Genomic DNA, 121,896 nt, shown 5'->3' on the forward strand with positions numbered 1-121,896 from the left:
AAAAGGGTCAGGGAGACTGATGGGGAGTCTTCTGAGGAGGATTCATGTGGAGATCCTGAGGTAGAAATGGATGCTGGGGAACAGGTGTTAACAGAGGAATTGGGCACGGACTGGGCACAGGCACCGGAGATGCTTGGGGACGAATCGGGGCCCATGGATACTGCTGATGCTGGGGAAGCTTGGGTGTCTTCAGAAGCAGATCCCACTTGGTCTGCTTGGAGGAGTGAGAGGGGGTCCATAGGTGTGGATAGAGTTGGGCATGGGCAGGATGATTGGGACTCTGATGAGGAATTAGGAACGCCTGACCCAAGGGCATTGGCTGTGTGGAGTTCTGATTCAGATTAAGATGTTGAGACACCTGCTCTTTGGGCGTGGATAGTTTGGAAGCCCAGGGAAACCTGGATATATTGGGGTTGTTTGGCCATTATACCTTGCGTGTGGCAAGGTGTTGCTGGGCGCCATTGGGTTTCCTGTGTGTGTTACTGAAGACTGGACTGGGACTTTGCAACTGATGTAAGTTTAATCTGGGTTATTCTGCAACGGAGGGCTGGAATTGTGTGGGTTTTCCTGGACTGCACTGTTATTACTATTTTATATTAGCTGCTGTTCGCCCTCGTTGCTTTGGCTCTCTGTGCCATTTCATGTTGTGACCTTCTTGGATGACTTCAACCTCTTGGACCTTGGACTGGAACTTGACTCGGCTTTGCTCTTCGCTCTCAATCCATGGCTTGGCGTTGTTCTCTATTCCATGGCTGTCTGCTGTTGCTGACTACTACCTTCACTCCTGATACCGACGCTGTCTGCTTATCCTGACTTCGGACCGGCTTGACGACGTTCTCCCACTCTGCTCCTTTAACTCTTGGCTTGGCGTTTGCTTCTGCAGCAGCTTGGTGCTGCTGGTTTATCCCGACTTCGGACCGGCTTGACGACGCTTTCCCGCTCTGCTCCTTTAACTCTTGGTTTGGTGTACGTTCCAGCAGCAGTTGCTGCGAGCTCACCAGCATCTCGCTATTTCGCTGGCTTTGCTGCTCTCAACTGGGAGTTCCCTAGCGCAGTTTGGGCGTTTGTTTATTTTGAACTCCTTTTTGTACTTTTGAGTTTTGGGAAAGGTTTGTGGGCTTCCATACTACTAGCTTTAGTTCATGCCTCTGTTTTTCAGCCCATTGTGAACTTTTGGGTCAAGTTCTAGAACTTTAAGTTTAACCTGGATTATATCTCTGGCTAATCCGGATTATTTGCCAATTCTTGTTTTTTGGGGTTTTTCCCGCTTGTTCTACTTAATAACACTGAAAGTTAAGTGTTTTAAGTCTTTTTAGTTTGTTGAGCTATTTTTTGGACTGTTGCTTTAATAAACTCTATTTTGCTCTCTAATTGGCATCTGACTTTTGACAATGATCCTACTTTAACTGTCATGGCTGCATCTTGTAGATTCCTGGGATTTGCAGCTTGGTGGGGCAATTTTCGACCTAGGAATTCTAAATATTCCTCCTTAAACTACAAATCTAAGGATTCCACAGGATGGAACCATGTCAGTTCAAGAGGAATCATAGTGCTATAACTTAGTGTCATAGGGCTCTTGCATTAACTGCCATATTTGGAACACTGCAACTGGGGTTACAAGAATATAATTTCCACACAGGTAGGCATGGGAACATACCTGAAATATATCTATAACTCTTGATGCTACTACCAACTGCCCATTATTCCACCATTTGTCATATAGCATCAGCCATTTATCTGGTCACCTATACAGATTCCATCCAGCTGATTGTTATAAAAACTTTAAATTTTAGAAATGTTGCCAGAGTTTGTTTGTTGTTTCTCTCACCCTTCTCATCATTACTTGCTTTACCAGCCTGAAGCAGGGATTATCTTGATTTTCATTGAATTGTAAGTAGTTCAGGGAGCTTTATTTGGTGGAACACAGCAAGGCAAAATTTGTTGTTGTTGTTATATGCCTTTAACTCTGACCCTGTCCTAGGTTTTCTTGGTAAGATGAATTTGGAGGGTATTTATCATTTTCTTCCTCTTAGGCTGGGAGAAAGTGGCTTGCCCCAGATCATCCATTGCCAAGCAGGAATTCAAACCACAACCTTCTTGAGTGCATCTAAACTGTAGAATTAATGTAGTTTGACCTCACTCTTGTTAGGATTTGGTTATAAACTTGTTAAAGTTCCCAAAGAAATGTGAGGCTGTTAAGGCACTCTGTAAATAAACAGCAGAGCAAGTGGGGGGAAAAGAGAACCTTGGAGAGTACAGTACCAGCCTCTTCACTTCAGAACCACTAGCTGGAAAAGTCATGACAAAGCAGAGAGATAAATAAGTGCAAAAGAACTTACTTACATTAAATGTATTGAGTTATATAGACCAAATTTCCCAATATAGGTAAAAAGGTAGAAGAAAAGGGTTACAATTCAGAGTATAGAAACGTGAAGAATGGAGAAACTTTCATTTCAAGATAAGCTATCCATTCCCTTTAGAAAACAAAGAAAAAGAAAGAAAAAATCTGGATACATACAGATGCACAGTAGGCTGCTGCTTACTAGCTGGTTACATCTGGTTGCTCACACACATGGCTTAAGGCATGCAGCCTCCTTAACATATCTAGATGTTAGTATGAAGGTGATTATATGGTAATAACATATAGACTCATATATTCCAGTTTAAAGCAGATGATCTGGATTCAGAAACTAGATTCTATGGCAGTGTAAATCCCCCCTCAGAGAAGAAGCACATGCAAACAGGGAACAAGCAATTAAACATTCCTTTTGGTAACACCTGTTGTGAATGAGCGCGTGTGATTGCTAATTCTCAACAACCTTAACCTCCATGACTCAATGCTATGAAATTATGGGGAGTTGTAATTTTACAAGATTGTTAGCCTTCTCTGCCAAAGAGTGCTGGTGGCTCACTAAACTACAACTCCCATGATTCCATACTTTTGAGCCATGACTGTTAAAATGATGTGAAACTGCATTAATTCTACAGTGTAGATGCACTCTCAGTCCAACACTCCAACCACTATGCTATACTGTATTTATCTTTGGCTGGTTTTAGACTGCCATTATATGCACTTTCAACTGCATTAAACTGCATTATATGGTTCTACACTGACCATATAATGTAATTCAGAGTACACTGTATAGCAGTGTAGAACCAGTCTCTCTCTGTCTCCAAAGTCAAAGCATGCTTTTAATGAAAGAGTTAAACAGTGCTTCTACCATCTAGTCCATGTTTGGTATTTCTTTAAAGCAGGGGTAGTATCTAGGAACCAATTTTCTACCTCTTGGACTTTCCAGTGGTTGTGTGGGCTCTTAAAAGAAAGTTTCCAAATAAAAGAAAATCAGAAATCTACTTCTGGGTTTTTGAAAAATTGCAATTCTTAAAAAAACACTGAAGAGCATTTTCACTTACTTGAAAGCTAAATTGCCAGTGCTAGAAGTTTCCAGGGACAATTCGCGCTTTCTTTCATTTTTATGGCATTTTTATTTTAAACTGTGAGAGTAAAGACAAAGAATCACCTAGTGCAGTGGTTCTCAACCTGTGGGTCCCCAGGTTTTTTGGCCTACAACTCCCAGAAATCCCAACCAGTTTACCAGCTGTTAGGATTTCTGGGAGTTGAGGGCCAAAACATCTGGAGACCCACAGGTTGAGAACCACTGACCTAAGGGGAAAGTGTTCTTACCATACATCAATAGAACCACTGACCAGATAATGAAGCTGGTGAAGAAACACAACCTACAAACAATCTACAGACCCAATAAGAAAATTCAACAAATGCTACGTTCAGCAAAGGAAAAGAGGGATCCTGTAAACACTGCAGGAATCTACCATATATCATGCAGTCTACATAGGGGCTGCCAAACACAGTACCCAGACATGAACCAAATAATATGAAAGGCACTGCAGACTAATTCATCAGAGAAGTCATCCATGGCAGAGCACTTGATGAACCAACCAGGACACAGCATATTATTTGAGAACATAGAAATGCTGGACCATACTAACAACCACCAAGTCACACTACACAGAGGAGCCATCCACAAGCACATGAACAGTTTCAACAGAAAGGAGAAAACCATGAAAGTGAACAAAGTCATAGAATCATAGAATCATAGAATGGTAGAGTTGGAAGAGACCTCATGGGCCATCCAGTCCAACCCCCTGCCAAGAAGCAGGAAATCACATTCAAAGCACCCCCAACAGATGGCCACCCAGCCTCTGTTTAAAAGCCTCCAAAGAAGGAGCCTCCACCACAGCCCGGGGGAGAGAGTTCCACTGTCGAACAGCTCTCACAGTGAGGAAGTTCTTCCTGATGTTCAGGTGGAATCTCCTTTCCTGTAGTTTGAAGCCATTGTTCCGTGTCCTAGTCTGCAGGGCAGCAAAAAACAAGCTTCCTCCCTCCTCCCTATGACTTCCCCTCACATATTTGTACATGGCTATCATGTCTCCTCTTAGCCTTCTCTTCTGCAGGCTAAACATGCCCAGTTCTTTAAGCCGCTCCTCATAGGGCTTATTCTCCAAACCTTCTATCATTTTAGTTGCCCTCCTCTGGACACATTCCAGCTTGTCAACATCTCCCTTCAACTGCGGTGCCCAGAATTGGACGCAGTATTCCAGGTGTGGTCTGACCAAGGCAGAATAGAGGGGGAGCATGACTTCCCTGGATCTAGACACTATACGCCTATTGATGCAGGCCACATTTGCCCTCCTCCAATCTTCTGGAACTTCTCCCATTCTCCAAGAACTCTCAAATATGATTGCCAGTGGTTCTGAAATAACTTCAGCTAATTCCTTCAGTACTCTTGGATGTAGTTGATCTGGCCGTGGTGACTTGAATTCGTTTAGAGCAGCCAGGTGTTCCTGGACAACTTGTTTCCCTATTTGGGGTTGGATTTCCCCAAATCCTTCATTCATTTCATGTTGCTGAGGTTGAAGATGGCTTTCTTTTTGTGAGAAGACCGAGGCAAAGAAGGCATTAAGCAGTTCTGCCTTTGCCCTCTCCCCTGTCACCATCACCCCATCTTCGCCTTGCAGTGGCCCTGTCGCCTCCTTTTTCTTCCTTTTTCTACCAACGTAAGCAAAAAAGCCTTTTTTGTTGTTTTTTATGTCCCTGGCAAGCCTGAGCTCATTTTGCGCTTTAGCCTTGCGAATGTTTTCCCTACAGAAGTTGGCTATACGTTTGAATTCTTCTTAGGTGATTTCTCCCCTTTTCCACTTCTTGTGCATGTCTCTTTTGAATCTTACCCCGGTTAGAAGTTCTTCGGACATCCATTCTGGCTTCTTCGCACTTGTCTTATTTTATTTCTTTGTTGGCACTGTTTGCATTTGCGCCTTGAGTATTTCACTTTTAAAAAACTCAGGTTATCAATATAAAAAAAACACCACAATCAAGACAGCAAACAAGGAACGCCACTCAGAAACGGGAACTCTAGAAAACAAGCAACCAAGGGCCAGTTGATACTTCTCAAACAGAGGATGCCTGCAGGCAACAGAGGCAAGGCTACCTCTATGCAGATACCCTCACTGATTGACTTTGCAGCTTCATGGCTATTCAATGCTATTCAACCTTGCTAACTGCACCATTCACACTTGCTTCAAACAAACAAGGATTCTTTCTCCTACCCTGGACATTCCACAGGTACATATACACTCCACTTGCCTCATTGCCAACAGAACCTCTGAAGATGCCAGCCACAAATGTAGCTGAAACGTTAGGAAATAATGCTATTGGAATATGGTCATACAGCAGTTGTTCTCAACCTGTGGGTCCCCAGATGTTTTGGCCTTCAACTCCCAGAAATCCCAACAGCTGGTAAACTGGCTGATTTCTGGGAGTTTTAGGCCAAAACACCTGGGGATTCACAAATTGAGAACCACTATCATTCAGCCTAAAAAAAAACACAGCAATCCAATTTTATTTTTATTGGGAATGGAATAGAGTGTGTGGTTTAGAAGAGTCTGGAGTGAGGATGGTGGCCTTGAGGCCTCAGAGCTACTCTTTGCCTTCCACTGCTTGGAAGGAATTGTCTATATTAGTTAGCCTGGTAGTACAACATAAACAGAAACAAGAGTGGCCTAAGCAGAACCATGATGCTATCTCTATATATAGCTATGATTCATCCCAGTTCTTTCTTCAACTGATTCTTCTTCTTTCGAGCTTCTAAATTTTTATATGTAAAAGAATCAAGAGATAGAAAAATGGGATCCAAGCATTCCTTTTTGATCAAACACTTTGCTTTTAGAAATAGAGCCATAGAGAACGCAGGCTATAGAGGGGTGGGGAATGGGAGCAGCATGTGGAAAATCAAGTCTATAATTTTAAAATATTTAACTTTCTAATTTGGTTTATTTCACTTTACCTTTGAGATTTGTCAAGCAATTTGAAAACATGGTTTTGAAAGAACGGTTGAAAGCCAATGAAAGGACTTAGCATGGAGCAAGTTGTGGCATTCTGAAGCCTCAGTAATGACTATGTTACAAATGACTTAATAAGTTTGTAGACATGACTGAAAACAATAAAAGTAACACAATTATTTTTCTGCAGCAGGGAGATGGAAATGAACAGTAATATTCCCAAACTCTTCAGAACAAGATCGGGGATATCAGTTTTGTCTTCAGTGCATCTGCCATATTGTAAGCACAGCAGGAAACAAATTGTCTTATTTTATGATGGCACGCATAGTTTGATTAATTGTTTAGCCAAACTTGTTTATGAAGCTACCGCGTGTGTTTACTTAGAAAGAAAAAGATTCTGCAGCCAGTAGTATAAAACCTTCATATGAGCTGTCTGTCTGCACAGAAATAAAACAAATATTACATGTTTACTGTGTTGCTGTGGGTTTTCCGGGCTGTATAAGAGAAACGTCAGGAGACAATACTTCTGGAACATGGACATGCAGCCCGGAAAACACACAGCAACCCAGTGATCCTGGCCATAAAAGCCTTCAACAACACATTACATGTTTAGTTCCACCCCATTACAATTCATGCTGGAATTCTGGAATTTGTGCTTCTCACAAAGAAGGAAAGTGCATCCAAATCTACACTGATTTCCATTCTAGCTATACTCATTCAGGAAATTCTGATTCAGTCTTGTATCAATGAATGTTTTATACTTTGACAATAGTTTTATTTTTCATATATGTTAATGCTTGCAAACCAGATCGCATTATGCAAATCCATACGGGCAAGAGCTACTCTTTGTGTTGCCTTAAGGCAGTGAAGCTCATAATGAGTTGTCACTGTTTGAAACGTGCATGTGTGAAAACATCTGGGTCTTTTGAGTTTAAGCAAGCAGTTTACAATTGTGCCAGCCATAAAAAAAATCAGCTGAGATCTGAAAAGTCAGAAAATTTTCCCCAATCTCACTCTTCCACTCCAATAGAAAATCAGGTGTGGGGGCTGCTAAAACAATTTTTAGAGCAAAGATTTTCTTCCAAGTTTTGCACATTTCTATGCAAACCCTCTAAGAGTGGGTTGAGTGGTGATCGATGATGTGGAGTGTGTGCTAAGGCCATCCAATAATTGCTTTGACACAGAATCAGTGCTCACTGTACCACACATCCTCTGAGGCTCAAAAGGTCATAAATCAGGCAGAATATTTTTAGTCTTATCTTGGGTTATTTCAGACACCACCATAATCTATGAGCTTGTGTTCTTCTTCCCCATCTCCTCATTTGGGGCATCCTTCAGGAGAACATTCAAAGCTTTTACATTCTATTTTTATTGAAACCGTTTAGTGTTACAGTAGAGTCTCACTTATCCAACATAAACGGGCTGGCAGAACGTTGGATAAGCGAATATGCTGGATAATAAGGAGAGATTAAGGAGAAGCCTATTAAACACCAAATTAGGTTATGATTTTACAAATTAAGCACTAAAACATCATGTTATACAACAAATTTGACAGAAAAAGTAGTTTGATATGCAGTAATGCTACGTAGTAATTACTGTATTTACTAATTTAGCACCAAAATATCACGATGTATTGAAAACATTGACTACAAAAATGTATTGGATAATCCAGAACATTGGATAAGCGAATGTTGAATAAGTGAGACTCTACTGTACTTCCAAACCTTAAACTGTGGTTCTCAATTAAGATACGTTGAAACAAACTGACTTCATGATCTAAGGCTGAAAGCTGATTAGCTTCAGATGAAACACAGTTGGGGTATAATGCCCTTGTGGCTGCTCTGGACATATTTGGGTTCTTCTGAAAGGTCCATTCTGCAATCATGATCAAATAGCAATCGCCCACCCCCCAAACAGTTCAGCATTAAAGCAAGGCCTGGGAAGCTAATTAGGACTTCCAAGACCAGATCTACAGATCTTATTCCAGATTATCTGGCAGTGTGGGCTCATATAATCCAGTCCAAAGTAGATAATTTAGGATTAGATTAGATTAGATTAGATTAGATTAGATTAGATTAGATTAGGGCAATGAAGATCAAGCTCAAGAGACTTCACTTCTATCTAGTATGATATACCAAAAATGTTGGGGGTTGGAGGTTGCCAGGGCATGTGGTCATGATGTCAATATGGACCTCTCACAGGGCCTCAAATATGGCCAAGACAGCCACATGACAAGAATACTACAGTGGGCATCATCAAATGCATTTAAGCATGGGCTAAATGCAACATTAGCAGTACCTATATTAGACTGGCATTATTTAACTGAATGGAACTTATTAACCTTAACGGCCCAGGGCTGTGGCGCAGACGGGAGAGCAAACCAGCTGCAATTAACTGCAATCAATCACTCTGACCAGGAGGTCATGAGTTCGAGGCCCGCTCGGAGCTATGTTGTTTGTCTTTGTCCTATGTTAAAAGGCATTGAATGTTTGCCTATATGTGTAGTGTGATCCGCCCTGAGTCCCCTTCAGGGTGAGAAGGGCAGAATATAAATGCTGTAAATAAATAAATAAATAAATAAAAATATCTACTTGATTTCAATGGGTCACTTCTTAGTAGGGCTAACATTGAATTCGGTCCAGTTAGAACCCAGCTGTGTTTCTACAACATGGATGTATTACTATATGTATTTATCTTGAAGTAAGTCAAAACCAAATTCAATAGGCCTTATTTCTGAGAAGACCTGCACGTAGTGTACTGTAAGCAATTAATAGGTTTGGATCCAGGTTTACAGCATAACCCTGGTCCAGCCCAGGGAAAGCTGCACATTTCTTAAGGCTACCCTTGCTTTGTGAAAGTACTGCAACTGCATCCCTGGGCTGCAGCAGGTTTGCCTCCTTTCTCTACCTCTTTCCCCATCCCTCCCATCTTCTATAGGCAGATTTTAGTCAGCTGAGCAGTTCTGCTGTCACAGCAGACCCATTGAGATGAGAACAGCCAGGGCAAGAAGCAGATACGGTCAGGAGAACATTTCTTCTATCAGACTTGTGATTAATCCTAACCCCCTACAATCGATGCATCATTGAGTTAGGATTGCATTGTAAGTCTCAATCTAACCCATTATTTGCTTCACACCAGGAAACTGAAACCTGCAGAGCACACTGTTGGAAAAATGTGATTAGGAAAATATCACAGTAAAATTGAATGGCCTTTACAGAAGATGTAGCTAAAATCTTGTTCCAATGCCTGAAATACTTTAATGTTTTTAGAAACAGGATTGCAATTAAAATGTGTTGATGACTTCATTAATAAAAAAATCACCTGTTGTTCGTTTATCACAGAACTAATCAAAGGATGTTCTTCTTTCTTTGCAAAGAATTACCATGCTAACTCCAGTGCAAATGTATAGAAGTACATTCTTAGGCTTCATCTATTTTCACATAACTGTGTTGCCATTTTATAAAGCTCTTTTATTTTATCTTTCATACACACACACACACACACACACACACACACCAACCAATCTTGAGTTCTGCAAGTTGCATGGACCATTAGTAGATTGTATGAATCAGTCAGTTCTGTGGCAAAATGAGAGTGAGAATATGACATGCCATAAAAATTCTAACACCTCCACTTATTTCTATAGTCACAAATGACAAGAATATGAAGTTTTCATCTAGCAAAAAGCTTAGCATTTTAGAGTCCCAAAAATGAACTCAAATGAAAGGAAAATTTCTGTATCAGTTCTCCATTCGAATTGCTTGTCTCTATCTCTGATCTGTAGTGTTTTCTCCTCCTTGTTCATATTTCTGTCTGGCAGCAAAATGGCTCCAGTTAAGACAGTGGTTCTCAACCTTCCTAATGCCATGACCCCTTAATACAGTTCTTCATGTTGTTTTGACCCCCAACCATAAAATTATTTTTGTTGCTACGTCATAACTGTAATTTTGCTACATTATGAATTATAATGTAAATATCTGATATGCAGGATGTATTTTCATTTGCTGGACCAAATTTGGCACAAATACCCGATACGCCCAAATTTGAATACTGGTGGGGTTGGGAGGGGATTGATTTTGTCATTTAGGAGTTGTAGCTGCTGGGATTTATACTTAACCTACAATCAAAGAGCATTCTGAACTCCACCAACAATGGAATTGAGCCAAACTTGGCATACAGAACCCATGACCAACAGAAAATACTGGAAAGGTCTGGTGGGCATTGACCTTGAGTTTTGGAGGTGTAGTTCACCTACATCCAGAGAGCTCTGTAGACTCCAGACAATAATGGATCTGGACCAAACTTGTCATGAATACTCAATATGCCCAAATGTGAACACTGGTGGAGTTGGGGTAAATAGATCTTGACATTTGGGAGTTGTAGTTGAGAAATGCTGAGTTAAGATGTATCCTAAATAAGAAATCATGGATTTGTGCCTGATTATTTATTTATTTGAAGATGTGCCTAATTATTTACAGAGAAAATCTAGTGCTGAGGTGTAATTCTTGCCACCACCTCTTAAACATTCATTTGCATAGAGATAAGCTCCTCAGAAAACATGGATCTGCATTGTAAGTAATCCCTGCCCTACTGGTGGTTCTGCCTTAAGTTGCTTTTGGTTTGATAGTCTTTAATAGAAAGGAATGGGTTTGGTGTTTTGAATGTATTTAAGATGTGAAGCCCCAATCTTGCCAATTTTGTGCCAGGATTAATTTCTTCCTGTTTTTCAGAAGGTACATGCTGACAAATGGAAGGAAATCATTGGGGTAATTGGATGGAAAAGGGCACAGTGAAGAGATGGAGAGCAACACAATGATGCCCTCACCCACAGGAAGCAGCAGATACTGAGCAGTGCCAGTATGTTGCACCATCTGTTTCTCCTAAATACTTCTCACTGAGAACATGAGAACTCTTCTTTTTCATTGCTGTTTCTTCAAAATAAGTGTTTATCAGCCGTTTATGTAAGATTCTGGTATTTGTGATTGGAATTTTTGATAACATGGAGGTCCAGTTTTAGGAGTTTGCTTCAAGAATCTTTCCTGTGTATATCTCTTTCATACCAACCTCATTCACTCCCTTTCAGCAGATGGATTGGTGAGAAATGGGATTCCCAGAATGCATTCAGCTGTCTCCTCTTCCAAGTTCAAACCAGGGGCAGGACAATAAAACCATGGATGGAATTTTTCACTTTCATTCCATTCCATTTCTGGTTTTTAGTACCAGAAAATAGCACCTATTTAAACACTGAGAATTAATTTAATTAAATTTAATTAAAAATATCACACAAACTCCTGATCATCTTAAATGTAACTGTTTATTTTATTATATTGTATTTATGGCATCAAATTGCTGCCGATTTTGTAAGGCTGCTCTGAGTCCCCTTCAGGGTGGGAAAGGCGGGATATAAATGAAGTAAATAAATAAATACATGTCATGAAAACACTTTCAAAGTGTTTAATGTAAACAACTGGACATTCCCAGAGGGTTAGATTATGTCACCATACCTCATCAGCTCTCACTCTCAACACTGGGACGCCACAGTGCTGTGTGTTGAGTCCTCTGCTTTTCACTTTGTACACTCACCCACCATAGCAATATCATTACCAAATTCCCAGATGATACAACCGTGGTGGGGCTTATCTCTGAAGGGGATGAGTCTGCCTATCGGGATGAAGTGGATCAGCTGCTTTTGTGATGCAGGGACAATAATCTAGTTCTTAACATCAATAAGACCGAAGAGCTCATTGTGGGTTATAGGAATAACAGAAATTCAGCACTTGGTCATAAATGGAGACCTAGTGGAGCAGGTGGCCAGTTTTAAGTTCCTGGCTGTCACTGTGAAGTAGGATCTGACCTGGGGCACCCATACGGCAGCATTGGTGAAGAGGGCGCAGCAGAGATTGTACTACCTGATACTTCTAAGGAACCAACAACTGAATGAAAAACTGCTGGCAGTTTTCTGCCATTGTGTTACAGACCATGTCCTAACCTACTGCATCTGCACATGGTTTGGTAGCTGCACAGTGGAGATAGGAAGGTGCTCCAAAGGATCATCACTTCTGCACAGCAAATCATTGGTTGCCCTCTCCCCTCTTTGGAAGACTCTCGCTGCCTTAAGAAAACTCAGAGCATTCTGAGGATCCATCTCACCTGGCACATTCTATATATTTTTTTTTGAATTATTGCCATCTGGCAGAAGGTACAAGGTGACAGAGATATGGACAAACAGACTGAAGGATAGCTTTTATCCTAGAGCTGTGGCTATGTTGAACTCCATGATTTTGCATTGATGTGGCATTGGGGGCTGTGTGGTGGTGGTGGTGTGTGTGTGTGTGGAGAGATTGATGTATTTTGTGGTATGTGCAGGGGAAGACATGTAATTTCGTTGTGCAATAGCATAATGACAAATAAAGCTATTCTATTTTATTCTAACTAAATGATACTTTCCACTAACTTTTATAACTCTGTTTCAGCTATCCTTCCCACTAGAAGAAGCCTTCTGTGATACTAACCAGAACTTTAACACTGTTTGTCATCAACTCGAGAATTCTTTGGCTTATGCCAAAGATAACTGAAAGGGCACTGGGCAGCTTACATTAAATGTTTGTCACCACACATGCCCAGCCAATACTGACACAAAGTACTGACATTTGCACTCAGTACTTTGGGTTTTTAAAAATAGAAACTCGATTCTGGTGCTAATATAAACTAGTTTCATTCTAGAGGACAGCTGAGAGAGGACTGGTGGGAAGTGAAGAGGTGAAAAAAATCTCTAAGAGTATGAGTTTACATCATAGAAGTGTTATGATTGATTGACATAGGATTTTATCACACAAGGCAGGCACACAGGCAATGCAGCTGGATAGTTCCTGTACTATGACACTGAATGCATCTCACTACCAATGTGCCTTCCCCACCCTCATAATTTTCCCATCCCTAGCTATTATTAAGTTAAATTCATCAATAACTCCTAATTCCACAACATTCCCGTCATCTACCTTGGTGCAATGGATGACTTCTGCATATGTGCCAGCGTGCCAGGGGTGGGATTTCTCTTCTTTATGCCATTCCTAAAATGGCTGTGTTGCCTTTATTTTGTATTAGCCTTTTTGTTTTTAATGCTGAAATTGCACAATTACACCAAAAATAGCAATTAATCATTTAAGGAACCTCAGTGGTGCAGCAAGGCAAGATTATGAGGATATGAAGATGTATAATCATAAAACCACAGAAATGACAAACTGGCACAATTGCTCACAGTATGTATCCACTATCTACACTAATGTAACTAGTGGAATAGCGGGCTGATGTGATAAAATTCATAGAGGTATGACACGTTGGGTCAATCAAATTATCTAACACTATTACTATTGCCCACTCTTGGCATTCTTCACTCTTTAGTGCTAAGTGTTGTTGCATTTCTAAAAACTACACAGAGACAGACAGACCAACCAAAGCCTTTCACAATATGCATAATGAATATTGGCTAATATATTGCCACCACATCCTGCCTAAAATGCACAAACATCTTATCACGTTACCTCTCAGGAGACCACATTAAAAATGCACATGTGCTTCTAACTCCACAAGAGTAGCTCATGCAATTCACCTATTCCTGCATGGCATTCCAAATTGTATGTCCTTTGCCATAACAAACCTCCGCTCCCAAAGACCCAAACACTCTGAGGACCAAACCAAGCTTCTCACTCTACCCAGCAAGTTTGCTGGCAGGTCTACTAGACTTTTTCTATTAAAAAAAGTGGTCTCAAAAATATGGTGGGTTATATGTTCTTCTGACTGGAGAAATAGTTGTCTTTGATATAAGGAGGATCATGGTTTGAAAGAACAAACTTGATGTAGTTATGCCTACATCTTCAAATGAATGGGGAGGTGACCTCATTTCAGAAGCCCTAGTTCCTAAAAGTTGTCTGTCTGGATATATATAGAAGAGACATACGTAACTCTTTGCCAAATTTGCAAATGAAGCACAGCCTATAGAAGTTGAAATAAGGGCTTCTCTCCGTCAGGGGCTGCATTCCACTCCATGTAAATTGTCAGATGCCACAAACTGGTAGTGGGTAGGTGGGCTTGAAGCCCAAAATAGCAAAGTTGAACTTTCCCTTTCTTCTTCCCTTCCATCTCCCTCCTCCTGACCTCTCAAGCTACTGGGGAAGACGCAGATATTACATCACGAGAGGAGGGTTCCTGGAATTGGGCCAAGGGCTGCATGAGATTGGAAAAGGAAACACACAGCCTGAAGAATACAGACTGTTTACACTTGAACTAAGTTATGCTCCTGTTTGTATTGCCTGATTTGTTTAAAGAGTTGGAGTCGTTTCACATGAGCAATCCTAGGGTTAAGATTTCACTTTAACTATCCTGGTTCCATCCAATGGATTCTTGGGATGTGCAGTTTAGGGAAGGCTGAATTCTCAGATAACTAGAGTTTCACTCAACTGCAAACCTTACTTTACATGGCATGTAATAAATAGAATCATAATGCTGTATCTTAAACCTTCTATATTGTGGTACTTCATGTACCAGTCTACTTTACAGGTAATCTATGTGAAGCATTTTTAATGTCCTCTATAAATGTCAAATGCCAACTGACTGTGAAAGGGAGGTATCAACAATCTGGAATACTCTTAAGGCGTGGCTGATTTGATCTGTTTGTTCAATATATTGGTGTTGGCCTGAACTTAATCATCACTAATCTAACAGGAGGAACTGAAGATCAGTAGCGTTCTACAGGAGGACACATAAAAGTGGATGTGTAAAAACTTGTTTGGTTCTCCCCTTCCCTGCTGGCATCTGCATTTGTCCCACAGCCGCAGACTAGAACAAGAGGGCATGCATGACTGATGCCAGAGCAAAACACTTTTGTGTGCAATTCTTCAGAGAAATTGTTCAAGAACACTTCAGCCATGGAAGCTGATTACTTCTAATTCTTCAAGGTCGGTGTCGGCATAGGTTATCTGCCAAGTAATTGTCAGTCAGTTATGCTGAAAAGGACTGGGGTCATTTTAAAGATCAATAGAAAACACAAACATTTTGTGTCATTTTCTAGGCTTTTTGTATGACAGTATTACAAAATTGCTACTTTGACAAAACACATTAGGAAAATGTACTATGCTGTCATTTTAACTACTGAGGGAGCCAAGTGGAAAGCAAAATTATGTGGCAAGCACTAGATTATTACTGCCAACTTGGGGGAAGAGGGAGTTTGTACCCTCTTGATCCCGTAAAAACAAGCCTGGGCTCTCGCTCTTTAAAAAAAAAAACTTGGCACATCTTAAAACAAAGGAAATATTTCAGTTAATTACAGCTCAGTCAGGAGCTAAGAACCACATGCTAGCAGAGCTTCCAATCCTGCTCCCCTTAAGTTCTGGGCACCCTGCTACCTCCAAACCTCAGGCTGGCTGCATCCCCCAAAATGATGTAAAAGGAGCTAAGCAAGAAGATCTGCAGATGGCAAAGCTAGGCACTGCATGTGAGGGGAAGGGCTAGCACTATCATTCTAGCACCCAGCTACATTTTTATGCATTTAAAATGACCTTTGAAGTACCATGACAAAAGCTAAAACTGACAATGCAGCTAAAATAGCCAAAATTAGCTACAATATTAGCATACATTATATTTCTGATGCAAGGCTCCACAGTGAAGAAGAGGCTCATTTTGGTGTGATCCTGCTTAGTGTATTCTTCTGCTCTCCATCTCCCAATACTGAAACAAAGTCCAGAAAAAGGCTATAAAGGCACCTTTATTACCTCCTAGAAAGGTTGTTGGTGTAGTCTAAGATGCTAATTCATAAGGTTTTAATTTGCCACACAAAAAGAAATCCTATATAAAGATATAAGTAAATATTTTATACAAGGAAAGTTTGCTGCTATTGTCTCCCTCACCCCCTCCACATGAGAAATATTTGGCAGGACTCATTGCTTCTGCCAGGTGTTACAAGAGAGAGAAGTCAGCTTCCATCTCAAGAGACAGTTACCTAGATAATGCAATAAAACTTAGGCTGTAAAAAATGGATTTACTATGAAATAGTGACACTCACAGAAAAGAAATAAGACTTTCTGAAATTAGTAAATTGCATTTTAAAGTGTTAGGATTATGTAGATTTATGCAGCCTTTTCATTATAGTGCCTGCGTTGAATATTTTATTTTATTTTGCAACTAGGGAACCCTCAAGTTCTCAAATGGGAGCATTCTTTAAGATTGCAGGATTAATTTTATTCAACACTGACATCTCAAGTCTCAACCCCCAATATAGAAAAAAGTATTTCTGGTTGTCTAAAGGTGGTGTACACTCCACAAACACTGCTGCTTCCTGTTTTCCATCAATTTCAGATGGAATTAGATGCACCATTGGAATAAAATGACGATATGTAACACCAGTGTAGTGTAGAGGACAATGTAGCTGGAAACTATGGTTGAATCCCCACTTGGCCATGAAACCCATTGGGTGACCTTCAGCAAGTCACCCTCTCTCAGGCTCAGAGAAAGGCAAAGGCAACCTCTTTCTGAATAAATCTTGCTGAACCATTTTAGGTTCACCTTAAGGTCATCATAAGTCAGAAATGACTTGAAAGCACAATAACAACAAATGTAAAACCAGTATTCATCAGATAGTTCACTGCAGTTATTAGTTTTATTACCATAGTTTTCTGCCCGTTAACATGTTTTTCCCAATTTTCTTTTGATGCTCTTTATCCTGAACACAGTATAGGAGAAGTCAGTTATCTAATTTACTGTGTGCTTGGTTGCTTTTTCTGTTAATTTCTCTACATGACCACTTGCCCTGTTTATACAAATTGTTTTGAAGACTCTGTTAATACCACCCCATTAATGCAAAGTCATGTCTTGTTTGCTTATTCGTTTTTGCTTTGAAAAACTGGGCACTTAGTTAAGTGGTGCGCTTATGCACACTTACTTGTAAATAAGTCCTGTTCAAAAAAAGTGGCTCTAATTTCCTAACAAATCTGCTTAGAATTCTGCTGTTAGACTGAAAAAGTTCCTTCATTTGCTGTTTTCTTTTTCCGAAACCCAAAGCCATGGGTTAATATTGATTCACTCTGTTTATCTTGTCCACATAGTCAGGGAAGAATGTACTGTACAATCAATGGATTTTGTTTGAGTTACTCATGTCCCAATTACATCCAGGTTACATGCTGCATACATTTGAAATGTGGTGCTGAAGGAAAGTTCTGAAAATGACATAGGCAGTCCAAAAGACTAACAAATGGGTTCTAGAACAAATCAAGCCTAACTTCTCCCTAGAAGCCAAGATGGCTAAACTTAGATGGTGATCATGTTTTATTTATTGTTATTTGTTCATTAGTTGAATTTGTAAATTCACCTTTCTCTCAAAATGAGATTCAAGACGGCATATTGTGTATCATATACTTTAGACATAGGAGAAGAAATTACTTTTAGAAAACACAATGATGCTTGGTAAGGTAGAAGGCTGTACACATGGGTAGACCCAATCAAGGAAATGGTGGCTCTCAGTTTGCAGGGCTTTTGATAACAAGGATGACTTGGATGTCTCTCGTTTGTCATGTCAGAGTTGACTCGACAGCATTTAACAACAACAACACATTGCACATAGGGCTGCTTTTGAGGGCAGCTTGACCTGATAAAAGACTAGATCTTTATGGAGGCTAAGCATTTGAAACACACATAGAATCATAAAATTTTAGAGTAGAAGATGCCACGAGGACCATTTAGTCCAATGCACTGTCATGCAGGAATATGCAATTAAAGCACTCCTGAAAAATGACCATCCAATTTCTCTTTAAAGACAAAGATAAAGAGTTTACCATCCTTTGCAATAAAATATTCCACTGCTGAACAGATTATACTGTAAGAAAGTTGTTTCTAATGTTTAGTAGAATTCATTGGTTCATTTTCCACTTTCTAGTCCAGCAGAAAATAAGCTTGGTTCATCTTCTACATGGCATCCTTTCAGATATTTAAAGTCTACAGCTTTGTAAGTTGTTCCTCAAATGGCTTCCAAAACTTTGATTATCTTGGTTGCCTTTCTCAGGACATGTTTTGGTTTGCTGATATACTTCTTGAACTGTAATACTCTGAATTGAACACAGTATTTCAGAAGAGGTTTAGCCAAAGCAGAACAGAGTGATATTAAAACTTCTTTTGATTAGGACACTATGCTCCAGTTGATTCATGACAATTCTGCATCAGATGAATTGATAACCAGCTGACCTTTGGGTTTCAGTCAAATTCTAACTAGTTTGGATCCAGGTTATCTTTTCCGATATGGACTGGGCTATAAAATGGACTACAAAGAGATTTTGCTCATAGGCCCACCATTAATGACAAGTTAATAATCACAAAAGAAAAGGTCTTCTAAGTAAGAGGTTTAAAGGGAGGTATTGTTGATAACTCTCTATTTGCTTTTAAACTGGCTTTAAATTTCTTATTCTTTCAACCCATTTTTGATTGAAATCGTGGACTGAATTTTAATGACATTTCTCTTGGCTTGCAATAGCAATAGTCTTAAGAGTGTGCTTGAAATTACTGCATGCTGCTGCTTTTAAAAAGATGGTAGATAGATAGATAGATAGATAGATAGATAGATAGATAGATAGATAGAAATAGATAATAAATATTTAAGTAGTTCACATTATTAGCTATAAGCCACTTTGAGAAGGTTTCTTATGAAAACAGTACATTTGGGGGAAAAGTATAATTTAAATACAGTCATATCCTCTGTTTAGATACATATAACTTTACACCGTACGACCAGAACTTGGGAAACACATCTTCTGCACTACAACTCCCACAGACACCCACAACCAGATTATAGGAGTCATAGCCCTCCAAAAGTAACTTCTCCCACTTATGGATATAATTCATTTCCTCTTAGTCATTTTGATGCATTTGTCTAAACATGAGGGATGTCTACATTTCTCTATTATAATGGGAAACACCAAAAGAATAACAAATTGTAAAGATACCAAGATGTTCATGATGAGAATATGAAATGCTCAAAATAGACTGCAAAGCACTCGATATTATTGCCAGAGTTAAAAAGAAACACTTTCATAAAACCTTCATCCTCTTGAACATTACCAAAAATGGCATCCCGCTTTCATCAAAGTGATAGCGATGCAAGATCTAAGAGATTCCTATTCATATGCATCAGGCACAATTGTTTTATTGTTTCAGGAAGAAAGCAACGAAGACAGCAAATACCATATGGCCACTTACAAATAAAGACACTATAAAAAATCAAGTAGAGCATGGTATGCAAGTCATTCTCTTATAAAGAATTTCATATTGCTCCTAATCCACCAACAGAAAAATACAGTTATTGTTGTGTGTCTTCAAGTCATTTGCAACTTATGGTGAACCTAAGGCAGCATGGGCAAACTTCGGCCCTCCAGGTGTTTTGGACTGCAACTCCCATAAGTCCTAACAGCTAGTAGGCTAGTAGGAATTGTGGGAATTGACATGCAAAACACCTGGAGGGCCAAAGTTTGCCAATGCCTGCCCTAAGGCAAACTTAATATGTTTTTTTTTCTTGCCATGATTTCGTAAGAGGAGAGTTGCCACTACAGTAGAACCCTGCTTAACCCAACTCCGCTAATCCAAGCATCTATATTATCTGAGGAAGCATCTGTATTATCCGAGGAAGTTCCAATGCAAGATTTCTTCCCCCCATGCCTTGCTTGTTTACCTTTGAGGAGCTATTAGGTGGCGGACGGCAGGGCAGACTACATGCAGAAGAGGGCACGGAGCTGCAAGGAGGGAGCTCAAGAGAAGGAGAGGGAGAGGGAGGAGGACTTTTCTCTCCCTCTTCCTCCGGCTGGAAGATGCAAAGGAGGAGGAGGTGGCAGAGGGGGATACAGAGGCAGCCATGAGCTGCTTTCTCCTGGGCCTCCTTGCAGCTCCACGCCCTTTTCTGCATGTAGCCCACCCTGCTGTCTGCCGCCTCAAAGCAGCTGGTGGGAGCCTTTGAGCTCCTCAAAGGTAAACAAGGAAGGCGTGGGGGAAAGAAATCTTGCATTAGAACTTCCTCCGGAGCCTACCTCCCTCCCTCAAGGCACCTTCTCTGTGGCCTGGCCAAGCCCCCGGCTTGGATAATAGCCCCCCCCCCCATTATCCGTCAAATTCAGTTATCCAAGATTGGGCCCACCCATTTAACTCGGTTAAGCGGGGCTTTACTGTACTTTTTTCTGAGGCTGAAAGAGTATGACTTGCCCATAGTTGATTTCTATGGTTGAGTGGGAATTCAAACCTTAGTCTCTAGAGTCATAGTCCAACACTCAAAGCACTACACCAGGCTGGCTCTTAGAATACACATTGTAGAAATATGACTCAACAGGTATCACTAAGATTCAATAAATCACCAAGATTTACACTCTGGTTCTTTTCCACTTGAAGTATTTATTTCTTTATACATTGCAGTTATGAACCATCTGTCTTCCAATGAATTCAAGATGGCAAATATGGCAGCTAACTATCCTGATTTGTATTTACAACATTCGTAGTCTGGTGAGGTACCAGCACTCTTTAGCAGACAATGCCAAAGACCTCGTAAAACAGCAGCTCCCATGATTCCATAACATCAGCCCGTGGCAGTCAAAGTGACATCGAACTGTATTAATTCCATAGTGTAGATGCACCTTTTGTGCTCTCCAGGCAGCCAAAAGTGTTGGGCTACTCAGTCTACACACCAGCACCCCTCAGAGCAGTGGTTCTCAACCTGTGGGTCCCCAAATATTTTGGCCTTCAACTCCCAGAAATCCTAACAGCTGGTAAACTGGCTGGTATTTCTAGGAGTTGTAGGCCAAAACACCTGGGGACCCACAGGTTAAGAACTGAGATCTTTACCCCTGCCTCTATGAGAAAATACCAGAAGATAAAACATTCCCTTTTTGTCTTGGGTTTAAAAAGTAATGATTTATTCAAGAAATGTATAATAAATACACCAGAATGGAAGGCACATCATTTGGATTTTGGAAAAACACTGATACCTATAGGCATAACTCCTGTCTAAGCATTTTGTTGCAAATCCCAATTTCTTTCCCCTGCAATAGTTTAACACGAATATCTCTTTCAGGAATGATTTTAAGAAATACATTAAAAATTTGGTCTCCTAGATATGCCAAAGTTATACAAGGCTATTTTTTAGCCCCATGTATCTGTTTTGTTTTCTCTTTTGTATCGGTTTTGTTAAAAAAGAGACCAACAGAGTAAATCAGTTAAGGAAGCACCCTAAACCTAGAAAACCGAGACTTGAAAACAAAGTTGACGTCCTTGACTACATTTGGAATGAGACAAATATTCATAATGGTGTAGCCTGAAAAGAGATAGCCCAGCTGCATTAATCAACCAGTGGCACTCTACCCCTGAGAAATGGCATCTCATGAGCGATTGCCCGAACTGAAAATCATGGCGTTAGATGGAGGATGACAGTGCAAAGCTGACCTATTATAATTGAGTATCTATAGTGAATGAGATTGTGTGGCCCACACTGAAAAGTACACTTCCCCAAAATGCACTTAACGTTCAAGGAAGAAAAGTTTAAAAGCAGTGAATTGCATAATCTTAGCAATGATGTTAGACAGGCTGCACCCAGTCTTTTAAAGCACAAGATAAATTCAGAGTAGACAATTCTTCATCCCTGTGTTTGCTGTCTATGAGACGTGGTGCCAATCTATGAGAATGGCTATATGCTAAAATGTGCCGTATAAAAGAAATACCAAAAGTAGTAATGAGAGGTCAGACCAGGGGTAGAATAATGCAGACCTTCAGATGTTGCTGGACTACAAGTCCCAGCATTCTTCACCATTACTTATTCCAGCTCAGGCTGCTGGGAGTTACAGTTCAACAGGAGTGGCCAGCTGGTGCTCATGTGTCAACAACTACTTTTATATTGTTCCAAGAAAAAAAAATCCCATCCATTTTTTAAAAGTAGTAAAACATATACAGTAGAACCCCACTTAACAGAGCTCCTCTAATCTGAGTGTCTGTATTATCCAAGGTGCCGGAGGAAGTTCCAATGCAAGTTTTCATCCCCCCCCCATGCCTTCCTTGTTTACCTTTGAGGAGCTCAAAGGCTGCCACCAGCTGCTCTAAGGCAGCCTGCCTCCCTCCCTCGAGGCACCTTTTCTGTGGCCTGGCCAAGCCCCCAGCTTGGATAATAGCCCACCCTCCTATTATCCGTCAAATTCAGTTATCCAAGATTGGGCCTGCCCATTTAACTTGGTTAAGTGGGGCTCTACTGTATAACGTTTCATGTGCAAAGAAGGAATAAAGAAAGTAGACTGCATGTGGGTTATAAAACAATATATTGCACTATTTATTTATTTGTTTGTTTATTGCATTTATATACCGCTTTTCTCACCGCGGGGGGAGGGAGGGACTCAAAGCGGTTCACAACATAATAAATGGCAAAAATGCAATGCCTCACATACGTAAACAATCGCGGTTGGTGGGGATGAGGGAGAGGTCCTTCTCCATAATGGCCCCCTGGCTCTGGAACTCTCTCCCCAGGGAGATTAGCCAGGCCCCTACCCTCCTTATTTTTCGGAAGAGCCTGAAAACCTGGTTCTTCCAACAGGCTTTTGCCGACTGATTTCCTTAGTTTGAGATTGCCCTGTTTGTCCATTCTATTTTCATAGCATTTTTACTCCTTGCCATATATAGTCTTTAGGTGTATGCCTCCTCCAGCACCTTAATGGGATAATAGTCCCAGGTACCTACCTCTTTCCTAATCTGTATTGTATAAAACTATTTGCACTTTTCTGGCCCACTAACTTTTTTAGGAGCCAACCCATGTTTTTATCGAAGTGTGCTTATTGTTTATTGGTATATGTGATTTTATTTGTTTATTATTTGTTTTTATTGCTGAGTTTTATATTGCTTGTTGCCTGGGCTTGGCCCCATGTAAGCCACCCGAGTCCCCTCAGGGAGATGGGGTGAGGTATAAAATTATTATTATTATTATTATTATTATTATTATTATTATTATTAAACATCAAATGTCAAATAACAACATATAACAATAGAATAAAAATCATAAAAACTATAAAGCTATTATAGCAATCACAGACACAACATAAAATATTTAGGCCATTCCATCAATCCTAGGTGCCTTCACCGAAGGCCTGCTTGAATAACCAGGTCTTGACTCACTTCCTATGCATTCACACCGAACTTCCTAAATGCTAGGAAGGAGGGGGCCAATCTGATCTCACTAGGGAGGGAATTCCACAGCCGAGGGGCCAACACTGAGAAGGCCCTGTCTCTCCTCCCTACCAATCGCACCTGTGACGGTAGCAGGACCAAGAGCAGGACCTCCTTGGCTGATCCTAATGCTCTAACACAGAGGTCCTCAAACTTTTTAAGTGGAGGGCCGATTCACAGTCCCTCAGGTTGTTAGCGGGGCTGGACTATGATGAAATAGTCCAAAATTAAGATTGTTGTTATTGTATGCATTCAAGTCATTTCAGACTTAGGTCAACCCTAAGTCTAAAGTTTAGGACAGAGGCCAGGTAAATCACCTTGGAGGGCCTTAGTTTGGGGACCTCTGATCTAGACGATCTCATAAGACCATAGGTAAGCAAAGAGACCTCCAAAGGACATCTAGACGGTTTCATAAGACCATAGATAAGGAAAGGGGCCCCCAAAGGCCATCTAGACAATTTCATAGGACCACAGGTAAGGAAAGTGACCTCCAAAAGCCATCTAGATAGTCTCATAAAGCCGTAGCTAAGCAAAGAGACCTTCAAAGACCATCTAGACCAGGGGTCCCCAAACTTTTTAAACAGGGGCTAGTTCATGGTCCCTCAGACCGTTGGAGGGCCAGACTATAGTCTTTAAAAAAAAAAAACTATGAACAAATTCCTATGCACACTGCACATACCTTATTTTGAATTAAAAAAACAAAACAGGAACAAATATAGCCTCAATCTTAATAATAATCATAAGCATAATAAAAATAATAAATAAGGTTGGGAGAGACCCCTTGGGCCACTTAGTCCAAGCCCCTTCTGCCTTTGTGAACCAAAAGCACTAGCAAAGCACCCCTGACAGATGGCCACCCAGCCTCAATGCTGATAATAATAATAATAATAATAATAATAATAATAATAATAATAATAATAATACATCACACAGTCCTAAACACTTAGGAAGTCTTCGACTTTCGATTTTGTGATACAAAATCCAGCATATATATCTCGTTTGTTGTGTCATACTGTGTCTTTGTGTCAATAATAATAATAATAATAATAATAAAGAGGGTTGGAAGAGACCCCTTGGGCCATTTAGTCCTACCCCCTTCTGCTTTAGTGCACCAAAAGCATTAGCAATGCACCCCTTAATAACTAATAATTAATTAAATAATAATTAAAATACCATTATAAACAACCAAAGCTTTGGAAGGCATGCACCAGGCGAGGGAGGAGGTGGGAAAGGCACGCGTCTTTCCCTCCTCCTCCTTCATGCTGCACGCACCTTCCTCAGCGGAGGAGGGAGCCACCGCCACGGGGGCTGGATAAATGGCTTCGATGGGCCGCATGTGGCCCCCGGGCCTTAGTTTGGGGACCCCTGATCTAAACGATCTCATAAGACCATAGGTAAGCAAAATGACCTTCAAAGACCAGGTAGACTTAGGTCAACCCTAAGTCTAAGTTTAGGACAGGGGCCAGGTTATTTATTTATTTTGTGTCAAAAGCATTGTACAACAAATACATTTCAAATAATGGAGAAAAAAGAAAGAAAGAAAAAGAAATCACAAGCAACTAAATAGTTTTGGACTAAAAGCGGGCAACAGCAACCGCATTGTCTGTAGCTTTAAACAACTCCTCCTCCGTACATGAGGCAGGGCATTGTGGGCAAGCATACATGTGCTGAGTTGTTTGTTCAGCTCCACAGTCACACAAGGTGGAGGATTCCTCCAGGTAGTGCCACCTTGCCAAGTTGTCTTTTGATCTGCCCACTCCACTTCTGAGTCTGTTCAGGGACTTCCAAGTTGCCCATTCTTGGTTTGCCCCTGGAGGAAGACCCTCTTGGGGGGCCATCCAGTTAGAATTGCCAGGTTTAGCTGCCCAGAGGGACACCCTTGCTGTTGCTGGAGGAACATCAAGAGGAGTGGTGGTTCTCATGAAGCCCTTCCTTGATTTGAGTCTGGTGGGAGGAGGGTGATAGCCATGCAGTGGGTGGCTTTCACAATGTTCGACCTTTTTTCTCTCACCGTTAGCAGCAACTTCCCGTCGCACGTCAGGAGGGGCAATGCCAGCTAACTTGTAGAGTTTATCAACAGGTGTAGGTTTAAGGCATCCCGTGATGATTCTGCATGTTTCATTCAGTGCTATGTCCACCTGCTTTGCATGGGCAGACTTGTGCCAAACAGGACAGGCATACTCAGCAGTTGAGAAAGACAAGGCCAGGGCTGAGGTTCTTATTACTTGTGGGTCTGCTCCCCATGCGCTGCCAGTCAGTTTCCGCAGGATGTTATTGCGTGCAGCTACTTTGTGCTTGGTGTTCATGCAGTGTTTCCTATATGTTAGTGTTCGGTCTAAGGTGACACCAAGGTATTTAGGATGGAAACAGTGTTCAAGCTCTTGGCCTTCCCAAGTAACTTTCAGTTTCCTGTTGGCTTCGCGGTTACGTAGGTAGAAAGCACACACTTGTGTCTTGGAAGGATTAGGCTTCAGGTGGTTCTCCTTGTAGTAGCTGGAAAGATCTTTCAAGACATTGGTGAGTTGCTTTTCAACTGTTTCAAAATCTTTTGCTTGTGTTGTAAGGCCAAGGTCATCAGCATATATAAAGCTCTTTGTGAGTGGTGGTCGTGGCTGATCGTTCGTGAAGATATTAAATAAGGTCGGTGCAAGAACGCTGCCTTGGGGTAAACCATTCTTTTGCCTCCTCCATCTGCTTTTCTGGCCCTGAAACTCCACATAGAAGCTGTGGTTTTCTAAGAGGGTCTGGACAGTTTTTGTAAAGTCAAAACCCCTTGTAAAGGGGCCAGGTAAATGACCTTCAAGGGCCGCATCTGGCCCCCGGGCCTTAGTTTGGGGACCCCTGCTCTAACACATGAGTGAATATATTTATATGTAATGTCATGGTCAAGTCCAATGCACTTTGAAATTGTGAAGCTCTAATTGCTAGATGGTAACAATTCAACATGCCGCATCACAACTGAAGAGCAAATTGTGTTGAAAACACACTTATTATTATTTGTTGTTACTGTTATGTGTCTTCGAACCACCTGCAATTTATAGTGCCCCTATCACGAGCTTTTCTTACCCAGATTTATTCAGGAGATGTTTCCCATTACCTTCCTTTGAGAAAGAAAAAGTTATCAAGGTCACCAAATGAGTCTTCATAGCTGAGTGGGCATTTGGACCTTGGTCTCTTGAAACCTAAGCCCAGTACTTAAACTGCTATATCATGTTAGGCCATCTTATTATTTATTACAGGTATCTGTATTTCTATATATTACTTTTTGCCCACTAGGGCCCCAAAATAATTGGACAATAAAATCATGTGAAAACAACAAAAAAACAGAAAATTCTTTAAAAAAAAGAAAAGAAAAGAAAATAAAAAAGTAAAAAACAAATGTAAAAGTCAAAGTCCTGCCAAAACAATTCAGTTTTTACTGCCTCAGGAAAAATGAAGGCAGCCTGAAATAATGTGTGGTTTAATGCCTTTCCCTTGCTGCAAAACAAACAAAACAAAAAACAAATAAACCTCTAAGACTTTGGAAAAGTTTAGTTTTTTTAAAATCTAAGATACACTCCATTCAATGATCAGTCTTAAATTACCTGAAACTAACACTTTTGCCAAAGTATGCAAACCCAATGTTTTTTCCATGCCTTATCGGAACAGAATGGGACAAACAGTTGTTAATAAAACCTTGGTCCCATCCACACTGCCATATAATACAGTTTGAAACTGCATCATATGGTCAGTGTAGATTCCTATAATGCAATTTAACTGCATTGCAGATTCATATATAATACAGTTTAACTGCAATGAACTGCATTATAGAAGTCTACATAGATCATATAATGAAATTTCAAATTGCATTATATGGCAGTATAGATGGGGCTCTAATAAAGGTTTTATTTAAAGGTACCAGCATTGAATTGTGTAATGAAACAATACCCTATTTCTCTAATAGATTAAACTACATACCTCTCACTACCATACCATAGTGAGACCTTCCACTACCATTCATTTTCATTATTCTTTTTATTGCTCTTCCTTTAGTCAAACCATCTAGGAAGTAGAATTATTTAGAAATTATGTTATATTGAGCCTACATTAATGATTTGGGATGAAAAGCAATTATTCAAAACCAGATCCTCAACTTTATTGCATTTCTCATTTCAATACAAGTTGCCAATCATAAAAGTAAGTCCAAAACCTTTTTACAGAATAACTATTAACTTGTCATGTTGTACTTTTTCAAAGCTTACTCATAGTGGATAAAGTAAGCAAACACACTTCTGCATTCATGCAGTGGCATCTCTTATCATGTACATGTATGCAGAATAGTGTTTTCATGGTTCGAGATCACCCACTGAGTGAATACATGCTCTGTGCCTCCTGCCCCTCCTTCACACTTCCTCCAAATTCTTTAGAATCTTTAGAAAGTGACTCACTATGTTTACCATTCTGTAGTCAAAAGATGGTGCTGTTAAACCTGAAGATCAGATGTCAGAGGGCAAAGTATGGTTAAGCACAGTAAAATAAGAATGTATGTTCTCCAAGTAGTTGTTTAAATGTATACTCAGGATAATCCATACAGGACTGAAAATGAATTTCAACCTCCTTTTCTATTTCTATGTTGGCACACTCTGCCTCAACATGGCTGGTGCAGGATGGAAGGGATGCATGTTCCTCAGCAAGGACAAAGAGGAGAGAGGTGGAAAAGTCCTGCTTCTTTGGGTGATTCAGCAGGACAACGTGCTGCAGTTCTTTGATATTGTTGCTGCTTCTGGCATATCAACCCCCTAAGATTTCCATTGCAACATTTGCAATGATCCCAAGGACTTTGCTGCAATATAAGTAACCATATAAATGGGCATTGTATGGTACTATATACTTAATCCTACTGTTTGGAATTGAAATACACACTTTCACACAGTCTGCTATGAATAAACTGGAAGCAAGGGGAATGCAGATTTATGGTAGGAAGTTAAGCATTTCCTGGACTGAGAGGGTGATCAGTGAAGAAGTACAGAAAAGAACACATAATGTCTAATAAATCATAAACATATAAAGTGCAGAAACTTACATTCTGATCATACATAACGATCAAAATGATAGGATCACTATAAGTCAAAACTGATTTAATGGCACATAGCAACACAAAAATAATGATATATGAACAATATAAATTGCTTGCTACAGATTAATATTTAAGATAAAAGAAATGGGAAAGGAAGTGTTGGTAGAATAACTTATTACCAAAAAAATCTCAGATAATAGTTTACATGTAATACAATACAACTCCAATATCTGCAAGGGGAAACATTCTAATTTACTGTGGAAACAGGAAATCTTGGATAATGGCAAAGCCGACTGAAATGAATAACTTCCACTGGAATTTTCTGGGGGCGCCAGAAAATTCCTAGCGAAGTATTATCTTTAGGAATTTGCTAGGTCTTGTAGGAAGACTATATGGTAACTCCTGCCAGATGCATACCATATAATTTTCTGGAAAACCTAGAAAATCACTAGAAAGGGCATATTTTGTTGGATATGGGTAGGTAAAATAACAGGGACTGGGATTCATACTGTATCTTTAGAGTACCAATATCCAAGGACTTTTTAGCCTTGATGTCATCCAGTCCCCAGCAGGAGAGGAACAAAAAGAATAGAAAGCCAAATCAAAGTGAGTGAATTCTATATCTAAGTATCAATTGTGTATCTACGTATTGCTATGAGGACTGTGCTACTTTTATATACGACCACAGAGAACATCAGAGATTATGGCGCTCAGTAATATTTCAGGAAATGATTGGAAAAGTGTTCTTACCAAATAAATAAATATACAGTACTAATAAAAATTGGGCTTTAGAATTGCACAAGCCTTATTGTCAATGTTTGTTAGAAACTCAGCAAAACATAAAATAAATAAGAAAGGGAGGTAATAAGAGGCCATAGACTGAGAAATTGAGAAAGCAGAATAATGTTATTAATAAAGAATAACAGATAATATGTATTTAGGAGAAACGATGTTAGGAGAAGTGAAATTTATGCAGGACCATATCTAATGCTTAAGAGTGCCATTTTGGCATGAAAAAGAAGCTTTGGGAAGGCCAGAAATATTCCCCAAAAGACAGCTCAGCCTTTTTACTCCCAACTTTTACTGCCTTGCTGGCCTGCTTCCATCTCTTCTCCTGTCTGCTGTATATTCTCAGCCAATCTGGGATTTCATTACAAATGAGAGGATGATCCAGGGCCAAACAGATGTTGTCTCATGACAATTTTACAGATAATACACATAACAAATTTCAGAGTGAGACCCGTTATTTCCTTTATGGCGTTATCTTTACTTTATATTTACATGTATTTACATGTCAACAGAGAAAGGGAGCATAGTTGCAACTACTACACCCTAGAGATGGAAAAAATATTCAAAATATTTTGGGGAACTTTGAGAAATCCTGGCAAGGAGAATCTTGGAGTGATAACATTCTTCCCAATTTGGAGCTTATTCTTCACAAAATTTGCACAGGGATGAGGGGGTTTATCCAGATAACAGTATTTTCGATGAAAATCATGATAGGAATAAAACCATGTATCAACTATGTACATAATAAGTCTCAAAGTATTGATGGTCTTTAAAAACAACATTATTTTCTAAGATTTTTCACAGCAAGAAAATTGCTAAATTACTCATTACTTTCTGCAAGAATGAAATCAGCAAAGAATTATATCCCTGATATACTCTTTTCCGTTAGGTGTACAAAACATCACAACACTGATGCTGCTCCTTCTACAGCATCAAATATATAGATGGAGGAAAGGGACGTTTCTTATTTGTAAACAGAGTTGAGAAATCCAAAGACGTGTCTTGGCTTAGCCTCAGGGCCATATGGATGGTAAGAAAGGAAAACAATTCTGTGAGCGAAAGAAGAATTTCACAAACAGATGAAGAGGCATAACTGTACATAACAAAATGCAAGTTAGAAAAGAGGGTCACGATAACAGATGGTCCCAAAAGAAGAGCACAAGACTAAAGGGTAGAGTAATTTAATCAGGGTGGAGTCATTTAAGGACTTGAAACTTGAAGGGAGTTTGAAGCACGAATGTCCACTCCAGGAACATACTAAATGATCCAGCCACACAACAAATTCAATCCTGATCCTGAAAAACTTGGAATCTGAAATAATTCTTGAATATAATACTGTATGACCAACTTATTTACAGATTCAATATCTGTAATTTCACTTAGCAATGCTTTAAAAAAATATTCCCCTTTGGAAACATTTGTGTGTATCTTTAGGTTCCCCCAGTAAGATTCTATGATATGCTTCTGGTCTTGCAGCCGCATCACACCAGAGCCTGGATCCGCTTTAAATCTGGTTTTTGCCTCCTGCAGAATTATGTTGTTTGAAGTTTAGTGAGGTTCAGGACTTGACTGGCTGAGTTGTTTAAAGGGCCCTCCCTAAACTATAAGCCGCAGAATTCTGCAGCAGGCAGAAACTGGATTTATAGTTCATCCATGTGATGAGGTCCCAAGTACAGTTGTCCCTCCACATTTGCAAATTTAATGAATACCTTCTCTGGAAATCTCTAGGCCTTCCAGTGTGATTCTCTCTGTATAGACCATCTCGGGCACTTTGATCAACAGAGGAGGCCCTGCTCTCAGTCCCACACCTGCCACAAGCACAGCTTGTAGGAATGAGAGAGGGGGCCTTCTCTGTGATTGCCCCCTGCCTCTGGAACTCCCTTCCTAAAGAAATAAAAATGGTCCCCTCCTCCTCTCCTGTAAGAAACAGTTAAAGACACATCTATACACCTTAGCATACAGCGAGGAGGATTAACGTAATTGTCACTTCACTATGAAGCAACAAATACTGAACATTTTCTGCAACTTGGTCATTTAATTCGGTCCAGGTATACTCTCGCCCTGTGCAATAATGTTTTTACTGAGTGTCATGTTTAAATTTATTGTTTTTTTCTAATTTGGAATTTTTTATTATAATGAGTATGTTATTATTATTTTATACTTTTTATATTAAGTAGTTATGGCATTGAAATGTTTGTTGTTTATATGTATGTTAACCACCTGGAGTCCCTCTGGGGAGAGAGGGCAGTCTAGAAATAAAGTTTATTGTTATTGTTATTATTATTATTATTCTTTGATCAGCCTCCAGCAGAAGTCTACCACTAAGTCATGTTGGAAGACCTAGAAATTTCAAGGAATGTGTTCTCTCAGATTAAACAATAGCAATTTCTTTAATCAGAGTTATTCACTTTAATTGGGATCTTGTGCCCCTAACCCCCAGCTAATTTGAAAGGCTGATTGTGAAGTCAAAAATATATGGTTTGCTATTATCCAGTTTCAGATATGCACAATGGGTCTTGAATCGTATCCCTCATAGATATGGGGGCCATACTGCATAGTGCTTACCCATGTACAATTTTTTCATCTGTACAAAATTAAGATAACTACTGTAAGAACTGTCATCCTCAGTAGTATCTATCTAATTCAAATAGGGAAGACAGATATGAAATTATGTGAGTTCTGCCCTTTTTGCTCCTTTACCATTAATTTGCAGATTCTTTTTAGTCATGTCTGAATCGTGTTTCCTTTGAACATGCATCTGATTTTTGTTATTTCCTGGGGTTGTCCATTAGTCACTCAGACCATTCTGTTCTTGTTATGAGCTCACACAATATGTGGATTAAGCAATCAATTAATAGCTTTCCTGTTTGGTTTGATTTTTCCCTCCTTTAAAAATAAACCAAGGGCTATATATTGCAGGGTAAGAAAGGAAAATCCAAAGCAGACTAATTGCCTATCTTGGACCATAATTTTTATGCAAAGAACCCCAATAGCAGAACATTTTTCACTACAGGCAGTCCTTGTGATAAGAATAAGAAATTGAATAAGCAATTTCAAATGAGCCCAGAGCTTTACCTATTAGGCATAACAAACTTGAAATTAGATAAAAATGAAGAAAAGATTCTAAACTACCTGGTGATAGGAGCCAGAATCATCTTTGCCAAGATTTGGAGGCAAAAACAGACCCCGACAATAAACCAGTGGCTTACGAAGATATGGGAAATAAAAAACATGGACAGGCTGATGTTCTTGTTGAAGAGACACCATGGGAAACCAATAAAAGAAACAGACTGGTCAGTCTTTGAGGTATACGCAAGAAGGAGATGGGAGCAGACCTAGGAAATGACATAAAGAAGAGAAGAACCAGAAGGTGAATGATATCAAGACCCCCCACCCCAGAGCACAAAACCACTCCTCATAGTTTCTTGCATGTATCACCATAAAATCATATCCCCTCCCTTCACAAACCTTTACACCCTGTAGATCCTGTAAATCCCCCCAAAAAAAACCCCTTTTCCTCTTCTCTGTTTTTTCTTTCTCTCCTTCCCCCCCCCACCTCCCCAAATTACCCTTCCCATTTTTTCCTCCCCTCCCCAAGGTTTTATGCTATAATAAATAACCTTCAATAAAAAAAATTTAAGTTGTGTAGGTTTGTTCTTAAGTTAAATTTTTTTGTAAGTCGGAACAGGTATATTTTTAAGTGTACAGTGTTCCCCCACTACTTCGTGGTTCACTTTTTGTAGATTCGCTGTTTCACAGTTTTTCAATAAACTCTAAAAGACTATTATAAATCATAAAAAATTACAATTTACAGCCTAAGGAAGGGAGGAAGGAGAAGCCAAAGGGAGAGAAAAGGAGCCCAAGCAGCAACGGGAGGAGAAGGAGGCAATTTATCAACACACGATTGGTTGATAAAGACTTAAAATAGTGTATAACTACTAAAATAATGTATAAATATTAAAATAAATATAGCATCTCTACTTTGCGGATTTTCACATATTGTGGGTGGTCCTGGAACCTAACCCCAGCGATAAATGAGGGAACACTGTAACTCCATCCAAAAATATGTATTTTTCAGTTTTGGATACCATAGGGAAGGGTTAATACCCCTGCGGTGTTTGTTTTACTGTCTGTGCCCCTGTTCAGAGGATATCACCTCACTTTCTGTTTCTGTAATTACTGCATTTCGAAAAAGGTGCTTGTTGTGGAAACAAGGATTGGTGATAAAGCTTCAATGGGTACACCTTTTTCCCTTGATGACTCTTCTAGGTGTGAATTTCCCTTCTGAGGCATAGATTTTTCTCACCCCCCATTCTTAACCATGAGTCATTTGTAAGTCAGATGTTTAGGAGGATTTCCTGTATATCCTTATACGTTGGAGTGGTTCTAACATTTAGCCACATCATACACAGCACTTAAAATTGAACTGAAATATATATTTTTCCACAGGAGAATTGTGATCTTTCATCAGCTAAATATTGTAGTTGGGAACAGATGCTATTGTTTGGAAAGATCTTTTGCATTTGGCCTGAAGAAGATAATTTGAAACCTTCGTGAATAATTTCTGAAGTATTTAATTGAAGGAACCACATTAAAAACAATTAAAAAGGAAGAAAAACAGCAGACATTGGTTGCACGTTCAAGGAATATTATGAGTAAGGGAGGGAAGGAAATTGGCAATAATAACTAAAGGGAACATTAAGAACAGTCAAAGGCCTTTTAAAGGTATCATCCAGACATTGTTCTGAAAAACACAGCATAGCAAACCACAGATAGATACAATAATTAACAATCTCTTGTGTCTCTTTGAAAAATACTGTTCCATGTTTAACTTGTTTTGAAACATCTTTGCCAATAATTGCGCAAAGGCCATTTGTAGTCAACAATGTGATTCCAGCAGAGGCCCCCAAAACACAAAGTTATAATATTGTACATGCAAATAGCTAATTCCTTTCCAGATCAAACAGCGACAACACTAAAATAAAAATTAATTAAAGTCTGCCCTTGATATCTACAGATTCTGCACCTATGGATTAACCATCCATGACTTGTAAATATTCCCCCTCAAAATCCAAAAGCATTTGTTGTTTATTCATTCAGTCACTTCCGACTCTTCGTGACCTCATGGACCAGCCCACGCCAGAGTTCCCTGTCGGCCGTTGCCACCCACAGCTCCCTCAAGGTCAAGCCAGTCACTTCAAGGGTACCATCCATCCATCTTGCTCTTGGTCGGCCCCTCTTCCTTTTCCCTTCCTTTTCCCTTCCTTTTTCCTTCCATCATTCTCTTCTCCAAGCTTTCCTGTCTTCTCATTATATGGCCAAAGTACTTCATCTTTGCCTCTAATATCCTTCCCTCCAGTGAGCAGTTCAAAAGCATACCCTTGATTTTACCATTTTATATAAAGGATGCCATTATACTACTATCCATTGTATATAATGGGACTTGAGTATCCACAGATTTTGCCCTGGAACCAAACCCCAGTGGATACTAAGGGCACACTGTATGTCTTTCTTTTAAAACTGTATCTTACAGTCAATAATCATGAACAAACCAAATAGTCTGTCTATCCCATTTGCCCCTTTTCTTTTCACCCCACTGAACTTTAATACAGTTGCATTATACTGTAGAACAAACTGGACTTTGATCCAGAGGTGTTTCTAGCAGTTTCCTGTATTGTAGCTATAACATAAGAATATGTGATGTCTCACATAAAGCAGGAAAACTTAAATAGTGACCCACAGTGAAAGGAATCATTAGCCTAAGGCACAGTTGATATGTTGCTGCTTGATGTAAACATGATAACCTATTTCACTTAGTACAGTAGTCAACTGAACCATAAAACTTATTTCAACATTAAGAAGTGCCAGGCTATGTATCTGAGGACAATAAGCTCAGTTAGAGAATGTAGAAAAGACTCTATGGCATTCATCACTCTGTCCTCCAGTATCTTTGTCACCATGACCTCAGCATCTCCTCTTTGAGATGACTGCTTCAAATCTCCTAATGACACAGATGGGGCTGCCCAAGGGGTATATATTCATTATTTTCTTGAATAAAAGCTGCGGCTACAGCTTTTCTCTTTCCCCCTGGTTAAATTCTACCCACAAAGGGAAAAAAGAGGAAGACTAATGCAGCAATTTCTTTGAAAAATACCCACAATGAAGGTGCTAATAAGACTTACAGTGAAAATCCTTATTCCCCCTCCTTTTTTAACACTGGAATTTGTTAGGTTTGTGATCCTTTATAAAAAATACCCATTATAGTCATTTAAGCCTAATTGAGAGATCGGCCATACAATGAACTACATCTTGTTTTTGAACTCCAGAGCTTGTTATGTATTTGTACAAAGCTACACATAGGCTTGTATATAGCACTCAAACATACACAACACACTTTAGACAGTAAGAAATGCAAGAAAAAAAATGATAGAGCACCCCTTATCCAAAATTCTCCAAATACAGTAGAGTCTCACTTATCCAACACTTGCTTATCCAACGTTCTGGATTATCCAACGCATTTTTGTAGTCAATGTTTTCAATATATCATGATATTTTGGTGCTAAATTCGTAAATTACTACATAGCATTACTGCGAATTGAACTACTTTTTCTGTCAAATTTGTTATATAACATGATGTTTTGGTGCTTAATTTGTAAAATCATAACCTAATTTGATGTTTAATACGCTTTTCCTTAATGCCTCCAACATATTCGCTTATCCAACATTCTGCCAGCCCGTTTATGTTGGATAAGTGAGACTCTACTGTACTACAAAATCCAAAATTGTCAACTTGCATGGCTGTGATAGAAGCCCCATTTCCCTTCTGATTGTTCAGTGTACAAAAGCTTTGTTTCATCTACAAAAATATTTAAAATATTATATCAAATTGCCTTCGGCTACATTTTTAAGGTGCATATAGTGGCGCAGCGGGTTAAACCACTGAGCTGCTGAGGTGCTGAGCTGCTGAACGTGCTGATAGAAAGGTCGGCAGTTCGAATCTAGGAAAAGGGACAAGCTCCCGCTGTTAGGCCCAGCTTCTGTCAACCTAACAGTTCAAAAACATGCAAATGTGAGTCGTTCAATAGGTATCACTTCAGCAAGAAGATAACGGTGCTCCATGCAGCCATGCTGGCCATGGTGTCTACAGGCAACCCCGGCTCTTTGGTTTAGAAATGGAGATGAGCACCAACCCCCAGAGTCGGACACGACTGGACTTAATGTCAGGGGAATTCTTTACCTTTACCTTGTGAAACATAAATTAATTTTGTGTTTAGACTTAGACCACATGTACATATACATGCAAACACAGCTATTCCAAATCCTTCAAAAGATCCCAAATCTAAAATGCTTCTGATCTCAAGCATTTCAGATAAGAGAGTCTCAATCTGTATCATTTTCCAGAATGAATGAATGAATGAATGAATGAATGAATATATATATATATATATATATATATATATATATATATATATATATATCTCCCAAAATGTACAGAATACACATTTTCAAGCAGAAAGACACAAACAGTCTTGGAAATTGATGAGGATCTGAGATGAGCAAGAACACAGTGGGATTTTGAGAGATGTTATGAGAACAAGACTGGCAGTTTTTCACATCCCAAATTTTGAATTGTTTTGCATTCCTTGCCACAAGCTTTCTTAATCATATGGTGAATAGTACTATAGTAATATGAAGTCACAGGAGATATTCTGGAATAACTGTACCATAAATGTGGTTTAATGTCAAAGACTTTGCAGGCTATTGTTAAACCATTTTATAGCTGTTCCTTTCATTTCTGTGTTCATTACACCACCCCTGTATAATTTACTGCTTGGCAATGGGCATTGGGCATAATGCCACATACAATAAATGTGTAGCTTTACATAACTTCTTAGAAGAAAAAACTTATCTTTGTAAGTTTGGGGTGAAATGTTGACTCATTGCTCAGCACAAACTTTTAATTTAAAAAATGGTTCCATTCAATTTCTTTTTCTTTTACAATGTATCAGATAAAACCTATCCGTTATTTTAAGTGCTTCCCAGTCTTTTCTGCCAAGGTAATCCTTTGTCTTCCTTTCTTTGTTTTGCCTAAGAACTTCTGGATGCTTTGGCTGAATCCCACTCACACCAATCCTCATATACAGTCTAGTCTCAAAGGAAAATCCTGCCCCAGATTCTCCTACTCTCTCTCGAGGACCTTGACATTATTGTTCCCGAACAGATATATGTTTAAGCTTTCAAATACAATAGATCACCACAGCTTATATGCATCAAACATAATGTAATTTTAAAGTCCTCAGAGTGTCCTTTCTGTGAATACATTAAGGTAACCAGACACTTTCCTCAGATTTTCCTTGATGCAGGAGCCCACCTTCTGATGACACTGGCCATTCAAACCACATTCTGACTGTGCTGTTACAATATGTTCATTGACTCCATAAAACATGGTTTTAAAACAGTTAAATGACAACATTAAAATATTAATTTCAACCTGTCTAAATGGCAGTTAAAACATAATAAGCCGCTTTGAGTCTCCTTGAGTGGGATACAAATACAATAAATAAATAAATGGGATTTTAAAAAACAATTAAAAGACATGTTGCAGTAGCCACTTCAGTCAAAGGTTTGAAAATTCAAAAAGGAATTTTTCCTGGTGACTGAAAACGACCAGAGAGGGTCAACACAAATGGAGGGAATTGTACAGCATGGGAGCAGCCATCAGAAAGGCTGCAGGATTAATGCAGTTTGACACCACTTTAACTGCCATGGCTCAATGCTTCGGAATCGTGAGAGTTGTAGTTTGGTGAAGCACCAGGACTCTTTGACAGAAAAGCCTAAAGACCTTGTAAAACGGCAGTTTCCCATGATTCTATAGCATTGACCTATGGCAGTAAGATTGGTGGCAAACTGAGTTCTACAGTAGACCAGTGGTTCCTGACCTTTTTTTTTTTACCTCGGACCACTTTGACCAGGGACCACTCTCCAAAGTTAGTACCAAAAGGGTTACAGATCAATTTTTGGTCAACTTTAGATTCGGTTTGGTTATTTGGGATGCTAATTCAGAAAATTGCATTGGATAGACCACATCAGCTCTAGTTTCTGACATTTGCCATCCAGTAGTCACCATCTGGATGGCAAATGTTCTGAAACAGAAACTGTCAGAGTCAGACACGACTAGACCTAATGTCAGGGAAAAACCTTTACCTTTATCTAGTCACCATCTGCTCGCCCACAGAAAACCCTATTTAATAATCTGGAGCTGATTTTCCCCGCATATCTCACGGACCTTATTTTAGGTCTCGGCCACAGCCCACAGGTTGGGAACCACTGGTGTAGATGCACTCTTTGTTATCTTCATCAAACAGGTCTATGATGGTGGTGGTGGTATGAAGGCAAAGCTAACCCCCAAGAATCTTAAAACTTATGTATGTTTATTTCTTAAAAGCAACTGGGAACTGGTTACAATTTTAATCCATAGTATCTTTCAAGCCCAGTTGAAAGTGTATCTTCTTTTTTTGTTTGTTTTATTAACCACATTTATTATTTTGAAATACAATAAAAGGTATATTACTATAAGAACAATAAGCAAATCCCAGCCAAATAAATTAGCAGCAATAAGTAAAACATTCTCTTAGGGTGTAAATTCATTACAGCCACCAGATCTTGTCTAAGCTTGGAAGCTAAATGGGGTCAGTTCTGGTTAGTACTTGGATGAGAGACTGCCAATGAATACTAAGGACTGTAGGTTATATTTCAGAGGAAGAAACTGGCCAAATCACCTCTGAATGTTTCTTGCTTAAGAAATCTTTATGAAATTAATGGAGTTGCCATATGTTCACAAGTGACTTGAAAATACACACACAAGGATACACTAGAATTAACTTCAGTGGAGTCAATGTTTACTATTTAGAAAAATAATCTTCACCTGCCACTAAAAGTTCAAGCAAGCATCTCAGTAACTGGGCTGCACCACTAGAAAAGCTCTTTCTTCAAAGGCCACCCATTATAACTGTTACCCAACCAACTTTAGGGAGTGGAAACTGGCATGGCCCTGATATCTCAATTTGGATTAGATAACAAAAGGGGGACAAAGCTATTTCCAATGCCTGTATTTTCCCCTCTCCTTCATATTAAATACAATCCCCTAATTCTGCAGCAATTGCTAGGCTCCAAACCTAGCACCACTGCACACCACTGGGTTCCAATCTTTAGAAGCACAAGAATGTTTGATTTTCTGTTGGCATACATACATTTTCACCTGTAAGTGCCGTACTGCCTGCACTTTTCAACCAACCTCCCCTCTCAGAAAAGTGTCTATGAATGCATATCTTGCAATATTTCACAGATGAAAGTGAGGATATATATGGATTGAGATGGCAAGTTATTGAGGAAGCAAGAAGAATCTGTAGAAGTTTGCTTTTGCCTGAATTTACAGGGAAGGGCAAGATTTCTCCCCTTTCTCTCCTCTTCCCTTCTGTGTTAACTGAATGCAAACTACTTTACACTTTTAATTTGGTTTGCAGCAGTTGAAATAGTCTTGAGCAGAAAAGGGGATGACAAAAGATTAATTGGGCCTGTCCCAATGGGACATTCATGGATGTGAATGGTCATTAACAAGAGGGAATCAATGGACACAGGATGGATTAAGATGGACCTGCCAATCTGCCTCTATAAATGCCGCTATCCAATTTTCTACAATCTGCAGCAGCAAACTAGGTGAAGCTGCTCCTCCAAATGACAGAACTCTTGACTTTTAGCTAAGAACCCATTATCTTTTTCTATGTAGCACTGTAACCTTTAATATTTATGTTTTTAAGATAAAAACCATACCTGCAAATGCATGCAGATAAGGAGCTGCTCTTCTCCTCTGATATTCTTTACCCACAAAGACTTGTTTGTGTCTGTGTGTCTCCTTTAAGTGGTATGCTCAATCAGGTCCTTTCTGAATGTTCTGTGGAGTTCATTACTCTTCTTTTTAATTGTTTTCCTCTTTGAGTCCACAGTTAAATTATATATTCAGGTATTAAACTGTAGCTCCTATCCCCATCATCACCATTATTGGCTCATTTTTGCCTTTCCCTCAGTCCAGGGGTAAGGTGACTTGCCAGAATTAAAACATGTGTCTTTAAATTACTGCAAGCCACCTTATGGCCTGGACTGGAGGGAAAGGAAGGGTATGAGCAAAAAGTGGTGATGATGGAGATTAAATCTGCAGTCCAAAAACATCTAGCTATTTTGGAGACTGCTCTAATTTCTTCTTACCATATAGAATTTCTAATACATTTCCAACCTATGGCAACGTTATCATAGGGTTTTCTGTGATAAGAAAACTGAGTCCCCTCAGGACGATCGGGTGGGGTACAAATAAAGTGTTGTTGTTGTTGTTGTTGTTGTTGTTGTTGTTGTTGTTGTTGTTGTTATTTTCTTGGCAAGATTTGTTTAGCACAGAGTTTGCCTTTGCTTTCTTCTGACAACACGAGTTCTATTATTATTATTATTATTATTATTATTATTATTATTATTATTATTATTTTATTGTATGACACAGCAAACAAGATAGATATGCTGGATTTCGTATCACAAAATCACAAGTCGAACACTTCCCAAGTGTCTAGGACTGTGTGATGTATTTTCGGATGATGCGTGCAGATCCCAGTAGGGTGGCCTTTTGCAGTTGACAGATCGTAATTTTGTCAATGTCTATTGTTTCCAAATGCTGGCTGAGATCTTTTGGCATGGCACCCAGTGTGCCCATCACCACCGGGACCACCTATTATTATTATTTATATTCCAGACTTCTCCCTGAGGGGACTCAGAGAGGATTACAACATACAGTAGAGTTCTGGTTATCCATCTTCCGCTTATCCAACACTCCTTATTATCTGAGGCGCCACTAGGGGCTTGGCGGTGCCTCGCATTCTCCCAGCTGCCGCAGCGCTCATGGCTGCCTCTACCACTGCGTCTGCCTCCCCCTCCTCCCCCTCCTCCATGCCTCCTCCTGGGGTAGCCCAAGGAAGGGAGCACTGCTGAGTCGGAGGGAGCTCGAGAGAGAGAGGATGACTTTTCTCTCCCTCTTCCTCGGGCTGCCCCACGGAGGAGGGAGGGGCAGATGCAGCAGCAGCCATGGAAGGCAACATGTGTCGGGTTTCCCTCAGCCAGGCCCTTGGCCAAACCATTGCTGGAGGGAGCAAACTCTTTCCACCAGCAAGAGCCTGTCCGAGGGAAACCCAGGGTGTGCTCCGCATTTCTCCGAAGGCCAGGCCCTTGCTGGAGGAAAGAGTTTCCTACCTCCAGCAAGGGCCTGGCCCTTGGAGAAACCCGGAGTGTGTTGCTAGGCTTCCCTAAACCGGGCCTCCCTATTATCCAACAGATCCGGTTATCTGACATTCGGCCCGCTTGTTTAAGTTGGATAACCAGAACTCTATTGTATTAACAACCACAGGCAAACATTCAATGTCTAGTTACAAATGAAAATACAGTGAAACACAAATACACAGACAAAGGCAAAAGCTTCTCCTTTCATTTCTGGCTCTGGAGGTAGAACTCAACTCTGTCTCCGGGGGAGGTGCTCTTCTCCATTTGCAAGCCCTTTGCCCTTTCCTGGTGAAGAAGTACCTATTTATCTACTCACATTTGTAGGTTTTCAAACTGCAAGGTTGGCAGGAGCTGGGGCTAACAGTGGGATCTCTTCCCATCTCACAGATTCGAACTGCCAAATTTCAGGTCAGCAATTCAGCAGTACTGATGACCGAGACCCCGGCTTTCAAATTAATTTGAACCCGCAGCGGAGAGTTCCGCAGATCCATCACCAAAAGGAACGGAGCGGGACCGCAGCAGACTATTATTAAAAGATCTTTTTTTCTTCACTTTCCCCTTCCCTGAACTATGTAACAAATCCCCCAATAAAAGTAGCACTTATTTTAGCAGTAACACTCTCTATCTGGTTATTTTGTGTCTTTCCCTGACTCCTTCTTTGGCATGAAATCCTCTCTCTCTCTCTCTCTAACCCGTCCGTCCTTTTAACTCTGGCTGAGGCTTCTCCGCCATAGATTAATACGGCGGACGATACAAATCGGCTCATATCTTTATCAAAATTACCCCTAGAACGCTCCTCTTTTAGTCCTAACCCTTTCTAAGGCTCCTGACTCGAAGACCACCAACGGAACCGAAATCGGTCCAGTTCTCGGCACCTCATCAGCTGACTGTCAAACGGAACCGACTGCTCTTTTCAAGCCGGACTGCTCTCTTGTAGCCTAAGCCCGGACTTTCCTCTCCCCGCGACCCGCGGGATGGTTTAGGAGATCCCTGGCCCCTTTCTGTGAACTGGGGATGGGGGGATCGCTCTCCCGCTGGGAGACATAGTTCTCCAAGGACTCTCACCCTCTCTACAGCTGCCAGGAGGGTGCCTGGACGGGTGCCCTCCACGTTTCATTCATACCTTCATAATTTTATGAAGGAGAAGAACACTCTTCCCCAGACCTATCCCTGGACTTATGAAATCTTATACTTCCAAAAGACTGCAACCCACATGTGCCTCTTCCCCAGGCCCTCTCTATGAATTCCTTCCACCACAGATGAACTCTTTTCCTCATGTATCCGTGAATTTTCATATTCTATGTACCTGGACACCCTCATGACTCACTGTTGTATGAATTTCTAATCATTGGGCTAACTTCATGAATTGTGAAATCATGCTGCTAGAACTCCACTTCTATGACTTTCCATATTGGGTTCCCCAGATGTTGTGAACCTCGTCCTTATCAAATGTTTTCAATTGTTTATATCATCCATGATTCCCCTTTATGCAATGTAACCCACCTCTATGGATTCTCCCTTACTTCCTTGAAATCTATCTATCTGCCCATATGTATTTGTACTCTTTGGGATCCCCGGAAAATATGTGTTTTTCCCAGCTGGGTTTATGTTCCAACTTTATTTTATTTCTCATTTTATTTCATATAATTGTCAAATCATGAAATCAAATGGGAAATATTTTGACCCCAACATGAACCTCAGCTCCTATGACCCAGGTTTACCTTCCCCAAAACAAAAGGTTAATCCGCTGCCGCATAACCTAATCAGAATCAGATTGCATGGACAATATAGGGCTTGAGTCGGCGAATTAAAGGTGATTCGCCCTCAAGGCAAACATTGTCATATCTCCTCCAAAAGGAAAACCAGGACGTCTCAGGAAGGCGCCCTGCTGAGCCCATTGCCACCCATCTTTACTTCCACCTCTGACACCCCAAGGCATATCTGAAATCAGTGTACGTGACAGGAACCCTTGATGGCTGTCATTAATCCCTTTAGAATTCGGCCGGGCAGGAGCTAATCCTATCCTTCCTGCTCAGTCACTTCATTGTTTCAATAACTCCCGCCTTCTCCTCTCTGATTGGCCCGAGTGGGGACAAAAAGCAGCTCCCTATTGGGCCAGCAGAGCAAGGCGGGAAACGAAAGCCCTCCTCGTTCAACCTTCTAGCCTATCCACGATCAGATGGGCGGGGGAGCGGGGCGGGAAATTCAAGGGGCTGTCAGACCGAAACATTGTATAAATATGGCTTTATTTTGAATATATGGTACGCTAGTAGACTGAATGATCGCTACTAGTGTCCTTTTCAGCTGAATCGCTCAATAAAGACTCCTTGGCGGATTTTCCTTCAACTTTGGCGGACCTTCTTCATTTCAGCTCCAGGTTGTATTGCGGCTCATATTCTCCTATTGGCTCCGCCAAGGTCCGTTCTCTCAGGACCGGATCGGCTCTCTCCTTAAGGGGCCCGATCCCCCAGAAACGCGGTCGACAACAGTACAAGGTTTTAACCCATTGAACCACCTTGGATTTTCGTTGTCAACTGGGCATTCAAACCTCAATCTTCAGATTGAGTCATAGTCCAACACTCGGGGCCCTTCCAGACAGGCTCTATATCCCAGGATTTGATCTCAGGTTTTCTGTTTATTTCAAATTATCTGGTAGTGCGGACTCATATAATCCAGTTTAAAGCAGAAAACCTGGGATCATATACTGGGGTATAGGGCCTGTCTGGAAGAGCCCTCAAACCATACTTGTTCCTATCCTGTGTAGTAATAGCTTCCAGCTTCAGGTAGAATTTTCTGCTTTTAAACAGTAAGAAAATTCAGAAGGGCAAGAGGAAAGAGACAGAAGCTATTCCAGCTGCAACCCCATGATACTTTCTTGAGGAGAAGGCCTGGTGCAGAGGTTGGAGTATTAGGCGACAACTCTGGAGATCAGGGTTCAAATCTTGCATGGGAAATAATGATGTGACCTTGGCCAAGTCACACTTTTCAGACTCAGAGGAAAACCAAGGTAGGTCACCCTCTGAATAAATATTGGCAAGAAAAATGCATAATAGGGCTACATCTACACTGCAGAAATAATCCTGAGTTGCTGTGAGTTTTCCGGGCTATATGACCATGTTCTAGAGGCATTCTCTCCTGACGTTTTTCCCACATCTATGGCCGGCATTTTCAGAGGTTGTGAGGTCTGTTGAAAACTAGGAAAGTGGGATTTATATATCTGTGGAATGTCCAGGGTGGGAGAAAGAACTCCTGTCTGTTTGAGGCAGGTGTGAATGTTGTAACTGGCCAGCTTGATTAGCATTGACTAGCCTTTCAGTTTCAAGGTCTGGCTATTTACTGCCTGAGGGAATCCTTTGTTGAGTGGTGTTAGTGAAATAGAGCCGGGAGCAAAGCCCATTAGGTGGAGTATGGCACCGGCACCTAGCCAGCAGCTGAGTATCTGGCGCTTGGTGAGCAAAGGAAGCCAATCTGATGAAAGAATGCTCACCAAGTTGGAGAGAAGTCACCAAGGAGTTTATTTAAAATCAGCTGAAGTGATAACAGCCAGCTGTAACCTGCAAAAGGTAGCTGAGATATCTTTTACAGCAAAAACAAGCATTTGTATACACTCTAACATTCAAATATCCTGATGCCCCCAGCTGAAACTGGCTTCACGGTGATTGGCTGAGCCGGTGCGACGTCATCAGGTGTTGTCTGGAGAGGCGGGAGCTCAGTGCGCCTCAGCCAATCGAAGAGCGTTGGCTGCCTTAGATGGAGAGGGGCTGGTGAGCCTCCAAACAATGGATAAAATTATGACTGGTGATGGGATTAAATATCCCTGATGTGTGGGCACATTAATCCTGATGGATCTGCCGAAACTCTTATTGTCTCTTTATATGTTCAGTCTCTGATTAAGCCCAGGCTCCCAAGGCAAGTCCACAGAGAGCATTGTTCATATAAATGTCCATGGCTGGGAATAACAAAAGGGGGAAAAAAAACCTTTCTAAAGACAGTGGCACGATATCCCTTGACTGGAAACTCCATGCCGGGTTGGTAAATGTCATGTATTGACCAAGCAGTGACAACAAGGAAGGCTGGACCATCTGGCTCCTGTTATCCCCAGGGTCACTTGTCTGTATAGGTTCCACTATGGTAGCTGGTTGATCAATCATGTAAATGAAGCCTGGCAAGGCATTGGCAGACCTTCCCAGGACAGGAAAATGCAGGCAAAGATCACCCCAAGGCTTCAGTTGGTGACTTCTCCAATAATTTTATATGGTGATACAAAAGCATAAACAAGATTATTCATATACACAGATGAGGGGCTGTGGTTCCAGGGGTGCCCAGTTCTGGAGGTCTGGTTCCTACAGGTTAGGGGTACACTTCAGATCAGGGTCCGTGGGGACCTCAAGGGGCTTCAATCTCCCTCGCGTCACCCATGGGGGAGGACAAACTAGCAAATAGTGAGGAAGTTTGGGTGAAGGAAGACAGATACATAACAGTTCCCTGAGTTCAGGGGATTTAGGGGCTCTGGGGAGACATACACAGGGGATTGGTGGGTCTGTAGGGACCCTGAGGGTCTCCTGGCCCAACCTGGGTTGAAACATCATAGCTGGAATCATGATCTCACTATTAGATAGGGGATTATGGGTTAGGTAGTTAGGGGAAAAGAAGGACTGAAGGGACAATAAGAGGTCTACCAGGTGTCCCGGAGCTCTCAGGGGCCAAAGTGGGGCGAGGGGTGTCGCAGGGGGAGGAACGATGGGTCCCCGTATCAACAATCTAAATGGACACAGCCCCTGGTTCCTGGTGGGGTCAGGATGTGGTTTTATGTGTTTAAATGAGTAAATAGAACAAGGTGAATGGTGGGGAAAGAGGCACAAACCTTGTTGTGGGTCTATGCCGGCTTCTCCCAGTCTCGTCAGCTGGTGTGAGAACCCAGAAGTGGTTTCAATTTTGTTGTGGAAAAAGGGTACAAAGACACAGAAAATAGATAAGAAAGCTTGGGGTTTTTTTAAAATTTTATTAAGTTAGTAAAGTGTGAGAATAGGCTGTAAGGTCCTCACTAAGGTTGCTGGTTGCTGCTGGGTTGGTCTGGTAGAGGACAGCCGCCCTCAGTAAAAATGGGACCCGGCGGGATCTGCGGAACTCCCTGCTGCAGTCCTAGTCACATATCACATATCAAATAAAAGAGGGGGGCCCATTTCTGGTTCGATAACATTAGCTGGCCCTGATTGTTTCATGTCTGGAATTCCTGTTTTCTGAGTGTTGTTCTTTATTTACTGTCCTGATTTTAGAGTTGTTTTTTTAATACTGGTAGCCAAATTTTGTTCATTTTCATGGTTTTCTCCTTTCTGTTGAAATTGGCCATGTGCTTCTCTGTGTAGTCTGACATGGTGGTCTTACCATACATCAAGAGAACCACTAACTGCATAAGGAAGCTGATGAAGAAACACAAACTACAAACTATCTACAGGCCCGCTAAGAAAATACAACAAATGCTATGTTGAGCAAAGGACAAGAGGGATCCTCTCACCTCTACTGTATACTGTGAAGTTGTGGACAAGTCTACATAGGGACCACCAAACGCAGCATTACCCAAACATGAATCAAGGAACATGGAAGGCACTGCAGACTGATTCAACCAGAGAGGTCAGCCACAGCAGAGCACTTGATGAGCCAACCTGGACAAAGCATATAATTTGAGAGCACAGAAATGCTGGACCGTCTCACAACCACCATGTCCAACAATCCAGTGATTCCGGCCATGAAACACAGAATGACAACACACAGAATTAACCCTGTCTGACTGCACAGTGCTATGGAATCTTGGGAATTGTAGTTTTCACAACCTCTTTAGTTTTCCCTATTCAAGACTGCAGGCGCCTCGCCAAACTAAACAACAGTTCCCATTTATTTATCGTATCAGAAGCAAACCAAGGGTGCAGTTTTAATGTATTTAAAACACACACACAAAGTTAAAAACTTGGCATTATACTAAATGTCCTTTGACCAGTAGCTGGCCACTTGGAGTGCCTCTGGTGTCGCTATAAGAAAGTCCTCTGTTGTGCATGTGGCAGGACACAGACTGCATTATGGTCTGTGGTTTGCTCTTCTCCACACTCGCATGTCGTGGACTCCACTTTGTGGCCCCATTTCCTAAGGTTAGCTCTGCTCCTTGTGGTGCCAGAGCATAGTCTGCTCAGCGCCTTCCAAGTTACCCAGTCTTCTGTGTGCCGAAGGGAGTGTCTCATTTGGGATCAGACAGCCCCCATGATTCCACAGCAATGAGCCATGGAAGTCAGTGCGGTGTCAGGCTGCGTTCATTTTACAGTGTCAAAGATATAACTGAGGAACCACTTGAAAGCGCTCAACATCAAAGTCCCATTCAACTCATTCCTGTGTGAAGGGACTCGGAATGAGTCTTGAGGTATTGGCAGGCACCGTCCACGCAGGCTAGATCTGACTCGGAGAAAAGGAAACAACAAGCCCACCTGCATGCAGCGCCACCGACGCCCTCCCGCCCGTTCGTTATTTCCAACGGCAAGCCAAGCCCCGCCCCTATTCTGAATGCTCCGCCTTTTTAAAAAAATCAACGGAATGCCCCGCCCCCTCCTCGCTCTCCTTCCTCTTTCCCGTAAGCCTCATTAGCATCATCTCCATCTCCTCCTCCGGCCCCGCCCACTCCCCGATTGGTCCAACCCGCTGCTTCCCCCGTGCCGCGAACCAAGCCCCGCCCCTTTCCTCGCGCCCGCTCCCTTTCCTTGACTTTCGCCTCTACTCTCGAGGCTGCCTCAGTCCCGCGCTCGGTGGCGTCGGAGCCGGAGCGGTCTGAGAGGAAGAGGGAGAGGAAAAGAAGCCGGAAAGTGAGGATTATGAGATGGGCAGCGAGTCCGGCCAGAGGAGCTGACGGAGGAGGGGCCGGAGAAGCCCTGAGGGGAGAGGCCGAAGCGGGAAAGTTCTCGGCCGCCTGAAGGGAGGCGCCAGCGAGCCGCTGAGGCTGCCGCTGCGGGCGCTCTTTGCCCCGCGGCTGCGGCCGGCCTGCAGGGGGCGCTGCCGTGACGGGGGAAGGCGGCGGCGCGGGCCATGCCTGCCGTCAGCCTGTTGCCGCTCTTCGGCAGCCCCTCGGGGCCCGGCGCCTCCTTGGGCGCCTCCTTAGGCGGAGGGGCCCCCGGCGGGGCGCGGAAAGCCCCGGGCCCTAGCGCCTTCCGCCTCACGGAGAAGTTCGTCCTGCTCCTGGTCTTCAGCGCCTTCATCACGCTTTGCTTCGGGGCCATCTTCTTCCTGCCGGACTCGCCCAAGCTCCTCAGCGGCGTCTTGTTCCACTCCCGCCCGCCGCCCCAGCAGCAGCACCCGCCGCCTTTGCCTCCTTTGCCGCCCGCCGGAGGGGGCCTCAGCAGCAGCAGCGACGCCAACGCCAACTTGGCCAAGATCCGCGAGGACCACGAGCGCGCGCTGCGGGAGGCCAAAGAAACCCTCCAGAAGCAGCCCGACGAGATCCGCAGCGACATCCACCGGGACAAGGAGAAGTTCCTCCTCCTCCAGGACCGGGTGGGCAGGAGCGGAGCAAAGGACGGCCTGCCCGAGCTGCCCTTCCGCAAACCCGTGGGCGCCGTGGGAGGGGAGCCGCCCGACCCCGCCGCCCGCCAGAAGAGGGACAAGATCAAGGAGGTGGGTAGCCCCGAGACACTGACAAACTACAAATCCCAGGATTCCCTACCTTTCAGCCAAGCAGTTCAAGTGATGTCAAACTGCAGTTCAGGCATGGGCAAACTTGGGCCCTCCACATTCTACAGTATAGATCAGACATGGGCAAACGTGGGCCCTCCAGGTGTTTGGGACTTCAACTCCCACCATTCCTAATAGCCTCGGGCCTTTTACTTTTCTCCCTCAGCTGCTTAAGCGGCTGAGTGAGAAAAGTAAAGGGCCCAAGGCTGTTAGAAATGGTGGGAGTTGAAGTCCCAAACACCTGGAGGGCCCAAGTTTACCCATGCTTGGTGTAAATCCACCCTGAAGAGTCTGCTTCTCTCCAAAGGTGCCTCTGCACTGTCAAAGGAACATAGTTTGACACTGCTTTGGCAGCCCTCTGGTATAATGGGAATTGTAGTGTGGTTATTTATTTATTTTAGTTATTGTGTCAGATGCGAGTTGAGAATACAATTTTAAAAACCGCAAACAAAGTTGAAAACTCAGCATTATACTAAATGTCCTTTGCCCAGAAGCTGGCCACTTGGAAGTGCCTCTGGTGTCACTGTGCATGTGGCAGGGCTCAGGCTACATCATAGAAGGTGCTTTGTGGTTTGCTCTTTTCCACACTCGCATGTCATGGACTCTACTTTGTGGCCCCATGTAGTATCGTGGGACACCAGCACTTTTTGGCAGAGAAAACTAAAAGACCTAGTAATACCACAACTCCCATTGTCCCATAGTACTGAGCCAAACAGGTAAACGTCAAACTGCATGAATTCTACTATATATTTGTACACATGGTCACCTCCTTGGATTTGTGTGCTTCGCTCCTTTCTGATTAGTTCCACTTGCTATATGTAATGGTTTTAAATACATATTATCTTTGTAAATAGGGTTTCAGAAGCTGATGGCCATCTGTCAGGAGTGATTTGATGGTGTACTATGATTTCTGTTCCTGGGTGATAAATGTCATTTCCTAATTGGTTCTGTCATAGAAACATGGCAAAATTTTATTACACTTCCTGAACTTTGTCTTTGCACAAGGGACATGGTGCTATAATAATAGCACATTATAGTTTCTTGGGACACTGTCATAGAATCATAGAATAGTAGAGTTGGAAGAGATTTCCTGGGCCATCCAGTCGAACTCCCCACCAAGAGCAGGAAAATCACATTCAAAGCACCCCCGATAGTTGGCCGGCCAGCCTCTGTTTAAAAGCCTCCAAAGATGGAGCCTCCACCACACTCCGGGGCAGAGAGTTCTACTGCTGAACGGCTCTCACAGTTAGGAAGTTCTTATTTATTTATTCACTGTATTTATACCTTGTCCTTCTCAGCCCGAAGGGGGACTCGGAGCAACTCAAAGCTGAGTTCTTCGTAATGTTCAGGTGGAATCTCCTTTCCTGTAGTTTGAAGTCATTATTCCATGTCCTAGTCTCCAGGGTAGCAGAAAACAAGCTTGCTCCTTCCTCCCTATGACTTCCCCTCACATTTATACATAGCTATCATGTCTCTTCTCAGCCTTCTCTTCTGCAGGCTAAACATGCCCAGCTCTTTAAGCCACTTCTCATGGGACTTGTTCTCCAGACCATTGATCATATTAGTCGCCCTCCTCTGGACACATTCCAGTTTATCAACATCCCTCTTAAATTGTGGTGCCCAGAATTGGACACAGTATTCCAGATGTGGTCTGACCAAAGCAGAATAGAGGAATAGCATGACTTCCCTGGATCTAGGTTGCTAAAGGGAATTTATCGGGTATTAATCTGTTTTAAATTTTACTTTGTATGTTCTTATTGTATTGTTAGCCACTTTGAATCTTGCCTTGGTATGGGAGAAAAGCAGGGTAAAAATCAACTCAAATAAAATAAATAATAATGGCTGTATGGCTTTTTAATTTGGGTCTGGGATGTTCCCCAAGTTATGAACAAGATAGGTTCTGTAGGTTTGTTCTTAAGTTGAATTTGTATGTAAGTCAGATCAGGTGTATACTAGCTAGCTAGCTAGCTAGCTTTGGATAGCAAAGGGAAGGAAGGTTAACACACCTGTGGTATTTGTTTTGCTGTCCGTGTCCCTGTTCAGAAGATTTCCCCTCACTTTCTGTCCCTGTGATCATTGGATGTTGACAAATTTGTATTGTTGTGGAAACAAGGATTGGTGAGAAAGCTTCAGTATAGACCCCTTTCCCCATGATAACTTTCAGGAGTGAATTTCCCGTCAGAGGGATAGATTTCTCTCACTTTCTGTTTCTCACCCCATTTCTTAACTGTGAATCATTTGTAAATGGGATGTTTTTTTTAAATTTGGGACTGCCTGGATATTTATTTCCTTTTGCCTCTTCCCTTTCTCGGGTGTGGTCCGCAGTGCCTTTTGACTGGGCAGGAACTTCCACTGACAAAAAGAGAAGGACACGTGTCACTCCTTGCACTCCAGGGCTTCCTAGAGTTCACTGTCTGGGCAGCCTTCCAAAAGGTGGGTTGACCCAGTCAGTCTTCTCCAAGGTTGAGGTGTGAGACAAATTACAGAGAGCTGTGATGCTCCAAATGCTTTAGAGCCTGGGAGTAACAACTTGGGTGAAACTTGATGCCTCACGCTTTAGAAGGGGGGTAGTCTTTTTCTCCTCAGTCGTGTTGAACTTTGCCACTCTCAGAATATGCTGAGGAAAAGGGATCTCAGGATTTTCTGCCAGAAGTTATTTTTGTTCAAGTGCTACTTGAGATCTCAGTGCTTAAAACCAAAAACGTAGTAGGCATGGGATAGGATAAAGACAGGAAAGTCGATTATGTAATTTTCTAAACTAAATACAGTAGAGTCTCACTTATCCAACACTCACTTATCCAACGTTCTGGATTATCCAACACATTTTTGTAGTCAATGTTTTCAATATATCATGATATTTTGGTGCTAAATTCGTAAATACAGTAATTACTACATAGCATTATTGTGTAATGAACTACTTTTTCTGTCAAATTTGTTGTATAACATGATGTTTTGGTGCTAAATTTGTAAAATCATAACCTATTTTGATGTTTAATAGGCTTGTTCTTATTATCTCCTTATTATCCAACATATTTGCTTATCCAACGTTCTGCCAGCCCGTTTATGTTGGATAAGTGAGATTCTACTATACATTTATATTATATAGCTCATTTAGTTTTATCAGACATAACTTGCATTAACTACACTGAATGCATATGGACATGGATGTACAATGCTAATAACAATGCATTTTAAAATTGGGGAATCTTTTCAGTTATGATTATATTGTATTGATATTATATTTTCAGTTATGATTATATTAAACAAGCTCTATACATCTGTGTACTTTCTAGTGTTGGAGAGAATTCTGTTCATCCCCTTCTAGTACTTGGATAACCTTTTTCTGCTATTTAGAGAAATATAACAGGGATTGTATCCACTAAGCCATAAGCAGGTCCTTAAGTTGGAGAACTGAGGGTGGAATTCTCTCTCAATCATTTACTAAACATTGTATTATGGATAACATACTGCTAGCTCTTCACTTGCATGTTGATAAACTTTTAAAACTTTTCAACTATCTAGCACAATTATTGTATGTGAAGTATTGTTCTTTAGAAATATACAAATAGACTCTGACAATGTTGTATATCCAGTCAAGGGAAATTAGCATTAATCCACACTAATTATGGAAGCGACTGCCATGTTAGGGTTAAATATATAACTGCTACATCCTATACATTAGCCACTTCCCATTTTTAACATGTGGAATGATCTCTGAATTAGCACAAATCTGGTAGACAAACTTCCAGTTAGTTTATTTATTTATTTAAAGTACTTGTATCCCACCCTTCTCACCCAATAGGGGACTCTGGGCAGCATTTTTAGTTCACCTAAAATGGATATAGCAAAACATCATAGCAATGTGGTCAATTGAATGTGTGTCCTTGTGTGCTATTGTTTCAGCCTCAAGACGGGTCAAAACTGGTGTAGTAGGTTTGGTTGAAACCAGAGTAGATGTACGGAGTCTTGGATGATTCAAGTGGCTGGCTCTGACCAACATAACTGCAAATCTGTGTTTGTGGAGGTTTTATACACTCAGCTTTGGTCTCTGGGATGCGGGATTTCTGAATCTGAAAGAACTAAAGAGCTTTAATGAAAATGTGCTGGTATTTGCATGCAGCAATGGTAATTGATTCAGCCTAACCCTATCTCTAGTTGTGTGCCTGCCTGCTTGAGGTTTTTTTAAAAAACTTTTTTTGATACTGAATTGCTTGCATTTCCTAATCTTTGTGTTAAGTTACCCTTATTAGGCTGAATCGCTCAATAAATCATCTAATTAAATTTAAGATCAAAGCGTCTGCTGTTATCAGTAACCATTTGGCTGACATGTCAGGCTTGTAATTACAAGAGTCTGATTTCATGGGTCTGTGATGTTCTACCTGTGCTACATTTTTGTTTGATAAGAGCAAAGTACTTGTTCAAGCTTCTGTTTCAGACTGTTGCAGAAATAAAATTAAAGCTACTTTCAAAGCTTTTGGAGTCAGTCAGAAAGGACACTGCCCTTTCTGATAACTGTTGCCATTATCTTGGTTATTCTTTGATTTGATTTGTAAAACGTATATTATTTAGAAACAGAGTAACCAAACACCATATTATAAATGTATTTAAAATTTGGTGTAACAGTTCTTCCTGTATCAGTAATTCAGTTGTAAACCTGAGAGCAGGGAACTATTTTGTTGTTCTTTTACTTGTAAAGCATTGGTGCTGTACAAATAAATGAAATCATTAGAACACCTACTGGGATCATGCACCCACTTAGATTATACTGCAGACATTTAGTGTTATGTTTGTTATACATGAAAAAGGGGGAGAATGAGGAAGAAGACAACAGTGGCACTGTGAAAACTGTTCACACTGAACTCTGGATTTCATTTGTCAAACTGTAGTGACAAGATATCCCTGGAGAACAGTACTTTCCCTGTGTTCACCTGCCTTCTGGGCAGCTGTGGGGTAGGGTGAGGGATAGGTTGAAAAATCACCCATGTTGGGGGGCGGGGGTCCACTCTTCTATATCCCTTGCATTCCTTCTATTGTACTAAGGAAACCAACACCAAAACTGACTAACCCAACTACTGACAGGAAGCATAGAGGCTTATAGTTAAGATTGTCACATTGGATAGTTCTGATGATTCTGTAATGGTGTTTTGAAAGAGACCAACATAAATTGTGGGTTAGGATTTTTCTGATGTCATATAGTGGTGAACTTGTTGCAGAACATTCAATAGCTTTAGGATTCTGCTGGAACCTTGATCCATCTGATGTCATTCTCCTCCCAATCTTTGTTATGTTTGTTAGCATACATTTTTAACACTTAAAATGGTGTTTGGCCAGTGCAGTGCTCTGTTGAGGCTCCATGCAAATTAGAACATTTGAAAACTATGTATTGGCTGGATGATTTCAATATCCATGCAATTAGTATTCAAAGACTTAGATGTGTTAGTCTGGATCAATATTCAAAGGGATCTTATAGCACCTCCAAGACTACTGAAATAAAGAAGTTTAATACATCTGATGAAATAGATCCAGTTTACAAAATCTTATTTTTCTTTTTCTCCATTTCAAAATTGCCAAAAGAGTAATTTGTATGCTCAATTACAAATTACATAATCTTGTAAGTAATACAATAGAACTATATCCTTACATATTAGTCTTATGTAAGGGTTAAAAGAAAGGGTTTGTAACTCTGGTAGGGCATATGCTTTACATTTTAAAAATCCAGTTGGTTTTCCTTTAGAAATCTCACTTAAGCTAAATGCAATGGTGGGAAATTATGGCTAACTAGATGTTGGGCTCTATCTAGCTCCTGTCTATCTCAATTGTCATGGTTAATGTTAAGACATTATGGGAACTGGAGACGAACCACATCTGGAAGACCAAAAGTTTTTCACTTATAGCTTTATGGGATTTTTCTAGATGAGTGTGCCTAGGCTAAAATCTTATCTGCATCTACATGGAAAATAAGTCTAACAGAAACAAAAGGGATCAAAATAATACTTCATATATCTGTTTTATTGTTCTAGTGAAGTTTAACAATCACAGTCCTTTTTAATTGTTTTATTTAAACTCCAAAGTTAAGCAATATCAATTGTTCATTCTTACATGGATCTAATCACTCTTCTCTAAAAACTTTTTGCTTCAAAATTAGAACATTTGCAGATAGTCTTCATAACTTCCTAAATCTTACAGTTAAGCTATTTAAATGGGTTTTGTTTTTTGTTTGTTTTTTCCAGAAATATTGTTTTCCTTATTATGGTAGCAGAACAGGAAATGGATATTCTAAAAACTGCTTTAGGGTTTGGGACCTGTATAATGTCCTGACTCTATAACAGAGGGGTTGTCTTAACATTCTCTGCAAACTTTCACCTTTCTCCTGTTACAAACTTGCTACATGGCATAATAGTACTGTATACATTAAATTGTTGCCTATACCTATCCTTTTAAAAGTTGTATCTTGTATCAAAGATTGTATCAGGGTTTAGCTTGCCAGTATGAACTTTGTTAACCTTAAGAAAAATAAAGCAACTTATAGCATAGATTGCTTTAGAAGCAGCACTCTGGTTAGTCTTGTGTTGTTTCATGATAGCCATGTTGTATGTTGTCTTTTTAAGCAACCAAAGAAACCATGCAACTGTATGACTCCTGACTTAATGAATGTTTCTTGACAGTTTTACTCAGTACATGACTACAGGCAGTCCTCAAATTACAAACAAGATAGGTTCTGTAGGTTTGTTCTTAAGTTGAATATTTATGTCAGAACAGGTACTTTTCAAAGTATAACTCCAGCCACATATATAAAAGCTTTGGATATCATAGGGATGGGTTAACATCCCTGTGGAGTTTGTTTTGCGGTCTGTTCCGCAGTTCAAAAGATTTCACCTCACTTTCTGTCCCTGTGATCATAGAATTTTGGAAAAATTTAGCTTGTTATGGAAACAAGGATTCATGTTAAAACTTCAGTGGAGACACCTTTTCCCAATGATAACTCTTTCAGGGGTTAATTTCCCTTCCAAGGGGTAGAGTTCTCTCAATCTCTGTTGTCTCATCCCCACTCCGTTCTTAACAATGAGTAATTTGTAAGTCAGATGTTTATAACTCGGGGACTGCCTGTACTTAAAAATCCTTGCTGACTTCAGTGTAGCTTCTTGGTAATGTTCTCAAAGAGCAGTGTTGTATATTACACCTTCTGAAGCATAAAGAAGTGCTTCTGGCAGCAAAAGCAAGATAGCTAGATAAATATTCTATAGCCATCCATATAGCATGAGTGAAAATCTGCTGTGCTACATGTTGATGGGCACTCTTATAGAAATTGGTTACCATACAGTTTAATATATGTTACTGCATCATATGCTGCAGTGGATTCTCCAATTTAAATCAAAAAAGTTATGTCACAAATAGTGCAAACCCAATCTTTTATAACTGGTTTCCCAAGGATGACACTCCAATTCTTTTTTATTTTTAAATGAATTGCTCCATTTTAGGTGCTGGGAATTACTAAAAGAAGTTAATTTGTAGTTTATTTTTGAGAAGGTTAAAAACCGAGTTCATACAACAATAACATTATGCTCTTAAGTTCACAATATGAACCTAAATTAGTTGTAGTCAGAGCAAAATGGTATGAGCAGGATTGGTATAATCACTTAGTAAGATTTTAACTTTGTTGAATTGCTCATTGAAGATCTCTAGAAGTACTATAGTCAAATCAAATTGCTTTTTTTGTGCCTAAAACCTTTCTCAATAGAAAGCTGATAAATAAAATAATACAGTAATATCATTAAATCCTGTAATGCTTTAATAAATCAAGGCAGAAATCCTGTTTGCATATAGTTGGGAGAAATCCACTTTGTACTTTCTGGATCTGTTTCTGTTCATGAATAATATCATGTTGCACATGTCTAAATTTCATTATTAGCTATTTCCTGTTCCCTATAGCATACAAATACCTTATGATTAAAATTTCATAGAGGTTAAGAAAGGAACATAAAATAGCATCTGAAATTATGGAAATGGAAAACTCCAACCTGCATCAAATCTGACAGCCTGAGATTACATAATTAGAGAAAACAAATATTATCCTAAGCATTTGGCATAGGCTATCATAGACTAAAATGCACATGTAGACCATGTGATAAAGCTATTTCCTGATTCTGCATTTCCAGCTCTAACATAGGTTACTGCTGAATAATCAGTGAAATGTAGCATTGCCAGGTCTGTTGTGTAAAAGACAGCTTAGGACTTGCTTATGTGGTTCTCGTTCTCCACCCATCTGCAGCTCTGAGAAATGCACATGTAGGTTTTCAAGATGAAAAGTAAAGTTTCAGTATTAACATCAGACTTTCAACATTTTAATTGTACATTCACACTAGTCATATATGTTTAATTTTACAGAGCTATATGATTATTATTTTATTAAATATCACATGATTGAAATATAAAAATACAAAACCAGCAAAAGACAAGTAGCTTTTATTGGCTAATCAAAATGCACAAAATACATCATGGAAGCTTTTGAAGCTTGTCTGGATTCTTCACCAGGTAAAAGATTTTGTAAAAATTATAAAGGAGAAGTGATGATAGTAAAGTGATAGTAAAGGTAAAGGTTTCCCCTGACGTTAAGTCCAGTTGTGTCCGACTCTGGGGGTTGGTGCTCATCTCCATTTCTAAGCCGAAGAGCCGGCGTTGTCAGTAGACACCTCCAAGGTCATGTGGCTGGCATGACTACATGGAATGCCATTACCTTCCCGCTGGAGTGGTACCTATTGATCTACTCACATTTGCATGTTTTCAAACTGCTAGGTTGGCAGAAGCTGGAGCTAACAGCGGGTGCTCACTCCACTCCCCGGGATTGAACGTGGGACCTTTCAGTCTGCAAGTTCAGTAGCTCAGCGCTTTAACACACTGAGCCTCTGGTCACTCCAGTGATAGGTCTACATTTTCTATCAGATTTTGTTTCTGGTGTGGTTCAGTTGTTTTGAAGGGATCTCAGTGCTGGCAAAGATCCTTCTTGGCCATGTAGAAACTAGAGGCAAAGGGCAACAACAGAAAAGCAACTTTCCTTGGGATCCAGATTGCCCTTGTCCTGTGCAAACCTAACTGCTCCCTTCCTAGTTAGGGAACTGTGTTACTACATTTAGGGAAACCTATATGTGCTATTATATGTAAATCTTGTTCATTGTAATCCAAATGAAAGGGTTTTACTTTTTTGTGTGCAGGTAATAACCTCAAAGAGTGAAATCCCAAAGCATTAGCTCCCTCTTCCTAAAATGTTCTGTTGCTAATGTAGTAGTTGTGTCCCTGCAAGTTTCCCAGTTATGGCAATCCCAAGGGAGGATCACGGTGTTTTCTAGGGAAGATTAGTTCAGTGAGATTTTGTCTCTGCCTTCTTCTGAGGTTGAGAGAGTGTGACCTGCCCAAAATCACATAGTGAATTTTTATGAGTAGGGATTCAAACACTGGTTTCCAGAGTTGAAGTCCAGTGCTCAGATCACCATAACATGCTGACTTCAACTTTCTTTTATTGTCCTTTGTTCCTCGTCTCACATGACCAAGAAGAAGAGTGGCATGGAAATCTCTCCAAAACAACTGAACTACAACTGAAACAACATCTGATGCAAAACCTAGCCCTGTGACTGCCCCTTGTTTTCTCCTCTGTTACTTTTTAAGCATCTTTTGCCTGCTGAAGAAATCAGCGGAGTTTCAAAAGTTTGCATAATGTATTTTGTCCAGTACAGTTACAAAAGAGTAAAGGTCACTTTTTAAATCTTATTTTCTAGTTTACCTGCTGGGGAAGACACATCCACCACATCTTTTTTTCCAGAAGTTCTCCAAAAACCAATGAAATATTTATGATTTGATATCTATCTTCTGTAGAATGTTCCCTTTCTCCCTAACAACTTTTTAGAAATGTAATCTTGTAAAGTGCTGCAAAGAGACTCCAAAACAGAAATTTAGAATGTTTTCTTCAATGATATTTTACAGGCATTAAAGTTCTATTTTCACCTATCATAAATTTAGTAAAACCCTTACTATAATACAGACTGTGCTTGGGACACACTTTTTTGTACTTCAATATTTATACTACGTTTATCAATAATCTAATTCATGAACACACCAGCATATTGTTTATCCAATTTTTCATGATGGAAATGGGTATACTTTACTGTGTCACAAATAATGGATAATTATATACCAGGGACACTTGGAATCTGCTGAAGTTTGGCTCCAGGAGCTCTCAAAGATACCAAAATCCATGGATTTTCAAGTCCCATCATATACAGTGGTGGTATCCCTTACATAAAATAGTGAACAACTCAATCAAGTACCAAAGAGGACCTGAGGATATATGAAATGTTAGGCTTACAGCAGGGTATGTACACATCAGTGTAGTGCTGGGCAAATGGCAAAATCAAGACTTTGGAGATTTTCTTTTTAAAAGAGAGATGTGGTTGAATTCAGGGCTGTAGCTGGGGGGGGGTAGGGGTAGGGTTCAACCCCCCCCCCCAAATCAGTTTTTAAAATACCTAGTTTATTCATGAATTTTAATTGATTAACCAAATCCCCATGAGTGTCTACTGAAGTTTATCTGTCTTGAGTGTCTACTGAAGTTTCTCAATGGAGCCTGATTTCTAAACTATTTTGCTTTATGGAACTACTCTTCATGATTCAGTAAAAAAAGTTTCAAACCTCGAAATTTTCAGAACAAATAAAACAGATAAGCCTATCTCACATTTCAATGTATAAATCTGTATGCTTGGTCACCAAAATGAAAAGCAAAATCAAATTAGAGGTTGTTCTAAGGAAAAAGGGTTTTGTTGACTTACACATTTACCTGACTTATTTGATTCCATTTCACATGTGCATACTGTTTGGTTTGATTAATGTTGAACTGCTCTTCTTTTTTTGATGTAGGACCTTATCACTACTCTTTTCATCTTATTTCTCTCTGGTACAAAATTTTCTATTAAAGAAATGACTCCCAGGAGCACATATTTTTTGTAGACCTGTATATAGCTCTTATTTAGGGTTTTTTTTATCTAACATACAATTCTAAAAAGAAAATATACTGTTTCTAAAGCTCAGCCATATAATACTTCTGTTCAGTGGAAGTACATTAGGGTATAATAATTGAAAAGAACACGCATGTCACTATCAAGGAACTTTGCAAAAAAAAAAATTACTCATGTGATTCCTTCCGTTTCAAATGTGGCTAGTATGGGACAACTCAAAACATGAATTAAGGAAGTATTCATAGTATTACATCTCTAACAATTTACTGATTTAGAAGGCAACTAGTTTTGCCTAGCTACGCGTTGCTGTGCCTTATGGGAATCATTTGTTGGCCAGGTGGAATAGCAGTGAATAGCCTTGCAGCCTTAAAGCCTGGCCGTTTTCTTCTTATGGGAATCCTTGTTTCGTGAGCTGCTTTGGAGCCTGGCTACTTCCTTAGTAGGGGAATCCTTGTTTGGCCAGCTTGAACTGCATTGAATAGTCTTGCAGCCTAAAAGCCTGGCCACTTTCTACATAGGGCATCCTTGCTAGGCCAGGTTGAATGGGATGTAGTAGCCTCGTGGCTTCAGAGCTTGGGGGTTTTCTATCTAGGGGAAATCTTGGTTGGCCAGGTTGAATAGCACTGAATAGCCTTGCTGCTTGCAAGCCTGGCCGCTTTCTACCTTGCAGAATCCTTGGTTGGCCAGTTTGAATAGCAATTAATAGTCTCCGTGTGGCAGGTATGAATGCTGCAATTAGCCACCTTGATTAGCATTTAATGGCCTAGCAGCTTCAAAGCCTGTTTGCTTCCTGCCTAGGAGAATCCTTTGTTGGGAAGTGTTAGCTGGCCCTGATTGTTTACTTTCTGGAATTCCCAGTTTCCCTACTTTCAGAGTGTTGCTCTTTATTTACTGTCCTGATTTTAGAGATTATATTGTTCTGTATTATTATACCACAGTAATTATTTCATATTACAGTAGAGTCTCACTTATCCAACATTCGCTTATCAAATGTTCTGGATTATCCAATGCAGTCGGCCGCTTTGTAGTCAATGTTTTCAATACGTTGTGATGTTTTGGTGCTAAATTCGTAAATACAGTAATTACTACATAGCATTACCGCACATTGAACTACTTTTTCTGTCAAATTTGTTGTATAACATGATGTTTTGGTGTTTAATTTGTAAAATCATAATGTAATTGACGTTTAATAGAGTTTTCCTTAATCTCTTCTTATTATCCAACATATTCACTTATCCAACATTCTGCCGGGGTGTTTATGTTGGATAAGTGAGACTCTACTGTATATTTATAATCTTATATTATCTGCTTAGAACTGGATGATATGAGGCTCCTTCTACACAGCTGTATAAAATGCACACTGAAGTGGATTATATGGCAGTGTGGACTCAAGATTATCCAGTTCAAAGCAGATAATATAAGATTATAAATGGATAATATAGCTGTGTGGAAGGGCCTTGAGTCTACCCTGCTATATAATCCAGTTCAAATCAGATAATCTATATTTTATAGGCAGTGTGGAAGAGGCCTGATTGAAGTGGCCCTGGGCGCCATTAAATGGCTGAGTGGCTTGCTAGGAGACAAGGTGGGCGGAGCTTAGCCTTCTAACTGGCAGCAATTGGAGAGAAAAAACAATTATTCCTCTCCCTCTAATTAGGACTTTATTTTTGAAATGAGCAATAAAATATCATTACAAAATATCATTTTTCAGTTCTGAATCAACATATCCAAATCCATTGGTCATAGAGTTTTATCTGATACCACATGCTGAGAGTTCCAAGCACAAATTGAATATTAAATTAGGCAATTGACATCTTTGTCTTGTGTACCACCTCAGTACAAAAAAGAGGCTGAAAAAAGTTGGTGTTAATAAATGTTCTTGGTCCTGAATATGACAGGAACAAAGATGACATGATTTTAAAAAAAATCTAAAATAGCTTTCAATATTTTCATATCAACATGTAGGCTAATGCTTAGTACACTTTAAAAAAAATCACCCAGAAGAGTACCCTTTTAAAATTTGGTGACATGTATTGTCCATAGACCATACTTTCATCAACCTTGGACTAGACTGGGGTAGGCAATGTGTGTGGTCTCTCTGGGCACATATGCCTTCAAAGACTGTTTTGAGCCTCCAGTAGTCAATTTTTTTCAAACCAAAATGCCTCCCAAAGACCCTCTAGGATGAGTTTAGGACATTTTGTCATGTTTCAACACCTCCACTACCTCCCATTTCAGTCCCAAGAGAAGCCTTTTTGAACAAGAAAAGCCCATTTCCTATTGTTTAAAAAGGCCTCTCGTCTGGACTGGCTTCACATTAATCAATAATAATAATAATTTTGTGTGATTGATGAGAACTTGGTTCGGACTTTCAAGTGGACATAGTGATGGTAATAATAATTGTTGTTGTTGTTATCAATATAAAAGCAGGCAAGTATATTCTCTGGTAAGATATAAAGGCTGAAGCAGATATCCAGCATGAAAATTAACATTTGAACATGTATATTTTTTACTCTCAAATTTGTAATTTTCTTTCTTCTTCTCTTGCCCTTTTTAAATGGAAATTATGCAAGGATTCTAACCCAGATACATAACAGCATAACTCTGCTTTGGGTTATGCAATATAACCATCTTCTTTCAATAATTGTAATGCTCACCATAGTTAATAGTGGGGGTTTTTTTCTTATATCGGCAGTGAAGTCAATATATATTTTGCCAGGTTTTCAGTGTTGTTAATTGTGCTGTTTTTTTGTTTTGTTTCTACAGTCTCAATTTTCTTTCTTGTATTTTGTGTTATTGTTATAAGACACCTTAAGAGCACTTATGGAGGAGGTGCTCAAAGGAAGTACATAAATGACTTTATAAATAAACACTTAAATTCAAAAAAGAAAAAAAAGACCTGTCCTCAATATAAAACTGCGAAGGAAGCTCCAAAAAAAAAAATGCCCTAATGCATGGGGGCATTTGTAGGAATTTATGGGCAAAAGTAGGGAGGTGAAGACCCACCAAGATCTCCTGCGGTGAAGTTCCTTTGAAATATGTAATTTGGAAATAGTGTAAAATCCCCTTCCATAGTCTGCCATTTTAGATGTTTGGGATTCCAACTACCACAGCCCCATTCAGTGGTTAAGAATAGTTGAAAGGGAACAGGGGAAGGGACCTGGAAAGTGGGTGCTAGGAAATCTGAAAATATCATATTTCAATTATGAAAATACGTTTTTTGTAGCTACCCTTAGAGGGCCTCTATATATGTCTTCCACAACTTGATAAAGTGTGTGGTCAAGCAATATTTTATACTAAACTTTGGGTTTTAATGGAAATATCCATCAGCATTGATTCTGTGTTCGTACCCAACCTTCTTTTCACCTAAGCCAACCAGTTCAGATAGCTAGTTGGCAACAAAATGTACAACCTCTGCCAGCCTTTGGATTTACCTTCTGTAACTTTTCAAACATAGGTTGTAAGTGAATAAATATTGAGCTTTACTGCAGTATCTTTAAGAGCCTATTATTTTAAAGAAAAATTCTTAATGGTATTAGTAGCCTTTTAACTAAACATCATTATGAAAATTAATAGGTAAATATTATAAATTCCTAACTAACAAAGGAATTGGATAAAAGCAGACATATTATTATAACTAAAAATATATATCACAACAGCAACTTGCTGCTGTTGTAATAATGTTTAATATTAAAATGTTATTTCTACGATATGATATGGATTTAATTAACCACTGAGTTAAACACATGAATCTTTGGTGCACAGTATATTTTCTGCTAGTATTTATCATAGTGGTTTCCTGCTAAATCAACATTATAATCCTGCTTTCATTTCCCACCAGATGATGAAACACGCCTGGGATAATTATAAACATTACGCATGGGGATTAAATGAACTGAAACCCATATCAAAACAAGGACACTCAAGCAATTTATTTGGTAAGTAATATGTGCTTTTGTGCTTAATGACATCAACTGATTTACTGCTCTGAAGTAAGAGATTACATAGAAACATGTGTGCTCTTAACCAGCTGTTATGGCTGTCTTTAAATGGTTGATTATTATTAGGAGAAGAAAACATTAAAACAGCATACTTTGTCACAGCCTTGTCCTTCAGATACAGGAAATATCATGCCATAGCATTCAGTTCTTTATTTCTGGCATTTTCTACATTCATACATCCTTGGATCCCATGAGTGAATTAAAATAACAAATAAATGCTATAAAACATGACAGGTTGAGTATTCTTTATCTTGAAATTCAAAATATTTCAAAATTGTTCATGTGGGTGACTAAAATAGTAGCAACTTTGTATACAAACTTGGATTCATGCACAACATTATTTAAAATACAATGTATAAAATTACCTTCAGGCTATGTGTATTAGGTGTTTTGGCACATAAATGATTTTCATGTTTACAATTGGATCCAATCTCCAAGATAGCTCATTACGTAACAACAAAAATTCCTAAATCCAAGACATTTCTTGTCTCAAGCAGTTTGGATAAGAGGCACCTAGCCTTAACATTTTGAGGGTGGATTTCATCACCTTTTTCAAAAAGGGAGAAAAGACTAGACTAGAAACTATTGAGGTATCTCCCTTCTAACCTCCACTGGTAAAATCCTCACAAGAATCCTTGCAAATCGCCTTCTACCTGTCTCAGAAGACACCCTCCCAGAATCCCAGAATGGCTTCCACCCCTCCAGAGGAACAGTGAACATGATCTTCACTGCATGACAGCTCCAAGAAAAATGCAGGGAACAAAATCAATCTCTGTACATGGCATTCATTGACCTCACAAAGACATTCAACTTAGAGGACCGCACCTCTCTCTGGACCATCTTCCAAAAAATCGGGTGCCCTTACAAATTTGTGAACATCCTGTGGCTCCTCCATGATGATATGATGGCAACAGTCTTGGATATTTATTATGGTCTCAGACCAGAAGTTTGAAATGTTAAAACATTAAAATCAGAGGTTCAAAACATTAAAAGCAGAAAGTCCAAGATACACAACCGACATAATCGGCTTCATATTTAAAACATATCCACAACAAGTCTAAAACATGGTATATACAATCCATATGGGGTCTAAAGCATGTTTTACACATGACACTTGTTTCAAATTTGTGAAAATACATATTAAAATGTGTAGATTAAAACGCCACTAAAACCATCTGCAATCTGACTCCTTAATTTTATAGCTGCAGCACACAACTTAGCCACTTAAAGTGATCCATGATCCCTGTCTATTAGAAATTTTAAATAGTATTCATCAACATGCAGTGTTTCCAGTGGACTCGGCAGAACATGCTTTGGATGTACTTCATATAAAGCAAAATCAGCCTGTTTAGCAAGCCTTGCAAATAATGATAGTTTATCAGGAAATGTTTGGTTTTTATGCCTATTCTATATACCCGGGGTTATGCAAAAATGTTTCAGAAAGGGACTGCAAGTGGATAAAGTTTAAGAAGCAGACGCTGAATATCTCTGTTCTGTTTATTTGCTTTTCGAGACAATTAAGAAATGGGATCCTTTACTATGTGAAATGTCCTGCCGGAATTGTAAACTGACATTTCGTATTTATAGCTTCTGCTGATTTAATATTATAAAACTATTTTAAATCCAATAACACTTCCTTCTGGAAGCTTAATTAGTGCCAAGATTTATTGGTAAATCAAATAACATTATCCTATTTGTACTGTGCTCATTTTAAATTAAATTAACCTATTTTGCCCTGTAAATTATGGTATGTCAAATAAATATGCTTGTTTCTTAAAGGACCTGCCTCAGTTGGTTTCATATTATTCAGAAGAATTATGATGTAAGATGTATGCGAATGACCAAATGGAGACAGATGGTATTTGTCTTCACAAGAGATCTAATATATAAATTGTTAAACATCTGTGAAGTTCCACTTAGTGATGCATTTTTCTGGTTCCCACTCATTGACTGGAGCAGCAAGTAATTTTATCCGCTACAGAAAAAGAAATAGTGGTTTTATTTGATTTGGTGAAATGCTGCCTTATAGTTGGAATAAACATAGAGACCAATATGATGCAGGCTTATTAGTAAGTCAGTAGGAGCTATTTCCTTGTGAGTGTACGTTGGATAGTACCATTCAGCAAGCTTATAACAAAATTACCATGTATACTTGAGTATAAGCTGACCTGAATATAAGCCGAGCAGCTACTGGTAAATTTCAAAATAAAAAACAGATACCAATAAAATTACATTAATTGAGGCATCAGTATGTTAAATGGTTTTGAATATTTATCAAAGAAAAACAGTAAACTAGGTCTGTAAGGGGAAAAGGAGGGTCAACAAAAACAATATAGTATCAACAATAACTTCAGAAGTATTGGGATCCATTTATAACAGGATAAAATGGAGACTTTGAAAAAGAATGCCTTTCAAGATGGTAGCCCATTCCTTCTTTCCTCTCCCAATATCCAAGAAGGCTAGCCTTTCCTAATATCCAAGACTTAATGTATCTCTTGCAATAGCCAAGGTGCCTCACTGCTACAGAATCTTGGGAGCTTAGTTTGCTATGGTACCATCATTCTTTGGCAGAGAAAGCTAAGGTGTAGGAGTTGAAATCCAATCATGTATCCTCCCTATAGAGTCTATTTTATATGCACTTTTAACTATGATTTATTTGCTATTTTATTGTGTTGTGTTTTTATGATCGTATATGGCACTGAATATTTGCCTTGGCATTTGGAAGCCGCCCTGAGTCCTTTCGGGGAGGGAGAGGTTAGAAATAAAATATAATAATAATAATAGTAATAATAATAATAGTAATAATAACAACAACAACAACAACCTGGAGGGCTTAAGTTTGCTCATGCCTGCTCTATACTGCACTTTCCAGACCTTTCCCATCACAATCTGCTATGGAGCTGGATGCATGATTAAGACATTATTTTAAGCTTACTGAATTTGGCTGTATATGCTTTGACTGAGGGGGCAGAAATTTCCTTAAAGCCATCTTGTGGAGCTTCCAAAACCCAACACTTCATAACATTTTGCACAATAACCAGATATTTCCAAGGTCGTACCCAAAGGGCTTGGTGAATATACCCTTTTTGAGATGGATCTAAATCAGGCCTTGGACTTCAACTCCCACAATTCCTAACAGCCAGTATTTGAGAACACAGAAATGCTGGACTTCTCTAACAGACACCATGTCAGACTACACAGAGAAGCCATTGAAATCCATAAGCATGTGGACAATTTTAACAGAAAGGAGGAAACCATGAAAATGAACACAATCTGGCCACCAGTATTAAAAAAACTCCAAAATCAGGACAATAAATAAAGAACTACACCCAGGAACAGACAGGAAACTATCAGGGCCAGCGAACACCTCCCAACAAAGGGTTCCCCCAGGCAGGAAGCAGCCAGGCTTTGAAGCTGCAAGGCTATTCAATGCTAATCAAAATGGACAATTGCAACATTCACACTTGGCTCCAACAGACAAGAGTTCTTTCTCCCACCCTGGACATTAGTCCACAAATATATAAACCCCACTTGCCTAGTTTCCAATAGACCTCACAATCTCTGGGGATGCCTGCCACAGATGTGGGTGAAACATCAGGAGAGAATGCTTCTAGAGCATGGCCATACAGCCCGGAAAACTCACAGCAACCCAACCAGTAGGCTGTTAGGAATTGTAGGAATTGAAATCCAAAACAATCTGACAGAAAACTGGGAGTTGTAGTTTGGCATGGTACTGGCTCACTTCTGCAGGGAAGGCTAAGGACCTTGAAAACTACAATTCCCATGATTACATGGTACGGAATCTATTGCAATTGAGCTGGTATCAGAGTGCATTCCTTCTTCAGCATTGGAGATTTCCCTTAAAGGAGGCTCTGCTGACTCTAAGATTTCACTTTTAAGAAGACGCTCCTGTTATTGGTATTGCCCCTTTAAGGCTAGCTCGCTCCTGACTGAAGCCTGAACTCAGTTTGGAAAGAAGCAAAGGGGGGGGGGGGGGAGAGAGAGACTTTTTTTTCTTCCTCCTTTTGCAGCATCTTTAAGAGCGGAGATAGACCAGGAGAAAGAAGTTTCTCCAACAGGACTTTCTCTGAGGTGCCTTTGTTTTGATTCTCAAGTAGCCTGGCTGCCTTCACTGTTGGCAGAGTGAGGGGGGGGGGAGTGAGAAAGAGGAAGAGGCTGGCACTGGGCGCTGGTCTTCGAAGGGAGACTGTGCTGCTTGGGGGAGGGGGCAGCTTCTGTCTCCCTCCCATCCCTTCCCAGAAGCCCAGCTTGATCCATAGGGCCACGCTGCCGCCCACCTTCTGACTTTTGCTGCTGCCTTCTTCCCTGGCTGCTTGGCCCTTGTTTGCTTTCATTCTTGATTATTTGGCGGCCTCTTTGCCTTGTTCCCTCCTTATCTGCGTCTCCCCCAATTGTTTTCCTCCTTGCCCTTTACTGCCTCCTTCCACCCAGTGTTTTACCTCCCTTCCCCTCCTCCTCTCTGACTGTGGGGCCTCTCCCTCTCTCCTTCCCAGTTTGCTCCTGGGAATGGCGGCTGCAGGTTTGCCTCCTTTCTGTGGGAAGGGACTGGAGGAGGAGGTGCTGCCACTACTTCTCCTCCTTTGGCCCCCTGCATGGCGATCAGCTGGCCTCGGAGCCAGAGTCCTTTTCCTTTAGCTGCCCACCCCGCACCAGCTTAATAGCTTGACTTGAATATAAGCCGAAGGGGACTTTTTCAGCCTTAAAAAAGAGCTGAAAAACTCGGCTTATATTCAAGTATATACGTTATGTTTGTTCTTACTGGAATAGTTACATTTTATGTTTTTTGCTCAATTTGGACAAAATTCAGCCCTTTCTTTCATTTATAAGAATGTAGATGAGCTAAACATACTAGACCACATTTCCTGTAGGTAAGTGTTGGGCTTGTTTTGCAATTAACATCCGGTGACTGAGAGCTTATCCAGTTCAGTTTGTCACTGTTCAGTTTATAGTGGATAAAGAGAAAACAGTGTGTCTTACATAGGACATGCCTGAAATGTTCAGTATTTCTGCTTTTATAATTAATTAAACATAAGGGCCATTTATGTCCATTAATGTGCATTGACTTCAAGACTTTCATATAATTTCTACACATGCCAATGGAAGACATTCGAGGTAGATTATGCTTTCATAAAAGCACATTTCTATTCTTCTAGATCTACTAAAAGATCTTACATTGCAGGCAAAGTATTTGTGTATGAACATTCAATATTGTACATGACTTCAGCACTTATCTCATTAATAGATAAGTACACTTTTATACATAAGGATTTTTCTACTAGTAAGGATGAACAATGTGAGTCAGAGTTGAAATATTGAGCCTTTAAAATCATTGATGCAATCCACTTCCTTGTCATGCTAGATACAAAATCATAGTGGTATACTAACATTTAAAATAAATTGACATTACAGCTCAGACATAGATAATAAGACTGAACTAGAATTAAAATCTAGCATGGCTAACATGTGAACTGATGTAAGATACTTATGAAAAGGAATTGCAAGGGGATAAGAGTAAAAGATGTAGTTTATATGAGCAAATAATGTTCTAAATCAGGCCTGCAGAACTCAGCAGTAGTAAGAGGTCAAAATTTAAATAGGCTAAACTTCTTTAGGCCACTTCTCTCCCCTTTCCATGCTCAAACTTGATTGGCTACAACTCTGCACATGCCCACCAGTTCACCCCGTGCCTCTCCCCCCTCCCCTTCACAGGATAAGGAGGTGTGACTAGAACCTTTGTCCTCTACTCCCTTCTACTGTGAGGATTATATGATGCAGTGACAGCCTCTTCATGCCATACAAGATACTTACTGGAGGGGGCACAAGTTGTGCAGATCTGCTCTAAACTGTACACTCAGTGCTCTTTTATGGAAATTAGTCCAGCCACCATATGGAATTAAAATTTCTCTTCATGATATGGAGAGAAATGTATGAAAGTTGTTTCAATAGAAACTCATGACACCAACTAATGAAGAATTAACATCAATGATTGTTTTCATGGCTATTTTCAGGCAATATTCAAGGAGCAACCATTGTTGATGCCTTGGACACACTATATATCATGGAAATGAAAGATGAATTTAAAGAAGCCAAAGAATGGGTGGAGAAAAATCTTGATTTCAATGTGGTGAGTATTGCTCTTATGGACCTTTGCTGTGACTATGATCTAAATTTTAAGTCTTTTCATGAGGAAGGATAGACATGTTTTCTGCCAATTAAATGATTGGTATTCTATGTACAGTGATGCCTCAACTTACGAGCGACTCAACTTATGAGTTTTTCAAGATATTATTTATTTATTATTTATTACAACATTTATAACCCGCTCTTCTCACCCGAGAGGGGACTCAGGGCAGCTTACAATAAACACACATATAAAAATTATACAATACACTATAAATCAGATTAAAAATTATTAACTTACATCAACCTTCATAAAAACATTCTAAAATGTGAGCTATTATCCAGCTTGTTTTTCCCTTCCAACATGAGCGAAGATCTGACTTACGAGCCCAGGAAAAGCGAAGGATGGGGTTTATTGCAAAAAGCCCATTCCTGTTCCCCCACCGCCAGGCCACTCTGGGAAGTGGACCCGTAGTCCAGGAGGAGCTCTCACTGTGGCTGCCATATTTAAGCTGGAAGGGCGCTGGCCTCATAATAGCAACCCTCCCTTTCAGTTCTTCTGCGCAGGATGCAGAGTGGGAAAGTGTGTCCCTCCATGCTTGGCTTTGCCTTGCTTCACCTCCTTCCTGCTCCAGCTCCACAGAGTCAGACCCACCCCACGCATAGGAGGGGGCTCTTTCACCTCCTGTATCCAGGTCAACTTTCTTAGGTAACTGAGGGGAGGGACTGTCCAGCAGAAGCAACCCAGCTGGATGCCCCCTCCCCTGAGAGCCCCCTGGGTTTATAAAGGGCATCACAGGGGCTCTGCAGAGGGCTACTCCCATGAGGGCAGTGAGAGATGTCAGAGGGAAGGAGGCAGTGGGGGAGGAGGAGGAAGCAGCCTCAGCGGGAAGACAGCATTGGGGAGGGGGAGCTCTCCGCGCTGGCTGTACAGCACCAAGAAGGCGAGCCATCAGCTGCGGGCCAAGCTGGTACAGTCCCATGGTTGAAAAAGGTGCCTGCCAGACTCGCTCTCTCCCCTGGCTCTTCCTCCCTTGTCTGGCTAAACTTTAGGGTCCCTTTGAACTCAATGTGTCTTTCTCTCTCTTTGCCAGCCTACCGTGAGCAACTCTTCCAGCAGATCCCCATAAAAGTATGTCAGTGGGATAGACTGAGAGGGAAGAGTATAGGTTGAAGGGAGGCCTGGGGGTGTATTTCTGTTTTGTGTCCCTTTTTTCTTGCCCCTCAGTGTCTCTTTTAAAGTTGATCTTTCTTTTTTATTGTTCCATGTAAATGTGCAGTTTTTGCCATGTTATTACACTAGCCAATACATATTTTGTTGCCTCAAATGTGCTTCCTTGCCACATGTTTCCAAAAAACATAACCACACAGATTCTGTGATAACCATGGCATTAACTTCTGAGAAAATACAAGCAATTTTCTCCTTGAATTGCCTGGCAAATGTATCACAGGAGGCAACTGAGAGCTACACTGCTGTTTTCTCTTAATCTGATCTCAACAGATTCATCACAGCATGGAATAACTACTAGACTACATGTTGGGATGTAGTAATGGATGCATTTGTATAACTGAAAAACTCACTGTCACATAATAGGCACAACAAAGAGATTTGTTTATATTCTGTTAACTAGGCTACTTGCATTCTAGCCATTGACAAGCCTATTTGATTGCTTGTGTCTTCAAGGTGAATTATGTGTTTCACAACAATGGGTTGGATACCTAGGAGCAATTGCCTTAATGGCAATTGCAATTGCCTCCATCCCATTTTTCTATAATGGCAGTATTAAGACAACAACTTAATTGCCGGTTGCTAAGCCCACATTGACCCATTGAGTCATTGAAATTTATATAATTTTTGACTTACTGCGAAGAAGCCAGAATGGATGTCCGAAGAACTTCTAACCGGGGTAAGATTCAAAAGAGACATGCACAAGAAGTGGAAAAGGGGAGAAATCACCAAAGAAGAATTCAAACGTATAGCTAGCTCCTCCAGGGAAAATGTTCGCAAGGCTAAAGCACTAAATGAGCTCAGGCTTGCCAGGGACATTAAAAACAACAAAAAGGCCTTTTTGCCTACGTTTGTAGAAAAAGGAAGAACAAGGAGGCGATAGGGCCTCTGCGAGGAGAAGATGGGGTGATGGCGACAGGGGACAGGGAAAAGGCAGAACTGCTTAATGCCTTCTTTGCCTCGGTCTTCTCACAAAAAGAAAGCCATCTTCAACCTCAGCAACATGAAATGGACAAAAGATTAGGGGAAATCCAACCCCAAATAGGGAAACAAGTTGTCCAGGAACACCTGGCTGCTCTAAACGAATTCATGTTGCCAGGGCCAGATCAACTACATCCAAGAGTATCGAAGGAACTAGCTGAAGTGATTTCAGAACCATTGGCAATCATATTCGAGAGTTCTTGGAGAACAGGAGAAGTCCCAGAAGATTGGAGGAGGGCAAATGTGGTCCCTATCTTCAAGAAGGGAAAAAAGAACGACCCAAACAATTACCGTCCAGTCAGCCTCATGTCGATACCAGGCAAGATTCTGGAAAAGATCATTAAGGAAGTGGTCTGCAAACACTTAGAAACAAATGCAGTCATTGCTAATAGTCAACACGGATTTACCAAAAACAAGTCATGCCAGACTAATCTGATCTCTTTTTTTGACAGAGTTACGAGTTGGGTCGATACAGGGAGTGCCGTGGATGTAGCCTACCTAGATTTCAGTAAGGCCTTCGACAAAGTCCCTCAAGACCTTTTGGCAAACGAACTAGTAAAATGTGGGCTAGACAAAACTACGGTTAGGTGGATCTGTAATTGGCTAAGCAAATAAAACCAAAGGGTGCTCACCAATGCATCGTCTTCATCTTGGAAAGAAGTCACAAGTGGAGTGCTGCAGGGTTCCGTCCTGGGCCCAGTTCTGTTCAACATCTTTATTAACGACTTAGACGAAGGGTTAGAAGGCATGATCATCAAGTTTGCAGATGACACCAAACTGGGAGGGATAGCCAACACTCCAGAAGAAAGGAGCAGAATTCAAAACGATCTTAACAGACTAGAGAGATGGGCCGAAACTAACAAAATGAAGTTCAACAGGGACAAATGCAAGATACTTAATTTTGGTAGAAAAAATGGAATGCAAAGATACAGAATGGGGGACGCCTGGCTAGACAGCAGTACTTGTGAAAAAGATCTTGGAGTCCTTGTGAACAAGTTAAACATGAGCCAGCAATGTGATGCGGCTGCTAAGAAAGCCAACGGGATTTTGGCCTGCATCAATAGGAGTATAGTTTCTAGATCCAGGGAAGTCATGCACCCCTCTATTCTGCTTTAGTCAGACCACACCTGGAATACTGTGTCCAATTCTGGGCACCGCAGTTGAAGGGAGATATTGACAAGCTGGAATGTGTCCAGAGGAGGGCAACTAAAATGATCAAAGGTCTGGAGAACAAGCCCTATGAGGAGCGGCTTAAAGAACTGGGCATGTTTAGCCTGCAGAAGAGAAGGCTGAGAGGAAACATGATAGCCATGTACAAATATGTGAGGGGAAGTCATAGGGAGGAAGGAGCAAGCTTGTTTTCTGCTACCCTGCAGACTAGGATGCAGAACAATGGCTTCAAACTACAGGAAAGGAGATTCCACCTGAACATCAGGAAGAATTTCCTCACTGTGAGAGCTGTTCGGCAGTGGAACTCTCTACCCCGGACTGTGGTGGAGGCTCCTTCTTTGGAGGCTTTTAAACAGAGGCTGGGTGGCCATCTGTCGGGGGTGCTTTGAATGTGATTTCCTGCTTCTTGGCAGGGGGTTGGACTGGATGGCCCATGAAGTCTCTTCCAACTCTATGATTCTATGGTCCATACTAGTTGGGAATAGCAATTGAGTTTAGCCCAAAATGTTTAAATATGTTGCTTTCTTGAAGCCTGTGGAGAAGAGCAAATGGAGGACCTTCTTATAGTGACACTAGGGGCACTCAAAGTGTCCAGCTTACGGTCAAAGGAAATTTAGTATAATGCCAAGTTTTTAACTTTGTGGTTTTTTATACATTATATATATTCGCAATTTGCTTCTGATATGATAAAAACTTGAAGCCTATCTTCTAGTGTATTCTAATAATTAGGTTTTGGTTCTTTATTCAGTTCTCTGATTTACTCAGGAAACAACATAAGTGCTTATTACCGCCATGTTCTGTTTGTAAGCTTCTCAAAATCTGCATTGGGTCTGAATGGTGTAATGGAAGAGTGGTTGTAGAGGAAGGCTGCATTACCTCTCACAGTTATAATGCTATGGCTTTAGAATATGCCTCCAGTTTCAGATTCTTAAATTGATTTCTTGTGAAAAGGAGGCTCCAACTAGTGCTGTCTAAACTGGAGGGAAAGATCCTGATCCAAAGCTGGGTTTATTGATTCATGAGTAAAAGACCATCCTCTTCTTTCCGCCTTCTAGTGTGGCTATTCTATATTTGTATTTAATAATTAAAATATTTATATTGTGCATTATACCTGGGCTTACATACAAAGAAATCAAAATGAATAGTTTGAAATTATTTAAAACAGTATACAGTGTTCCCTCGCTACTTTGCTTTTCGTGGACTCGCTGTTTTGCGGGTTTTCTCAGATGCGGGCCCCAGCTGAGGTGTGTGGCCTGTCCTGTCCTCCTCAGCCACCCACAGGCAGTGCCAGTAGGCCTGGCCTGCACTTCAAAAACCACTGGGCCGGGGCAGGGTCTCTTTCCTCCCCTGCCCCAGCTGGATCCCTGAGGGCCCAATTCTGGACGGCGTCACCTCATATGGCACTGACCCTGCCTGCTGTCACTACTCTGTGCATGCGCGGAGAAGCAAGATAGGGTGCGCACATGCGGAGCGGCGGCAGCAGGGCATGCATGGAGTGTTGACGGCAGCGGTGCCCCGCCTCCAAGTCCATGCACAAAGCCCTCCGCAGCTTGATAGCCATGGCTTAATACAGTACGTACTGTACATTAAAGGAGGGAGGATATAGAGTATTTATTAAAATAAATATAGAGTCCCTACTTTGCGGATTTTCACTTATCACGGGTGGTCCTTTAACAGAAAACCTACGATAACTGAGGGAACACTGTAATTGATTTAAAGATTAAAAACACATTAAACCACTCAGAACAGGACAATTTAAAAGCAGTTAAAACAATTTAAAACTATTGCATGTGCAAATTTGGATGAAAACAATAATATTCCAAATGCTTTAGTAAGCAAGCCAGAATTACAGCATTTTTGTCACAGTATAATCCACAGCAGACAAGGCCCTTTCCATGTCCTCCCATTGCATATTTCCTCATCATAATGCATACCTCAGTCAGATATCTATCAAGAGAGGTGATCTGCTGATTATACTGAAATCTTCTCATTCAAGATCTGCCTCTCCAACGTTTTCCTTAATTCATAGAGATAATTGTTGATAATGAAAATAAGAATTCACCACGGTACACTCATTCTTAATATTGGTGACTCCATTGCATTTTTAGCTCATTTTTATTATGTGGCATATTTATTTGCAGTTTTTTTCAGATATTTCATGCTTTACCTTGGATTTCTGTAGATCTTTATAATGGTTCAGAAGTTATTTGGCAGAAGGAAGAACTTTTAAACATATTTTAAAGTAGTACACTTCTGGGACATCATTAATAATAATCCTCTTATAATGAATTCTGATTCAGTATTCAGTAAACTCCCAATTCCTCCTCCACTCCTCCATTCACCTGTGTGGTACAGATTGGCTTCCTGGATGTCACGGTAAAGAGTCTTCAGCTGTTTTTCAAATCTCTCTCATCCACATGCTTTCCCAGGGTGCTTCAAGCTTGCCATAATGAGGTCAAGGATACCTATCCTATTAAAAACAGGGCTTTCAAATCTATACTGAATACAATCTCTTGCTCCATTTGTTCCACATGCATCAATGGATTGTATAACATACCCTGCAAGATTTGTGATTTGAACAGTTGTTAGTTTCAGCACATCTAGTAGAAGCTTATTTGGGGCTGATATTTTTAAATGATAGAATATTCAGATGGTTTCGAAGCATCTGAACATTGGTAAATCAGAAAGTAATTTAAGGGCCAATTTGCTCTCTCTATATATAGAGAGAGGGGAGAGGGTGTTGCTGAAGAAAAATCCTATTTCCTGCAGAATCAACATTGGGAACATATTTCACAGTTCCCAGGTTCTTCCGGGAAAAGCCATTCCCATGGCTGCAGTCCTCATCAAGGTGTTTACAATAAATGGTGAGGGATTTGGACACCAAGCTTAGTGTGCAACTGTTCAAAGACATGTATTTTTATTTTGAAGGGACAATAAAGGGGAGAAATGCTAATGACCTTAAAATATCTGAAAGATTGTGAGTCAGAAGATGGAGCATGTTTGTTTCATGTTGCTGAGTGCAGGACTAGAAACAATGGGAGCAAACTGAAGGGCCTAAATGTTACTAGCATCCAAATGAAGATAACTGTCCCCAGCAATGGTAGAGCTAAAACTGCAAATAAGCAAATAAGTTTGGTCACCATATCTTGAGATCGCTGTATCTTCATCCTGCATTGCAGAGTTTGCATTGGGCAAAAGGTTGGATGAAATTATTACCAATATCCCATCAATGGGCTGATGGAATCTATGATGTCTGGTTTGATTTTATGACATATTCCAACATAACACTGAAATGAGCCCTCCATAGTCCCACTGAAATGTATTTATGGAAGAACCTATGTAGTCAATTACTACTTTCTTAGTATAGAATGCATATTAATCCTATACATTCAGTTTGGATTACCTTGTAAAGCTTTGGAATTGCTACAATTCATAATTAACTGCTGTCTGGCCTTGGTTTATACTAATTGCTCTTAAATATTTTCTAATAAATTGTGAACTCCTAAAAGAAAAGAATTCAAAATATAGAATGGTTGAAGCTCCTAGTGACAAGGAAGAATTCAAAGTGACTAGTTTACTTTCTTTGATATATACCACATTTCTAGCCATGATTACAAACTCAAATATAGTATCTTTATGTTAGAGCTATACAAGAAAGCTATACAAAATGCATTAGAAACTATTATTGACATTTGGTTAACATTTTCATGTTGAAAATTAACTTGAAACCCTGAATGTATTTGTATTCCTAGAATGCAGAAGTCTCTGTTTTTGAAGTGAACATTCGTTTTGTTGGTGGGCTGCTTTCAGCGTATTATCTTTCTGGAGAAGAGGTAAGATTATGTACTGTCAAATAGTAAACTACCATTGTTGCAGAGTTACAGTCTAAAGTACAAAGTTCTATGAGTGTGACTAGAAAACAGCCAATAATATATCCTTGTCAGACTGGTTGGAGAAATACTGCTGCTCACAGCAATTACTAGATTTATATAATTTAAAGGAGATTACCTGTAAATCTGCTTTTCAACAAAGAAGATACGTTCCCAGTTTTTATTTATATATCTATCTATCTATCTGATGAGGAAAACAAACAAAAATCTGAAATCCACAATGTAAGAAGTTAGCATAGTACAGCTCCTAGTGTTGGGTCCAGCACTCAAAGGGTAGCACAACCATAACTGAATATAATAATTCTTCATTGATTATTTAAACACTAGGATGGGAACATAAAAACTTTACCTGGTAGCCTGTGCCTTGGAAGAGCTTGGTGCTTCTGGATATAGTTTCAGCCATGTGCTTTTTCTGAATATGTAAATCTACTTCTAAGGATTGTTGTGCTGAGTTGTTACATTCTACTCTTGCAGGTGTTTGTGGGCAGTTACTTTTATCAGAGTCTGTGGGTCTGCATTGTTCCTTTCTTTTCATGAAAAATTCCACCACTTAATTTTGATGTGGCAGCGGATAAATGCTTGCCATAAATTGGGGGCTGGGAAGGCATTCTTAAGTTCTGCTGAGTTTACTTTCAGTCTTGTTCTGATAAGGAGGAAACTGGAGGAAGAGGATTTATAGTCTCTTGGTCTTCTCTTAAATGCTTAATTCTACTTAAAGACCACAGTCTGACTCCAGCAGCCACATGTGCTTTAAAATAATTTCCTTAATATAGCTGGCTTTTATCGTCTTAATTATGGAAAGCATTTTCTGCTGTGTGTAAGGAAACTACAGCACACATGTACAAAGTGCTCTGAAATCCCAGGCTTGGTAGTATCAGTGAAGAAGTATTCCAAACTAGTTATGTATTTCCATTTTATTATTCCTGTGAATGAACTGGCATCGCTTTTTAAAAATGGTTTCAGATTGATAATTTTTATAGACGGTTCTGATTCTCTAATGGGAGAGGAGGTCTTCCTTTGCTCCCAAAATACTCTGTGTAAAATCCATGAAACATTTAAGATAAAAATGCCTCATTATAACATTCCTGCATATACATTATTGTATGTATAAGAATGCTGTATGTTTTCAAACTGATAATTGTTTATCCTCTGTGAAGATTTCTATAAAACAAAATTGGAAGCAACAAAACTTGTAATCTGAAATAAAAATGTATTTATATTTATCAGAGCATATGTTTAGTCTGCTCCAGTGATACCACCCTGCTCAAGTAATACCATAAATTATGTTAATTAATTTAAGTTTTAAAATTATCATTTACTGCCTAGCTTTTATTACTTATTAGAATAGAATAGTTAAATTGCAATTTAGTTTCCATTTCTAGAAGTGTAATTGCACCTTATCAAAACAAGATTGTTGTCATCTGATACTAATGTATAGAATATAGCCACTCTTTCTAGTCATGAAAGGCCATGTCTGGCTTGTATGGAAAGAATAATGTGCTTCCAAAACAGCACAAAAATGATTTATTTGTATCAAAATTGAAGATAACAAAATATTTTAAACTCTAAAACATGTCCAGTATGGGCATCATTTTACCACAGCAGTTTGGGATCCGTGGTGGTGCAGTGGGTTAAACCAGTGGTACCCAAACTTATTTGGCCTACCACCCCTTTTCCAGAAAAAAAATTTTACTCAGCACCCCCTGGAAAGGGGGCGTGGTTTAGAGGGAGTGGGCATGGCTCCTGCTCATGAGGGCGGGGCTGAGCCTCTCCCCTAGTTCAAGATGCAGGGCTGGGAGGGTGAGGTGTGCAGGGCCACAAATGGGCGGCCAGGACTGGGATGGGTGGAGTTATGAGCTCTGAGGCAGGGCTGAGCTTCTATCCCTGTCCTGCAGCACCTGCCAGGACACAAGGGGCGGGGCCTCTTCCCAAGTGTCTGCCTGCCCCACTGGATCACTGCAGCACCCACCAGGAGGCGGTAGCGCCCACTTTGGGAATCACTGGGTTAAACCCTTGTGCCAGTTGAACAGCAGACCTGAAGGTCAGTGGTTCGAATCTGCAAGAAGGGGTGAGCTTCGATATGTCAGCCCCAGCTTCTCATGCAGGGACATGAGAGAAGCCTCCTACAGGATGGTTAACACATCCGGGCATCCCCTAGGCAATATCTTTGTAGACCGCCAATTCTCTCACACCAGAAGTGAGTTGCAGTATGTCCTCATTTTGCTTATAACGCGATTTAAAAAAAACACAGCAGTTCACTTTTTGTCCACATGGGTAAAAATAAAAAAGCTTCCATTTAAAAAGCCTACTTGTCCTTTATCAAAAGGTCAAGTTTATCAGCCTTGCTAAAATCATAAGTGATGTGCTTAATGGCATGTGGTAACTATTTATACCTAGCTCTGATTAAATATTTTAATAATTACAATTAACAATTACTTATAGGAGTCAGTGGAAAGCACCTTTAAAATAAAATGACAGTGTAAATAGTTAAAAGCAAATGTGTTGATGTAAGTTAATTTTTATTATTTATTTTCTGGTTTTCACCCAAAACTGGATCCAAGGTAGTTTACAGCACATTAAATCATCTGAATGAAACACTGTAAATTATAAATATATGTAGAGTATTCCATACCCCAAATATTTGTGGCTAAAAATAGTTTGGATATTGGATTTTTAAAAAAAAATTGTAATAGCTGTTTTTACATATATATCTATATCTATATCTATATCTATATCTATATCTATCTATCTATCTATCTATCTATATATATATGTATGTATATATATATATATACACACACACACACACACATATATATATACACACACACACACACACACATATATATATATACACACACACACACACACACACACACGTAATGAAGTAACTTGGAGATAGAACCCAAGTCGAAACATGAAATTAATTCACATATACCGTATACATATAGCCTGATTATACAATAGTTTTAATAATTTTGAAACAAAGTTAATGCAGACTGAACCATCAGAAAGCAAAGATGTCACCCTCTCAGCCACCTTTGTAGACAATTTCACAATTTGGGGTATTTGGGATTTGAGAATTCTGGATAAAGACTCCTCAACCTGTTGAAGGCTTGTTTGAATATAATGTTCTTTGTCAGGATAAGGACAACAGGTGGGGGTTAGCCAAATAAGCCTATTTTGCAGAAAATACCATCTAACAATTAGTCTTTCTGCCCAGACCTACTAAAGTAAATGCTCATTTTGTTCTTTTAGTTTAATTTTGCAAATGTGTCATTGTTCAAAGAGAAGTCATGTTTCACAGGAATGAGATGCCAAACCAGTCTAAGAAGAGTTGAGAATTCAGATCAATTTATATGGGGTTTTTTTAAGATTCTTTGTACATACGAGTCATTTTTCAACTTACTGAACACCATAAATGGTGATCTTAATTCTCGCTGGGTCTTTATATTGTTCACATGAACTATCATAAAAGTAAAAAAGAACAAACTTTTGCTGAGAGAGATGGTAGGGTCTCTCTTTCGTGACATATATAAAAAAGGCTGGGCATCTATGTACTGGAAATGCTTTGGTAGTCCATGAAGTCCCTTTCAATTCTGTGACTTTATGATGGTTTTCTTACAGAAATGACAGCCATAGAGTAAACGAAATCTTGCACTGCAAGTATTTACAATGAAGCAAAGGAATTTGATTGGAATATTAGAAAATGAATGTATATCAGATCTGATTTGAGAATGTTTCAGCAACTGCCAACAAAATGTAGTGCACAGAATGAATGGAATGCAAATATTCATCTTTGTCAGAGATGATAAAATTAAATATTTATATACCATAACATATTCAGTATTTTCCACACTTGAAACAAATGATAATAAATGGCTTTTCCAGTTCTCCTGTGTGGTGGTGTGCTGCTGTAAGTGTGCTTTATCACTGCCCCCATAACAGGCATATAAGAATTATGGAAGCTTAAGCAGGAAAGTATCATTTTCTTTTTCCCCATCTCCCTCCACCTTTTTTACAGGCATAGTATATGAAAGGATAAATAAGGCCCTTTTAAAAAAAAATTGCTTTGTTGGATATTCAATGTTATCAGTGGATAGTAAACAAAAAAGCTGTGTGTTACCTTTTGTATTTGGGATAGTATTTCAAACCTGAAATGGAAATAAGATACAGTCTACTTAATTGAACTAGGGCCACAATTTATTCTATTAATGGCAAAAGATGAGAAGTGGATGAAATGATGCATGGGCAGTCTGTTCATTCAGTTTTTTGGGTAAAAATCCACCTGAGAGAAAGACAGATAAGATAATGTTTGTGCTATTTGTCAAGGTTCAGCCTTTCTTACACTTCATTTTGAAAAGTGTGACTTTATATTAAATATCATAATTATTGAACTGTTCTGGTTCCAGCTGCCTGCTTGAATACTGTCTGTTTTTGTTTTCTTGCTTCATATTTGTACAGATCATTTAAATTTAACATTCTATTGTAAAGTTGTAAAGACATTTGTCAAGATACCTCTTGTCTTTCCTGCATATTGTTTTTGCCTCCTGCTCTTCCTCCCCCCCCCCCCCCGCGCAAAAAAAAAGATAACAAGATTGTAACATGCAGTACTTGGGAGTTCTCAACATAAACATATTTCATTGTTGATTCTGTCTTGTAGAATGACCTCAGGTGCCGATAAAGTTGTTATAAAGAATGAATTCTGCATACCGCAGTCTGTTGGTTTACTGTATAACTTCTGGTCAGAGTTTAATTCATATTTCTAGGCTGAATAAGAAACTTTGTTTCAGTTATCACATGATCACTGCTTATTATAATTTTACAGGTATCACTTTACAGATGCTTATTATAACTTTACAGATATTTCGAAAGAAAGCAGTGGAACTAGGAGAGAAGCTGCTTCCAGCCTTTAACACTCCCACAGGAATTCCTTGGGCATTACTAAATATCAAAAGGTAAAAACTTCCAAATTCCAAGTAAAATAACTTCTGTTTATTTAGCTCAGCATTTAAAATTGACATACTTACCTGTATTGTCTCGCCAATTGTGTTCCTTTTTCTCAAAAGTCTGAATCAGCATTGTTGTTTCGCCTCTTCCCTTACATTTTCATTGCAAGTTGTCAACATTGTTTCTACTTTTTGTTCTCGCTGTCATGGTAATTATTTTTTACTTGTCATACTGTGCTCTGAAATTCTATAGCAAATGAACCCTATCATAGGGGTGATGTTTTTTCTGGGCTATGGCCATGTTCTAGAAGCATTTTCTCCTGACGTTTTGCCTGTATCTGTGGCAGGCATCTTCAGAAGATTTAACCCTATCATAGTATTCTAAGCTTGAATGTTAACCTCCTAAAATTCATCCTTGGACTTTCTGGTTCAGTTATGTCTTGTATGAACAAAGTTAATGTATTGGTAGCCAATATATAAATTAAGTTGTTCAGACTTACTGGGGAAGAGGCAGGTTGTAGCCCAGCAATTATGGAAGATAGCAGAGTGGAAAGGGCTGAGCTAGCTTGTGTACAGTTACACTGGTCTTTGGATCATATAGTATGAAATATTTCAAGTTATAATGAGATGTATTGGTTGACACTATACAGAGTTTTCTAATCCATTTGCTGAGAACTCATTCTTTAAATGTTGCTCCTTTATGCTGCCAAGTTATGTGTAGCATATTTCATGTATAGAAAGAAATAAAAGCCAAAGGCAGGTTAATAAAAATGTAACATGAACATGTTTAAGGGTATTGAATGCAATGGGATGGAAAACTGAGGAGAAGAAATGAAGTATCACAAGTAGGGGTATACCTAGTTTAATCCTGACCCTACCTGCATCACAGCACACCATTTTGTTGCAGTTCCCACTTGTATTTATTCTTAGTGTAGCAGGATTGTGCAACTATACACTGTTTCTGCAACCCAGAAAAGTTTATCAGGAAGCTGGAATGGCTAAAGAAACTATTGAATATTTTGTTAGAAACTACTATCTGTATTTGGCAGAATCAATAAAACATTTTAAAAATAAATTCTACTACGCAAACTTTAGAAGATTTAAATTATTTCTTCGCTGACTGGTGCTCTATAAAAAGAGTTGTATGCTTTGACAAGGTGATTATTCAAAAAAAAAACCTTGATATTTTTAAAAGTTTAGATGGGGCAACTGCTTATGTGCATTAAATTACCAAATCATCTCACATAGTGCCAGTCTTCTTGTTCCTTCAGCATGCCATTTGCCTCATTTCTGTTTAATGTGTCATTCATCATTGTAATATTAGAGAACCTTGTATGAGTAGGAAACGTAAAAACAAAAGCCGTTGCCCCTTACTGAATAACCAATAAACCAATACTGAGAAAGTAGAAAGAAAACTGAAAAAATGCATGTTACGGCACAACTGCCATTCACCATAAACAGACTTTGTTTATTGTAAATTAAGATACTTCTGTCACAAGAAATTGTATAACAAGGTAAAAGTCAAGTACCTGTCTTCCACAGAATTACTATCATGTATTGATAGAATTAAAAACATACCACTTTGTCAAGATTAATAAAGAGAATTATATATTATGGAAGCATAAGATGTCAGTTATAAATTAGTCATAATGTAAGTCATCGCTGTAAGCATAGTGATGGACAATTCATCTTACATAACTAACATTCTTGCAACTTCTGCATTAAGGAAACTTTTTTGGGTGACAGGCAAAAACATTGATGAATATACATAATTAGGAACATAAAAATTGCCATATTGGGCTATGAAAGAAGCTTCATGAGGTATAAAATCAACTAGCATGATAAAGTGTTATTGCAAAATGGAAAATGGCAGGCATTACTGGTGTACTTCTTCTATAAATTATACAGAGATTTACAAAATGATATATTGTATTAGCCATTTATCTTAAACCATGCAAAGTTTAGTTTAAGAACCATAAAGTTTCAGTGTATCAGCTGTTTGCCAATCCTCCTGTCCCGAAGACCCCACAAACGCATCACTAGGAGTTGGCTCTGCGCCCATATCCCTTATTTCTTGTACCCTAGTCCAGTCGGATGTGCCCTCCCCATTTTCATCACTCTCAAACCCATCATCCCCAGAGAAACCCAAAAATGACTCCTCCTCTGTGGGAGCAGTAAGTATATCCCAGAGCTTCTTCATCTGATTCCGGCTCCCGAGTAACCCTCTTAGTTCCTCTATTCACATCCATCCCGTCTCCTCCCTCAATCATTGATTCCTCATCACTTGAAAACCCTTCAAACGTGTCTTCCTCAGAAGGTGCTATAAGTATCTCCCGGATCTGTTTCCTTTGCTGTTCTTCATCTGGCACCTGCTCAAGATTATCCCTTTTCCTCCTACTAGTACTTCTACTACCATTGGTAATATTGCCAGCAGACTCAACTACAACACTGTGTTTGTTCCAGAAAATTCCTTGTGTTCCCTCCCCCTCCCTCTCTCCTATATATACACACACACACACACATATACATACACGCGCACACACACACATACACACACACAGTTAATTTTTGTTCCAACAAGCAACTAGTTTTCATGATTTGCAGCTGACTTGATATGTCTTTGCTAATTTATAAACAACATTGATTACAGGGTTGTTGTATGTCTTTTGGGCTGTGTGGCCATGTTCCAGAAGTATTCTCTCCTGACGTTTCGCCCACATCTATGGCAGGCATCCTCAGAGGCCACACAGCCCAAAACGTCAGGAGAGAATACTTCTGGAACATGGCCACACAGCCCGAAAGCCATACAACAACCCTGTGATCCCGGCCATGAAAGCCTTCGACAAAACATTGAGTACAGTTGGGTTATTTTGTAGGACTGCAGTTGTCAGATAATTTAGGCAAGGTGTCTGGCAGGAAACATGTCAATAATGTAGGGTATTCTGAAGGACGAATAAAATTTACTTGTTCTAAAAGGTGATTTTTTTTGAACTCTCATGTACTAGGATAAAAAAAATTGTGAGTTGTGGATTCCCATGTTCAGAGACATGTATTTGCATGCAAAATGTAGTATTTTCCATCCAAATTGCACACTCAGAAAGCAAATAAAAATAAATTGTATCTTGAGGTTTCTTATCAAATATATTCAGTTGCCCCCTCCCGTTGAAAATAATTTGATTTTCCTGAAATGAGGTCATCCTACTGATCGCCAAAGCATGTTGCATCTGCTTTTGCCACATTGCATTTCAGCTGATAAGGGGGGCGGGGGGGGGGGGGCTATGAGACAAGTCACTAAAATCTGGGGGTGTTATTTACAACAGGTGACAATATTATGACATCTCTGTGTTATTTTAGATTTTTCTGCCTTCTGCAATAAATTGTGATTCTATAGGACTGAAATGTCATATCTTATTGCATGAGAGTGCATTAAGGACTTTAGTATTTAAAGATGATTTAAGTATACTGATATTAAAGTGACAGCAAACAGTGGCATTCAGAAGTATAATCTGTGTTTGTGAACTCTGCTGCAGAGGTTAACATTAAATAAGAAATCTTTATCTGGATCTAACTTCACTGATATGAAGAAACATTGCAGTTGATACTTTAACTATCTGAGGTGTATGATCAATAGTGCTGTTAATGAGTGTCACAAGTAGCAAAACAAATATCAAGGAAACAATACCAATACAGATTTTCAGAGTTTATCAGCCACTGGGAGGACATGAATCTGATTGAAGTTGATATTATCCTGAGATGGAAAGGATATGTCCCTGCATTGGTCTTTGGGCTGTAATATGTCAAGGATGCTAAATATTGGTCACCAATGGATGCCAAGGAGTTTCAAATGCAATTTTTTGAAGCCAACCCTATTTTCCAGCTCGCTGTTTACTAAACATATCATGATGAATGCTTTGTTGTTGATTACCATCAAGCTTGCACCAACCCTATGAATGAAAGACCTCTAGGACATGCTCTCATCGACACCTCTGCTCAGCTCCTAAAAGCTATGAATCCATGACTTTCTTGATTGAATTAATCCACCTGTACTCTGATGGTCTTCCCTTCCACTTTACCAAGCATTATGATCTTTTCCAGTCAGCCAGTGTTTCATGATACATCAAAAGTACAACAATCTCATCTTGGATTTTCATGAGAGTTCAGGCTTGATTCACTCTAGAACTTATTAATTGGTCTTTTTTGGCAGACCATTGCATCTTCCAACACCACATTTCAAATGAGTTGATTCTCTTCCTACAATAGTGTAACAATTACAATAATACTGGTTTTATAATCTAATACAATAGAGTCTCACTTATCCAACATAAACGGGCCGGCAGAACATTGGATAAGCGAATATGTTGGATAATAAGGAGGGATTAAGGGAAAGCCTATTAAACATCAAATTAGGTTATGATTTTACAAATTAAGCACCAAAACATCATGTTAGACAACAAATTTGACAGAAACAGTAGTTCAATACATGGTAATACTATGTAGTAATTACTGTATTTACGAATTTAGTACCAAAATATCATGATGTATTGAAAACATTGACTACAAAAATGCGTTAGATAATCCAGAACGTTGGATAAGCGAGTGTTGGATAAGTGAGACTCTACTGTATTTTATTTTTGATTTGTGTAATATAGTAACAATGTCATAACGGTTTCCATACATGTATATGATGTTTTTTACTGGGATAATTGTTTTATACAACAAATTTGACAGAAAAAGTAGTTCAATACATGGTAATGCTATGTAGTAATTACTGTATTTACGAATTTAGTACCAAAATATGATGTATTAAAAACATTGTCTACAAAAATGCGTTGGATAATCCAGAACATTGGATAAGCGAGTGTTGGATAAGTGAGACTCTACTGTATTAATAGACACACAATAAGCATAAATTTGTTATATACACAAACTCTTATAACAGTGATATTCATTTGGCAAAAGAAGTGTATGATCATTCAATGAGAGTCCCAAATAAGTAACCTTATATATACTTTGGAACCCCGGTGGCGAAGGGCGTTAAAGCGCTGAGCTGCTGAACTTGCAGACCAAAAGGTCCCAGGTTCAAACCCCGGGAGCGGCCGCTGTTAGCTCCAGCTCCTGCCAACCTAGTAGTTCGAAAACATGCAAATGTGAGTAGATCAATAAGTACCGCTCCGGCAAGAAGGTAACGGCGCTCCATGCAGTCATGCCGGCCACATGACCTTGGAGGTGTCTACGGACAACGCCGGCTCTTTGGCTTAGAAATTGAGATGAGCACCAACCCCCAGAGTCAGACATGACTGGACTTAACGTCAGGGGAAACCTTTACCTTTACCTTTTTATATATACTTTACAAGAGGTGTCTCCTTGAGAGCGCAGAGTCCTTACTCTCTTGTGAGAGGAAGTTTGGAAGTTTGTAAATCCCAAAAGTATAAATGCATAATTCTCTGCTGAGACAGATATATGGAGCTTCCGCTTCCTGGAGGAGGATTTCTACGTAGAGGATTTTCAATTCCTCAACCGATTTTGACTATAGAAAGTCTTCCTCAAGAGGAAAATTATGAAATTCAGGGAATATGATGGACATCAAGTTCTCCAAAAATAAATGTTCCTCAGGTGTAAAGGTTTGGAAATACAATGGTGAAGTGGACATAACGTTGTCCTACAGAGGTGCTCTGCAATATGTTTGATTCCTTAGCAAGCACCTTAAGATTTTCTGAACACTCTCTATAGAGTGTACCCTTCTTGAGAAGAGTACAACTTTAAAACAACTGTTGAAAGTTAACTGCAGGAGAAATGTGTACAATAAAAATAACATTGGGGATGATTTAATCTGATTCTCCCTTCTATAATAAACAGGTTTTTTTATCAGCCTGTAAACCTAGAGGTCAGTCCAGATTAAATGTATCATCCATATAGTCTTACCCAATTCTCCTTTTCATCTTGTTTTGCCTTTTACCAAACTAAAAATACTTTAAGCAATAAAGCTTCCTTCTTTCCACTGAACCACAACTATCTTTCTCTTGATTGATATGATTTTATTTTTGATTTACATATTCATATAAAACAGTGAAACAAATCTATATACATGTGTGTGTGTGTGTGTGTGTGTGTGTGTGTGTGTATATATATATATATATATATATATATATATATGCATGAACCTATACAACACTTCCTGACATCTATACAACATTTGTATTTGGCTATACCCTCTCCTCTTCCCACCTCTCCCAATTTAGTCACTTGGGTTGGAGACATTCATATATAATTCAATTCTTCCTTCCTATTACATTGTTTTTCTATTCTTCCTTCCTTATTTATTATTTATAAATTCCCTACACAGATTCTAACAGATTAAATTATGAAGCCTCCTATAAAAATGTTTCCTTCTTTCTTTTTTACATAGTTTAGAAATGGTTCCCAGTCCTTAATAAAGTTTTTTGTGTGTTTTTTCTTTTTTATTATTGCTAATTTATCCATTTATGCTATTTTAAAGACTTTAACTATCCATTTTCTATTGTTGGGAGGTCTGCCTTCTTCCAAAACTGTGTTTTGTACTGTTATTGCTGTTATTTTCATGTAGTGTAATACTTTAGAGTTTATTGATTTTGTTTGGTTATTTGACATTCCCAGTAAAAATAAATAATTGTATATTTGATTGAAAAAAATATTGAACATTTTTTGTATATTGCTCCAGAATTCTCTGGCTTTTTTTTTTTTGCACGACCACCACATGTTGAAGAAAGTCCCTTCCTCTTCTTTGCGTTTCCAGCATTTGTTGTTTCTTCCCTTACACATTTTAGCTAGTTTTGCTGGGGTCAGGTACCACCTGTTCATCATTTTATAACATTTTTCTCTTAAGATCATAACAGAGAATTTTCTTTAAGCCAATAGTCTACATTAGAACACTGGGGGAAGGAAAAGACTTAATTATATGAATTGTAAAGATTTTTCTTTTCTTTGTAACAAATTAATAGTAATGTAATAAAAATATTCAAAATAAAATAAGCCAATAGTCTACATTTTCCCCATTTATCTTGTTCTGTGTTGTGCCCGACATTTTGTGCCCATTTAATAATACAATCCTTTATCAGTTTCCATTTCCATCTTCAGTAATACATTATATATTTTTCCAATAAGGTGTTCTTCATTAGTACACAGTTCCTTTTCAAATTTCAATTGGTCCCTTTTGAATCCCATCTTTTTACTATCTAGTGAAAATCTTTCTTTAAGTTGCCTATATCTGTACCACTGTAGGTGAAGTCTTTCATCCTTCAGTTCTTCTTGAGTTTTAAATCTGTATTTTTCATCTTCATATATTATTAAATCTCTATATGTAATCCAGTGTTCTCCTTCCTTCTTATCTAACTTGTAAAAAGCTTCTGTTGAAATGGATAATGAGGTTTTTGGACATAGTTTAATTTTGTACTTGTTCCAAATCCTTAGTATGGCTCGTTTTATAAAATGGCGATTAAAGTCTGCATATACTTTTCCTTTTTGATACCATATATAGGCATGCCATCCAAAACCTAGATCATGACCTTCTAATTTTAGCAGTCTCTCATTGTCTTAAGGTTAACCAATTTTTCGTTCAAACTATTATGCATGCTTCAAAGTACAATTTTAGGTCTGGTAACTCCAATACACCCATTTGCTTTTTATTCTCCAGGATCTTGGTTTTAATTCTAGGCCTCTTCTCTTGCTATATATTTTTGGTTAAATCTTTTTTTCATTGTTTAAATGGTTCTTCATTTATTGTAATTGGAATGCTCTGAAAAAAAAATCACTTTTTTGGTAGTATATTCATTTTGATAGCAGATATTCTTCCCAATAGTGACAACGTTAATATGCTCCACCTTTGTAAATCTGATTTTATTTCTTTCCATGACTTTCCATAATTGTCTTGAAATAGTGTTGTATTCTTGTTTGAGAGTATTTTACTTTTTTCAGTTTGTAATCCTGATATTTCTTTTAGCTGTCTTTCGCATGCTCTACTCACTACAGAAAATGGAATACTACCTTTAGTTGTATAAAATGATAATTTGTCAAGTGCCTATAGATCTATTGGTCACAAAACATAAAGGAAGAAAGATGGTTTGATATTGGAACATTGATAAAATGATCCAATTCCAATGAAAACCCAATTGAATTTCTATCTTGTCATGTTCATGCTGAAAAATTTTTGTTTCTGCTTTAGCTTTCAATCATAAATGTCTCATTTAAGGTAGCAGGGGTAGTTATTTATGGTCACTGAAAGTGGTTTCATTTTGCAGTTCTTTTGGAAGTTTAGAACTAGGCACAATATAACATGAGTGCCATTCTGGCTAATTACATAACAGCAATGAAGGGGCATAAAAAGCAAAAGATATATATTCACAGCACACAAAAAGGTAAGGTATCAATTGAAAGACTGCCTAGCACAACATGCTGCTAGCATATTTTGACTTAATGCTTAAAGCAAGAGCGGAGAACCTGTGATGCTTCAGTTGTTGAGCACCAGTGTCCATGAACCCATCCAGAATGGGATTTCAAATCCAAGAGCAGTTAAGGGGGATAAAGGATGTGCCTTGCCTGACTTAAGGCTTTATGTTTCTTTTTTCTTGTCAAGCTGTTATACTATGCATGATATTAAAACCATGTAGTGCCTCAACTTCCATTCATCTGTGTTCACTATTATTTTTTAGTGGCATTGGTCGAAACTGGCCTTGGGCCTCAGGAGGAAGCAGCATTTTAGCAGAATTTGGAACACTACATTTGGAATTTATACATTTAAGCTATTTGTCTGGAAACCCGGTGTTTGCTGAAAAGGTCAGACCTTTTACAAATTTATTTGCAGATAGCAGTATTTTTATATTGTAAAATGATTACAGAATATTTAAAATTTCAGTTAAATTATCTAAACATGTTTTCGATGAAGTAGTCAACTAGCACTTAGGTAAGTTGTAGAAATGTTTAATATTTTGGTAAAAGATAAAAGCACTTTCTGTTTAATGTCTTAGCTGACCTTGCACTTAAAGGAATATTGGGAAAATTTGAACATAAGGCTAAGCCAAGTTTACATATTATGTTCATGAGCTGAAGTAGGTCAAATGAAGTTCACAGACACACTCCCCCATTTTCACATTGCTTTGAGAAAAATACATCTTGAGTTTAACTTCACTTTCCTAGAAAAATAGCTCATTCCATTTAAATCAGAGACTATCATACAAAACAAAGTCTCAGGTGTTCAAAAACAAACTAGAATATAGAGGAGGCCAGTCTATTTGCTCCTTTAGCTTTCTGCTGCTATGTAAAAGTGCCTTTTTCATATACGCATTCATTACTGAAATAGAGTTAAATCTGGTATATATTGTTTCTTTCTTACTAAAATGTGTCAAAAGTCAGATGCCAATTAGAGAGCAAAACAGAGTTTATTCAAGAAATAAATGGTAATACCTTCGGTATTGTATTGTGTGTCCCCTTTTCCCTTGTCCCTTGTCCCCTTCTTTATACTCCGATTTATTTCTTTCCTTTTTTTTTTTCCCTTTCTTTTCTCTTCCCCCCCCTTTTTTCTCCCTGTCCTTCATGTTTCCTGCACTTGTCCCCGTTTTTAATTGTGCACTGTACTTGAAAATAAAAATAAAAATTTAAAAAAAGAAAAAGAAAGAAATAGCCCAAAAACTAGTCACAAACATAAAAGATGGCTTAAAACACTTAACCTTCAGTGTTTTAAGGCAGTCCAGTGTGCTTTCCACCTACGTAACTGCGAAGCCAACAGGAAACTGAAAGTTACTTGGGAAGGCCAAGAGCTTGAACACTGTTTCCATCCTAAATACCTTGGTGTCACCTTAGATCGAACACTAACATATAGGAAACACTGCATGAACACCAAGCACAAAGTAGCTGCACGCAATAACATCCTGCGGAAACTGACTGGCAGTGCATGGGGAGCAGACCCACAAGTAATAAGAACCTCAGCCCTGGCCTTGTCTTTCTCAACTGCTGAGTATGCCTGTCCTGTTTGGCACAAGTCTGCCCATGCAAAGCAGGTGGACATAGCACTGAATGAAACATGCAGAATCATCACGGGATGCCTTAAACCTACACCTGTTGATAAACTCTACAAGTTAGCTGGCATTGCCCCTCCTGACGTGCGACGGGAAGTTGCTGAGAAAAAAGGTCGAACATTGTGAAAGCCACCCACTGCATGGCTATCACCCTCCTCCCACCAGACTCAAATCAAGGAAGGGCTTCATGAGAACCACCACTGCTCTTGATGTTCCTCCAGCAACAGCAAGAGTGCCCCTCTGGGCAGCTAAACCTGGCAATTCTAACTGGATGGCCCCCCAAGAGGGTCTTCCTCCAGGGGCAAACCAAGAATGGGCAACTTGGAAGTCCCTGAACAGACTCAGAAGTGGAGTGGGCAGATCAAAAGACAACTTGGCAAGGTGGCACTACCTGGAGGAATCCTCCACCTTGTGTGACTGTGGAGCTGAACAAACAACTCAGCACATGTATGCTTGCCCACAATGCCCTGCCTCATGTACGGAGGAGGAGTTGTTTAAAGCTACAGACAATGCGGTTGCTGTTGCCCGCTTTTGGTCCAAAACTATTCAGTTGCTTGTGATTTTTTTATTTCCATTATTTGAAATGTATTTGTTGTACAATGCTTTTGACACGAAATAAATAAATAAAGGCAGTCCAAACAAAAATATATCAAAAAGTATGCTTTAAGAAATAAACCTGATTATTCAAGCAATAATCCAGATTAAACTAAAGGTGCTTCAATTCAGCTCAAAACGTTCTGAGTTGGCTTGGAATAAACAGCCAAAACAAAGCAAAGACTTGGAAACCCCCCAAAAACTCCCCAAAGTCCCAAACTTAGCAGTTCAAACTTAAAGCCTCAAACAGAAACTCACACTGGACAAAGGAGCTCCCCAGTGAGAGTAGCTTGTAAACAAACTTGGAAGCCAGTGCAAAAGGAGAGAAAGAGGCTCCAAGCCTTTACTGCAGCCAGCACCAGGCTTTGGGATTTAAAGGGACAGTGCAAGGAGATGTCGTCAAACCGGTCCGGAGTCAAAACAACAGGGGCAGCAATAATCCGCTTCAAGAGTGCAGACAATGCCAGGAACTCAAGGAATAAAGCGAAGAGACGTCGTCAGGTCGGTCCAGGGCCAGGAAAGGAGACAGCAGCAAGGTCGGGAGGCAAGCCAGGAGTCAAGAGCCGTGGGTAGACACAAATCAAAGAGCGAAGGCAGAAGAAGAGTCGAATTCCAGTCCAAGGTCCAGGGGTTGTAGTCATCAATTCAGGGTCCACGAAATGGAATGGCACAAAGAGCCAAGGCAACTGAGGCAACAGCAGCTAGTGCAAAACAGCAATAACAGTGCAGTCCAGGAAAACCCACACAGTTCCAGCTCTCCGTTGCAGAACAACCCAGGTTAACTTACATCTGAAGCAAAGTCCCAGTCTAGTCTTCTTTAACACATACAGAAGTCCCAGTGGCACCCAGCAACACCTTGCCACATGCAAAGTGAAGTGACTAAACATTCCCAATTTATCCCAATTTTCCCTGGGTGTCCAAACACCAACGCCCAAAGAGCAGGTGTCCCAAATCCTTAATCCGAATCAGAACTCCACACAGCTAAAGCTCGTGGGTCGGGCGTGCCTAATTCTTCATCAGAATCCCAATCAACCTGCCCACGCCCAACACCGTGCACACCTGGGGATCCATCCTCACTCCTCCAAGCAGCCCAAGTGGGGTCTGCTTCTGAAGACACCCAAGCTTCCCCAGTGTCAGCAGTATCCAGGGGCCCCGATTCCTCCCCAGGCATCTCCGGTGCCCGTGCCCAGTCAGCGCCCACTTCTTCAGCCACCACCTGTTCCCCAGCATCCATTTCTTCCACAAACTCCCCATCTGAATCTTCCTCAGAAGACTCCCCATTGAGATCCCTAATTCTCTTTCTGTACAAATCCTCCAACGAGCCCTCCTCTCGAGGGTTTTTCCTTCCTCTCCTGATCCCACCACCATCATCCACAGTCCCCGAAGGCGCAGTCACAACAAAATGTTTTTATTCAACATGTTTTATGCGTAATTATAACTTTGTTTTTCAGTTTGGACACGTTGTGATAAATAATAGTTTAACACTATGTGTAATATAGTGAAAAATATTATATGGATTTTGTCAACACTCAGTTCCTGTTCAGTCCTCCCTTGAAGCATGTAGATTCATCACAAGAATGTTATCCTTCCATTACTCCGAAGCTTTGTCACTCCTTACAAAACAAGTGAAGTGGTGAACATGATGAATATGTAGAGAATGAAATATTCACTGTTCCTAGACATTCCTGTAACTCAACCCTCTGAACAATTAAGGCTAACTTCAGTGGAAGCCTTCAAATATAATAGTCACTGCTCTCTTCAGACTCACTGCCAACAAAACTGCCAAAAGAGAGTTCAGGGCTAATGCATCACCCTCCTTTTGTTCTTAGTACACATGTTTTATGAGTTGGACTTTTGTACTCAACTTTTTGTAGCAGTTATATAAGTGGTGGTATTCCTAACATCAACCTATGCTTCCGTAGTGTACTTTAGTTTCTAAGTCAAAGGTCATATTTTCTAAGAGCCAGCATGGTATTGCCGTTAAAATGTTAGACAAGAATTCTGGGAAACCAAGGTTCACATTCCCACTCAGCCATGAAAACCTACTAGATACCCTTGATCAAATCACACTGTCTCAACCTCCTCTGAATAAATCTTCCCAAGAAAACCCAATGACAGTTGTTATATCTTGTGTTGGCTTATCTATTTATTTATTTATTTATTTATTTATTTATATCCCGCCCTTCTCACCCCAGAGGGGACTCAGAGCAGCTTACAAAAAGGCACAATTTGATGCTGCATATACATACATATAATAAACCAAAACATATACATTAAAACCATGACAACAATAGAAGAAACAGGACAACAAAAATGTTGCTGAGCCAGAGAAAACAAACTTTATCTTTTAGTAGGGAATCTAAAAGGGTTACTACCTGAATGCATTCTGTATACAGATTCTCAGACACCACTGACAGAAACAGGACAACTTACTTTGAGATGTATGCCAACAGTCATCACATCCTTGCTTCTGTAGCCATGGCATCTGAGTTTCCTTTCTTTAAAAGGCATGTGAATTCCAGCAGGAATCCATTGTACTCATATTAATACCAAAAAAAATTCTTTGGGGGCACTGTCCATCTAGATTTTTTTAAAAAATCTCAGAAGTGTTGCTTCCATTACATGTATTCAAGTTAATATATTTACCATAAAAGGCATTTATATATTTAAATGAAATGCAGGGATTGTGTTTTTTGTTTGTTTTTTAATAGGTCATGAATATTCGGAAAGTTCTAAACCGGTTGGATAAACCAGAAGGTCTTTACCCTAACTATCTAAATCCCAATAGTGGCCAGTGGGGTCAACGTAAGTACCGGAGCACACAGAAATCAAGTATAATTGGTAGAAGTGAAGTCATGTAGATGTTATCAGTTCAAAGCTTTTTTTTCTCTTTGCTCAATTTCTGTTTATACATAAAATAGGTAGACAGATGCAGACTTTGGAGCCACCCATGCTCCATGTGCTACATTTCTTTCACCTCCATACAAAATCATAACTACTGGCTTTTCACCCAAACACTTAAAATCCTTGTTCTCTGGAAGTTTTAAGACTTTTTGTTAATTTACAGGATTTTTAATGCAACAATGATTTTGTTAGTATAGTAATAAATACTAGGTTTCTAAACTAGGTTTTTATACCTGTAGGAAGTGTAGACATTCCTTTCACTGCTATGACTCCCACCAGCATTTTCTCTCTGAAAATAAGCATGAGCCCAAGTGGGGCAAAGTATATTTTAGTTTAGTAGTACTAGATAGTATGACCAGGTGCTACTGGTTTTATTGCCATTGTTCCTGTACATTTATTTAGCCTTTGTTACTTCAGCAGTAAATTGAAAGTGATTTGCAGCATCATGGGTCAATTAGATTTGTCTCTAGCAATAATGGTTATAATAGCAGGACTTATTATTGATGAGACTCTGCTTCTGCTATTTAGTCTGGAAATGTCAAGAGTTTCTGAGGTAATTCATTTAGGAAACTGTAAAGGTCATTTAAATGCTACTGTTCAGAGATCAGCTTTCCATCACATAGAGTGCACTCTCTCTTTTGAGGAAGGTTACTCTCTTTTATTATAGAGATTCCTGTAATTAATTAGGCATTTTTATACTTTTTAAAAAGTGCTCCGTTTTATTAGCTCATCACAGGACTATCTTGCCTTCACAGAACATTTCTTTGGCAATGAATAGCAAAGGTAACATTTACGAAAACCAAATACCATGCCATAGCCTGATGAGCAAAAAAAATATAAAGGTGAAATCTTTTATAGAATAGTAGATTCTGTATAGTTGTATAGTTTCCAACTTTTAGGGAGGGAACATGAATCCATATATTTACTGAGCGTTTTAAGAGCAATCTTAAAGAGCAAAATATAAAACAAGGAACTAATCTAAATGTTGAGAGTACTGTTATCCAAAGGGTTAAATTTCTTGTCAGGAGACACTTTGTTGGCTTAACTGTAAGCTTTAGTCCTTTTAAAAATCCGCTATATCCTGTATCGAAACAAGAATGCACGTGATACATTACTTAATTATAATTATTCACAATTAACAGGTAATAGTTTTGTTTTTGTTTTTTCCACTTTATTCGTATCATACATCAGACAGTGTGGACAACTTGCAGTGTAGGATGTGATCAGAAAAATACTTAAATAAATGTGTCTGTGCATGTACATAAACTGAAAATGGCATTACAATACTGTGCTTTACTGTTTTTTTCTTTCAGATCATGTCTCCATTGGGGGACTTGGAGATAGCTTTTATGAATATTTACTTAAGGCATGGCTGATGTCAGATAAGACAGATGAAGAAGGCAGGCAAATGTATTATGATGCTGTTCAGGTAAACAAGTTATAATAACCTTTTTAAGATGATTTAAGATGACTCCTAAGTAAGTGTCTTCAATCTAAAATTATATCATGTTTAAAGTATTCATTTAAAAATATTGAATAGTTGCATCTAAAATATCCTATAAAATATGCTGTTATTCCTTATTGATAGGTGAGCTCCAGATTTTGTTCCCATCAACAGGAACATCCCTAAATGGTATTTCACCAAGGTTTCTCATCAGTGGAGGAGGGAAAGAGACATTTTGCCCACTCTTTTCAAGTACATTGTGCTTCAGAGTATTAGAGGTGGCACAAACAGCTACAGAGGAAAAAATCAATGCCTTCCACTACATTAATGAGATCCTTTCACTGGATCAAAAATCCTTTTGTAAATGAAAAGAGCCTTTCTCCTCATGGAGTGTGATGTCTGCACCTTTGAATGGAGAAAAGGACTAAAGCATGTCTTCAAAGCATATTGACTACAGAACGTATCTGTAGTAAAATATCAAAATTTCATCTGCCCATAAAGGTAATATTACTTCAAGCCTATTCAGCTGCCACAAGAATAGTAGATATGCAACTTGCTGTTTGGTGATAGGGAAGATGCTGTCAATTGAAAGAATACATATCTTATCTTTTAAGATTCCTCTTTTAAACATTATGGAAGCATTTTCTGTTCTGTTAAATTATGTTGGTATTCAGAATACCAACAGTGACTTCATAGAATTGTGTTCTCTCATCATTACATTGTTTGGTCCCATTGCCACAGGGAAAAGCAATAATCAAATCCATATTTTTGAATGAAATTTCAACTTGCTTGGAATCAGCAATTGTGGCTAAAATGCATTTTATAGTGCAGGTAGGCTTTTGAATGGATTTACAGTTGATTCTCAGTGGCAGATGTACCTGTCAGGATTGGTAGATGCTGGATAAATGTAGTTTCTAGTTGCTTGAGAGCTACTTTTAAAAACAGACCCAACTAATGCTATACTCCATACCTGTACTAATTTGATACTGCTATTGAAAAACAGTAATCAAAAACAATTGAAGACTAACTTAACTTAATGTAACATTGCCACTAAAATTGGTTTTATTTTAATTTTTATTTAAAGTAAATTTTCTTTCATTTTTTGCCAGTTGATGAGGAGTTCTGTTGTTTGAGTTCCAGTTAGCTGAGAGTCTACTGTATTTTGATTAAGCAAATCTGAATATGTGTTATTCTAAAATACTTCAATAAACTTAGCTTTTTCTGTCTGATTTTTTAAAAACAGACATAAAAAGCCAGACTTCCACTGCTTAAACCAGGGGTTTAGCAATGCCTTGGGGCTTGGCAGCTGATAGCGAGGGGCTCTGTGGCATCATGCTGCTTCCCGCCACCTCCTCTTCCCTCCTCCTGAGAAATTCAGGGAAATTAAAGTTTTGAGCAGTAGTAGCAGCGTCCTCCTCCTCCTGGGACACAGACACTTCCCCACCCCCTCACTGCCCAGACCCTTTTCCTTGCTGCCCAGACCCCCCCCCCCCAAACGCCACACACGCACACTGCTTTCTTTGCTTCCAAAACCCAATTTCCCCCCCACTGCTTAGAGTGGTAGAGGGTCGGACTGGATGGCCCCCGAGTTTTTTGTTTTTTGCACTGTGTGGATTAATTCATACAAACACTCTCCATCCATCTGCCATTAGCCCAGCCCTTGCCAGATAGATAGATAGATAGATAGATAGATAGATAGATAGATAGATAGACACACACACATAATACATTATATATAATATATAATATAAACATTTCTTGGTGCTCCATGAGAAACTTTTACTTCAAAATGGCTCCTCAGCTGAAAAAGTTTGAGAAGCCCTAGCTTAAACAGTGAAACCCATCAGTGAGGAGGCCAGGATCCAGAGAGGTCAATATGCACTTGCAATGCCCTTGTCCACACACCATTACATTTGTAGAGTGCCATTATCAGGGTAGTCCCTTTTTCTTCATGTTATTCTACTTTTGATGTTCATCACTCTTTGGAATCAGCTTTGGGTGGGGGCTTTATTTACTGAATGTAAACTAACTGACATTTCTTTTCTAACATTTTCTAGTCTATTGACACCCATCTAATCAGGAAGTCTAGCACTGGTCTGATGTACATTGCTGAATGGAAGGGTGGCCTGCTTGAACACAAAATGGGCCACCTCACTTGTTTTGCTGGAGGAATGTTTGTTCTGGGTGCGGATGGAGCACCAGCTGATAAAACTGGACGCCACGTTGAACTTGGTGCTGAAATTGCCCGCACATGTCATGAATCCTATGATCGCACAAGTAAGCTTTTTCATGTAGTTGATGTCTCATTCTTAAGAAAAGTTGTGTTGAATTTCTACCACATATAATTTCCAACTTCACATTCAAGTGGGAAAGTTTACAGAGAATTTACCCCTGATAATACACAAAGTTAAAAAATTCCTTTACTGATTTCTTCATTTATTTGAATTTGTTAGAGATACTGCTAAGGTAGGCCAGAAGAAAGACTACAACTATGCCTAAAATGTGACTTTTATCAAAAATCTATTTTCTTTTCAGTCAGTCTTCTTAATACTTCTTTGTAATTTTTTTTATTGATGAGTTATAAGTATGGAGGAGGATAGAGAATATGAAAACAAAGACTGCCCATAATAAGACACATTTAAAAGAAAAACATTTTTGTAGCAAACGTTATAATATAGTGGTTCTCAACCTGTGAGTCCCCAGGTGTTTTGCCCTACAATTTCCAGAAATCTAAGCCAATTTACCAGCTATTGGCTTTCTGGGGGTTGAAGGCCAAAACATCTGGGGACCCACAGGTTGAGAACAACTGATATAATAGATCAAATAGTTATTGCCTATACTAATTTGAGAAGTATGTGTGAAAAGATAGAAAATAATTCCAGATTTGGCTGAACTAACTTATATATGTAGCCTACAACCTCATTTTTTATCATACATATCATACACAGACACTGGAAAACTATGATATATATTTATGGTATGTATGGTCAAATAAGTTAAATAAGATACCTATATAAGTATGTGTTATTATGGTATTTGCAGCATGTTCCCAGGAAAGTTAATGAATTCCTGTATCTAGTTTAACTGTCTTTGCTAATTATTATTATATGGGTTTAATTACAGTTTGAATAGATTCAAGGTTTCCAACAAACCTGTTCAGTTGAAATAGTAGCCTATCTTGTAATCACAACTCCAAGTTAAACAGAACTGACTCTGCAAAGCATCAGGGAATAGTATTTATTCATACTAACCACAACCATAAAGTATTATCTATGCTTGCTATGTGTTAATTTTAAATTGTTTCATACTAGAAACAAGTAGAGATGAATATGGACTAGACTATTAATGGCATATAATCTCATCTGACCAATTGACTTCCATGTACTGAACAAAATTAAGATTTTTAATTCCAATGCAAGTACCAGTTTTCATTTTAAAATGAAACCATCTTATTAGGAGAACACTTGGAAATTTTTCAGATTCACCAGTCAATAGTTCAGTATTATGGAAAAACTCTTGGCATATTTCTTTTTGACAATGGCAATAAATGTCTTATAGAGCAGATGTACAGTAGAATCTCACTTATCCAACATAAACGGGCTGGCAGAATGTTGGATAAGCGAATATGTAGGATAATAAGGAGGCATTAAGGAAAAGCCTATTAAACATCAAATTAGGTTATGATTTTACAAATTAAGCACCAAAACATCATGTTAGACAACAAATTTGACAGAAAAAGTAGTTCAATACATGGTAATGCTATGTAGTAATTACTGTATTTACTAATTTAGTACCAAAATATCATGATGTATTGAAAACATTGACTACAAAAATGCGTTAGATAATCCAGAACGTTGGATAAGCGAGTGTTGGATAAGTGAGACTCTACTGTATTGTATTTTTGATTCGTGTAATATAGTAACAATGTCATAACGGTTTCCATACATGTATATGATGTTTTTTACTGGGATAATTGTTTTATTGCTTTGTTACTGTTATTTGTTTGTTTTATCAGGCCAGGCCCCATGTAAGCCTCCCCGAGTCCCTTCGGGGAGATGGGACGGGGTATAAAAATAAAGTTCTTCTTCTTCTTCTTCTTCTTCTTATTATTATTATTATTATTATTATTATTATTATTATTATTATATTATATGACTTCTACATATTGAAGAGCTGAAAACCCTTTATGATTATGCTAATTGTTGAATATAAATATTGTGTTAGGCATGAAGCTGGGACCAGAAGCCTTCAGGTTTGATGGTGGAGTTGAAGCAATTGCTACCAGACAAAATGAAAAATACTATATCTTGCGTCCTGAAGTTATAGAAACTTACATGTACATGTGGCGATTTACTCATGACCCAAAGTATCGTGAGTGGGGCTGGGAAGCTGTAGAGGTAATATGTTCATGCTTATTTCTTTCAAAGTTTAATTTTAATATTTTATTTCAAAATACTTCAAGTAAATAGCAATTTTGTAGAGTTTTTCTAGTAAATAGCAATTCTGTAGGGTTTTTCTAACTTTCAATATTTAGGTTTATTTAGCCCACTCCCCAGATCTATTCTGAATCCCTGTCTGACCTATGGAGCATCTGGCGCTACTCCACCTTTATGAACTATCCTATTATATTAAATCAGTGATCAAGAATAACAGTAGGAATCTCCCCCTGAACTCCTAATTCAACGTAATAATGAGGAATGTGACAAAAGGACTTGTCCAGGCAAAGAAAGTGAGGACTAAACTAGGTGATGTAAAAGAGAAGACCTTAAGGGGAATGCCAATAATAACAACACTGTTGTCTGGTCCACTGGACTATTCTGGGAGGTAGTGAGATGTGGAGAGCCAAAACAGTTCTTTGCCTCATGCATTAATAGAAATGTTATCATAGCTTAACTTGAGCCAACATCTGTCTTACCTGAATTTTCAAAATTAAGCATGTAACTGGTATCTTCTAATATGTGTCAGCACTTCACTGTCTTAATATAGATATATCCAGTCTATCAAAATTCTATCAAATATGAACTCTTGTTTTTACTTACGTATAGTGGGATACAATTTGAGGACATTTTCTGCCCAGTTTGCGAGCCTTGTTCTTAGTCAAAAAGGGTTGGCAAGCTGAAAAACATTTGTGTACAAGAGGAATTGTGTGTTAAAATATAAAATATAATAATGCCCTTCAAGTGTTGGAATTGTATCCATCTGAAGAAATAGCAGTGAATTGAAGGGTTCATTTGTCAAGGATGAAATACCAGCCTAGTAAAAGACTATACAGAATCATTAACAAAGTGAGACCACTATCAAGAAGAATGGAAGTAACAATCCCCCTCCCTATCCCAATTACCCACCTCTCTTCCCCTCCCCACCTTCTCATATCTTTTTCACTCCTATTACTACTCTCCTCCTCCCCCTTTTTTCCGCTCACCTTCTCTACCCCCCCCCCCGTTCCCTTTTGCTCTTACTGTAATTTATAAAAACTCTCAATAAAAATTGAAAATTAAAAAAAGATGAAATACCACCTGAAATTGCTCCATAACCATTTCCCCTGTATGAAGATTTTGTGTTCATGTGAGATTTTTTTTGTCTTAACCGTAAACATTTGTTCTGCCAATATAAATATTCACAGAAATCCTAATTCCCTTAAGGCAAACAATGTCTGTTATGAAGGCCCTTCTTGCAAAAGCTCCATAGAATTACTATAATTCTATTTCTTATGGTGTTAATTGGAGCAGAACTTCTTAAGCTCATAATAATAATAATAATAATAATAATAATAATTATTATTATTATTATTATTATTATTATTATTATTATTATTTTATTCTTAAAACTCGACACCATCTCCCCAAAGCATCTCAGGACAGCTTACATATGGGGCAAAATGCCCACAAAACACTAATACAAATACAGTCAATCCATCAAAGCAAAAACAGAATTAAAATAAGAACATAATAAAATATAACAATCCAGATAAAACCCAATTACACATCAGAATATAAAACAGTAGCATAAAGCTCAATCAAAACACCAGGCTATAAAAGGGCAGGGCATGGGATAGTGCAAATAGTGCAATCCCACTCTTTAGCACTTTCTGCCTGATAAATTTTTACGTGACCTCAGGTATATAGGTATGCAAAAATAGGTATAAAATCAAACATTTAATCAGCAGTGCTTGTTAAACAAGTTGATTTCCCTTTTTATGAAATACGCCTGAAACATTTTTTCTGCAGAGTCAATTGTAAACACTGCATGTTGTTACTAACATTCATGTGTCCAAAGCAGCCACTATGTGATCAGAAGCCTTTTACTGTTGCCAATTTTTTCACAACCCTGGCTTTGAATTAAGGGGACCCCATCTGGGGTAGGAATCTACAGTTTAAGAAGCAGTGATTTAAAGTGATAAGGTATTCTTAAGATGGGGTAATTGGATCCTCCTCTCCCCTATATCCGGCTATTTTACTATACCATTTTATAAGTAGCATAACTAAACTCATCCCCAAGTGTTGATGAGATAATATTTTTTAAAGCCCCACAGATTGCCAGAGTAGAAAGCCCAGTGAAACCTTATGCCCACTTTCTGTCCTGGCTGGGAATACTTTCTTTGCTTTGGAATTCATCCATGGTGAATTTATCAAATTATTAACTAATTAAGTTACATTTGATATTGCAAATATTTATGGGAAATGATGTGATTCTAAGAACTATAAGACATTACTTTGCAACTCAACTACTACATCTAGAAGGAATATCATTTCTAATTGTATGCAGCTTTTTTTTACTAATTTAGAAAATTATATTTTTCTTGTATTTTTCTCTAAAATTCAATTTAAATTTTACTTTTAAAAAATGTTAAGTTTCTAATGCACCCTGACTACTTCACTCCCCACCAACAAAACTCTCATACTTGATTTTATCCTGTTTATAGCCTCCCTGAGGTGAGTTTCATAGGGGAAAGCTACCCCAGTTCTACAATTGGGCCTTTTGCGCATTAATTTGTGGTAGAAGTAAAGGGAAATTATCCTTTACCATAAAATAAAAATGAAAAATTGTAAATGTACAGGTATACTGATTTAGTAGAAATTGGCATTGTGACAGAAAGCTTCCAAAATATTTTGGTGAAGTGGTACCACACAGGATTTGCTTAATCCCAATATTCCATAAAAAGTGGGACCCATGTACAGAGATGGATAATTCTGTTTCAGTTGCACTGAAATGAATGGAAATTAAGATACACGTTATTAAATTATCCCATTCATTTTAACTGGACTTCATTTAAGATACTTTTAGTTTTTCTGGTCAATGTTTCATTACGTTTTGTTACTTTTTATCACTTTGTTGCAAGCTAGTCTGTGAATGCTTCATAATAAGATTAGGAGGCGTGTCTGTAACATGTCTCATCAAACTCCTTTTTCTCTTGAAATTCAGGCGTTGGAAAAATACTGCAGAGTAGATGGTGGTTATTCTGGAGTCAAAGATGTATACAGCAACCATCCAAGCCATGATGATGTACAGCAGAGTTTCTTCCTGTCAGAAACGCTCAAGTAAGCAGTTAAAACTCCTCCAATAAAAAGTAGTAAACAAAGTGTAAGCTTTCTTCATCTGGACAGCAGAACAGGGGACAAAGAAAGGGTGTTGGGTTTATCATGGCTTTTATTTTAATTTCTGAGACACATAAAAACCTCTCAAGGAAATACAAGCCATTAAAATTATTCTAAGTGATGCATACAAGGGAGTCTTCCCACAAAAATGCCAGTCTCTTGAAACAAATTAAAATGCCTGAACATTTGCTACTTAAATGCTATTTAAAATATAGTAATGTATCACACAGTAATAACATTTTCTTGGGTGTAATTTGATTTGTGAAGTGGTGGTTCTTTTCTCCTTGTGGAGCAGCTTGAGCAACGAATCTGGCAAGCTGTCTACCCAAAAGGAATCATCTCTCCTGGCCCAGATAAAAGATCTGTTAAATCAGAGAACATAGGATTGTCTGATGGATTTTGGAAAGTAAATAATGCCCTGAACTGTTATCTTCATATTTACTGATGTGTACCATTCAGGCCCTGGAATGCAGAAGGAGCAGAGGACTAGCCTAGGAATGAATAGTGTTATGAATGTAGCAATAAGCTAGAAAGAACAGAAATAAAACAGAGGTGCATTTAGGCATTTCCACATTTATTTCTTATCATCCCAATTCTTATATTAATCACTTCATTATTGATGTAAAGAATTGGTTTGATGCATGGAATAGTAATAAAATCATTTGCTTTTCTGACATAACCTTCCACTTGTGATATGTTTTCCCTCCTTGCTAGGTACCTGTACTTACTATTCTCTGAAGATGATCTCCTGCCATTTGAACATTGGGTCTTTAACACTGAGGCACACCCTTTTCCAATCCTAACAACAGAAGAAAGGCAAAAAGTCAAAGGCAAATAAATAATACTGAATTTTGTTTGGGGCACATGATAATTATTAATATTCCAGAGACATCACTTTAAACCATTTTTTGCAGTCTACTGTCAACCCATACAATACTTGTCAAGGGACCTATAATCATTAATATAATTAATCTTATTTATGTTTTAATAGAAAAAGTAACTTGTCATCTCTATATTTTGTGAGGCCACAGTGTGCATTCAGCTGAATAGTATACAGAGGTCAGCATGTTACTTGTTTTCTGTTTTATTTTTGACTGCAAAATTCTATCCTCCTCTATGAGGAGATGTCTGCTTTAAGCTGTAATACTTTGCTGCGTTGCAAAAAGCCATAAAGAATTAAGTATGAAGAGCTTTTTCTTTTTAAAAAAAATCTGTGTTAATGTGGTTTGTCTGATCACTAGAGACAAATCTAACTGTGACAGCCTCTTCTGATGCGGGTCTATCATTAATTGGTAATTTGAATACTTTAGAAGGTGTACATTCATACAAACTACATAAGAATATTTTCATTTCATCTGTGCATGCTGTTATGTTTAATTGTCACTCATTTTAAAGGGCAAAGTCTGAATTTTGAATCTCTTTCCAAATATATTATTTGATAATATTTCTGAAAATCAAATCAAACCAAGGATAACTTGAGTACCCAGTGTTTTTCTGTATCTGTGTCTAGTTTCACAAACAACTGCAAAACCAAGAGCAAGGAAGCTGCCATCTGTGCATAGCTTCAGCCTGAAATTCTAAAGGTCTTCAGATGAATTTGCACAGGAATGCAAAAATTGTATCTCTTTCAAACCTGTACTATTGTATACAAGGTGGGATCTAGTGTGTGAAATCCTATGTATGTTTTGAAACTTTTCCTGTTTAAAGTTTTAGACAGGGTAGCCCATAAGTTTGTTACTACAGTTTCAACGTTCCAGCTAGCATTGTGTGGAATCCACATAAATAACAGGAAAACAAAAGAAAAACTCATCAAGTCTTAATTCACTTTTTTGGAGAGACTAAAGATGACTCACTATTTCTCTAAGTGTTTGGTTTTTTTCAAAAAAACTAATTTGTGCCCTTCTTAATAAACATGACAAAATAAACATTGGTTGCTAAGGGACAGTTTTGTTGTGAAGCAGCTCTTGCCTGCTTCTGCCAGCAGAATGACTCACGTGACTGAAATTAAGATTAAAATATGACTTTAATGCAAAATTGAAACTTGCTTAAGATAATTTTTCTACACATTTTGAAAAACTTATGGAATTGGGGAGATAAATAGTACAAAAATTTAAGGCAAGTGATTACTCTCTGTCCATGCTTACATCATTAGTTGTGAACATAGCATTGAACAACATTTAGGTAGAAGAATAAGTCAACTTTCTCACCTTGTTTTATCTACTGCTGGCATGTTCATGCTGTCAAAAATGAGAAGCTTTTGTTTGAGCTACCAGCTTGTTGTTATGGAGTATAAAACAAGTGGTCCTAGAGATAAAATCGTTGACCATATCTGGTCTGCATCCCTTTTTCAAGTGCTTTTTAGCAGCATTGCATGATGCTGCATTTCAGTATAATAACAGACATTAACCATACTGCAATGATATTTCAACCAAGCTTACAACATCAAGGTTTCATTTGCGAAGGTCCGCAACACTGCATATGGGATTGGGCCATAGGAATGACACTTAACAGTGTGTAATCTGACAGTTTGAATGGTGAGAACATATAAGCAATAATTCTAACCTTTCCCCACCCAAGACTTTACCTGCCCCCTGTTTTGTGCCTCTCCATGCCAAATCATATAATAAGTTCTTAACCAGCCTTCAGGTTTCAAAGGGATCAGTTAGGAAGTGACAGATTTGGGAATGAATAATGTAAAGAATGAGAAGATGACATAGGACTTCACTAAAGACCTCATCACTAAGGCCCATGGATTCGCCAGACATTGTAGTGAATCCATAAGCTCCTGGTGGAGGGCATGGAGAAGTCGTCTCTCCATGCCCTGTGCAATTTACCTTTTCCCCTATTGCTGGTAAAGCAACACAGCAAGGCTCCCGTGTTGCCGCAGCGGAGGCATATGCCACTTGCTCTCCTCGTTCCAGATGGTACCCAACTGGAAGTACACATGCGTCATGTAATGGGCTCCATCCTGAAAGGGTAGAACAAATGGCGTACAACAGGTAAAGTCCCCATCTGATGAGGTAGTAGTTCTTCACTGCTGTAATTCTAAAGTCATAACTTCATTACAATTGGGTATGATGTTTTCCTGTGTTCCGTTTTTGCATTTTGTGTTTGATTTTTTTTTAACAAAATAAAAAAGCCTTTTGAAAGTGTGATGTTAGAAACAATACTGTGGTAAAATAATTATCTGAATCTTATTTCACTGGTTCTTCTGAGATAAGTATGTCTTTGTACTATATTTAACCATCCTTTTTCTCATTTGGAAGTGCTAGAAACAGTTTAATTCTAAATACTCATTCCTATACATGTGACTGAAGAAAGCCAAATGTAATTTGATTTTTATCTTTTCCGTAAATAACTCATCTCTAGCTCACTTTTTAAGCACTAAGTAATAGTTGTACTTGGGCACTATGGCTTCTACTGCTCACAGTAATAGGTTGCTCCAACAAAGTGTGCATTCTGTCTGGCAACACTACACTACTGTGTATACATTTAAAATAACAGTAATTACAATGAAATTAAACACCTCGATGTTTTGAGTCAGTACTCTGTAATCACACAGCCTGCCATATAACAAGAAAAATCTACAATATTATTATTACAGGAGAGGATAAGTTTAGGATGCCCACTGCAGTACAGGTTTTCTAGTCTTAGAACTCAGAATTATGTAACTCGAAATGATTAATGATCTTGTTTTCAGAATTCACTCATGTTTCAAAAGAAAATGCAGGGCAGCAATTACTTGCATGGGCTAGCCATGTGCTGTGCTCTTTTAAGAATGTTGCAATCTGTGCAGCAGCTTTAATTCAATGGAGATGGTTAGTATTAATTTGCAATACTTAAGAGTGTGCAGTGGACTGCTGTCAAAAACAGGGATTTCCCCCTTCTGCTTTCATTCTGTTTAGAGGTGACGCCAGCATTTGTATAGCATTGAATATTGCCCTTGGGAGCTACTATTGCCATTAGACTGTGATGCTGATCTCCAAATTCTCTTCCCTGCACAATAAATCCCCAACATTCCTCACAGTTCTACCTCAGGGCCCCACTACCCATCCTTTATTTATTTTGACCCTTGCTTGCAACATCTACTTAAAAGAGCATGAATAACCTAAACTTTGTGGGAGATCTACCAGGTCTTCTAGTGTGGGATAACAGATCTCAATCTAAAGAGCATAATGTCCTGTCCAAATATGTGAATTTTTCAAAAATACCAACAGAAAAAGATCCTTGTTTATTCAGCATAATTTTCAGTTATCTTAAATAATATCCCATTTTGCCTTATACCTAAAATCCTATAAGCCTCTATTTTGGATGCACTGGATTGCAACCATTTTCTGTGCCAATCAAGTGCTTCTCCTTGCACATAAATCTAGAACATTTCATTTTAAAATAATTATTATTTAGATATTTATTTCATCTGTACATGCCTACTTACATTAAAAGAAAATGTTCAGTACATTAAGTAAATTGTCTATATCTAGGCCACTGCCTAAAATGTTTTCATAATTTACTAGACATTCCATGCAAACAGATATCATTGGACTGAAGTGACTGGCCTCTGGATGGAAATCTGGCCTTTCAGTATCTATCCAGCTCAGCACTTTCACATGAATATAAAAGCCTAGTGTGATTTAGTAAAGAACAATGAAATACAAAATAAACTCTCAATTTGATAAAAGTAGGATTATTCTGACCTCATGCTCTAAGAAAGGGTATTCTACACTTAGAAGATCTGTTTTCCTAAGATGTGCTTATAGAGCTCTTTAAAGGGGGAATGCCCAAACCTATCTAATGACAGACATGTAGGCATACTTAACAGTTTTATTGCCTGATGGATTCTCGCCACCTACTGTATTTTTGGTGATGTTAGTCATTAATGTGCTGCTGCCAAAATGTGCAAGGTCCCATTTTGGGAAACCTAATTATTCTGCCCCGGTGATATTTCTGTACCTGTCACTATAAATACTGGAAAATAATTTATGAATGTAGCAGGAATTGTACTAGTCATTTTCCTACTTGCCACTCCCTTAGGAGTACAGTAGAGTCTCACTTATGCAACATAAATGGGCCGGCAGAACATTGGAGAAGTGTAAATGTTGGATAATAAGCAGGAATTAAGGAAAAGCCAATTTAACGTCAAATTACGTTATGATTTTACAAATTAAGCATCAAAACATCATGTTTTACAACAAGTCTGCCACTTGTTTGGGAGTGTGGCTGCACTTGTATTGTTGTTGGGCATGTTGGCCCACTGCACGTTGCTGCCTAGAGAAACAGCTGTGGATCCGGGCTGGAGGCAGACTGTTGGATAATACAGAACATTGGATAAATGAAAGTTGGATAAGCGAGACCCTACTGTAATTCACATAAACAAGTGCAATCTCTTTAAAGGCATCAACGTATTCATCAGCTTCATATTATCTCTTCACTGGAAATTGTGGTTATGATCATTTCTTCATGGATGTTATTATTTGAAAGAGCACAACGTTTCTATGGTTCTATAACATAAGGTAATCAGGTTGTATGTATAAGCTGCACTATAATGTACCTTTTTTGTAAAGTGATGTAAGTAGACAAGAAGATTGTATATCCTTAGAACTGCTAAAGTAAAAGAGAAACAAGTTTTATATCTTCAAAAGTAGTTTAACCCAAGAACACCAAAGTATAAAACTTCAGAGTGATCACCGTTTTAAGACTACAATCCTGACATTATTTACAATTATGTAAATAGTTTCAGAATTATGTTTTAGTGTTTATGAACGATTGTCATACAACCACCCTGGTTTGGGGGGGGGGGAATCTGTTACCTTGTACATTTAAATAACTATGGGGTGACTGATTAAATACTAACCACCGTATATGTATTTTAGAATTAAGACAATTTTTTGTTTTTAAAAGGTCTGTTCCTGTTTAGACAATGTCTAAACTTCCATTGCTCTTCATCATATCACAGTGCAGTTGTTTAAATATCTATTCAGTCCTGAAAATTACTAAAATATCATGTGTTGTATGACAGTATGACAGCTCTATGATCCCCAAATGACACCTTGTTGATATGGTATACTTCTCATACTGCCATCTTGTGTAATTAAAATCTTTTAATTTGTGCATATCCCACTTTGTCCTTTTCCACCTTTATAGAAATCTCTGAAGTTATAAAAGATCAAATGTTTAATTTTTAAGAATTATATTTGTAAAAAAAATCTATTGTGAATAAAGCTTTTTAATACACCTTTTGTGTCTGGGCAGACATTTTTCATGTATTTTGGTAACCAAGTGTCAATTTTTGCCTGTATCTGTTGATTTTGTTACAGTATTTCCATTACAGCACTCTCAAAGTGAACATATAAAACTGGTTCCATAGTTAGTTGAACGGTGAGCCTATTACCTATTAGGTCTAGAACGCTCTCTTCTATAATTGGAAGTTTTCCAGGAACCCAAAACAGCTTCTTTTCACAGCTCTGCCACCTGGATATTTTAACTAGAAATGGCAGTAACAAAACATTTCAAACTGAAAGCATATATTCTGTCATCATGTTGTACCCCATTCTTATTTAATCTGTGAATGATGTGTAGGCGCTGTCATATAGGTGCTAGACAACATCCATATAGGTCATTTCGTATAGCAACACAACCAACTCAATACTTCAGATTATCAGAAAGGGATATTTAGTAGTAACTGGGTGAAACTGGAGTTTCTGCATGGATGGTGTTTCAACCCTTTGTCTTTCATGTAATAAAATTGTAAACAATCATCCTTGGGTAGAAAGAGATGTAAAAATACAGGTAAGGTTGGAGTTAAAATGACGTACCGGATATACCATGTTTCCCTGAAAATAAGACAGTGGTTTTTTTGCTCCCAAAGATGAGCTAGGTCTTATTTTCAGGGGATGTCTTATTTTTCCATGAAGAAGAATTCACATTTATTGTTGAACCAAAAGAATGAACATTTGTTATATACTGTTCAGTAGCTGTCATCACAAACCAGCATGTCCAGACAAACTGTGAATCCTATCAAGAATTTCTTGTTACTACCACTATTTCCATGTACAACAATCTATGGTACGTGCATTTCTTGATCCTACATGCTCTGGTATTCTGTTCGGCAGGATGGTTCCAAACAAAAACTTTGCTAGGTCTTACTTTCGGGGGAGGCCTTATATTTAGCAATTCAGCAAAACATCTGCTAGGTCTTATTTTCAGGAGATGTCTTGTTTTTGAGGAAACGGTAGCATAGCGTGTAGCCTGGTATGACTTAAAATGTGTAAATATATATATGAACAGATTTCATATGAACATTGTTCAGTAACTTGTTTCTGTAACTGAAGCCTTAGCTCCACCATTTTGTTTCTCTGTCCAGCTCAGATTATTTTGTTGTTTTCAAGGGACTACCAAAGGGACTACTAGGGAGTAGAAACCATGCAGGCTGCTTTATTTTGAGTTGCTTTTCTTTCTTCTTTTTTTGCATCATATGAGAGCCTTAAAACAATACATTATTTCTGGGATTTTTACTGCCTACTTATCTTACGCTGTGGCTTTTATTGATCAGAAGTGTATATTCGCCAGGCTGTCCCTGCTCTCATGACTTTGACTGCACTGCCGTGTGTGATAAATTTTAACTTCAGTCAGCCCTATGCTGAAGCCAGTTCTGTGAGAGCTTACCCTCTCCCCATTCTTTTGCACAAGAGATTTGTTAGAGTTATTGTGAGATTATAACATCACATTTTTATAAGGCAGAGAGGACATAGCTTTAAAAAGATAAGTAGAAAAAGGCTGAATAATAACACCATTACTCTTGTATAGGTGACCTGATGGCAGCTTGTGTATCATCCCTACCTGAAAACTGAAAAAATCTCTCAAAGATGAAATAAGAAATTAAATTACAATAATGGCAATTCATAATAATGTTAAACAATTACAGTACACCTATTTGATCAATGCAAACTGGATGCAGTAACTCAACACAGGACATTATTTTTCTATATCCTTGAGTATGCCAAAGCAAAATCATGAGCTGGACAGTTAATAAAAATAGTCATCTTTCTTGCTGGGTTCATAAAACTAATATGAAATTGTATACAGATGCCAGATTTTTAAAATCTGTTTGCATTGCTCACAGAATGTTTGCATTGCTCACTAACTACAGTGAAGAGCTACATGATTGTAGAATTTGAAATAAAAATGTCCAAATGTAACAAAGACCATCCACCTATGAAAATAAATCCCAGTGCTCCAGGCCAGACGTAGACAGAAGCATGTAAATCGAGATGAACATCCGCATCCAAATATTATCCATTAAGGCTGTGCAATCAATAAAAAAATGTTTCAAAAGTCATTACAAAATTAAGGGGTGCCAGGGTTTCATTTCTAAAATGTTTCTAAAGTATTGTTAGTAAAAGTTTTACTACTATAATGATAGTAAAAAAATGTACCTATTTTGTTAAAGTAAGGGGGGGCTCCTGGGGCTCCTTTCTCCCTCATTTTTAGAGCTATTGAGGTGAAACTTGCTACAATGGTAGAACATGTTTAACACTATTCCCCCTTCAAGTTTCAGAATGTTTCACTCATCTATTGATTTTTGAGAAATTTCTTTGGTTTTTACCAAAAAAAAACCCTTTTAAAAACAAATTACAAGAGCTATGTCCTGGAATGTTTCTACACAACATAACCAGGGCATAACTTACCCCCAAAATTCAGAAATATTACCATATCTCATGATTTTGGGGGAATCTTTTTAAATTTTGTCAAGAAGAATCTTTTTTGGCTGCTATGGCTGGCTAAAGCACTGTATTAAGCAAGAACCAGGTCTCCCAAAACCCAGGGAATCTTTATAGTCCCCCCACCCCACCCAAAAAAGGGTTTGGATTTGGCGTTTTGACTTTGTGGCCAAGATAAACAAGTGGTTGTGTTCTTTTTGTTGTATTATGCACACAGAATACACAAGCTCTAAAAAAAGCAGCTAAGGCAACGTGTGCCAGAGTTAAACAAGTGGTTGTGTGTTTTTTTTTACTTTATTATGCACATAGAAATCACACTAGCACTAGAAAATGCAGTCAAAGCAACTTGTACCAGAGTTAAACAATAGGTTGTGTGCTTTTTTGCTGTATTAGGCACATGGAGAGCACACTAGTGCTAGAAAGTTGCGGCTGGGTGAAAAAAATGTGTGCTTTTTGGCTGTATGTGACACAGCACACAGAGAGCCCAAGCAGGTAACCCTCAAAGATTCCCTAAAATGCAGCAAAATACAAGTCGTAAGGCTAAAGGCACCCACCCACCCCAAAAAAGAACAAGCAGGCCAGTGCCTGTCTCAGTTTCTCTACAGTGTGCAAAGTTTCTATCTCCTCTCTCTAGCATGAAAAGTCAGCCTCAGCTACAGAAAGCTATTAGCTGTAAGCTAAGCAGCAGCTAATGGAGTCTCCTCTCCTCCGGTGCAACCCTGTGGCCTATGCCTGCCTGCCTGCCTGGAAAGCTAACTTGCCACGGATCTCCTCTCTCTTTCCCTTCCTGAGCATGAGTGGAAGGTGCAGCGAGGCACAGGGGGGAAAAAGCAATGACAGCAGCTCCTCCTCTACCCCCCCCCCCCAGCCCTGATTGGCTGAGAGGCATGGCAACATGTTTGGCTTCACCTCCTGGTAGTGCTTGGTTGCTCTATGAATTAAAACTGCATCCCAGAGAGTTATGATGTTTACACAACTTATGAAAAAATACTAGGCTAAAGTTTAAATTCTTAATTTTTTGGTGCAGATAGCACTTGCGCATCGGATATCTTGTCGTAAGTATGAATCTAATTTGATTTGACTTATGACAAGCTACGAAAAATTTGCACAGCCCTAATATACATATGTCTATACTATATCCATGGAGATGGATACCTTCAATTCAGGGTAGCTACAGAGAAACAAGGTTTAAGTATATAACATTTAATTAGAATCTGTTGTGTGTAGGTACATTAATTTATATAATTTGAATATAAGTGCTAATGAAACAGATGACAAACAAGCTTAGGGCCCTTCCACACATTCCTATATCTCAGAATATCAAGGCAGAAAATCCCACAATATCTGCTTTAAATTAGGTTATCTGAGTCCACACTCAGATAATGTGGAATTTTCTGCCTTGATATTCGGAGCTATAGGGCTGTGTGGAAGGGCCCTTAGAGAAGCTGTTCGCTCTTAAGCAGAGTACTGCTTGAGTTTAGCTAATAGGACACACAGATTATGAAAAAGGTTGCATTGGTTTTCCCATCTCTTGAACACTTCTCAAAGGACTGGAGATGCATAGGAGCCTGAGGTGGGAAGGAAAAGTCCCAAATGGGCAAGTTGGTCATTGGCTATTGAACTCCAACTGTTCAAGCCTCCAATTCACAGAAGCTCTAGCCAGCTTGTTCAATGGTCAGGAATTCTGGGAGTTGGAGACCCAAACGGTTGGAGGACCGGAGTTTGAGGATACATGTCCTAAATAAATTATTAACTTAAAAAAAGCTAAAATACAAACATTCAACATGCAAAATGTCCACTTCTCAGCCTCTCCAGCAAAGAGCTTGATAGTTCTAGCTTGGTTCTTACAGCAGTTTAAATTGCCTTAGAATCCTCTTATTCTTTTTAAGGAGATTATCCCATTCCAGTTTTAATTTATCTATCATTACAGGCCCTTCTTGACCATCAAATAGACGTACACAGCCCTTATTTATTATGATTGCTGTAGAATGTAAAAGCAGTCACACAACATAATCTTAACACTGGCTATGGATTGTATCTCAGTATGTTTCCTAGATTATTCATCCTGCGATGTAACTATTCGTTTTGAACCTAAGGTAATCTGTATCATGTGCAATGGTAGGAGATGATGCAGAAGAGAAACTGAATGCACATTCTAGCCAAGAGTTATATTGGCTGTGGTTTAATTTAATCTATTCAGGGGCGGTTCTAGCTATACACTAAGAACGTGACTGCAGAAGGGGCCCAATCTTCTAAAGAGTGCCCCCGTGTGTGTGCCCCTCGCAGGGGAGAGCAGAGAACACGGACAAAAGTGGCCACCGTTGTCATCCCTGGATCCTCCCTCCCCAGCCTCGGCCTTGCTGCTCCTCCGTCCTAGCCCTGGGGGCTCCGCCGCCCCCTTCTTCGTGTTCCTGAAGAGGAGGAGGCCGAGGAGTCTTCTTCCTTCCCTCTGTTCTGGCCTGGCTTGGGCCCCTCCGCCTCCCCCTTCTTCCTGCTCCTGAGGAGGAGGAGGCCAAGGCGTCTTCTTCCTTCCCTCCGGCCTGGCCTGGCCTGGCCGGGGGCCGTCCACTGCCCCCTTCCTGCTCCTGAGGAGGAGGAGGAGGCCAAGGCATCTTCTTCCCTCTGGCCTACCTGGCCTGGCCTGGCCGGGGGCCATCCGCTGCCCCCTTCCTGCTCCTGAGGAGGAGGAGGAGGAGGAGGCCAAGGTGTCTTCTTCCTTCCCTCCGGCCTGGCCTGGCTGGAGGGAAGGAAGGCCATCCTGGCCTGGCCTGGCCATCCACTGCCCCCTTCCTGCTCCTGAGGAGGAGGAGGAGGCCGAGGCATCTTCTTCCTTCCCCCCGACGGTGCCTGCCGGCAGAGTCACTATCGGAGGGAAGGAAGAAGACGCCTCGGCCTCCTCCTCCTCCTCAGGAATAAGGGGGCAGCGGAGGGCCACCGGCCAGGCCAGGATGGAGGAGGAGGAGCAGTGAGGACGAGGCCAAGGAGGGAGGCAGGGAGGAGGCGGGGACGGGGGGGAACTGGAGCCCGCAACGGGCCTGGTTTGGGCCAGGCTGGGCCTCTGCCACTACCACTGGCCACCGCCTCCTCTTTGTCCCGACATGAAGGTGAGTGCCTAAGGCGGGACCTGGGAGGGGCAGGCCTGGGTGTCTGTTATGGCTCCCCTCCACCAAGAGCCAGGCCCACAAGGTCCACAAGGACCTAGGCCCCGCCCAGGGGTTGGGTTGTTCGGGCAAAGGGAGAGATGCAGGCCCCTTCCACACAGCTGAACTGGAATATATGGCAGTGTGGTCTTGGATAATCCAAGGTCCTTCCACACAGCCATATAACCCAGAATATCAAGGCAGAAAATCCCCCAATATCTGCTTTGAACTGGGTTATCTGAGTCCATGCTGTCATATAATCCAGTTCAAAGCAGATAATGTGGATGATCTGCCTTGATATTCTGGGTTACATGGCTGTGTGGAAGGACCCTCAGTGTTCTTCCACATAGCCGTATAACCCAGAATATCAAAGCAGAATAACCCACAATTTCTGCTTTGAACTAGGTTATCTGAGTCCACACTGCCCTATATCCCAGTTCAATATTGATGCTAAATTCGCAAATATAGTAATTCCTACATAACATTACCATGTATTGGACTGCTTTTTCTGTTGATTTGTTGTAAATCATGATGTTTTGGTGCTTAATTTGTAAAATCATAATGTAATTTGATGTTTAATAGGCTTTTCCTTAATCCCTCCTTATTATCCAACATTTTCGCTTATCCAGCGCTTTTAATTTTTCAGGGATTAGTTTGGTGGGGCGCCAAAATTTTGTTCGCTTACACTTGAAAATTACCTAGGGCCATACCTGTCTGTATTGCATGAGTAAAATATATACTTACAATATAGATCAAATTAAACCACAACCAATATAGCACTCTTAAAAAAGACCCTTAGTCTAAAAATATTATGGAAATATGTCTGCCAAATACAATCAGAATGATTTTTGAATAAACATTCATAGAACTACACAGTTTATTGCTGGCAATTGTATTTAGAGAGTGTCTACAAGGCCGCACTGTGATAGGGAAGACTGATGTACTTCCAGACTAGATTTCTATTGTGTGATCATCCAGCGTCTGTCAAGCTTGTTTTGCAGGGGTTCAGCCTGTCATCTCTCACTTAGTCCCTTCCTCTTCAAGTAATATTTGAAGCTGCGCCCATTCCTTGGGAGGTCTGACTTGGCCACTGTGGTCCATGCCCTGGTTACATCCCGTTTGGACTACTGCAACACCCTCTACGTGGGGTTGCCTTGGAAGACGGCCCGGAAGCTCCAACTAGTACAATGGCTGGCAGCCCAATTAATAACTGGGGCGACCTACAGGGAGTGCACCACCCCCTTGTTAAGCCAGCTCCACTGGCTGCCGATATGCTACCGAGCCCAATTCAAAGTGCTTGTTTTGACCTATAAAGCCCTAAACGGTTCTGGCCCAATCTACTTGTCCGAACGTATCTCCTCCTATGAGCCAGCAAGATCCCTGAGATCATCTGGAGAGGCCCTGCTCTCGTCCCACCTGCCTCGGAGGCACGGCTGGTGGGAACGAGGGACAGGGCCTTCTCGGTGGTGGCTCCCCGGCTGTGGAACACCCTCCCAAGAGAGATGCATCAAATTCCAACCCTGTTGGGCTTCAGAAAAGCCCTAAAAACATGGCCGTGTGCCTAGGCTTTTAATCAATAAATGGTGAAGATGACATGGACTGAACTATGGACAAAGCATGAAGAAGAACGGATCATAGAATCATAGAATAGTAGAGTTGGAAGAGACTTCATGGGCCATCCAGTCCAACCCCCTGCAAAGAGGCAGGAAATCGCATTCAAAGCACCCCTGACAGGTGGCCATCCAGCTTCCAAAGAAGGAGCCTCCACCACCGTCTGGGGAAGAGAGTTCCACTGCCGAACAGCCCTCACAGGATCTGATCTTATGATCTTATGTTTGAAATGTATATTCTTAATTCAAAATGTATTTTAATAGTTTTAACTCATGTGCTGTTTTATATTGGTTTGTATGGGCCACTGTTGTAAGCCGCCCCGAGTCCCTTCGGGTGAGAAGGGCGGAATATAAATGTGAGAAATAAAAAATAAATAAATAAATAATACAATTTTTTGTAATCGGGAGCCTTCCTTTTGTCACTTAAAATGAACAATGCCATGGGCTTCTAATTGAAGCATACCATAGAATTGCATTAGATGGCCTAGTGATACCTAGAGAAGTGTTCTCTAGGCCAGGGCTCCTTAAATATTTTCAACTTATGGCCCCTTTTTTCTGAGAAATGTTTATGCAACCCTGGGTATATAGTACATAAAATAGGTATACCAATCAATATCTTAAAGCTATCAGATGGTTAAATCCATGAATACAGAGGGCAAACAGTACCACAGCAATAAACAGCAATAAACCTGCCTCTTATATAAGCCATAAAAGTTTGTCTCTTTCACTTTCTACGTTGTGTCCCACTACCAGAAGTTTTATACCATTTGTGGTACCCAGTTCCTAAAATATAATTTTAAAAGCAAATATATTCAGATCAGTTTGTTACTGCTTTTCTTTCATTGAGCACTAAAATAGTTGAAGTCTGTCTGGGAAACACAAGCCTGGTAGATGGGGATTTTCTGCTTTCCTAATCCAAACTCAACCAAAGCAATTGCTAAAGGTGTTGTCTCTTTCAACAGCTGCCCAGAAAGCCTGGGTTTAATCAAGGATCTGGGCAAAGTCTGAGGACACTGTTAGCGTTTCAAAGGCACATGGCTCAGGGGCCCTACGTGGGAATTGAAGGAAGGCTACACAGTTTTCTCCTAGCAGCTGGTCCATGAAGTTGCCTTTCTTTCTCTGTGTGTGGAATTAACAAAGGTGTCAGGAGGACAGATGCTGGAAGGACAGGAGGGAAGGATGCAGCTTGATAAGAATAATGGAATTAATTTTAAAATGTAAATTGAACAAATAGAGGAACAGATGTGCAGGGATTTGGAGCTCCTCTTTGGGTTATATCTCCTCGCATCCCTGAGTTCCCATTCAGTTTGAAATGCCACTTTATTTACATGACCCAAATGTTATTAACTGAGCAATAACATACTGCAGGCACTTTAAAAAGGCACATTTATTTGCACTGTGTGGGTGTTTGTGGTCTTTTAATACCTCCTCCCCTTTTGAAGCCAATATAACCTTTGGGGAGAATGCCTTCGATTTGAGTAAAGCAGAACTGTGTGGCAGCGCAAAGGAGTTTGTATAGAATCTTGATTACCCAAAAGAGCTGGAGAAGTTTACTAAAGGGAGGATACAATGCCTGCATTTGAATTCTTGTGTGACTGGATTATTTTGCTCAGCTTACTTTATCCTGGTCAGTCAGTTTGGTTGTTCAGCATCTTGAGGATGCATCCAACATTGCACAACAGCTTTTTTCCAATTCTCTCTTCCCTGCAGGTCCCAAAAATCTGTTCCAGAGGGCAATTCAACTCTCCAGAGCAGATTTTGGAAGGAAGGGTGCACTGAGAGTTTTCTTAGGAAGAGTAGCTGCCTCAGGCAGCAGGGTCAAGGAAGCCAACTTGGGGGCAGAGAAGTATGAGGGAGTCAGAAGTGGGTGCGCCAGAGAGCGTGCTCTGAATCTTTAAGCTGGCTAGTTGGCCTCAATTGCAGCAGAAGGCACTCTCCTATCTCCAGTATCAAGGTAAGCCTCTTCCATAGACAGAACAGCCAACACTCTATCTCATGCAACAGGATGTTGGAAGAAGCAGGAATATATGAGATCTATCTTTGAGTAGATGAGCTAATGGGCTAATCTCTAAGTGGACAGACAGAATTGTTTGTGTAAACTGACAGATGGACACAGGGAAGAAAAATGGTCTGAGCAGTTGCCCATCCCTTTTGCAAACCATTCAGAATTTCTCTGATGCCTCTCCCCAGCCACCTACTCAGATATAGTACTCATTCCTTCCATATTCAATGATCACATTCAGACAGATAGTCAGCCCACCATTTTGACAGATCCTGCATCAACTGTTCAACCAGCCACTGTGTGAAAATAAATTTTTAAAAAACAAAAAGCCTTGATTTTTTTTTACATAATGGGACTTGAGCATCCATGGATTTTGATATCCATGAAGGTCCTGGAGCCAAACCCCACTGTTCCTCAGCCCAGTAAGATGAGATATGAATGTATCTTTTTTTCACTGTCCTATTCTGAAAAGCAATTCAAGGTTGTTTCTACAAGTAACCAGCAAACAGCAACAGAAATCTGGTCTTTTCCTTGTCCTGAAAGTCCAAACCAAGTCACGTATCCCTGTCTTTATCTATAAAAAGTTGGAGGATATGGACTCACCTCTCCCTCTCTTAATTTTCTGTTAAACTTCACTATCCTACTGCTGCTAATTTCATTTTTGAACTCTCAAAACCATGCTCATAAAACTATTATCACAAAATCATTACACTACTTATTGTAATTTCCCAATTGGGAACAAAAAGACAGATAAGCATCATGTTTTCACTGCTGTTGGTGCAAGGGGACTGTGTGTTTAACCCAAAGCCTTCTGCATATCAGCCTATTAAAGAGAGGCACAGTCATTTAAACCAGGTGTACTAATATTGTTCTTAACCTTAGCTTTTTTAATGCCAATGGATCTTAAGTAATGAACACATCCTCCTGACAATATAGTGTAGGATGTGGGCTGATCATTGCACATTCATTTTTGATGCTGGGCTGAAATATTACCCAGAAAGAAAGGGATTAGTAAAAAGGGCAGGTGAGCAATTTTC

The 121,896-nt window shown here is 39.4% G+C and overlaps 1 protein-coding gene across 2 annotated transcripts; it reads left to right on the forward strand.

The window, feature by feature from the left end:
• The first annotated feature begins 48,485 nt into the window (after positions 1–48,485).
• On the forward strand, positions 48,486–111,621 carry man1a1 (mannosidase alpha class 1A member 1). 2 transcript variants are annotated; one of them, XM_003215592.4, is made up of 12 exons: positions 48,486–49,387; positions 64,289–64,385; positions 70,478–70,593; positions 77,721–77,801; positions 82,722–82,816; positions 91,492–91,615; positions 96,159–96,252; positions 97,665–97,780; positions 99,853–100,072; positions 102,020–102,192; positions 105,218–105,333; positions 106,105–111,621. In XM_003215592.4, the coding sequence occupies exons 1-12, from the start codon at positions 48,803–48,805 to the stop codon at positions 106,226–106,228; spliced, it is 1,941 nt and encodes a 646-aa protein (XP_003215640.1). In that variant the 5' UTR covers positions 48,486–48,802; the 3' UTR covers positions 106,229–111,621. The 2 variants fall into 2 exon arrangements, with proteins under 2 accessions (XP_003215640.1, XP_062835475.1); XM_062979405.1 differs by lacking the exons at positions 48,486–49,387; positions 64,289–64,385 and adding an exon at positions 68,455–68,540.
• Positions 111,622–121,896: the final 10,275 nt, after the last annotated feature.

This window comes from Anolis carolinensis, chromosome 1, assembly GCF_035594765.1.
Source record: "Anolis carolinensis isolate JA03-04 chromosome 1, rAnoCar3.1.pri, whole genome shotgun sequence".
Classification (NCBI taxonomy): domain Eukaryota; kingdom Metazoa; phylum Chordata; class Lepidosauria; order Squamata; family Dactyloidae; genus Anolis; species Anolis carolinensis.

Coding starts and splice junctions, on each gene's coding strand:
- man1a1 (XM_003215592.4), top strand. CDS start 48,803: ATGCCTGCCGTCAGCCTGTTGCCGCTCTTCGGCAGCCCCTCGGGGCCC. Junction 97,781..99,852: donor TGTATTATGATGCTGTTCAG/GTAAACAAGTTA, acceptor AACATTTTCTAG/TCTATTGACACCCATCTAAT. Junction 100,073..102,019: donor TGAATCCTATGATCGCACAA/GTAAGCTTTTTC, acceptor ATATTGTGTTAG/GCATGAAGCTGGGACCAGAA.